Raw genomic sequence first — 144179 nt, 5'->3', positions numbered from 1 at the left:
CCTGGGGGAGTGGGGAGGGGGTTATGGAGTGCGGGGATGGGTCGGCCTGGTGGGTCGTGGCCCAGTTGGGCCGGTGGTCTGCTGGGCCGGAACCCCGGGGGTTCTTTCCCCTTTTTTGTTAGTTTTCTTTTCTTTTCTTTTTATTTATTTTCTTTTCTGTTTTAAATCATTTTAAATTATTTAGGCATTTTATCAAAATGTGTTTATTACACCATATTTACATATACAAAATAAGGCACCTCCCGAACATTTTTGTTTTAACTTTTGAAATGTTTTATTGTTGACATTAATTTGAATTTGAATTTTGAAACGGTTTTAGAATCAACGCAAGGTTAACAACAGTAACCGTGGTGACATGGCACCATTAGCGTGGGATTACTGTAGCTTAATTACCCGGTCGTTACAAAACTCCTCCACTACAAGAAATCTCATCCCGAGATTTTAGGAGGTAGAGGGAAACAGTGCGGGGTATTCATCACGCAGGCGGTCCTCGCGTTCCCAAGTGGCTACATCTTCAGAGTGATGCGACCACAGGACCTTGAGGAACTTGATCGCTTTCTGACGTGTGTGGCGTTCAGCTTGGTCGAGAATGCGGACCAGATGCTCCTTATAGGAGAGGTCCTGTTGCAATTTGAGCATTCCATGATCCACTACTCGGATTGGATCCTTGAGGCAACGGCGGAGCTGTGACACGTGGAACACATCTTGAACCTGAGAAAGGTTGGACGGAAGCTCCAGTTGATATGCCACTTTTCGACGCCTTTCGAGAATAGTGAATGGGCCAATATAGCGAGGAGCTAGCTTGCCCTTGATCCCGAAGCGGTGAGCATCCTTCATTGGTGTAACTCGAAGATAAGCCTTTTCACCAGGTTGATAGACCATGTCTTTGTGATGACGGTCATACTGACTTTTCTGACATGACTGAGAAGTCTTGAGATTCTCGCGAATAATGCGGACTTGTTCTTCGGCCTGTTGGATAATATCCGGACCGAAGAGTGGACGTTCCCCAGATTCTGACCAGTTCAGAGGGGTCCGACACTTTCGTCCATATAACACTTCGAAGGGGGACATCTTCAGACTAGCTTGGTAGCTATTATTATAAGAGAACTCGGCATACGGAAGAGATTCCTCCCATTTCTTGCCGAAGGAAATTACACAAGCTCGAAGCATGTCTTCAAGAACTTGGTTGACACGTTCAACTTGTCCTTGCGACTGAGGATGAAACGAAGTACTGAACGACAGATGAGTTCCCATAGCTTCTTGGAAACTTGCCCAGAATCTTGAAGTGAACAAGCTGCCACGGTCCGAACTGATAACCAGTGGAATACCGTGAACTGAAACAATTCTGGACATGTAGAGAGTTGCAAGCTGACTAGCAGTGATTGTTTCTTTGACTGCCAGAAAATGTGCAACTTTAGAAAGCCGGTCAATGACGACAAGAATAGCATCATTACCTTTCTGCGATTTGGGGAATCCAGTAACAAAGTCCATTTCAACATGGTCCCATTTCCATTCAGGTATAGTGATAGGTTGCAGAGTTCCAGCAGGCCTTTGATGTTCAGCTTTGATACGACGGCAAACGTCACACTCAGCAACATAACGAGCAATGTCCTGCTTCATATTAGACCACCAGAATCTCTGACGGATGTCTTGGTACATCTTTGTACTACCGGGATGGATAGATAGAGGCGTATCATGAGCTTCTTTCATAACCTTTTTAGTATGATCCAGGTTTTTCCTCGAACATGGTACCACTAGGCGGCCTTTGAAGTACAAAGCGCCATCATTGGCAATAGTGAAGAATGAGGGCTTCCCTTCTGCGAGATGGCGTTTAATCTTCTGGATTTCAGAGTCATAACCTTGAATAGTCTTTATACCATCTACGAGATCTGGTACGACAACCAGGGTATTTAGAGAACCCTTAGTAACAACACGGAGATTCATCTTTTGAAACTCTGGGGGAGGGGGAGCGAGTGCTCCAGGGGAGGCAATATGAAGGTTCAGCTTTCTGAATTCTTCAACAAGCGAGGGCTGAAGTTTGTGAACCTGGAGGTGGTTGTAGTAAGACTTGCGGCTCAAGGCATCAGCCATTACATTAGCCTTGCCTGGGGTATAGGATATACCCACGTCAAAGTCTGCAACAGTCTCTGAGAGAGTCCTGGATTAGGGGATGTCCGGATAGCCGGACTATACCTTCGGCCAAACTCCTGGACTATGAAGATACAAGATTGAAGACTTCGTCCCGTGTCCGGAAGGGACTTTCCTTGGCATGGAAGGCAGACTTGGCGATATAGATATGTAGATCTCCTACCATTGTAACCGACTCTGTGTAACCCTAGCCCTCTCTGGTGTCTATATAAACCAGAGGGTTTTAGTCCATAGGACCGACAACAATCATACCATAGGCTAGCTTCTAGGGTTTAGCCTCTCTGATCTCGTGGTAGATCTATTCTTGTACTACCCATATCATCAATATTAATCAAGCAGGACGTAGGGTTTTACCTCCATCAAGAGGGCCCGAACCTGGGTAAAACATCGTGTCCCCTGCCTCCTGTTACCATCCGGCCTAGACGCACAGTTCGGGACCCCCTACCCGAGATCCGCCGGTTTTGACACCGACATTGGTGCTTTCATTGAGAGTTCCTCTGTGTCGTCACTTTTAGGCCCGATGGCTTCTCCGACCATCAACAGCGATGCGATCCAGGGTGAGAATTTTCTCGCCGAACAGATCTTCGTATTCGGCGGCTTTGCACTGCGGGCCAATTCGCTTGGTCATTTGGAGCAGATCGAAAGCTACGCCCCTGGCCATCAGGTCAGATTTGGAAGTTTGAACTACACGGCCGACATCCGTGGAGACTTGATCTTCGACGGATTCGAGCCAAAGCCGAGCGTGCCGCACTGTCACGATGGGCATGATTTAGCTCTGCCGTCGAACAGTGCCCTGGAAGCCGCACCCGTGTCCGCTCCGACCCCTAGCTCGGAGCCGATCACACCAATCGAGGATGGGTGGTTAGACACCGCCTCGGGGGCTGCAATCTCTACGGCGATCGAGCCGAACACCAGCCCTATTCTTTGCGAAGCCCATGACTCCAAGGAGCCGGACTCCTCTCCAGACTCCGAGCCCTCCGCGCCCCGACCGATCGAACCCGATTGGGCGCCGATCATGGAGTTCACCGCCGCGGACATCTTTCAGCACTCGCCCTTCGGTGATATGCTGAATTCACTAAAGTCTCTCTCTTTGTCAGGAGAGCCCTGGTCGTACTATAGTGAGCAAGGTTGGGATGCGGATGATGAAGAAATTCAAAGCCCACCCACCACCCACTTCGTAGCCACTCTCGATGATTTAACCGACATGCTCGACTTCGACTCCGAAGACATCGACGGTATGGACGCCGATGCAGGAGATGATCAAGAACCAGCGCCTATAGGGCACTGGAAAGCCACCTCGTCGTATGATATATACATGGTGGACACCCCAAAAGAAGGCAATGGCGATGGAACAGCGGAGGATGACCCCTCCAAGAAGCAGCCTAAGCGCCGGCGTCAGCGGCGCCGCTCTAAATCCCGCCAAAACAAAAACGGTGATTCCGGCACGGGAGATAATAACACCCCGGATAGTGCCGAAGACAACCACCTCCAGCAAGATTCAGCACAGGAGGATAGAGAAGCCAGCCCTTATGAGAGAGCGGCATACAGAGAGGTCGATGACGATAATTATATGGCTCCCTCCAAAGATGAGGCAAGCCTCGACGACAACGAGTTTGTCGTGCCAGAGGATCCCGTTGAACAAGAGCGTTTCAAATGCAGGTTTATGGCCACGGCGAGCAGCCTCAAGAAAAAATAGCAACAGCTTAGAGTTGATCAAGATTTGCTAGCCAACAGATGGACTGAAGTCCTTGCGGCCGAAGAGTATGAACTCGAATGCCCCTCCAAGAGCTACCCAAAGCGCAGGTTTCTACCCAAATTAAAGGAGGAAGCACCTAAACCTACATCACCAGCGCATGATGCGGCCGACCGGCCACCTCGTAGCCGCGACAGAGAGGCCTCTCGGCCCTCCACTCAAGCCGCACCCCGGTGCCGCTCAAAAAATACCAAGGCATGGGAAAATGCGCCAGACCTACGAGACATATTGGAGGACAAGGCAAGGCAAACAAGATCGATCTACGGATCACGTGGGCGCCCCACAGCATGAGACGGTACTCGTCACGTCGGATACAGTAAATCCGGCCAGGCCGAACACAGTAGACAAAGCTCGTTTGAGCTGCGTCGTGATATAGCCCAATACAGAGGCGCCGCACACCCACTATGCTTCACAGATGAAGTAATGGATCATCAAATCCCCGAGGGTTTCAAACCCGTGAATATCGAATCATACGATGGCACAACAGATCCTGGGATATGGATCGAGGACTATCTCCTTCATATCCACATGGCCCGCGGTGATGACCTACACGCCATCAAATACCTCCCACTCAAGCTTAAAGGACCAGCTCGGCATTGGCTTAACAGCTTGCCAGCAGAATCAATTGGTTGTTGGGAGGACCTGGAAGCCGCATTCCTCGACAATTTCCAGGGCACTTATGTGCGACCACCAGACACCGATGACCTAAGCCACATAATTCAGCAACCAGAGGAATCGGCCAGACAATTCTGGACACGGTTCCTAACCAAGAAAAATCAAATCGTCGACTGTCCGGACGCAGAGGCCCTAGCAGCCTTCAAGCATAACATCCGCGACGAGTGGCTTGCACGACACCTAGGACAGGAAAAGCCGAAATCCATGGCAGCCCTCACGACACTTATGACCCGCTTTTGCGCAGGAGAAGACAGCTGGCTAGCTCGCAGCAATAACATGACCACGAGCCCTGGTAATTCAGATACCAAGGACAGCAGTGGCAGGTCGCGTCGCAACAAGAAAAAGCGCCGCATTAACGGCGGCAATGCTGAGGATACGGCAGTTAATGCCGGATTCAAAGGCTCTAAACCCGGTCAGCGGAAAAAGCCATTCAAAAGAAATACTCCGGGCCCGTCCAGTTTGGACCGAATACTCGACCGCTCATGCCAGATACATGGCACCCCCGAAAAACCAGCCAATCACACCAACAGGGATTGTTGGGTGTTCAAGCAGGCAGGCAAGTTAAATGTCGAAAGCAGAGACAAGGGGCTGCATAGCGATGACGAGGAGGAGCCCCGGCCGCCGAACAATAGTGGACAGAAAGGTTTTCCCCCACAAGTGCGGACGGTGAACATGATATACGCAACCCACGTCCCCAAGAGGGAGCAGAAGCGTGTGCTAAGGGACGTATACGCGATGGAGCCAGTCGCCCCAAAGTTCAACCCATGGTCTTCCTGCCCGATCACTTTTCATCGAAGGGACCACCCCACTAGCATCTGTCATGGCGGATTCGCCGCATTGGTTCTAGACCCAATTATTGACGGATTTCACCTCAATAGAGTCCTTCTAGACGGCGGCAACAGCCTGAACCCGCTTTATTAGGATACAGTGCGGAAAATGGGCATCGATCCCTCGAGGATTAAACCCACCAGAACGACCTTTAAAGGCGTCATACCAGGTGTAGAAGCCAACTGTACAGGCTCAGTTACACTTGAAGTGGTCTTCGGATCTCCGGATAATTTCCGAAGCGAGGAGTTAATCTTCGACATAGTCCCGTTCCGCAGTGGATATCACGCACTTCTCGGGCGAACCGCATTTGCCAAGTACAATGCGGTGCCGCACTACGCATACCTGAAGCTCAAGATGCCAGGCCCTCGAGGCGTCATCACGGTCAATGGAAACACCGAACGCTCTCTCCGAACAAAGGAGCATACGGCGGCTATCGCAGCGGAAGTACAAAGCAGCCTCTCAAGGCAATTCTAGTCCGGCCATTAAACGTCTCGACACCGTCAAGCATGCCCGGAGTAACCTACACCAAGACTGCCCGGCACGTTCAGAGCAAGTGTAACAATGCGGCCCCAACCCCATCCCTCGTGAACTTGCGGAACCAGTGCTGCGCGTACATAACTACGCTCTGGAAATACCATGGGCACAGGGGGAGGGGCACCATCACGGCACGCCCAAAACACGGCTTAAACTGCACTAGGGGCTGCCGATTTCTTAATTTTCAGGACTGCATTCTTCGGAAGGCTTGTCTGGCAGTACAATTGCCGCACAAACGATACAACCAGGGAAGCAGAAAGCTACGCCGCACTACGGAACTCTAAGGTGGTCTCTATAACGAGCAGTATACCTGTTTCGCATAACATTCCGCAGCTCGCCCCTGGAAAGGACATATTTGATAGTCCCATCTTTTGCTTATCACACTATTTGTATCGTCCTCCTTTGATCGCAGCCTTTTTTAAATAAACAATGCATAGCTTCCGTCTATTATTGCATTACTCTTTTTTACGAATATATGTTCATTAATGACATGTTGCACCCGTACACTTTGGTACGGCCAATACGCCAGGGGCTTAAGTACCCCACAACATGGTGTGAGAAGTCCGAACACTTTCACAAGTGCGGCACCCCGAACTTATAGCATTATATGCATCGGCTCCGAATCATGTCTTGGGTCATTAGTTGGGTTTGCCCGGCTCCTATGTATTGGTACCTTACGTTCCGTTATATCGGCTAAGGTAGCACTAGGAGAACTACTGCGATTGTGCCCCAGTTGAGCTGGGCTAAGCACCTCAGTAGAGAAAGCTAAAACTGACTGTCATGATGAGGCGAGAGCTGGTCGCTGTTCGAGAGGTTTTCGAGTCCCTAAAGACTTATGTCGCTTAGAGCGAGGAGTCGGCTTTGTCCGGCCTAGGCGTGGATAGCGCCCCAAAATCGGTCTTCCGAACACTAGGGGCTTCGCCGAAATTTAAAATTATAGAATTCTATGGCTAAGTGAGAGTTTTCAAGCATTATAGTCCGATTGCCTTGTTCGTTGTGTTGAGCGCCTCCCTCGAAGGACCCAAGAATGGGAAAAAGAGCGCTCATGTTTATCCCAAACACCCCAGCACTCGTGCCATGGGGGTAGAAGCCAACGACTCGCCATCTCTCAAATTTGATAAACGACCGCACAGAAGGTAATATTTTAAATTCAAAAAGCATTGCTTAGCGCACATGAACAAGTTTTCAGCGCACAGGACAAAACGGGCGAGTTTACTGAAAAATTACATTCATGGAACATTCATCCGCCACAAGGCGGGCACCCTTCAGAACACCCTCATAATACATCTCGGGCTTGCGATGCTCCTTGCCCGGCGGTGGCCCGTCCTTCACAAGCTTCTCAGCATCCAGCTTGCCCCAATGCACCTTCGCACGGGCAAGTGCCCTACGGGCACCCTCGATGCATACAGAGCACTTGATGACTTCGAGCCTTGGACAGGCCTCCACCAGCCGCCTCACCAGCCTGAAGTAGCTCCCAGGCATGGCCTCTCCAGGCCACAGCCGGACTATGAGGCCCTTCATGGCTTGTTTGGCCACCTTATGGAGCTCGACTAGCTGTTTCAGCTGGTCGCTTAAGGGCACCGGGTGTTCGGCCTCAGCATACTAAGACCAGAACACCTTCTCCATCGAGCTTCCCTCCTCGGCTCGGTAGAAGGCGGCGGCATCCGACACGCTACGGGGCAAGTCTGCGAATGCTCCTGGAGAGCTCCGGATTCGGGTAAGTGACAAGTAATTCACTTTTACGTGCTTGCTTTGCATAAAGAATGCCTTACCCGCCGCTATCTTTTTTATTGCCTCAACCTCCTGGAGGGCCTTCTGGGCTTCGGCCTTGGCAGACTTGGCATCTTCAATGGCTGCCGCGAGCTCAGACTCTCGCGTCTTCGAGTCAAGCTCCAAACTCTCATGTTTTTTCATGAGAGCCTGGAGCTCTTGCCGCACCTTGCCAACCTGCATCTCATGCTTCTCCCGCTCGGTGCGCTCCGTGGCTGCCCTCTTTTCGGCCTCGGACAGTGCTTGCTTAAGGGTCGCCACCTCAGTTGTGGCCCCTACAATAGCCGCGTTAATCCTGTCACTTTTTGCAATTGCACCTTTCACATATTTCAATAAGGTATTTCTTACCTTCCTTCTCCTCGAGCTGCTGCTTGGCTAGGCCGAGCTCTTGCTCGGACCGCTCGAGGTTCTGCTTCAGCGTATCCACCTCCGCAGTCAGTGCGGAGGAGGCCAGCAGCGAAGCCTGCATACGCATATTGGCTTGATTATGTTAGACTCCTGCAAATGTTATTAGATCCTCTATTCGGCTTTTCTTTCCGAACGCCGAAGAGAGCATCAGGGGCTACTGTCTATGCGGTAATATTTTTACATATTCTTTACTTACCTCAAAGCCTGTTAGAAGGCTGGCACAGGCTTCAGTCAGTCCGCTCTTGGCGGACTGAACCTTCTGGATCACCGCACTCATAATAGTGCGGTGCTCCTCGTCGATGGAGGCGCCGTTAAGCGTCTCCAGCAAATTGTCTGGTGCCTCCGGTTGGACGGAGGTCACCGGCTCAGTAGGATTGCTCCTCTTGGAAGGAGGCTGCCTACCGGAGTCCGGAACCGTTGAAGGTTCCGGCGCGGTGTCCGGCTCAAGGACGGACTTGGAGCCCATGGGGGTTCTATCCCCTTTACACCTAGAGTCCGGGAGGTTGCCTTGCGGCGCCTCCAGGACCACCTCCTCTTGGCTTGGAACCTGTTGGGACGCCACCTCGGCACCGTCCGTAGGGTGGGGGGAGGAATCCGTTGGAAGCAAATTCACATCCGACGAATCCAGGGAGCCGCTCGACGACTCGTCGAGCCCGGCCTTGGGCGGACTGCACAATCATGTTCGACGTAAGGAAAAGCTGTGCAATGGGGGAATACTATGAATCACTCTGGTATCCGGATACTTACGATCTCGCCAGGGGCTTGGCCCTGTGCAGCCACTCCTCTTCACCGTCGTCGGCATTGGTGGAGTAGTCTGGAGGAGGGGTCTTCCCCCTCTTGGACCCTTCGGCCTCCCCGGTTGGGGCGGCCTTCCTTTTCTTCCCTCCCCCCGCTGGAGGGGGAGAGGTCTCTTCCTCCTCCTCCTCATCTTCATGGGAGGAGTACGCCTTGGAGTCGTCGGATGATGAATCCGACACCTCCTGGCACCGAGCACTCTTTCAAGTCCCCGTGGCCTTCTTCTTGGCCTTCTTCTCCGGCACCACGCAGGGTGCCGGAACCAGCAGCTTCGCCAAGCGAGCGTCCGCTGGGCCTTCGGGCAAAGGAGCCGGACAGTTGATCTGTCCGGACGTCTCCTGCCAATCCTGTCAAAGGTAAGGGAGCTTAGATCCCGCATGGAGTCAAACTATGAAAAACTAATACCCTGTAAAAGGTAAAAACAGCTTACCGCACGAGCGTGACGCTGCGTGCTAAATCCGCGATCCTCGGTAGCGGATGCGGGGGCCTCGGCGCCCTTGAAAAGCACCTTCCAGGCATCTTCGTACATCGTGTCGAAGAGCCTGCTCAGAGTTCGGTGCCGCGTCGGGTCGAACTCCCACAGGTTGAAAGCCCGTTGTTGACATGGGAGGATCCGGCGGATGAGCATAACCTGGACTACGTTGACAAGTTTGAGCTTCCTGTCCACCAGGGTTTTGACCCATGTATGGAGTCTGGTCAGCTCTCCTTTTTTACCCCACGACAGGCCCGTCTCTTTCCAGGAGGCGAGCCGGGTAGGGGGTCTGGATCAGAACTCGGGGGCTGTGACCCATTCAGGGTCGCGCAGCTCGGTGATGTAAAACCACCCCGACTGCCAGCCCTTTAGGGATTGCACGAAGGAGCCCTCGAACCATAGGACATTGGGCATCTTGCCCACCATGGTGCCTCCGCACTCCGCTTGGGTGCCGTGCACCACCTTCGGCTTGACATTGAAAGTCTTGAGCCATAGGCTGAAATGGGGGCGGATGCGGAAGAAAGCCTCGCACACGACGATAAACGCCGAGATGTTGAGGACAAAGTTCGGGGCCAGATCGTGGAAATCCAGGCCATAGTAGAACATGAGCCCCCGGACAAATGGGTGGAGAGGGAAGCCCAGTCCGCAGAGGAAATGGGGGAGGAACACCACCCTCTCATGGGGCCTAGGGGTGGGGATGATTTGCCCCTCTTCGAGAAGCCGGTGCGCATTGTCATTAGACAAGTATCCGGCCTTCCTCAGTCTTTTGATGTGTCCCTCCATGACGGAGGAGACCATCCACTTGCCTCCCGCTCCGGACATGGCTGGAGAAGGTTGAGGTGGGGTGTGCGGACTTGGGCGCTGGAGCTCGAGTGCGCGGAAATGGATAGGCAAAGGAGGAAGAAGGCGTGGATGAAAAGGTGGATCCTTATCCCCTTATATGGGCGGACGCGACTATGCGCCCCCACCAGCCTGGTAAAACTCGCTTATCTCCCAAGCGCCGTAATCAATGGTGCGGTTGGGATACCCACACCCGTATTGATGAGAATCCCGGAATAAGGGAACACGATCTTTGCTTTAACAAGACGTGCCAAGGAAACCTCCTCGCTAAACGCGCTAAGGTGGGACAGTAAAATGATTCGAATAAAGACTTGGCCGTAGTGTGATCTCACGCTACGGAATACGTCAGCAGATTAGATTTGTGTAAATATTATTCTCTCTATGGCAATATGTGAAAACTTATTTTGCAGAGCCGGACACTACCATTGTGTTCAAAATCTTCTATGAAGTATTTGGAGGAGGAACCCGCCTTGCAATACCGAAGACAATCTGCACGCCGGACTCGTCGTCATTGAAGCCTGGTTCAGGGGCTACTGAGGGAGTCCTGGATTAGGGGATGTCTGGATAGCCGGACTATACCTTCGGCCGAACTCCTGGACTATGAAGATACAAGATTGAAGACTTCGTCCCATGTCCGGAAGGGACTTTCCTTGGCGTGGAAGGCAGGCTTGGCGATACGGATATGTAGATCTCCTACCATTGTAACCGACTCTGTGTAACCCTAGCCCTCTCCGGTGCCTATATAAACCGGAGGGTTTTAGTCCATAGGACCGACAACAATCATACCATAGGCTAGCTTCTAGGGTTTTGCCTCTCTGATCTCGTGGTAGATCTACTCTTGTACTACCCATATCATCAATATTAATCAAGCAGGATGTAGGGTTTTACCTCCATAAGAGGGCCCGAACCTGGGTAAAACATCGTGTCCCCTGCCTCCTGTTACCATCCGGCCTAGACGCACAGTTCGGGACCCCCTACCCGAGATCCGTCGGTTTTGACACCGACATTGGTGCTTTCATTGAGAGTTCCTCTGTGTCGTCACTTTTAGGCCCGATGGCTTCTCCGACCATCAACAGCGATGCGATCCAGGGTGAGACTTTTCTCCCCAGACAGATCTTCGTATTCGGCGGCTTTGCACTGCGGGCCAATTCGCTTGGTCATCTGGAGCAGATCGAAAGCTACGCCCCTGGCCATCAGGTCAGATTTGGAAGTTTGAACTACACGGCCGACATCCGCGGAGACTTGATCTTCGACGGATTCGAGCCACAGCCAAGCGCGCCGCACTGTCACGATGGGCATGACTTAGCTCTGTCGTCGAACAGTGCCCTGGAAGCCGCACCTGTGTCCCCTCCGACCCCTAGCTCGGAGCCGATCACACCAATCGAGGATGGGTGGTTAGACACCGCCTCGGGGGTTGCAATCTCTATGGCGATCGAGCCGAACACCTGCCCTATTCTCTGCGAAGCCGTGACTCCAAGGAGCCAGACTCCTCTCCAGACTCCGAGCCCTCCGCGCCCCGACCGATCGAACCCGATTGGGCGCCGATCGTGGAGTTCACCGCCGCCGACATCTTTCAGCACTCGCCCTTCGGCGATATTCTGAATTCACTAAAGTCTCTCTCTTTGTCAGGAGAGCCCTGGCCATACTATGGTGAGCAAGGTTGGGATGCGGATGATGAAGAAATTCAAAGCCCACCCACCACCCACTTCGTAGCCACTGACGATGATTTAACCAACATGCTCGACTTTGACTCCGAAGACATCGACGTTATGGACGCCGATGCAGGAGACGATCAAGAACCAGCGCCTATAGGGCACTGGAAAGCCACCTCGTCGTATGATATATACATGGTGGACACCCCAAAAGAAGGCAATGGCGATGGAACAGCGGAGGATGACCCCTCCAAGAAGCAGCTTAAGCGTCGGCGTCAGCGGCGCCGCTCTAAATCCCGCCAAAACAAAAACGGTGATTCCGGCACGGGAGATAATAACACCCCGGACAGTGCCGAAGACAACCACCTCCAGCCAGATTCAGCACAGGAGGATAGAGAAGCCAGCCCTCATGAGAGAGCGGCATACAGAGAGGTCGAGGACGATAATTATATGCCTCCCTCCAAAGACGAGGCAAGCCTCGACGACGATGAATTTCTCGTGCCAGAGGATCCTGTTGAACAAGAGCGTTTCAAACGCAGGCTTATGGCCACGGCGAGCAGCCTCAAGAAAAAACAGCAACAGCTTAGAGCTGATCAAGATTTGCTAGCCAAAAGATGGACTGAATTCCTTGCGGCCGAAGAGTATGAACTCGAACACCCCTCCAAGAGCTATCCAAAGCGCAGGTTGCTACCCCAATTAAAGGAGGAAGCACCTAAACCTACATCACCAGTGCATGATGCGGCCGACCGGCCACCCCATAGCCGCGACAGAGAGGCCTCTCGGCCCTCCACTCAAGCCGCACCTCGGTGCCGCTCAAAAAATACCAAGGCATGGGAAAATGCGCCAGACCTGCGAGACATATTGGAGGACAAGGCAAGGCAAACAAGATCGATCTATGGATCATGTGGGCGCCCCACGGCACAAGACGATACCCATCACGCCGGATACAGTAAATCCGGCCGGGCCGAACACAGTAGACAAAGCTCGTTTGAGCTGCGTCGTGATATAGCCCAATACAGAGGCGCCGCACACCCACTATGCTTCACAGATGAAGTAATGGATCATCAAATCCCCGAGGGTTTCAAACCCGTGAACATCGAATCATACGATGGCACAACAGATCCTGGGATATGGATCGAGGACTATCTCCTTCATATCCACATGGCCCGCGGTGATGACCTACACGCCATCAAATACCTCCCACTCAAGCTTAAAGGACCAGCTCGGCATTGGCTTAACAGCTTGCCAGCAGAATCAATTGGTTGTTGGGAGGACCTGGAAGCCGCATTCCTCGACAATTTCTAGGGCACTTATGTGCGACCACCAGACGCCGATGACCTAAGCCACATAATTCAGCAACCAGAGGAATCGGCCAGACAATTCTGGACACGGTTCCTAACCAAGAAAAATCAAATCGTCGACTGTCCGGACGCAGAGGCCCTAGCAGCCTTCAAGCATAACATCCGCGACGAGTGGCTTGCACGACACCTAGGACAGGAAAAGCCGAAATCCATGGCAGCCCTCACGACACTTATGACCCGCTTTTGCGCAGGAGAAGACAGCTGGCTAGCTCGCAGCAATAACATGACCACGAGCCCTGGTAATTCAGATACCAAGGACAGCAGTGGCAGGTCGCGTTGCAACAAGAAAAAGCGCCGCATTAACGGCGGCAATGCTGAGGATACGGCAGTTAATGCCGGATTCAAAGGCTCTAAACCCGGTCAGCGGAAAAAGCCATTCAAAAGAAATACTCCGGGCCCGTCCAGTTTGGACCGAATACTCGACCGCTCATACCAGATACATGCCACCCCCGAAAAACCAGCCAATCACACCAACAGGGATTGTTGGGTGTTCAAGCAGGCAGGCAAGTTAAATGTCGAAAGCAGAGACAAGGGGCTGCATAGCGATGACGAGGAGGAGCCCCGGCCGTCGAACAACAGTGGACAGAAAGGTTTTCCCCCACAAGTGCGGACGGTGAACATGATATACGCAACCCACGTCCCCAAGAGGGAGCGGAAGCGTGTGCTAAGGGACGTATACGCGATGGAACCAGTTGCCCCAAAGTTCAACCCATGGTCTTCCTGCCCGATCACTTTTCATCGAAGGGACCACCCCACTAGCATTTGTCATGGCGGATTCGCCGCATTGGTTCTAGACCCAATTATTGACGGATTTCGCCTCACTAGAGTCCTTCTGGACGGCGGCAGCAGCCTGAACCTGCTTTATCAGGATACAGTGCGGAAAATGGGCATCGATCCCTCGAGGATTAAACCCACCAGAACGACCTTTAAAGGCGTCATACCAGGTGTAGAAGCCAACTGTACAGGCTCAGTTACACTTGAAGTGGTCTTCGGATCTCCGGATAATTTCTGAAGCGAGGAGTTAATCTTCGACATAGCCCCGTTCCGTAGTGGCTATCACGCACTGCTCGGGCGAACCGCATTTGCCAAGTACAATGCGATGCCGTACTACGCATACCTCAAGCTCAAGATGCCAGGCCCTCGAGGCGTCATCACGGTCAATGGAAACACCGTACGCTCTCTCCGAACGGAGGAGCATACGGCGGCTATCGCAGCGGAAGTACAAAGCAGCCTCTCAAGGCAATTCTCTAGTCCGGCCATTAAACGTCTAGACACCGTCAAGCACGCCCGGAGTAACCTACACCAAGACCGCCCAGCACGTTCAGAGCAAGCGTAACAATGCGGCCCCAACCCCAGCCCTCGCGAACTTGCGAAACCAGTGCTGTGCGTACATAACTACGCTCTGGAAATACCATGGGCATAGGGGGAGGGGCACCATGACAGCACGTCCGAAACGCGGCTTAAACCGCACTAGGGGCTGTCGATTTCTTAATTTTCTCTTATTTTCAGGACTGCATTCTTCGGAAGGCTTGTCCGGTAGTACAATTGCCGCACAAACGATACAACCAGGGAAGCAGAAAACTACACTTCACTACGGAACTCTAAGGTGGTCTCTATAACGAGCAGTATACCTGTTTCGCATAACATTCCGCAGCTCGCCCCTGGAAAGGACATATTTGATAGTCCCATCTTTTGCTTATCACACTATTTGTATCGTCCTTCTTTGATCGCAGCCTTTTTTAAATAAATAACTCATAGCTTCCGTCTATTATTGCATTACTCTTTTTTACGAACATATGTTCATTAATGACATGTTGCACCCATACACTTTGGTACGGCCAATATGCCAGGGGCTTAAGTACCCCACAACATGGTGTGAGAAGTCCGAACACTTTCACAAGTGCGGCACCCCGAACTTATAGCATTATATGCATCGGCTCCGAATCATGTCTTGGGTCAATAGTTGGGTTTGCCCGGCTCCTATGTATTGGTACCTTACGTTCCGTTATATCGGCTAAGGTAGCACTAGGAGAACTACTACGATTGTGCCCCAGTTGAGCTGGGCTAAGCATCTCAGTAGAGAAAGATAAAACTGACCGTCATGATGAGGCGAGAGCTGGTCGCTGTTCGAGATCTGGGGCAGAAGTCAACTTGTCTTTGAGCGCCTGGAAACTTTCCTGACACTTGTCTGTCCATTGGAACTTGACACCCTTATGCAACAGATTAGTCAAAGGCCTAGCGATCTTAGAGAAGTTCTTGACGAATAGACGGCAATAGCTGGCGAGACCGAGAAAACTTCGGACTTGCTTGACATTCTTCGGAGGAGTCTAATCGAGAATAGCCTGAACTCGTTCAGGGTTGACGACAATACCATCCTTGGAGATGACATGCCCAAGATAGGTTACTTCAGGGAGCCAGAATTTACACTTGGAATACTTAGCATAGAGTTGATGCTCTCGAAGCTTTTCCCACACAAGACGAAGATGTTCAACATGTTCTTCTTTGTTCTTGGAAAATACAAGGATATCATCCAGGTAAACCACGACGAACTTGTCGAGGTAATCCATGAATATGTAGTTCATCAGACGAGAGAAGGTGGCTGGAGCATTCATTAAGCCGAATGACATGATGGTGTACTCGTATGATCCATACCGAGTCACGAAGGCGGTCTTTGGGATATCCTCTTCACGAACACGGATCTAGTGGTAACCCAACCTCAAGTCGAGTTTTGAGAACACTGATGAACCAGCGAGTTGATCATAAAGATCATTGATCTGAGGGAGGGGATATTTGTTCTGAATAGTGGCTTGGTTAATAGGACGATAGTCTTGGACTAATCGGTTCGTCCCATCCTTCTTCTTAACAAAAAGAGAAGGTGCTCCCCAAGGAGAGCAACTTGGGTGAATGAAACCTTCGCTAAGAGATTTGTTGATTTCCTCCTTAAGCTCAGTGAGTTCATGCGGCGGCATCTTGTAGGGTCGTTTGGCTATAGGAGTGGTGCCTGGTTTCAAGTCGATGATGAATTCGACAGCTCTAGCAGGGGGAATCCCTGGAAGTTCTTCTGGAAAGACGTCTTGGAATTCGCGAACGACGGGAATTTTTTCAATGCCCTCGAGTGGTGCAGCATTCAACGCATTCAAGGCATAAAGTCGTGCCTCGGCGTTCTGAACTAGATGAGCTTGGTAAGTAATTATTTCATCAGAAGGGTGTAGCAGATGGACGGTCTTAATGGCACAAACTATAGAAGCAGTATGTGCTTTCAACCAATCCATTCCCAGAATGAGATCAATGCTATAGGACTTCAGAAAGATGGGAGAGACAAGGAATTCCAGTCCTTCGATTTCAACGGGGATGTCGTTGCAAATCATGGAGGTCCGACATTGGCCCGCGGGAGTGTGTACTAATAGCGAAGTGTTCATGTCCTCACATTTAATGTTGTGCAAGCATGCGAAATCTTCTGACATGAATGAATGTGATGCCCCTGTATCAAATAAAACAGATGCTGGTACTGAATTTACGAGGAGTGTACCCATCACGGTAGCAGGCTGGTCTTGAGCTTCATTAAGATCAACATGGTTGGCATGAACACGACCATAAGACCCGGCATTGTTGTTGCGAGGCTAGTTGCTTCCACGGCCAGCTGCAGGAAGGGCCAGTTGATTGTGGTTCTGAAGGCAGTTCCTGGCGAGGTGACCTGGTTGGTGTTGGGGATCGTTGCAGAAATTTAAAATTTTCTACGCATCACCAAGATCAATCTATGGAGAAACTAGCAACGAGAGAGAGAGAGGGGGGGAGTGCATCTTCATACCCTTGAAGATCGCGACATGGAAGCGTTACAAGAACGCGGATGAGGGAGTCGTACTCGTGGCGATTCAGATCGCAGTAGATTCCGATCCAAGCGCCGAACAACGGCGTCTCCGTGTTCAACACACGTGCAGCCCGATGACGTCTCCCATGCCTTGATCCAGCAAGGAGAGAGGGAGAGGTTGGGGAAGACTCCGTCCAGCAGCAGCACGACGGCGTGGTGGTGTTGGAGCAACGTGGTACTCCGGCAGGGCTTCGATAAGCGTCGCGGGAGGAGGAGGAGGTGTTGGGGAGGGGGAGGGCTGCGCCTTGGATGTGGTGCGGCTTCCCTCCCACCTCCCCTCTATTTATAGGGGCAAGGGAGAGGGGGGGCCGGCCCCCTCCAGATGGATCTAGAGGGGGGCGGCCAAGGAGGGGAGGCTTGCCCCCCCAAGCCAAGGGGGGGCGCCCCCTTTAGGGTACCCCAAACCCTAGGCGTATGGGCCCTAGGGGGTTTGGCGCCCAGCCCACCTAGGGGCTGGTTCCCCTCCATATTCAGCCCATAGGGCCCTCCGGGTTAGGTGGACCCTCCCGGTGGACCCCCGGAACCCTTTCGGTGGTCCCGGTGCAATACCAATAAACCCTCGAACACTTCCGGCGACCGAATAAGGACTTCCCATATATAAATCTTTGTCTCCAGACCATTCCGGAACTCCTCGTTACGTCCAGGATCTCATCCGGGACTCCGGACAACATTTGGTAACCACGTACAAACTTTCCCTATAATCCTAGCGTCATCGAACCTTAAGTGTGTAGACCCTACGGGTTTGGGAATCATGCAGACATGAACGAGACATCTCTCCAGCCAATAACCAACAACGGGATCTAGATACCCATGTTGGCTCCCACATGTTCCACGACGATCTCATGGGATGAACCACGATGTCGAGGATTCAATCAATCCCGTATACAATTCCCTTTGTCTACCGGTATAGCACTTGCCCGAGATTCAATCGTCGGTATACCGATACCTTGTTCAATCTCATTACAGCAAGTCTCTTTACTCGTTCCGTAACACATCATCCCGTGACCAACCCCTTAGTCACATTGAGCTCATTACGATGATGTCTTACTGATACGTCTCCAACGTATCTATAATTTTTGATTGTTCCATGATATTATATTATATGTTTTGGATGTTTATGGGCTTTATTATACACTTTTATATTATTTTTGGGACTAACGTATTAACCCAGAGCCCGGTGCCAGTTTCTGTTTTTTCCTTGTTTTAGAGTATCGCAGAAAAGGAAAATCAAACGGAGTCCAATTGACCTGAAACTTCACGGAACTTTTTTTTGGACCAGAAGAAGCCCATGGAGTATCGGAGATGGACTAGGAGAGTCCCAGGCTGCCCACGAGGGTGGGGGCGCGCCCACCCCCCTGGGCGTGCCCCCTGCCTCGTGGACAGCCTGGAGGTCCACCGATGTACTTCTTCCTCCCATATATACCCATATACCCTAAAAACTTTGGGGAGCACAATAGATCGGGAGTTCCGCCACCAGAAGCCTCCGCAGCCACCGAAAGCCAATCTAGACCCGTTCCGGCACCCTGCCGGAGGGGGGAATCCCTCTCCGGTGGCTATCTTCATCATCCCGGTGCTCTCCATGATGAGGAGGGGGTAGTTCTCCCTCGGGGCTAAGGGTATGTACCAGTAGCTATGTGTTTGATCTCTCTCTCTCTCTCGTGTTCTTGAGGTGATACGATCTTGATGTATCGCGAGCTTTGCTATTATAGTTGGATGTTATGATGTCCCCCCCCCCTCTACTCTCTTGTAATGGATTGAGTTTTCCCTTTCAAGTTATCTTATCGGATTGAGTCTTTAAGGATTTGAGAACACTTGATGTATGTCTTGCGTGGGATACCCGTGGTGACAATGGGGTATTCTATTGATCCACTTGATGTATGTTTTGGTGATCAACTTGCGGGTTCCGCCCATGAACCTATGCATAGGGGTTGGCACACGTTTTCGTCTTGACTCTCCGGTAGAAGCTTTGGGGCACTCTTTGAGGTTCTATGTGTTGGTTGAATAGATGAATCTGAGATTGTGTGATGCATATCATATAATCATACCCACGGATACTTGAGGTGACATTGGAGTATCTAGGTGACATTAGGGTTTTGGTTGATTTGTGTCTTAAGGTGTTATTCTAGTACGAACTCTAGGGCTGTTTGTGACACTTATAGGAATAGCCCAATGGATTGATTAGAAAGAATAACTTTGAGGTGGTTTCGTACCCTACCATAATCTCTTCGTTTGTTCTCCGCTATTAGTGACTTTGGAGTGACTCTTTGTTGCATGTTGAGGGATAGTTTTATGATCCAATTATGTTATTATTGTTGAGAGAACTTGCACTAGTGAAAGTATGAACCCAGGACTTGTTTCAATGCATTGCAATACCGTTTACGCTCACTTTTATCATTAGTTACCTTGCTGTTTTTATATTTTCAGATTACAAAAACCTTTATCTACCATCCATATACCACTTGTATCACCATCTCTTCGCCAAACTAGTGCACCTATACAATTTACCATTGTATTGGGTGTGTTGGGGACACAAGAGACTCTTTGTTATTTGGTTGCAGGGTTGCTTGAGAGAGACCATCATCATCCTACGCCTCCTACGGATTGATAAACCTTAGGTCATCCACTTGAGGGAAATTTGCTACTGTCCTACAAACCTCTGCACTTGGAGGCCCAACAACGTCTACAAGAAGAAGGTTGTGTAGTAGACATCACTTATCGAGTGGGCCCAGAGATACCTCTCCGTCATACGGAGTGACAAATCCCAGTCTCGATTCGTGCCAACCCAACAGATACTTACGGAGATACCCGTAGTGCACCTTTATAGCCACCCAGTTACGTTGTGACGTTTGGCACACCCAAAGCATTCCTACGGTATCCAGGAGTTGCACAATCTCATGGTCTAAGGAAAAGATACTTGACATTAGAAAAGCTTTAGCAGACGAACTACACGATCTTGTGCTATGCTTAGGATTGGGTCTTGTCCATCACATCATTCTCCTAATGATGTGACCCCATTATCAATGACATCCAATGTCCATGGTCAGGAAACCGTAACCATCTATTGATCAATGAGCTAGTCAACTACAGGCTCACTACGGACATGTTGTGGTCTATGTATTCACATATGTATTACGATTTCCGGATAACAAAATTACAGCATGAACAATAGACAATTATCATGAACAAGGAAATATAATAATAAACATTTTATTATTTCCTCTAGGGCATATTTCCAACAGTCTCCCACTTGCACTAGAGTCAATAATCTAGTTACATTGTGATGAATCGAACACCCATAGAGTTCTGGTGTTGATCATGTTTTGCTCGTGGAAGAGGTTTAGTCAACAGATCTGCGACATTCAGGTCTGTATGCACTTTACAAATATCTATGTCTCCATTTTGAACATTTTCACGAATGGAGTTGAAGCGACGCTTGATATGCCTGGTCTTCTTGTGAAACCTGGGCTCCTTGGCAAGGGCAATGGCTCCAGTGTTGTCATAGAAGAGAGTCATCGGGCCCGACGCATTGGGAATAACTCCTAGGTCGGTAATGAACTCCTTCATCCAGATTGCTTCATGTGTTGCCTCCGAGGCTGCCATGTACTCTGCTTCACATGTAGATCCCGCCACGACGCTTTGCTTGCAACTACACCAGCTGACTGCCCCTCCATTCAAAATATACACGTATCCGGTTTGTGACTTGGAGGCATCCAGATCTGTGTCGAAGCTAGCATCGATGTAACCCTTTACGACGAGCTCTTCGTCACCTTCATAAACAAGAAACATATCCTTAGTCCTTTTCAGGTACTTCGGGATATTCTTGACCGCTGTCCTGTGTTCCATGCCGGGATTACTTTGGCACCTTCCTACCAAACTTACGCCAAGGTTTACATCAGGTCTGGTACACAGCATGGCATACATAATAGACCCTATGGCCGAGGCATAGAGGATGACACTCATCTTTTCTCTATCTTCTGCCGTGGTCGGGCATTGAGCCGTGCTCAATCTCACACCTTGCAACACAGGCAAGAACCCCTTCTTGGACTGATCCATATTGAACTTCTTCAATATCTTGTCAAGGTACATGCTTTGTGAAAGACCAATGAGGCGTCTCGATCTATCTCTATAGATCTTGATGCCTAATATATAAGCAGCTTCTCCAAGGTCCTTCATTGAAAAACACTTATTCAAGTAGGCCTTTATGCTTTCCAAGAATTCTATATCATTTCCCATCAATAGTATGTCATCCACATATAATATGAGAAATGCTACAGAGCTCCCACTCACTTTCTTGTAAACACAGGCTTCTCCATAAGTCTGCGTAAACCCAAATGCTTTGATCATCTCATCAAATCGAATGTTCCAACTCCGAGATGCTTGCACCAGCCCATAGATTGAGCGTTAGAGCTTGCACACCTTGTCAGCATTCTTAGGATCGGCAAAACCTTCTGGCTGCATCATATACAATTCTTCCTTAAGGAAACCATTAAGGAATGCCATTTTGATGTCCATTTGCCATATCTCATAATCATAGAATGCGGCAATTGCTAACATGATTCGGACGGACTTCAGCTTCGCTACGGGTGAGAAAGTCTCATCATAGTCAACCCTTGAACTTGTCGATAACCCTTAGCGACAAGCCGAGCCTTATATATGGTCACATTACCATCCGGGTCTGTCTTCTTCTTAAAGATCCATTGATTTTATATGGCTCGCCGATCATCGGGTAAGTCAGTCAAAGTCCATACTTTGTTTTCATACATGGATCCTATCTCGGATTTCATGGCTTCCAGCCATTTGTCGGAATCCGGGCCCGCCATCGCTTCTTCATAGTTCGAAGGTTCACCGTTGTCTAACAACATGATTTCTAGGACAGGGTTGTTGTACCACTCTGGTGCAGAACGTGTCCTTGTGGACCTATGAAGTTCGGTAGCAACTTGATCCGAAGTTTCATGATCATCATCATTAACTTCCTCTCTAGTCGGTGCAGGAACCACAGAAACATTTTCTTGAGCTGCGCCACTTTCCAGTTCAAGAGGCAGTACCACATCAAGTTCTACTTTCCTCCCACTTACTTCTTTCGAGAGAAACTCTTTCTCTAGAAAGGATCCATTCTTGGCAACAAAGATCTTGCCTTCGGATCTGAGGTAGAAGGTATACCCAATAGTTTCCTTAGGGTATCCTATGAAGACGCATTTTTCCGACTTGGGTTCGAGCTTTTCAGGTTGAAGTTTCTTGGCATAAGCATCGCATGCCCAAACTTTTAGAAACGACAGCTTAGGTTTCTTCCCAAACCATAATTCATATGGTATCGTCTCAACGGATTTCGACGCAGCCCTATTTAAAGTGAATGCGACAGTCTCTAAAGCATAACCCCAAAACGACAGCGGTAGGTCCGTAAGAGACATCATAGATCACACCATATCCAATAGAGTGCGATTGCGACGTGCGGACACACCAGTACGCTGAGGTGTTCCAGGCGGCGTGAGTTGTGAAACAATTCCACATTTCCTTAAGTGCGTGCCAAATTCGTGACTCAAATATTCTCCCCCATGATCTGATCGTAAGAACTTTATTTTCCTGTCACGTTGATTCTCAACCTCACTCTAAAATTGCTTGAATTTTTCAAAGGTCTCAGACTTGTGTTTCATTAAGTAGACATACCCATATCTACTCAAGTCATCAGTGAGGGTGAGAACATAACGATAGCCACCGCAAGCCTCAACGCTCATTGAACCGCACACATCAGTATGTATGATTTCCAATAAGTTGGTCGCTCGCTCCATTGTTCTGGAGAACGGAGTCTTGGTCATTTTTCCCATGAGGCATCGTTCACACGTGTCAAATGATTCATAATCAAGAGACTCCAAAAGTCCATCTGCATGGAGTTTCTTCATGCGTTTGACACCAATGTGACCAAGGTGGCAGTGCCGCAAGTATGTGGGACTATCATTATCAACCTTACACTTCTTGGTATTCACACTATGAATATGTGTAACATCACGTTCGAGATTAAACAAGAATAAACCATTGACCAGTGGGGCATGACCATAAAACATATCTCTCATATAAATGGAACAACCATTATTCTCAGATTTAAATGAGTAGCCATCTCGCATTATACGAGATCCAGATACAATGTTCATGCTCAAAGTTGGTACTAAATAACAATTATTGAGGTTTAAAACTAATCCCGTAGGTAAATGTAGAGGTAGCGTGCCGACGGTGATCACATCGACCTTGGAACCATTCCCGACGCGCATCGTCACCTCGTCCTTCGCCAGTCTCCGCTTATTCCACAACTCCTGTTTTGAGTTACAAATATGAGCAACTGCACCGGTATCAAATACCCAGGAGCTACTACGAGTGCTGATTAGGTACACATCAATAACATGTACTCCCTCCGTTCCTTGATATAATGTGTATAGTTTTCTGAGAAAAAAAACCAAAATATAAGGTGTATTGCGTTGCACCACTCATTTGGATAATTTTTTTAGGGATTTGATTACATTTCCTTATATCAAGCAAGATCCTCTATTTTCTCATATCAATTAGTCAGGTGAAATCTCGCCCAAAACTTGTAAAATTTTCCCTCCATGTGTGTTCTTTAATTTCCGTGCCAAAAACTATACACCCTATATTTAGGAATGGAGGGAGTATATCACATATACCTTTGGCATTGCCGGCCTTCTTATCCGCTAAGTACTTGGGGCAGTTCCGCTTCCAGTGACCGTTTCCCTTGCAATAAAAGCACTCAGTCTCAGGCTTGGGTCCATTCTTTGGCTTCTTCCCGGCAGCTTGCTTACCGGGCGCGGCAACTCCCTTGTCGTTCTTCTTGAAGTTCTTTTTACCCTTGCCTTTCTTGAACTTAGTGGTTTTATTCACCATCAACACTTGATGTTTCTTTTTGATCTCCACCTCCGCTGATTTCAGCATTGAATATACCTCAGGAATGGTCTTTTCCATCCCCTGCATATTGAAGTTCATCACAAAGCTCTTGTAGCTAGGTGGAAGCGACTGAAGAATTCTGTCAACGACCGCGTCATCCGGGAGATTGACTCCCAGCTGAGACAAGCGGTTGTCCAACCCAGACATTTTGAGTATGTGCTCGCTAACAGAACTGTTCTCCTCCATCTTACAACTATAGAACTTGTCGGAGACTTCATATCTCTCGACTTGGGCATGAGCTTGGAAAGCTATTTTCAGCTCTTGGAACATCTCATATGCTCCGTGTTGCTCAAAACGCTTTTGGAGCCTCGGTTCTAAGCTGTAAAGCATGCCGCACTGAACCAGGGAGTAATCATCACTAGCGACTGCCAGACGTTCATAACGTCTTGAGTTGCTGGGAAAACAGGTGCGTCACCTAGCGGTGCTTCAAGGACATATGCTTTCTTGGCAGCTATGAGGATAATCCTCAGGTTACGGACCCAGTCCGTGTAGTTGCTGCCATCGTCTTTCAGGTTGGTTTTCTCTAGGAACGCGTTGAAGTTGCGGGCAACATTAGCATGGGCAATTTGATCTACAAGACATATTGCAAAGTTTTAGACTATGTTCATGATAATTAAGTTCATCTAATCAAATTATTTAATGAACTCCCACTCAGATTGACATCCCTCTAGTCATCTAAGTGATACATGATCCGAGTCAACTAGGCCGTGTCCGATCATCACGTGAGATGGACTAGTCATCATCGGTGAACATCTTCTTGTTGATCGTATCTTATATACAACTCATGTTCGACCTTTCGGTCTTCCGTGTTCCGAGGCCATGTCTGTACATGCTAGGCTCGTCAAGTCAACCTAAGTGTATTGCGTGTGTAAATCTGGCTTACACCTGTTGTATGCAAACATTAGAACCTATCACACCCGATCATCACATGGTGCTTCGGAACAATGGACCTTAGCAATGGTGCATAGTTAGGGGGAACACTTTCTTGAAATTATTGCAAGGGATCATCTTATTTATGCTACCGTCGTTCTAAGCAAATAAGATGTAAAACATGATAAACATCACATGCAATCAAATAGTGACACGATATGTCCAATATCATTTTGCTCCTTTTTGATCTCCATCTTCGGGGCGCCATGATCATCATCGTCACCGGCATGACACCATGACCTCCATCATCATGATCTCCATCATCATGTCTTCATGAAGTTGTCTCGCCAACTATTACTTCTACTACTATGGCTAACAGTTAGCAATAAAGTAAAGTAATTACATGACGTTCATGTTGACACGTAGGTCATAAATAAATTAAGACAACTCCTATGGCTCCTGCCGGTTGTCATACTCATCGACATGCAAGTCGTGATTCCTATTAAAAGAACATGATCAATCTCATACATCACATATATCATTCATCACATCCTTTTGGCCATATCACATCACACGACATATGCTGCAAGAACAAGTTAGACGTCCTCTAATTGTTGTTGCAAGTTTTTACATGGCTGCTATAGGTTTCTAGCAAGAATGTTTCTTACCTATGCCAAAACCACAACGTGGTATGCCAATTTCTATTTACCCTTCATAAGGACCCTTTTCATTGAATCCGATCCGACTAAAGTGGGAGAGACAGACACCCGCTAGCCACCTTATGCAACTAGTGCATGTCAGTCGGTGGAACCAGTCTCACGTAAGAGTCCGTGTAAGGTCGGTCAGGGCCGCTTCATCCCACGATGCCGCCGAATCAAGATAAGACTAGTAACGTCAAGTAAATTGACAAAATCGACGCCCACAACAACTTGTGTTCTACTCGTGCATAGAAACTACGCATAGAGCTAGCTCATGATGCCACTGTTGGGGATCGTTGCAGAAATTTAAAATTTTCTACGCATCACCAAGATCAATCTATGGAGAAACTAGCAACGAGAGAGAGAGAGGGGAGTGCATCTTCATACCCTTGAAGATTGCGACACGGAAGCGTTACAAGAACGCGAATGAGGGAGTCGTACTTGTGGTGCTTCAGATCACGGTAGATTCCGATCCAAGCGCCGAACAACGACACCTCCACGTTCAACACACGTGCAGCCTGATGACGTCTCCCATGCCTTGATCCATCAAGGAGAGAGGGAGAGGTTGGGGAAGACTCCGTCCTGCAGCAGCACGACGCCGTGGTGGTGTTGGAGCAGCGTGGTAATCCGGCAGGGCTTCGCCAAGCGTCGCGGGAGGAGGAGGTGTTGGGGAGGGGGAGGGCTGCGCCTTGGATGTGGTGCGGCTGCCCTCCCACCTCCCCTCTATTTATAGGGGCAAGGGAGAGGGGGGCCGGCCCCCTCCAGATGGATCTAGAGGGGGGCGGCGGCCAAGGGGGGAGGCTTGCCCCCCAAGCCAAGGGGGGCGCCCCCTTTAGGGTTCCCCAAACCCTAGGCGCATGGGACCTAGGGGGTTAGGCGCCCAGCCCACCTAGGGGCTGGTTCCCCCTCCATATCCAGCCCATAGGGCCCTCCGAGGCAGGTGGACCCTCCTGGTGGACCCCCAGAACCCTTTCGGTGGTCCCGGTACAATACCGATAAACCCCCGAACACTTCCAGCGACCGAATAAGGACTTCCCATATATAAATCTTTGTCTCTGGACCATTTAGGAACTCCTCGTTACGTCCAGGATCTCATCCAGGACTCCGAAGAACATTCGGTAACCATGTACAAACTTTCCCTATAACCCTAGCGTCATTGAACCTTAAGTGTGTAGACCCTACGGGTTCGGGAATCATGCAGACATGACTGAGACATCTCTCCAGCCAATAACCAACAGCGGGATCTGGATACCCATGTTGGCTCCCACATGTTCCACGATGATCGCATCGGATGAACCACGATGTCGAGGATTCAATCAATCCCGTATACAATCCCTTTGTCTACCGGTATAGCACTTGCCCGAGATTCGATCGTCGGTATACTGATACCTTGTTCAATCTCGTTATGACAAGTCTCTTTTCTCGTTCCGTAACACATCATCCCGTGACCAACCCCTTAGTCACATTGAGCTCATTACGATGATGTCTTATCGAGTGGCCCAGAGATACCTCTCCGTCATACGGAGTGACAAATCCCAGTCTCGATTCGTGCCAACCCAACAGATACTTTCGAAGATACCCGTAGTGCACCTTTATAGCCACCCAGTTATGTTGTGATGTTTGGCACACCCAAAGCATTCCTACGGTATCCAGGAGTTGCACAATCTCATGGTCTAAGGAAAAGATACTTGACATTAGAAAAGCTTTAGCAAACGAACTACACGATCTTGTGCTATGCTTAGGATTGGCTCTTGTCCATCACATCATTCTCCTAATGATGTGATCCCGTTACCAATGACATCCAATGTCCATGGTCAGGAAACCATAACCATCTATTGATCAACGAGCTAGTCAACTAGAGGCTCACTAGGGACATGTTGTGGTCTATGTATTCACACATGTATTATGATTTCCGGATAACACAATTATAGCATGAACAATAGACAATTATCATGAACAAGGAAATATAATAATAACCATTTTATTATTGCCTCTAGGGCATATTTCCAACAGTTGGCCACACTTGTAGCACAGACCATTATTGGGAGTGGGAACAGGAGCTCGGGGTGGTGGAGTTGGAAGTCTCGGCTGCCTAGTTGGTGGGGGAGGCAGACGTGGTGCAGCATAGGACTGCCTTGGAGCAGGTGCAGTTGGCTGGTACATGTTGTTGGGAATCCACATCCTACTCTTCTGCGAGGACGGGCCCGAAGATGAGCCCCTGTCACGGTTGCGTGTCGAGGAACGTAGCAGAAATTCAAAATTTTCTTACGTGTCACCAAGATCTATCTATGGAGAAACCAGCAATGAGGGGAAGGAGAGTGCATCTACATACCCTTGTAGATCTCTATGCGGAAGCGTTCAAGAGAACGGGGTTGATGGAGTCGTACTCGTCTTGATCCAAATCACCGATGATCCTAGTGCCGAACGGACGGCTCCTCCGTGTTCAACACACATACATCCCGGTGACATCTCCTACGCCTTGATCCAGCAAGGGGAGAAGGAGAGGTTGGGGAAGACTCCATCCAACAGCAGCACGATGGCGTGATGGTGGTGGAGGAGCGTGGTACTTCAGCAGGGCTTCGCCAAGCACCGCAAGAGACGAGGAGGGAGAGGGGTAGGGCTGCGCCAAGAAGGAGAGGAACTCGTGTGTGTTGGGCAGCCCAAACCTCAAGTATATATAGGGGAAGGGGAGGGACTGCGCCCCCACCTAGGGTTCCCTCCCTAGGGGTGGCGGCAGCCCCCAGATCCCATCTGGGTGGCTGCCAGGTGGAGGGGGAGAGGGAGGCGCACCAGGCATGGGCCCTAAGGCCCATCTGTCCTTAGGGTTTGCCCCCCTCCTCCCCTTAGGTGCCTTGGGCCCTTGTGGGGAGGCGCACCAGCCCACCTGGGGCTGGTCCCCTCCCACACTTGGCCCATGCAGCCCTCCGGGGCTTGTGGCCCCACTTGGTGGACCCCCGGGACCCTCCCGGTGGTCCCGGTACGTTACCGATAAACCCCGAAACCTTTCCGGCGACCAAAACAGGACTTCCCATATATAAATCTTTACCTCCAGACCATTCCGGAACTCCTCGTGACGTCCAGGATCTCATCCTGGACTCCGAACAACATTCGGTAACCACGTATATCTATTCCCTATAACCCTAGCATCATCGAACCTTAAGTGTGTAGACCCTACGGGTTCGGGAGACATGCAGACATGACCGAGATGACTCTCCGGTCAATAACCAACAGCGGGATCTGGATACCCATGTTGGCTCCCACATGTTCAACGATGATCTCATCGAATGAACCACGATGTCGAGGACTTAATCAATCCCGTATACAATTCCCTTTGTCTAGCGGTACGATACTTGCCCGAGATTCGATCGTCGGTATCCCGATACCTTGTTCAATCTCGTTACCGGCAAGTCTCTTTACTCGTTCCATAACACATCATCCCGTGATCAACTCCTTGATCACATTGTGCACATTATGATGATGTCCTACCGAGTGGGCCCAGAGATACCTCTCCGTTTACACGGAGTGACAAATCCCAGTCTCGATTCGTGCCAACCCAACAGACACTTTCGGAGATACCTGTAGTGTACCTTTATAGCCACCCAGTTACATTGTGATGTTTGGCACACCCAAAGCACTCCTACGGTATCCGGGAGTTGCACAATCTCATGGTCTAAGGAAATGATACTTGACATTAGAAAAGCTTTAGCATACGAACTACATGATCTTGTGCTAGGCTTAGGATTGGGTCTTGTCCATCACATCATTCTCCTAATGATGTGATCCCGTTATCAATGACATCCAATGTCCATGGTCAGGAAACCGTAACCATCTATTGATCAACGAGCTAGTCAACTAGAGGCTTACTAGGGACATGGTGTTGTCTATGTATCCACACATGTATCTGAGTTTCCTATCAATACAATTCTAGCATGGATAATAAACGATTATCATGAACAAGGAAATATAGTAATAACCAATTTATTATTGCCTCTAGGGCATATTTCCAACAGTCTCCCACTTGCACTAGAGTCAATAATCTAGTTCACATCGATATGTGATTAACACTCAAGGTCACATCCCCATGTGACTAACACCCAAAGAGTTCTGGGTTTGATCATGTTATGCTTGTGAGAGAGGTTTCAGTCAACGGGTCTGCAACATTCAGATCCATATGTACTTCGCAAATCTCTATGTCATCTTGCAGATGTAACTACTACGTTCTATTTGAAGCCATTTCAAATAACTGTTCTACTTGGAGCTATTCTAAATTGTTGCTCCATTATACGTGTCCGATATCTCTACTCAGAGCTATCCGGATAGGTGTTAAGCTTGCATCGACGTAACTCTTTACGTTGAACTCTTTATCACCTCCATAACCGAGAAACATATCCTTACTCCTCTAAGGATAATTTAGACCGCTATCTGGTGATCTACTCCTAGATTACCTTTGTACCCTCTTGCCAGATATGTGGCAAGGCACACATCAGGTGTGGTACTCAGCATGGCATACCGTATAGAGCCTATGACAAAAGCATAGGGGACGACCTTCGTCCTTCCTCTTTCTTCTGCCGTGGTCGAGCTTTAAGTCTTAACTTCATACCTTACAACTCAGGCAAGAAATCCTTCTTTGACTGATCCATCTTGAACACCTTCAAGATCATGTCAAGGTATGTGCTCATTTGAAAGTACCATTAAGCATTTTGATCTATCCTTATAGATCTTGATGCTCAATGTTCAAGTAGCTTAATCCAGGCTTTCCATTGAAAACACTTTCCAAATAACCCTGTATGCTTTCTAGAAATTATACGTCATTTCTGATCAACAATATGTCAACAACATATATTCATCAGAAATTCTATAGTGCTCCCACTCACTTCTTTGGAAATACAAGTTTCTCATAAACTTTGTATAAACCCAAAATCTTTGATCATCATCAAAGCATACATTCCAACTCCGAGATGCTTACTCCAGTCCTTAGAAGGATTGCTGGAGCTTTGCATACTTATTAACATTTTTCAGGATTGAAAAAACCTTCCGGTTGTATCACATACAACCTTTCCTCAAGAAAAACGTCGAGGAAACAATGGTTTTTGACATCCTATCTGCAAGATTTCATAAATAATGCAGTAATCGCTAATATAATTCCAACAGACTCTTAGCATCGCTACGAGTGAGAAAGTCTCATCGTAGTCAACTCCTTGAACTTGTCGGAAAACATCTTAATGACAAGTCGAGCTTTCTTAATGGTGATACTTACCATCATTGTCCGTCTTTCTTTTAAAATCCATATGTACCTAACAGCCTTACAACCATCAAGTAGTTCTTCCAAAGTCTACACTTTGTTTTCATATATGGATCCTCTCTCAGATTATATGGCCTTGAGCCATTTTGGAATCCAGGCCCACCATCGCTTCTCCATAGCTCGTAGGTTCATTATTGTCTAGCAACATGACTTCCAAGACAGGATTACGTACCACTCTGAAGTAGTACGCATCCTTGTCATCCCACGAGGTTTGGTAGTGACTTGATCTGAAGTTTCATGATCACTATCATAAGCTTCCACTTCAATTGGTGTAGGTGCCACAGGAACAACTCCCTGTGCCCTGCCACACACTAGTTGAAGAGACGGTTCAATAACCTCATCAAGTCTCCACCATCCTCCCACTCAATTCTTTCAAGAGAAACTTTTCCTCAAGAAAGGACCCGATTCTAGAAACAATCCCTTATTGCTTTCGGATCTGAATTAGGAGGTATACGCAACTGTTTTGGGTGTCCTATGAAGATGCATTTATCCGCTTTGGGTTCGAGCTTATCAGCCTGAAACTTTTCACATAAGCGTCGCAGCCCCAAACTTTTAAGAAATGACAGCTTACGTTTCTCTAAACCATAGTTCATACGGTGTCATCTCATCGGAATTACTTAGTGCCCTATTTAAAGTGAATGTGGTTGTCTCCAATGCCTAACCCATAAACTATAATGGTAATTCGATAAGATACATCATGGTATACATCATATCCAATAGGGTGCAGTTATGATGTTCGGACACACCATCACACTTTGGTGTTCCAGGCTGTATTAGTTGTGAAACAATTTCCACAATGTCTTAAATCTGTGCCAAACTCGTAATTCAGATATTCATCTCTATGATCATATCATAGATATTTTATCCTCTTATCACGACGATCTTTCAACTTCACCCTGAAATTACTTGAACCTTTCAATAATTCAGACTCGTGATTCATCAAGTAAATGTTGGGGAACATAGTAATTTCAAAAAATTTCCTACGCACACGCAAGATCATGGTGATGCATAGCAACGAGGGGAGAGTGTGATCTACGTACCCTTTGTAGATCGACAACGGAAGCGTTTGGTTGATGTAGTCGTACGTCTTCACGGCCCGACCGATCAAGCACCGAAACTACGGCACCTCCGAGTTTTAGCACACGTTCAGCTCGATGACGATCCCCGGACTCCGATCCAGCAAAGTGTCGGGGAAGAGTTCCGTCAGCACGACGGCGTGGTGACGATCTTGATGTACTACTGTCGCAGGGCTTCGCCTAAGCACCGCTACAATATTATCGAGGACTATGGTGGCAGGGGGCGCCGCACACGGCTAAGAATAAGATCACGTGGATCAACCTGTGTGTCTCTGGGGTGCTCCTGCCTCCGTATATAAAGGACTAGAGGGGGGAGGCTGGCCGGCCAAGGAGGGCGCGCCAGGAGAGTCCTACTCCCTCTGGGAGTAGGATTCCCCCCCCCCCAATCCTAGTTGGAATAGGATTCGCGGAGGGGGGAAAAGAGAGAGAGGGGCCGGCCCCCTCTCCTTGTCCTATTCGGACCAAGGGAGGGGAGGGGCGCGCGGCCCATGTAGGGCTGCCTCTTCTCTTTTCCACTAAGGCCCATCATGGCCCATTTAGCTCCCGGGGGGTTCCGGTAACCTCCCGGTACTCCGGTAAAATCCCGATTTCACCCGGAACACTTCCGGTATCCAAACATAGGCTTCCAATATATCAATCTTTATGTCTCGACCATTTCGAGACTCCTCGTCATGTCCGTGATCACATCCGGGACTCCGAACAACCTTCGGTACATAAAAATGCATAAACTCATAATATAACAGTCATCATAACCTTAAGCGTGCGGACCCTACGGGTTTGAGAACAATGTAGACATGACCGAGACATGTCTCCGGTCAATAACCAATAGCGGGACCTGGATGCCCATATTGGCTCCTACATATTCTACGAAGGTCTTTATCGGTCAGACCGCATAACAACATACGTTGTTCCCTTTGTCATCGGTATGTTACTTGCCCGAGATTCGATCGTCGGTATCTTAATACCTAGTTCAATCTCCTTACCGGCAAGTCTCTTTACTTGTTCCGTAATACATCATCTCGCAACTAACTCATTAGTTGCAATGCTTGCAAGGCTTATGTGATGTGCATTACCGAGAGGGCCCAGAGATACCTCTCCGACAATCGGAGTGACAAATCCTAATCTCGAAATACGCCAACCCAACATGTACCTTTGGAGACACCTGTAGAGCTCCTTTATAATCACCCAGTTACGTTGTGACGTTTGGTAGCACACAAAGTGTTCCTCCGGCAAACGGGAGTTGCATAATCTCATAGTCATAGGAACATGTATAAGTCATGAAGAAAGCAATAGCAACATACTAAACGATCGGGTGCTAAGCTAATGGAATGGGTCATGTCAATCAGATCATTCACTTAATGATGTGATCCCGTTAATCAAATAACAACTCATTGTTCATGGTTAGGAAACATAACCATCTTTGATTAATGAGCTAGTCAAGTAGAGGCATACTAGTGACACTCTGTTTGTCTATGTATTCACACATGTATTATGTTTCCGGTTAATACAATTCTAGCATGACTAATAAACATTTATCATGATATAAGGAAATAAATAATAACTTTATTATTGCCTCTAGGGCATATTTCCTTCAGTAAATATACTCAACATCTACTCAAATCATCTGTGAAGTAAGAACATAACGATATCCACTACACGCCTCAGCACTCATTGGACTGCACACATCAAAATGTATTACTTCCAACAAGTTGCTTTCTAGTTCCATTTCACTGAAACTAGGCTTTCAGTCATCTTGCCCATGTGGTATGATTTTGCATATCTCAAGTGATTCAAAATCAAGTGAGTCCAAATGATCCATCTTACTGGAGTTTCTTCATGCGTATACACTAATAGACATGGTTCACATGTCTCAAACTTTTCAAAACGAGTGAGTCCAAAGATCCATCAACATGGAGCTTCTTCATGTGTTTTACACCAATATGACTTACATGGCAGTGCCACAAGTAAGTGGTACTATCTTATATCTTTTGGCATGAAAATGTGTATCACTACGATCGAGATTCAATAAACCATTCCTTTAGGTGCAAGACCATTGAAGGTATTATTCAAATAAATAGAGTAACCATTATTCTCCTTAAATGAATAACCGTATTGCGATAGACATAATCCAATCATGTCTATGCTCAACGCAAACACCAAATGACAATTATTCAGGTTTAATACTAATCTTGATGGTAGAGGGAGCGTGCGATGTTTGATCAACCTTGGAAATACTTCCAACACATATCGTCATCTCACCTTTTAGCTAGTCTCCATTTATTCCGTAGCCTTTTGTTTCGAGTTACTAACACTTAGCAACCGAACCGGCATCTAATACCCTGGTGCTACTAGGAGTACTAGTAAAGTACACATTATAATGCATATCCAATATACTTCTGTCGACCTTGCCAGCCTTCTCATCTACCAAGTATCTAGGGTGGTTCTGCTTCAGTGACTGTTCCCCCTATTACAAAAGCACTTAGTCTCGGGCTTGGGTTCAACTTTGGGTTTCTTCAGTAGAACAGCAGCTGATTTGCCGTTTCATGAAGTATCCCTTCTTGCCCTTGCCCTTCTTGAAACTAGTGGTTTCACCAACCATCAACAATTGATGCTCCTTCTTGATTTCTACTTTTGTGGTGTCAAACATCGCGAATATCTCAAGGATCATCATATATGTCCCTGATATATTATAGTTCATCACGAAGCTCTAGCAGCTTGGTGGTAATGACTTCGGAGAACCATCACTATTTCATCTGGAAGATCAACTCCCACTCGATTCAAGCGATTGTTGTACTCAGACAATCTGAGCACAAGCTCAACAATTGAGCTTTTCTCCCTTAGTTTGCAGGCTAAAAAAATCGTCGGAGTCCTTATACCTCTTGACGTAGGCACGAGCCTGAAATCCCAATTTCAGCCCTCGAAACATCTCATATGTTTCGCGACGTTTCAAAACCGTCTTCGGTGCCTCAACTCTAAACCGTTTAACTGAACTATCACGTAGTTATCAAAATGTGTATGTCAGATGTTCGCAACATCCACAGACGACGTTCGAGGTTCAGCACACTGAGCGGTGCATTAAGGACACAAGCCTTCTATGAAGCAATGAGGACAATCTTCAGTTTATGGACCTAGTCCGCATAATTGCTACTATCAACTTTCAACTAAATTTTCTCTAGGAACATATCTAAACAGTAGAACTGAAGCGCGAGCTATGACATAATTTGCGAACACCTTTTGACTACGTTCAGGATAATTAAGTTCATCTTATGAACTCCCACTCAGATAGACATCCTTCTAGTCATCTAAGTGATTACATGATCCGAGTCAACTAGGCCGTGTCCGATCATCACGTTAGACGGACTAGTCAACATCGGTGAACATCTTCATGTTGATCGTATCTTCTATACGACTCATGTTCGACCTTTCGGTCTTCTGTGTTCCGAGGCCATGTCTGTACATGCTAGGCTCGTCAAGTCAACCTAAGTGTTTGCATGTGTAAATCTGTCTTACACCCGTTGTATGTGAACGTGGGAATCTATCACACCCGATCATCACGTGGTGCTTCGAAACAACGAACTGTCGCAACGGTGCACAGTTAGGGGGAACACTTTCTTGAAATTATTATGAGGGATCATCTTATTTACTACCGTCGTTCTAAGTAAACAAGATGCAAAAACATGATAAACATCACATGCAATCAAATAATAGTGACATGATATGGCCAATATCATATAGCTCCTTTGATTTCCATCTTGGGGCTCCATGATCAGCTTGTCACCGGCATGACACCATGATCTCCATCATCATGATCTCCATCATCGTGTCTTCATGAAGTTGTCTCGACAACTATTACTTCTACTACTACAGCTAACGGTTAGCAATAAAGTAAAGTAATTACATGACGTTTATATTGACATGCAGGTCATAAATAAATAAAGACAACTCCTATGGCTCCTGCCGGTTGTCATACTCATCGACATGCAAGTCGTGATTCCTATTACAAGAACATGATCAATCTCATACATCACATATCATTCATCACATTCTTCTTGGCCATATCACATCACATAGCATACCCTGCAAAAACAAGTTAGACGTCCTCTAATTGTTGTTTGCATGTTTTACGTGGCTGCTATGGGTTTCTAGCAAGAACGTTTCTTACCTACGCAAAAACCACAACGTGATATGCCAATTGCTATTTACCCTTCATAAGGACCCTTTTCATCGAATCCGATCCGACTAAAGTGGGAGAGACAGACACCCGCTAGCCACCTTATGCAACTAGTGCATGTCAGTCGGTGGAACCAGTCTCACGTAAGAGTACGTGTAAGGTCGGTCCGGGCCGCTTCATCCCACAATGCCGCCGAATCAAGATTGGACTAGTAACGGTAAGCATATTGAACAAAATCAACGCCCACAACTACTTTGTGTTCTACTCATGCAAGGAAACTACGCATGGACCTAGCTCATGATGCCACTATCGGGGAACGTAGCAGAAATTCAAAATTTTCTTACGTGTCACCAAGATCTATCTATGGAGAAACCAGCAACAAGGGGAAGGAGAGTGCATCTACATACCCTTGTAGATCGCTACGCGGAAGCATTCAAGAGAACGGGGTTGATGGAGTCGTACTCGTCGTGATCCAAATCACCGATGATCCTAGTGCCGAACGGACGGCACCTCCGTGTTCAACACACGTACAGCCCGGTGACGTCTCCTACGCCTTGATCCAGCAAGGGGAGAAGGAGAGGTTGGGGAAGACTCCATCCAGCAGCAGCACAACGGCGTGATGGTGGTGGAGGAGCGTGGTACTTCAGCAGGGCTTCGCCAAGCACCGCAAGAGACGAGGAGGGAGAGGGGTAGGGCTGCGCCAAGAAGGAGAGGAACTCGTGTGTGTTGGGCAGCCCAAACCTCAAGTATATATAGGGGAAGGGGAGGGACTGCGCCCCCACCTAGGGTTCCCTCCCTAGGGGTGGCGGCAGCCCCCAGATCCCATCTTGGTGGCGGCCAGGTGGAGGGGGAGAGGGAGGCGCACCAGGCATGGGCCCTAAGGCCCATCTGTCCTTAGGGTTTGCCCCCCTCCTCCCCTTAGGCGCCTTGGGCCCTTGTGGGGGGGGCGCACCAGCCCACCTGGGGCTGGTCCCCTCCCACACTTGGCCCATGCAGACCTCCGGGGCTTGTGGCCCCACTTGGTGGACCCCCGGGACCCTCCCGGTGGTCCCGGTACGTTACCGATAAACCCCAAAACCTTTCCGGCGACCAAAACAGGACTTCCCATATATAAATCTTTACCTCCGGACCATTCCGGAACTCCTCATGACGTCCGGGATCTCATCCGGGACTCCGAACAACATTCGGTAACCACGTATATCTATTCCCTATAACCCTAGCGTCATCGAACCTTAAGTGTGTAGACCCTACGGGTTCGGGAGACATGCAGACATGACCGAGATGACTCTCCGGTCAATAACCAACAGCGGGATCTGGATACCCATGTTGGCTCCCACATGTTCCACGATGATCTCATCGGATGAACCACGATGTCGAGGACTTAATCAATCCTGTATACAATTCCCTTTGTCTAGTGGTACGATACTTGCCCGAGATTCGATCGTCGGTATCCCGATACCTTGTTCAATCTCGTTACCGGCAAGTCTCTTTACTCGTTCCGTAACACATCATCCCGTGATCAACTCCTTGATCACATTGTGCACATTATGATGATGTCCTACCGAGTGGGCCCAGAGATACCTCTCCGTTTACACGGAGTGACAAATCCCAGTCTCGATTCGTGCCAACCCAACAGACACTTTCAGAGATACCTGTAGTGTACCTTTATAGCCACCTAGTTACGTTGTGACGTTTGGCACACCCAAAGCACTCCTACGGTATCTGGGAGTTGCACAATCTCATGGTATAAGGAAATGATACTTGACATTAGAAAAGCTTTAGCATACGAACTACATGATCTTGTGCTAGGCTTAGGATTGGGTCTTGTCCATCACATCATTCTCCTAATGATGTGATCCCGTTATCAATGACATCCAATGTCCATGGTCAGGAAACCGTAACCATCTATTGATCAACGAGCTAGTCAACTAGAGGCTTACTAGGGACATGGTGTTGTCTATGTATCCACACATGTATCTGAGTTTCCTATCAATACAATTCTAGCATGGATAATAAACGATTATCATGAACAAGGAAATATAATAATAACCAATTTATTATTGCCTCTAGGGCATATTTCCAACATTGCGCCTGTGAGAGCTCTGGTGTTCCTGCAGACCAGTTTCGACATTGATGGCCTTGTTCACCAAGGTGGCGAAATCAGCAAAGTCATGCACTAGAAGTGCGAGCTTGATGTCAGCTTAAAGGACATCACGGAACTTCTCTTGTCTGCGTGCATCAGTTGCAATGTCTTCTTCAACATAGCGGGATAAATCCAGAAACTCCCGCTGATAAGCTTCCACAGTTTTGTTGCCCTGGGTGAGGTTACGGAACTCGCGCTTCTTCCTGTCCATGACTCCTTGAGGAATGAAGCAAGCACGGAAAGCAGGTTGGAAGTCTGGCCAGGTGATGATTGTTCCAACCGGTAGAGTACGCCGGTGGCTGTCCCACCATTGAGCAGCGGGTCCTTTCAGGAAGAAAGAAGCAAAGGTGACATAGCTGGCAGGGGCCACATCAGTAAACTCCATCTCATAGGTGATGTCACGGAGCCAGTCATCAGCATCCAGGGGCTGAGTTGAGCTGCGGTACACAGTTGGGTTGAGGCGCATGAAATCCTGCAGAGTCACTTGGGCTGGCTGCTGGTTCATATTGGGGCGAGGAAACTGAGCCATCATATTTTCCATGAACTCGCGGTTCAACTTGAACTATTGGATCATACCAGCCATGCACTCAGGCGGTGGTGGGGCATGGCCACCACGACCACGACCACCTGGTCTAACCATCCTGCTAATATATGACAGGGGTAGTTCAGCATTGAGAAATTTGCAAGGACAAGAATCATTCATGATGAAACATGCATAATGAAAGGAACACGATAGATACTACATAGTAGTTGGCATATCTTACAAAAGGGATCATGCATAGAGTTCGATACACAGAGTTCAGTGCATAGACGAAGAACATCATAGGTGGCACGCAGGCTCGCGGCGAATGCATCTAACACTAACAAGCAAGCCTACATCAGTCCCAGGAGGAACTATGGAGGTAGGTGTAGCCGGACAGCTGATAGTGACGCGACGGAAAGTCCTCCACGTCAGTAGCCTGGGGTCCGCGGATACTCTGGTGCAGAACCCGATGCACAGGTGGCAGAAGAGGGCCAAGTGCGGGAGAGTAGCCTCCCACATCTGGCCAGCCGACACCCTGGGGCATCACGGTCCTGGCAGGGTAGATCACCAAATCGGACAGAGGGGTGCAACAACGTCAGAGCACGATACAAGTGCTGACAGGTGGTGTACAACTCGTGGCGAAGAGCTCGGTTAACTCTATCCAGCCCATCAGCATGCAGAACCAAGTTCTGATGGTAGAAGGGCTCTCGGGTGACATGGAGTAGGCAGCAGTGTAGTATCCCTCCGCACCAACATCAGATGTGATAGCAATGTGCCTGAAAGGGGAGGTGTCCAACTCCTGATACTCTCCACGAAGACGTGTCAAAGCAGCATAAGCAGCATCATAGACCGCCATGTCGATAGTCACTCCAATACCATGAGCAGTGTGCAGCACGGTAGTGGAGTCATACTCCCGAGAGTAGAGGTGAACGATGGCACGGTACTGCTCCTGGTTAAAGTACTGGTACTCCTCGTAGACGGTGTACTCAGGGTGCTAGCGATAACCCAGATAGGTCATCATCTCAACCAACACAGCAGGTGATCCTGAGGCACCAATGGTCGTCGTGTGGCGCACGACCTGTCTTGTGGGTTCCATCTAAAAACAAAGATGTTTCAAAGGAGTCAAATGACAGTGTGGATAATGTTCAATATACTACTCTAAGGAATAACTAGGGCTTATCCAACTTTGGGGTGAACGTGGTCACGGGATCCTAATGTTAGAGTTAGTAAATCCGTTTAACCCGAGTAGAAGAGAGTTCAGAGTCCCAGAGTAAGGATCGAGGAGTAAAAGATCCTAATACCACCCAAATGGCGACGTGGGCCCGTAAGACACATAGCCATGTTAGTAAAAAGTTTTGTAATGTATAGACTCGACTTCGGCCAAAGAGTGTGGAAGGGGGATTCGTACAAGCAGTCGACTCTGATACCAACTTGTGACACCCCCGATTCAATCATACTCTAATCATACAAGCAAACATGTACGATCAAGATCAGGGACTCACGGGATATCACAACACAACTCTACAAATAAAATAAGTCATACAAGCATCATATTACAAGCCAGGGGCCTCGAGGGCTCGAATACAAGAGCTCGGTCATAGAAGAGTCAGCGGAAGCAACAATATCTGAGTACAAACATAAGTTAAACAAGTTGTCATAAGATGGCTAGCACAAACTGGGATACAGATCGAAAGAGGCGCAGGCCTCCTGCCTGGGATCCTCCTAAGCTACTCCTGGTCGTCGTCAGCGGCCTGCACGTAGTAGTAGGCACCTCCAGTGTAGTAGGAGTCGTCGTCGACGGTGGCGTCTGGCTCCTGGGCTCCATCGTCTGGTCGCAGCAATCGGGTATAGGAAGGGGAAAAGGGGGAGCAAGGCAACCGTGAGTACTCATCCAAAGTACTCGCAAGCAAGGAGCTACAGTACATATGTATGCATTGGTATCAAATGGAAAAGGGGTATCATATGTGCACTGAACTGTAGAATGCCAGAATAACAGGGGGATAGCTAGTCCTATCGAAGACTACGCTTCTGGCAACCTCCATCTTGCAGCATGTAGAAGAGAGTAGTTGGTAAGTTCATCAAGTATCATCGCATAGCATAATCCTATCCGGTGATCCTCCCCTCGTCGCCCTGTGAGAGAGTGATCACCGGTTGTATCTGGCACTTGGAAGGGTGTGTTTTATTAAGTATCCGGTTCTAGTTGTCATAAGATCAAGGTACAACTCCAAGTCGTCCTGTTACCGAAGATCACGGCTATTCGAATAGATTAACTTCCCTGCAGGGGTGCACCACATTTCCCAACACGCTCGATCCCCTCTGTCCGAACACACTTTTCTGGGTCATGCCCGGCCTCGGAAGATCAACACCTCGCAGCCCTACCTAGGCACAACAGTGAGGTTAGCACGCCGGTCTAAATCCTATGGCACAGGGGTCTGGGCCCGTCGCCCATTGCACACCTGCACATTGCGTGGGCGGCCGGAGAGCAGACCTAGCAACCTCCATTACAAAGGAAGTTGCGTTACGCGGTCCAACTCGGCACGCGCCGCTCAGTCGCTGACGTCACGAAGGCTTTGGCTGATACCACGACATCGAGTGCCCATAACTGTTCCCGCGTAGTTGGTTAGTGCGTATAGGCCAGTGGGCAGACTCAGATCAAATACCAAGATCTCGTTAAGCGTGTTATTTTGACATAACCGCGGACGCCGACCAGGGCCAGGCCCACCTCTCTCCTAGGTGGTCTCAACCTGCCCCGTCGCTCCGCCTCAAAGTAACAGTCGGGGGCCATCGGGAACCCAGGCCCACCACTACCTGGGTGGAACCACCTGTCCCTTCAACCCCCAACATCGGGATCACTTGCGGGTACTCAACGAGCCGACCCGACTTTAGTCACAACATGTAATATGTATAAAGTATATAGTATATACCCGTGATCAACACCCGACGTGATCACGGCCCGATACTATAGCATGGCAGACTGACAAGAATGTAGGGCCACTGATGATAAACTAGCATCCTATACTAAGCATTTAGGATTGCAGGTAAGGTATCAACAGCTGTAGCAACAATGACAGGCTATATATCAAAATAGGATTAACGGGAAGCAGTAACATGATACACTACTCTAATGCAAGCAGTAGAGAGAGAATAGGCGATATTTGGTGATCAAGGGGGGGGCTTGCCTGGTTGCTCTGGCAAGAAAGAGGGGTCGTCAACAGCGTAGTCAACCGGGGCACCAGCAGTGCCGTCAGTCTCATAGTCTACCGGAGAGAAGAGGGGGAAGAAACAATGAATACAATGCAAACAGATGCATAACGATGCATGACATGACAAGTAGCGGTGCTAGGTGTGCCCTAACGCGGTATGAGGTGATACCGGTGAAGGGGGGAAACATCCGGGAAAATATCCCCGGTGTTTCGCATTTTCGAACAGATGAATCGGAGGGGAAAAGTTGCGTGTTCGCTATGCTAGGGATGCGTGGCGGACGAACGGGTTGCGTATCCGAATTCGTCTCGTCGTTCTGAGCAACTTTCATGTAGAAAGTATTTTCATGTGAGCTACGATTTATTTTATATGATTTTTTAAAGTTTTAAATCATTTTTAGAATTTATTTAATTCAACATTATACAGAATAGTGCTTGCTGACGTCAGCATGACGTCAGCAGTCAACAGAGGTGTTTGACTGGTCAAACTGACGTGTGGGTCCAGTGGGACCCACCTGTCATACACTGTTTAGGTTAATCAGGGATTAGGTTAATTAGTTAGGCTCAATTAGTTGTTTAGTTTAATTAATCAAAATTAATTAGGTTTATTATTATTATTATTTAATTCCTTTTTTAACGTTCAGGGGCTGGGGCCCCACATGTCATTTGGCCAAAGGGCCACAGTGGGTCGGGCGGCTTAACAAGCGCGGGCGTCGGGCATCGCCTAATCGGTGAAGCCGTGCGGGGCTGGCCCCGGGCGCGGGCGCGCGGGCAGCAGCACACAGCGAGGGGTAGGGGGCTTGCGGTGGCCGGCGGCGAGCAGGATGATGCGGGGGGGGGCGCGGTCGACGGCATAGGCCGGCGAGCAGCGGCAGCGGGTCGGAGCAAGACCAGCGGCGCCGCAGTAGCAGAGCAGAAGCAGGGGCAGGGCGGGGCAAGGCCGTGGTGGGCAGCGGCAGTAGCGCTGCGGTGTGCGGCGGGCACAAGGCCATCGGAGCGCCGGTGAGGTAGGACCACGCGCGCGATGAGCGGGCGACAGAGGCGACGACCGCGCAGGGTGGCAGCAGAGCGGCAGAGGCGGTGCGGGGCGCGGGTAGCAGCAGGGCGAGGCCACTCGCGAGCGCGGGCGCAGCAGCGCAGCACGGCGGAGCAGGGCGAGGGAGGCGCGGGCGCGGCAGGGCCGCGGTGAGCACGGCAGGGCCGCGGCCGGAGTGGCCAGCCGACCCGGGCGCGAGCGCGCGTGGCGAGGCGGGATAGGGGTGCCGGCGACTTGGCGGTGCGGGGCGTGTGCGGCCAGGGACGCGCTTGAGCGCGGCTATGCGGTGGTGAGCACGAGCGTGGGCGCGCGGGGGCGAGCAGAGGAGGAGAGGAGTGGCGCGTGCTCACGGCGAGGAGTAGGGACGGGGTGGTCCACGGGGACGACGCGGCGGAGCGGAAGCAGGCTGGCGAGGGGGGGTCCGGGCAGCGATGGGCGGCGATGGGGGATCCGGGCGGCGGCCTCCTCCTCCGATGCCGATCCAATCGGGGGAGAGAGGGGGAAGATATTTCAGGAGAAAGTAGGGTGTCGGTGGGCGCCTGGGGGAGTGGGGAGGGGTTATGGAGTACGGGGATGGGCCGGCCTGGTGGGTCGTGGCCCAGTTGGGCCGGTGGTCTGCTGGGCCAGAACCCGGGGGGGTTCTTTCCCCTTTTTCGTTAGTTTTCTTTTCTTTTTATTTATTTTCTTTTCTGTTTTAAATCATTTTAAATTATTTAGGCATTTTATCAAAATGTGTTTATTACACCATATTTACATATGCAAAATAAGGCACCTCCCGAACATTTTTGTTTTAACTTTTGAAAACTTTTATTGTTGACATTTATTTGAATTTGAATTTTGAAACGGTTTCGAATCAATGCAAGGTTAACAACAATAACCGTGGTGACGTGGCACCATTAGCGTGGGATTACTGTAGCTTAATTACCCGGGCGTTACACCTTTGGTGCCGGAGGGCCGCTGCCAATGGAGGAAATTGTGTTGTCGCCTGGGACTCGATGTGCACACCGAAATGGGCAGGAGGCCTGGGGCTGCCAAATCTTAGATGGCTTAACGTGGCCATGTAGGCGAGATGGCCATGGCTACAATGGGCGGACACTTGTAGACCATGGAGTGAATTTAACATCCGAGTTCCAAGGGAAGCGAAAAGACTTTTCCAGGCAGCAACTAGGAGCAAAGCGCATGCTGGGCTCAACACACTCTTTTGGGAAGATCGTTGGATTGATGGCCTGAGGGTTCAAGACATTGCGCCAAATATTTATGGTCGGATCTCGCGGAGAGTCAAATCGACGAGGCCGGTGGCACAGGCCATCGCGGATGGGTCTTGGGCATTGGATGTTGGTCCCAAGATAGGAGATGAGGCTCTACAGGAATTCCTCTCGTTATGAGCCAGAGTGAGTGTATGGGAGCCTAACATGGATATGCCGGATACGATATCTTGGGCATGGGAGACTAATGGACAGTACTCGGTAAGGTCGGCATACGTGTCAATGTTTTGGGGCAGGACTGTTGAGCCCATGGCGGAGCTGACTTGGAAGTCTCGGGCACCTTCCACTTGCAAGTTCTTTACATGGCTCGCGTTGAGGGACCGATGTTGGACCTCAGATAGACTTGCACAGAGAGGACTACCGCATTAGGACACATGCCCTCTGTGCAACCAGGAGGAAGAAACGATAAACCATGTGCTACTAACATGCGTGTTTGCCAGATCGGTATGGGCCGTCATATGTCAAGCTCTGGGCAAGTTGGACTCGACACCGACGGCGCAGGATGCCCTTGGCTCATGGCTTAGGGAGAAGCAGGAGCCTCACAACCTACGTTGGAAGGATCTGCATATGATTTCCATTCTAACGCTTTGAGAACTATGGAAGTATCGCAATGCGATTGTATTTGACGGAGCGTCTCCTTCGATGAGTGAACTTCTGAGTAGGGTGAGGTCCGAGGGTATGACTTGGCTGAGTGCCGACAAGTTTAAAGGCAACGTTGATGTTTTCTTCCGTGGATTGTATAGGTGGGCTAGTAGTGAGGAGTGAGTTGTAACGAACTCTTGTAAACTATGGTGGAGGCACTCTTTTGCCTTTCTTCTTTAATATATAATATGCACACTCGTGCATATTCGAGAATTTTTTTTCATGAAAAACACAAGTATTGTGACTTTTTAAAAAAAAAAGTTTAGTGCCTCAAAAGTATCCTCATTAGAGAACTAATTTTGTTTTATTTCCCAGATCATAACGTATTTAGTTCTTGAAATGTTCCACACATAGAGGACATAAAGAACGCCCACGCACAACATCTCTAAAAAGACTTATATGTACATTTAGTTTATCCTGAAGCGTATGCTTAAGGGAGCCAAAAGAACGCCCATGCACAGTATCCTTATGTCCAGTGCATTGCAACTCATACTTGTGTATCTACGATGATTTATTATTATTATTATTATTATTATTATTATTATTATTATTATTATTATTATTATTATTATTATTATTATTATTATTATTATTAGAAAGACATTCATAAAAATGGGGGCATTTGAGAGCTCAAAAGATCTATGTAGGGTGTTTTTATTTGAAGGACTGAAATGTACGAGTCATCAACGTTTTTTTGCATTGCACATCACAAAAGAGAAACCTTTGTTTTCCACAAGATGAATGAACCTGAAAAAAAAAGGTGTGAACTTGACCCCTTAATTTCAGTGGATATCACTGTTTTTTTAACCATCCAATCATAGATTGTTCACACGTAGATGTGTCTAAGTGTTGTACTACATAAAAAAAGTTCTAAAAATCATTTATTTTATGCAAAAATTTAATAAAAAATGCAGAGGCCGGGTATTCCTCCTTTTTGAAAATAAATGCGAAGATTTAATAAAGAATGAATGGCATTTCCTAAAAGAAATCTAGTCCGCCGCCACCCTCCGGCTACCGCCACTCGCGCCCGGATCGACCCCTGACCTCCCCGCAGTCACCGCTTCTAGTCGCCGCCGTCGAAGCCAACCACCTCCCCGCCCTGACCAAGACCACGAGTCCACGACGCCGTTGTCTCCGAGCACACAGACCGAGACGCTGGGCGGTCGAATCTGCACCGTCCCAGTCCAGTCCAGCCCGAAATACTTCGTCGAATTTGCACAGTAGGATGAAGATGTCAGTACTCATTTGTTGCTTATGTTTTGTGTGCCGTCACAATCTTGTAGTTCCACACTTTCATTACACTAACCTCTCCCTCTCCATTGTGCAATCCCTTGCAAAACTAAGTTTGGTACACAATTGTCCCTGAGCGATGATCCTGTCAAGGAGGAGTTTGTTTGGTTTAATTGGGAAATTGTGCAGATAAATTGTTGATGTTAGACTGATGATTACCAGCTTGAGCTGGTCTTGCGACAGGAGTGCCGCTAGTCTCGCGCCACGGGCGCCACCGCCTCTGCATGCGCCATGCATGCAGCACAGCTGGTATTATCCGCCGCTGACTCTCCACGAGATTAGGATCGATGGTTAGCTTAGCTAGCGTGTGCGTGTGTATTCTCTCTGCTTCTCTCTCTCTCTGATGTACTGCTATATATCTTTGTACTCCTGTGTGAGAGATGAATACAATCTGCATTTGAGCTCATACTTATAGTCTAACATGGTATCAGTTTTGTGATCCTCCTTTCTCACTTCCGCCATGGCCGAGGAAACCTCTGCCGCCGCGGCCGCCGCCGCCCTGGGCACTCCTCAGGCTTCCTCCTCGCCTCCCCCTCCCCCACCGGCCACCTCCCCTCTGCAGGTCGCCCCCTCCCCACTGCCGCTCCTTGCCGCCCCTACCCTCCCCCACTTCAAGACGGCGGCGCAGCTCCATGCCGAGCGCGTTGAAGGCGCCAACATCTTTCACCGCGTCCGCATCGTCCTCGACATGCAGGGGAAGAACTACTCCATCTGGCGTGGGCTGATGGAAGAGGCCTTCGATCAGTTCGATGTGAACGCCCACGTCTCGCCCGACTTCTCCGATCATCAGCACGACCCGACGTGGACCATCATCAACAAAGCGGTAAAAACCTGGTTCTACAACACCATGTGTCCTGAACTTCTCGGGTTTGTTCAGGACCGGAAAGCCACGGCCTTTGAGCTTTGGTCCAAGCTGGAAGCGCTCTTCCTCAACAACCAGCGCTCCCGGCAGTTCCATCTCAAGACGGAGCTCTACGCCGTGAAGCAGGACGACTCCACCATCCCGGTCTTCTGTGCCCGGCTCAAGTCTGTCGCGGACGCCCTCCGCAACGTCAACAAGCCCGTCGACGACGATGAGCTGGTGATCCAGCTTCTTCGGGGCGTCAACCGGGATCGCCATGGGATGACGGCTGCCATCATCGAGAAGTCGACGAACCCCATGCCCTTCGAGCAGGCCGTCGGCATGTTTCTCCACGACGAGATGACCTCCGGCAGCGCCTTCCCGGCCGGTTCCCACACCGCTCTTGCGGCTCACGGCCGTCCCCCTGCTCCATCTCCGTAGGGCGCCTCCGGCAATGTCACCAAGCAGCAGGGCGGCGGTAGCAAGCCCGGCACCCCCTCACCGAACCAAGGCGCCAACAAGCGGTGGCGCTACACCAACAACGGGGGGTACCAGGGTGCGTCCTCCGGCCCCAATCCCTGGACCGGGCATGTGTACGCCTACCCGATGCCGCTCCCGCCGCCGCCCCGGGCACTCCCGGGCCTCCTCGGCTCGCGCCCTCAGGCGCACGCCGCGTTCGGCGGCCCTCAGCGGCCGCTCCAGCCGGCGTACGGGTACACCTACGGCGGCCCTCATCTGCATCCTACACCCATGCCGGCGTTCACCACCAGCAGCAGCAGGCGTACCTTCCGGCCCCACCGCAGCAGCAGTTCCTGCCCCCGCCGCGGCCTCTGATTCACACGGCGTCGACCACGCCGCCTTGATGGGCGCTCTTCACAACCTGTCCCTACAGTCTCCGAGCGGCGGCTGGGTCGCGGACTCCGGCGCCTCCGCTCACATCACCTCGGATCATCGTAAGCTTTCCTCCGTCGTTCCTGTATCAGGTTATCCCCCAGTTTATGTCGGTAATAATAGTTCTCTGCACATTAGTCACGTTGGTTCTGCTACTCTTCCAAACCCACATCGGCCTCTCTATCTCAATAACGTCCTTGTTGCACCTGATCTCATCAAAGATTTATTGTATGTTCGTCGTTTAACTACTGATAACAATTGTTCCGTTGAATTTGATCCCCATGGCCTCTCTGTGAAGGATTATGCAACCAAGGCGGCGGTCCTCCGGTGCAACAGTAGCGGCGAACTGTATGACATTTTTCCACCGCCTGCTCCCACTGCCTACGTCACCACCGTCTCACGCCTTACAGATCTTTGGCACCGGCGTTTGGGTCACCCCGGCGATGCCACTTTTCGTAACAATAAAAATTTAGATCATTGCAATAAAAGTGTCTCTGATGGGCGCTTGTGCCATGCTTGCCAGACTGGAAACATGTTCGTTTACCTTTCAGTTCCTTTCTTAGTTCCACCACTGGTCCATTTGAATTACTCCATTGTGATCTTTGGACTACCCCTTTGTCTAGTGTTTCTGGCAACAAATATCATCTCTTAGTCATTGATGATTTCTCGTGCTACCGATGGACTTTTCCTCTCAAACAGAAATCCGATGTCCCTGCCGTGTTTCGTTACTTTCATGCATATGTCCGCACGCATTTCGGTCGTACCATCCGTACTCTCCAATATGACAACGGACGTGAGTTTGACAGTACCCAAAACCGCGACTTTCTACTTCCCCTTGGCACGGTGATGCGCTTCTCCTGCCCTTACACGTCCCCCCAGAACGGGAAAGCCGAGCGTGCCATTCGTTCGACGAACGATGTGGTCCGCACGCTCTTACTTCAAGCATCCATGCCTCCTCGCTATTGGGCCGATGCTCTCACCACTGCCACCCTCCTTCTCAACCTTCGTCCCACCAAAAAGGTATCCCTCACCACGCCTCACGAAATCCTTCATCACACACCACCCTCTTATTCTCACCTGCGTGTTTTCGGGTGCTTATGCTACCCCAACACCGAGGCCACCACACCACACAAACTGGCCGCCCGCTCCGTCGCGTGTGTGTTCATCGGCTACCCTCTCGATCACAAGGGCTATCGCTGCCTCGACCGCTCCACCAACAAAGTGTACACATCCCGGCACGTTGTCTTTGATGAGTTTGTTTTCCCCTTTTTTAGCACCCCGACGGCCTCCCCACCGATGGACTTTTCCCACCCGGCCTCCTACGACGGCCCAACCCTCTCCTCCGCTCCTGTGATGACACCGTTCGTCGTTAGGACTTCTACCACGACCGCCACTTCGCTCGGCGACAGCACTGCCACGGCGGCCGTCTCGCCCGGCGAAACCGCTGCCACGGTGGCCGTTTCGCCCGGCGATAACGCTGCCACGGTGGCCGTTTCGCCCGGCGAAAACGCTGCCACGGCAGCCGTCTCACCCGCCGCATCCGTTGCTACAACACCGGATTCCACCGCCACCCGGACCTCTTCCTCGATCGATAGTAGCCCCTCGTCTTCCTCCTCTGGTAGCACTGCCAACCCCAGACCCCTCCCTCCACGGGTCGTTGCTGTTGCACCGCCTGCTAACCCCCATAACATGCGCACTCGTGCCAAATCCGGCTTTCACTTACCCTCACGCCGCCTCAACTTCCTTGCTGATTTTCGTGGTGTCTCGGCACTCCCCCGCACCTACCGGGCTGCTCTTGCTGATCCACACTGGCCAGCGCCATGAGTGATGAGTACCAAGCTCTTCTTCAGAATGAGACTTGGGCTCTTGTCCCTCGCCCCTCCGGTGTTCCCATCATCAGCGGGAAGTGGGTTTTTAGGCACAAGTATAACTCTGACGGCACGCTTGCTCGCTATAAAGCCTGTTGGGTTGTCCGTGGGTTTTCTCAGACCGAGGGGGTTGATTACGACGAGACCTTCTCTCCCGTCGTCAAACCCAGCACTATCTGCGTCGTTCTCTCCCTCGCTACCTCTCACTCCTGGCCCATCCACCAGTTAGATGTCAAGAACGCTTTCCTTCATGGTCATCTTGCTGAGACCGTCTACTGCCAGCAGCCCCTCGGGTTCGAAGACCCCGTTGCACCTTCTCACGTCTGCCTCCTCAAGAAATCTCTTTACGGCCTTAAGCAGGCTCCGCGCGCCTGGTTTACTCGTTTTGCCGCGTTCGTCGCGTCCATCGGGTTCGTTGCCTCTAAATGTGACACCTTTCTCTTCATTTACAAGTCCACAAACCACACCGCCTATCTTCTTCTTTACGTCGACGACATCATTCTTACGGCTTCATCGACCTCATTCCTTCACTACATCATCTCTCTCCTTCGTGGCGAATTCTCTATGACCGACCTCGGTACACTCTCTCATTTTCTTGGCATTGCCGTGACTCACTCACCCACAGGGCTCCATCTTTCTCAACGGCAGTATGCCTTGGATATCATAGAGCGTGCTGGCATGGCCGATTGTCATCCCATCCGCACTCCCATTGACTCTGGCGCCAAACTCTCCATCACTGACGGTGATCTCCTCGATAACCCTACTATCTATCGCAGTCTAACCGGCGCCCTCCAGTACATGACTATCACTCGTCCCGACCTGTCCTATGCCGTTCAGCAGGCATGTCTCTTCATGCATGCCCCACGTTCCTCCCACTATAATCTTGTCAAACGCATCATTCGTTATCTTAAAGGCACCCTGGACTATGGCCTCCACATTTATCCATCCTCTCCGTCCACTCTCTTAGCATATTCCGACGCGGATTGGGCGGGCTGCCCCGACACACGACGCTCCACCTCTGGTTTTTGCGTTTTTCTTGGGGATAACTTGATATCTTAGTCGTCGAAGCGACAGCTTACTGTTTCCAGGCCGAGCGCTGAGGCGGAGTATCGGGATGTTGCCCACGTCGTTGCCGAGACCGCTTGGCTCCGCCAGTTGTTGCAGGAGCTCCACCAGCCTATCGCCAAGTCTACGGTTGTGTATTGTGATAATGTCTCTGCTGTGTACATGTCAGCTAACCCAGTGCAGCATCGACGCACCAAACACATTGAGATTGACATTCACTTCGTCCGTGACAAGGTCTCACTCGGTGAGGTCCGAGTGCTTCATGTCCCTACATCATCTCAGTACGCGGATATCTTCACCAAGGGTCTTCCCACTGCTACATTCGCGCAGTTCCGGACCAGTCTCAACGTTCGGCAAGCCCACGATGAGACTGCGGGGGGCTGTTAGACTGATGATTACCAGCTTGAGCTGGTCTTGCGACAGGAGCGTCGCTGGTCTCGCGCCACGGGCACCACCGCCTCTGCATGCGCATGCATGCAGCACAGCCGGTATTATCCGCTGCTGACTCTCCACGAGATTAGGATCGATGGTTAGCTTAGCTAGCGTGTGCGTGTGTATTCTCTCTCCTTCTCTCTCTCTCTGATGTACTGCTATATATCTTTGTACTCCTGTGTGAGAGATGAATACAATCTGCATTTGAGCTCATACTTATAGTCTAACAGTTGAGACTGACATGTTGGTCCTAGCCTAATTTTGTTTTGCTAACTTAGCTAGACTAGATGCTGAATAATTTAAAAGCTCGGCTGTATTTCTCATCTGAAGTTCTGAATATCCAATGCACTTTGTTGCTCCGTAGAGAGAAAGCAAATGCAGGGCATCTCACCAACTTCGAAGTTCTTGACTTCTTACGAATTAGAGGTGCAAAAACAGATCCCATGGGATGTTTGGGGGCTGTTGCTGCATCAGAGTGCAAGGTGCTCATTTGTTTCTCTGATGCTTGATCCAATCTGTGTCCTTTTTTTATGCTTAAACTGCTCTCATGTTTAGTGCTGTGACAAACAGGTATACGAGTACCTCCTAAATACTCCTGCTTGCAACCAAACAAGGGAGTCAGTTACTGAATTTGCAAACAGATGTGAGGGTTTCAAGCTTACCGTTGCTGACAAGCAAAATGTTCTCAATTGGAGGCCAACCTCAGTTGCTGATGTTTATGCGGTATTGCCATGTTTATTTGCTGATATTAAGATGCCCGTTAGTATGATATCTTCTTTAGCTGAGACCAACCAAGACACGCAGTATAGTAATACTTTGGACCATTTGTTAGATCTTGAAATGGAATTGTCTTTTGATATAAGCATTTAGAGCCTGCTTGGTTTGGAGCCAATATTTGGCAACTCTAAAAATATTGGCAGCTGATTGTTTGGGCTCCAATTTTTGGCAATTCAACCGAACACTAGCCAAAGTTGCTCTATTGGCCAACTTTGACTAATTTCTGAAATAGTGAAGCAAATATATTTGAATAACAATGTGCATGTTTCAAAATTTTGTGCCTTCATATGTGCTTGATTTATTGCCAAGAGATTTAAGTTATCTGAAAGGTGGAATGTTTATTATTGAGTACTCCCTCCGTCCGGAAATACTCGTCGGAGAAACGGATAGAGTACTAAACTAAACATTATGGGTTTTAGGTTAAGATGTTCATCTAATTTGTTCTGTTCTCTGTTGCAGATGGTAGAGGACTGTGGGAAAAGATTCAGCAAAGATGAGCAAGGAGGGACACAGAATGAAGAGGAACGTGCCAAGGAACTATTGGGTCTTGTAAATGAGATTTTTTCACGACCACCCATTAAGCAAGAGGATGAACTGGAGGTGGATATGAAGGACATCTGAAAGGGTCTCCGTGCGATGGAGATTTTCGGATCAGCATGTACTCCCTCCGTTCCATAATACATGACCTCCATTTGTCAGAATATATATGTATCTAGACATGTTTTAGTATATAGGTACACCGTACATCCATTTTTGGACAAATGGAAGTCAAGTATTTTGGAACGGAGGGAGTAGCTTATATCTCCATACATGTTGTAGTGGTAGAAGGGCATCTTGTTTGAGACATCCATGTTAGAATCGACAATTTCACATGTGAGCTTCAATGGCAGGTGAGGATCTCTTGGCCCTTGTTGGAAATGAGAATGAACTTGACATTTCCTTTGCTGTAAACTCAATTCGCACATTTATTGTAGATCCAGTTGAATGAACAAATTAAGCAGCTTAACAGTATGTTAGGGTCAGTTAAGCTACTGATGACGCAGTAGCTTAATTATTACCCCGCACACTGCTTCACAAACACCAAGTATGAGAAAGATAGGCAACGGAAGGTCCGGTTGAGTATGCAATACGCGATAAACCCGTCGCCTGAAGCATGTGAGGCAGGTAAACTATACTGTATAGTTTACCGGTGCACATGCTGATATTACAGTACAATTTCCTCATACCCTAACCAAATGCAGTATGGAGTAGTATCCCTAAAGCTCAAATCCACTCAAAATATGTGTAGTTCTCTGCCAAACAAACACTGGCAAGTAACTCCTTGGAGCCATGTAATATAGAAGTAACCAGAAAATTTAGGTATTTAACTTTCTTTTCCAGATAAAAGCACTTTTAACAGCACCATTTCTCGTAATGAGATGTGGGTCTCACATTGAGTATCTCCGGTTTCGAAAAAGAAAAATCTAGAGAGTTACAGTCTCCAATTACAATGCCAAGGTCAAGGAGGCTCAGGAAGCCTTCTTACATTTGTACCTCCTAGCATAGAATACAAAGACCAATATATTCAGCAAACTCAGCCCAGCCATCATCAGGTAGAATCTATCCAAATGCCCTTCATTCAAGTTATCAGGTATCCACCCTGGGCTGCCTCCTCTGGCTGTGAATACCGGCACAAGGGAAAGGATAAACGAACTAAGGTAATTTCCAGCAGAGACGTTAAGAAGCGAGAATGCAATACATAAGCTTCTCATGGCGTCTGGAGACTCATTATAGAAAAATTCAGTTAGCCCAATGTTGGAGAACACCTCAGCGACGCCTAGCAGAAAGTACTGGGGTCCTTGCCACAGGATGCTCATCGGAACAGTCACCTTGCTGTGCACCAAACCTTCGGACTGTGCAATCTGTAACCGGTTACTCTCGACCAATGCTGCTATCACCATTGAGGACATGGAGAAACATAAACCAATCCCTATTCGCTGCGGCGACGAAATGCCATTCGCTCTGCCGGTGAATTTTCTAATTACTGGAACAAGGACCCTCTCATAAATTGGAACCAGCATAATGACAGTAAGTGTATCTATGGATTGAAAGGATGCAGCGGGTATTTCGAAAGAGCCGACGTGTTTCTCCATTGTCATCCCTTGCTCTACAAATGTTGAAAACATTTGTTCCTGAACTGCAGCAAACAATACCATTCCTGACCAAATTGGGAACATTCTGATTAGAATCTTTAACTCCTCTACCTGAGTGACAGTACAAATCTTCCACTTATTAAGTTGGCCAGGAGATTCACAGTCAGGTAGTGTCACAATTGCAGCTTTATCAAAGAACCTGAATGAGGAAGAAAAATATTACTAATTCAATAATTATAGAAATCTACTTGATCAGACTGTTTCAGGTTCCTTATCGAAAAATATTACTAATTCAATAATTATAGAAATCTACTTGATCAGACTGTTGAAGGTTCCTTATCGAAAAATATTAGTACTATTTCCCTAATTATAGAAATCTTCCTTAATACTTGAAAAAGAAGAGAATTTTTTTCTACGAATTTCAGCACATCCATTTGTACCAACATAGATTTTCACAAAAGTGTGCAATATTGTTTCCCCTTTTCAATGATTTGAATATAACTTAAAATGTATCTTACATATCTACTATTAGAAAATAAAATAATCAACTTTACTTGAACGAAAATTCAAAATAAAATGAATGCATAAATTGTAAAGTTAAGAGTTGAAATCTCAGCAGAGTATTACTCAAGTCCACTTGTATGTTCCAATTTCCGGCTGCCTTCGATTGCCGAACCTTGCCCCAAAAACTCATAAAGAGCTGAGGAATCACATGGCAAAACTTTATCGAAGTTCCGAGAAGCTGCAACAACAACCTGCCATATTCTTGCTAGAGGGCTTCCTCCAGGTTTCTGAAATCTATACACAATGGAGCCCAGGAAAAAAACACTTATACCTAAAGTCACAAATAGTGTAGAAATTGTAAAACCCCAGAGCCAGCCTTCATGTTCTTGAACCCAGACAATAACAGTCCCAGCGATCAATGAACCGGCATTGATTGAGAAATAGTGCCAACTAAAAAAAGAGCTCTTTCTGGTCTTCTCCACTTCATCGGTGTCATCAAATTGATCGGCTCCAAAAGACGTGACGCAAGGGCTCTGTGCACCGTACCCTAAACCAACCATGTACAACCCAACCAAGAATATAATGTACCGAGAAGAGATAGGATCTACCGAGAGAGTCCAAGCATGAGGACCGGCTGAGATTAATGGAAGTGCTGCTGATAGAAGCAACAACATCATACCCTGAATAACAGAGCAAAAAAAAAGTTAAACAAAAAAGTTAAGAAAACAGAGTTCAGATATTGAATGCACGTGTTAAGGTAAACAAGCATCATGTACTCTTTGTGATTATTTTGAATCATAAATGGGCATGAGTGATTTGTAGCGCTTACCATAATGAAAATGGTGCAGCTGATCAAAGCTGTCCGGTACTTCCCCAGATATGAATCAGCAACGAAGGCTCCAACCAGAGGCGCGAGATAGCTAGTACCTTGCCAAGTTGCAACATGTCTTGCAGCATCCAGATTTGTTTCATGTAGAACTTTTGTGAGATAACTGACTAGGTTTTTCCCAATTGAAGAATAGGCCAGATAACAGCAGAATGAACAGACTGCAACAAAGTAATTTACTTTCTATTAGATCTTGCACGTAAAATTCTAGTGTCACATTCAACAAGAGTTTGGTTCAGTATCTGAAGAGGCAAAATATCTTCACAAACAGTATGTTGGGACTGGATGTATGTATATCAGTATATGAAACTTTTAGTATGAAATATGAGTGTCGCTGTTCAAGTATTTGTTCTTTGGCAAAATGTATAGAAGTATCTAACCATCACATTTCTATGCTCTCACAGTAGAATTATGCACGCGCATTGCGTTGTACTGACCTATGGTTAAGGAGGAGGCCTTCCAGTTCCCTGTATGTTTTCTGGAAGCAGGATGTCCACTGATGCCAACAGATCCATCACCTGTATATTCTGTGGTACTCTGCATTTCACAGTAAAGCAACAGTAACCATAATGATAAGAAAATCTCGTCCATCTAATTTTGCAAAGATGTTGCAATAGAGAAATGTGAATTGAAGTAATTTAATGGCAATGGCCGACAAATTAATATGAACAGAAGGAGGACTGATAATTGAGAAAAAAAACTACTAATACAATTACGAATTGGGAGTAGTTAGTCTCAAAACAGATTTGCTTCAAAAGCAGAAAAGGTAAAAATGTGTCTGTTTTTTTTGCATTTTATCCCCCATGTACTGTTTCTATAACACATCCAAAATCCACTTAAGAATATATAACACTGAATTTAACTTTGGAACTTTATTCCAACAGAACAGTTTTCATCTTTTATTTTGACTTGCAACAACGTGGCACCAAATTCTAAAATTTATTCGGACACCGACTGAAACCAGTATTTTCCCAGCATTTGATGCGGTCAGCAGAATAAACTGCGTGCACACACCGTACCAAAATAATCATGTGCTTATGAACTATCATGGACAGAGGCTGAATCAATTCATGTGAACAAATGAGTACATATCTGACAACAAAGATTGGCACAAGCAAGGCTGGTAAGTTGTAAGCACTTGCACTTGCAAGGGAAGCGCACGCGGGGGAGAGGGAGGGAGAGGGAGAGGGAGAGGGAGAGAGCACAAACCTCCTGTGACGAGCTGCCTCCGTCCAGCAGAGGGCTCTTGTCAAATCGATCCGTGGAGTCCATGACCATGTTCTTCTTGCAGATGCAGGGGAAGAAACGAGCTTGATGTCCTGAGAAAGCAAGAGGAAGGAGAAGATTACAATGATGCACCGAAATAGAGTAAGCAACAAATGATCGCCAGCGGCTCCAACAGCAATGGAACCGTGTGAGGAGGATGCTCGTTCCAACCGCTTCACACGTCGCAATCATCGAGTATAGTATAGTCAATCGTGCTGCACATCATGGGACATATATAATTATAATGTACTCCTACATGAAGATATGGGCGATGAAACATACAGCTGGTACATACCTCTAATTTTTATGCCGGGTATCTATAAACATGCATTTCTCTTTTGACATATGGAGCTCATTTTTCTTTTTGTTTTACTCTTAAAAAGGGGCTATCATTGGTACTATGGTGTTGGCAGGTGTGCCAGTGCCACCCAACCCCCCTCGAACCCCATCGTGGTGGGTCTCACAAGTCACAAGTCAGCTGAGAGACGACCAACGAACTACTCTCTACTTCGAAAGGAAAATTACGGCATGCTGCTGCCCGGATTTCTTCCAAACCGAGGAAGAAGATGCAGCAGCGAGCGCCGTGGAGTTCCCCACTGCACCACGCAGCACAGTCGGAAGAGCCTTGCCTTGCCAGATCAACGAAGAAGCACATGGAAATAGTACGTACTCGGAGAAGAACTGCTACAAGCTTGGTGAGTTGCTCACCGCGTGGGCGCAAGATCGAACTGGATTGAGCGGAGAGACCGGAGCGCGAGCGACTGCAGGACGAGGCGTGGGGCGAGAGGACAAAGGGGGCGCGGGGCGAGGAGACGCGCCACGCAGCACTCCCCCGAAATATCTGTTGCCCCTGACCTTCATCCAACAATGTATATGCGTGGATGACGTGTCGTCTGACCTATGATACATCATGGCAACACTACAGGCTACACAACGTATAAAGCAATATTGAGTGAATGAATGAATCAATGAAAAGCATAGCAAGAAGAAACAAAACTTACTTTCTCCATGGTTGCCGGGCGCAATGGCCACATTGCCTCCAATCGATCAACCGCGGCATAAAACTTCATGTTGGAGTTCTGAATGGTGTACCATCGATACGCTAACGGCCTCACATTGCGTTGATGGATGGTGTGCATGTCGTAGGGCATAAAGTGATTTCGCGCACCATGCACCCGCTACCAAAAGACCCCGTCCCTTGCGCTCCTGCCTAAGAAGTTTGCAGATACGGCCAACCATGCATTGCACAAAAACTCATCCTCCTTCAGTACCCCGCCATCTTTCTTACTCTAAAAAACTACATGAAGTTTGAAAATAAGCTCAATGGCATTCCATTGAACACCTGTCGGGCGTGGTGTCCGCCCTAAATGGTGTCGACAAGGAGGCGGAGCATACCTTACTGTGGACGGATCCTGGGTGGAAGGTGTTGTGGTACAAGGCGAGCGGGCGCGTGGGTGGTGGTTTCGGACGTCCGGCAATACCTTAGTGGCGACCGGAGAGGTACAACGACGGCGTCGAAGGAGGAGGGCGCGGATGCAAAGCAAGGGGGGTAGGGGCGAAGTGGAAGAAAATAGGACCGAGAGGGGGTTTGAGTGGGCCAAGGGCGCCGTCCTGCGTGGCGGTGGTCCGGACTCCCACAAAGCCCCTCCCCCCAGTTTGCGGGAAAACGAATGTCCGGACCACTTCGCAGATTGATAGGATACCTCGTTGGATGACATAATGGGTCTGGATTGATGCACGCATTTTTGAGGGTCGACGTTGGAGATGCCCTGATGAATCACTTTCAAAAAAGTATTTGGGAATGCCCTCTGGTGTTGGTACTTCAAAAAATGGGTCTTTCAAATATTTGAAGGGTATAGTTTGGAGCCAGGTCAAGGGATGAATGGAGAAGTTACGTTCTGCGTAAGGGAAAGATGTCCTCATTAAGTCTGTCATTCAAGCAATGCATGTTTATTCTATGTCTTGCTTCAAATTATCTCGAGGGCTATGCCAACATATAAATTCTCTAATACGTAAGTTTTGGTGGGGTAGCCGACAAGGCAAAGAAAGACGGCGGCTTGGGTTTCTTGTGAGGTCCTGACTAGACCTAGATTCCTAATGGGTCTAGGATTCAAAGATATTGAGCTTTTTAACCTGGCTCTCTTAGGATGACAGACATGTAGTATTCTTCAGGATCTCGAGTCCCTTAGTGAAAGAATTCTCAAGGCTCACTATTTTCCTTCTACAGATTTTTTGCAAGCTTTTGGGGATCTATCATTGAGGGATATATTGTTGCAAGGCTTGATTCGAAGGATCCATGACAATACATCAACAAAAATTTGGCACCACAATTGGCTCCCACGTGATCTTAATATGCGGCATATTACATACTTGACGAACGACCGCCCATCTCCGAATTGATGATCCCACACACGGCTTATTGGAACTGGGAGAAAATCATGAGCACCTTCATCTCCTTCGATACGGAAGCAACCTTGTCAATTCCGTTATGTACAAGACCGATCTTTGATTTCTAGGCCTGAAATTTGGACAAGAAGGGTATTTTCTCGGTCAAATCTGCTTACCGCATGCTAGTGAACACAAAAATGAGACGGGAAGCTTGGCTAAATGAGAGAGCAAATTCATCAACTTCAGACGCTGAGATCTTAGTGTACCATGTGGAAGATCCAAGTGTCGGCAAAAATCAAAATTTTCCTTTGATGCATGGCCAGATTATCTCTGCTACCGTCGACGTTGTGTGGCATCGCAACATGGCGTCGGTTAATAATTGCAAACTTTGTGGCAGACCGAATTCTTGGAGGCACTCTCTGTTGGAATGCAACATGAAAAGATGTGTGTGGGCACTAGATGATCCAGACCTCATTGATCTTCTACAAAACACCGAACCCATGCGAAATGATGGATCGTTTCACTGTCTGACTCATTGTCGCATGATGTCTTTGTTTCGGTTCTAGTAATTCTCTGGGTAATTTGGCATGCCTGCCGTAAGGTGATAACGAGGAAAATTTCCAAAGCCCTCAGGCGACACATAATTTTAGTCGAAGCTATCTACGTGACCTGGAGGCATCAAGGACACCCCAAAACCCCTCCTCAAGTGACAACTACTGTTGGTCGTGCTCGCTGGATCTCACTACCAGCGGGTTATACAAAGTTGAAAGTAGATGGGGTTGTGTCCGGAACACTTGCATCCGGTGCATCAAGTGCAGTTTGCAGGGATGCCGATGGCATTTTATATTGGAGCTGCAGCTCTTATTCGAGCGGGTGTAGGTGATCAGTCGGTCCCCAAAGCAATGGCGTGTCAGGAAGCTCTGACACTTGCTAAAAGATCTTTCACTGAAAAACATAATTATAGCGACTGATTGCAAGGAGGTGGTACAGAACATCACATCAGGCACGGGCGAAGAAATGGAAGCATCATTCGGGAGATCGTTGTGGCAGCTCGGGAATTTACCTCTTGCTCTCTTTATCTTTGAGGGTAGAGAGGCGAATACAGAGGCTCATATCCTCGCAAAACATGCTCTAGGAATAAATTAATAAAATAGTGTGGTTTGCCTAAAAAATCCGAGCTAATTCATGGCTAACAGCATTCGAGCTAAGCTGCAAGAACCGTCTCCGTCATCACAGTTTCATCCTCATATCCGTCTTGATCTGATGAGGATAGATCCATGAAGTTCTTGTAGAAGTACCTCGATTGTGTCTGAATCCATGTTGTTTGCCTCAGAGTAAGGAAAATTCAAAAAGTGGCTATGGCATTTGGTTGAACAATTGTCCGGCGTGGTATGCACCACGGACGACATCTGCAAGGGTGGAATGGCATTGACAGAGCGAGCATGTCGCCCTGGTCTAGCGGTGGAGGTTCGTCAAGGCCTGAGCGGGCAGCCGGAGTGTCACAACGACGGTGGCGGGCTGGAAGGGAGTGGAGACATAGAAGGGAGGAGAGACAGAGTGCGGAAAACATGGATCCATGTGGTTTTTTTTGGTAGGCCGGGTGTGTGAGAGGTCTATGCGGCGGTGGTCCGAATGCCTACAAACTTCCTCAGCTTTGCAACTGGTTTGTTGGATTTGGGACATGCGGATACGTCCGCGGATATTTTAGGCCCGTCGTTGGATGGAACAATAATCTGAGCATCACGGTCCACATATTTAGAGCGGTTTGATACACAGAGTTGGAGTTGCCCTAAATGCGTGGGTAAATTTTCATGTCATCAACCATGGAATGTGGCATTTTTCATCATTGTTTTCATATTATTAATATAACTAAATCTCATTGTAATAGACTCAAAACCGTGCAGATTTAATATACTGTTATATAGCCAATTCCCACAGTGTAAGAGCAACTTCAAAGGGCCGACTCATTTCGTCTGCCTGTATCCGTTTGGATCGGCGCGGACAAAAATGGCGGCCCAACGTGCCGACCCAAACCCAAATCACGTCCGCGTCGCGTCCGCGCCGACGCAATTGCGGCCCAAATTTACGCCTCAAATGCGTCGGCGCGGACGCCGAACTGACGCTTCGCACGCCCATTCGCTATCCGCTGCGTCCCCACATGGCGGCCGTTCAATTACCCGTTGCCCATGCGGTCAGCTTAATTTATGACCACGGGCCCACACGTCAGCGACGGCGCTCGTTCTTTTTTAAGCCGACCGTGCGGCGGGACCGTCCTCATCCAAACTCGCCGTCCACATCTGCCAACCTTTGCCCCCTCGTCGCCGGCAAACCCTAACCACCACAACCACAGCGAGATGGGCCTCTTCTCCGACACCACCGGCAGCAAGGCCAAGGGCAAGGCCACCGCCACCCCTTTCCCCTCAGAGTTCCTCCCGCCGGCGCCGGCGCCTCGCCGACAGAGGCAGCGCGTGAACGTGCCAGTGCAATGGGCGGAGTGGCACTGGCAGCACCGCCATCCTCTGTCGTATCCCGACGTGATGTTGCCGCACGACTGGCATCTGGATCCGGATAGGATCCCAGTGCCGGCGGCGCCGCGATCAGCTCGGGCTCACGCGGAGGAGGTGCGGCGCCCGCGGGCGCTGCTGACGCCGGAGCAGCGCCGCGACCCCGCCTACGCAACCGACTCGCCCAACTGAACGAGGTGGTTCACCTTCAAGCACGAGGAGGCGAGGCGACGGGGCGTGCGCGAGGTCGACCGGAGGTCGCCGCCACCGACGCTCGTCGTCCGCGAGGAGGACCAGACGGCGAAGGAGCCTACCAGGCGGCCCTTGCGACCGTCTATCGGGAGAGTGAGGAGGACGAGCGGCGCAGGGCGGGGGCGGAAGAGGAGGCTCGGTACAAGGCGGCAATGGCGCAGGCCCTTGCCCTCTCCGCGGCGGGCGACAACGTGGTGCCGCCGGTGGCCCCGCCGTCCCCCATCAAGCCGGAGCCGGAGCGGGAGCCGTCCCCCATCGAGTGCTACTCCTGGAAGGGAGTAGTGCGCGAGTGGGTACGCGCGCCGCCGGTCTGGATGGGAGCGACGCCGGCGCAGGAGCAGACGTACCTCGAGCACTGGCGCAAGATCAGGGTGGTCGAGGAGCGCCGCGACGGTGAGTACCTCGTGATGCTCGAGCGCGACCTCGAGAAGGAGCAGCGCGAGGCCGAGGAGGAGGCGCGCCAGGCCGCGGCTGCACAGGCGGCCGCACACCCTCCCGTGCCGGCACTGCCTGCGCCGGCACTGCCCGACATGACGGCGCTCTGAAACATGGCGTTCGCCTGGGCCGGGCCGGCGCCGACGCTCATCGACCTCACTGACCCCGAGGACGGCGACGACGATGCCTAGGGCAGCGCGCCGTCGATCTGGATGGGAGCGACGCCGGCGCAGGAGCAGGCGTACCTCGAGCACTGGCGCAAGATCAGGGTGGCCGAGGAACGCCGCGACGGCGAGTACCTCGAGATGCTCGAGCGCGACCTCGAGGAGTAGCAGCGCGAGGCCGAGGAGGAGGCGCGCCAGGCCGCGGCTGCACAGGCGGCCGCACCCCCCCCCCCCCCCCGCGCCGGCACTGCCCGACATGACGGCGCTCTGAAACACAGCGTTCGCCGGGGCCGGGCCGGCGCCGACGCTCATCGACCTCACGGACCCCGAGGACGACGACGACGCCTAGGGCAGCGCGCCGCCGGTCTGGATGGGAGCGACGCCGGCGCAGGAGCAGGCGTACCTCGAGCACTGGCGCAAGATCAGGGTGGCCGAGGAGCGCCGCGACGGCGAGTACCTCGAGATGCTCGAGCGCGACCTCGAGGAGGAGCAGCGCGAGGCCGAGGAGGAGGCGCGTCAGGCCGCAGCTTCACAGGCAGCCGCACCCCCCTTCCCCCCCCCCCCCCCCCCCCCCCCGCCGGCACTACCCGACATGACGGCGCTCTGAAACACGGCGTTCGCCTGGGCCGGGCCGGCGCCAACGCTCATCGACCTCACGGACCCCGAGGCCGACGCCGCCGCCGCCTAGGGCAGCGCGCCGCCTCGTAGTTTAGGCCGTTTTATATTTTTTAAATGCAAATGTGGACGCGTGGAGACTTTCGCCGGCTTTCGTGGCCAGCTTTAATGTTTAATGGGAGAAGTATATTTTTCATCCCTTAACTCTTTTAAGAGTATAGAAATGGTCCCTCAACTAGAAAACCAGCATCCCTTAACTATTCAAACCGGATAAATTTAGTCCCTCATACCGCTTTGACTGTTTTTTTTCTGACGTGGAGTGGTTTTGACTAAAACTAGATACATCCTATAGGCTGGGTCGTCACATCAGCGTGTACAAATGTGCAGGGTCCCACATGTCAGCCTCAGGAAGAAAGAATAATAGCTTAAAATAAAATGTATGCCACATGTTTCGAACTTAATACCGAAAGCAGGCCAGATCAGTAGGTAACCACCATACCACGGATTCTATGTAGTATTACACAGACAAGTATAAAATCTTTTGTAGTTTTGCATATATTAAGCATGTTCGCTGTACAATGATATTAACTCATTTAAAAGTGATTTTTTTTTCAGTTTCAGTCCTCTGCACATATGTTTTTTCTGTACTCATGTGCACAATGAAGTAGCTATATTTTCTGCGTGTCTTTTATTTTTTTACACCACATACTGTTCAAATTTCAACCACTAACAGGCTGGTCCCACAGTTCCAAACAACAACCAGTCCACGTCAGCAAATAATCAACCAAAGTGGTATGAAGGACTAAACTTATCCGGTTTTAAAAATTGAGGGACTACAGTTTGCTGGTTTTGAAGTTGAAGGATCATTTCTATACTTTCGAAAAAATTGAGGGACAAAAAATATACTTATCCCATGTTTAATTAATGATGTTTCTCTTTTTTAATATGTATGTGTTTATTTTTTTACGCTGTTAAAATGGGTTCAGGCGAATGTTGGGCGCACGCGTCGATTCAAATGCGAAAGCGGGCATCTGTGTTCGTCTAGCCGACCCAAACAAACAAAAAGCGCACGAAATCGTCGTCCGTTTGAATCAGCCCGTTGGAGTTAGCTCTGCGGGTAATGTAATCCAGTGCGCTGAGCAGAGTCGCGTCTCGCGCAGATTGCCGCCGGTAGCGGTTAGCGGAAAACCGGCCACCGGCCTGCGCAGATTGTCGACACGCGCACTCGCATCGGCGTGTCTGTTGCGCCACCGCCCACTCTGCAATGAGCCTCCCTCCCTGCCTCTAGGTACTACGACCTAGTACGAGCCTATGGCGAACTGTGGTGTCGCTTTGGTTTTGTGCCTCTGCTTTCGAATGGGTCTCAAGTTGTGCTTCCGATCCTCGTCTGCGCGCGGTGCGATGACCGACAAGAGGTCAGCTCAGCAGCCCCCGGTATGGGAGGGATGCCGTGGCTATGCAGTGACAGTGTGCTGAACAAAAGAGCCAACTTAAATCAGGGATGGCAGATTTCGGAAACAGCATAAAGCCATGGATCGCGGGTTTCACAGAACTCAAATCTCTGAAAGACAACTGTGCCACCAAAGTGTTAATTGGGCTATTAATTTGTTACTTTTCCTCGAGCATGCTAGAGAGAAATGGCCTGTAGGATCTTTTTTTTAAACAAGGCAAAAGATTTGCCATTTCATTGATTAAGGAAGAAGATTTAGACAAAGCCACACATCGGCCCAAAAAATAGTCTATTCTCACGGTGTTACAGTACTCAAGTGCTTGGCGCCCGCCAGAGTCCACAAGGACAACTCCTCTTTAATCTTGATAATAAGGACAACAGAAGGAACGGCCGTGTTGCGGAAGATTATAGCATTGCGCTCCGACCAAATCTCTCAAGAGATGAGCATCATCAACGAAGCAAGCGCCTTGGAGGATTCACTACGAATATGAACGTTTTCAGTCCACCATTCCCACACCGAGGCCCTCGTCGTCCATACAGCGGTATTGATGCGAGTCATGCCAAGCCACAGGAGAATATCATTCCACACACGACGGATGAAATGATGTTGAAATAGTAGATGATCTGCTGATTCCTGACTTTGCTTGCAAAGAGGGCAAAGACCGCAGTTGGGCCATCCATGACGAATAAGGCGGTCCGATGTCCAAATCCTATTTTGAAGCACAAGGCAAGCGAAAAATTTGCACCGCGAAGGAGCCCACACCTTCCACGCCGAATGGACCATATCCGACGTAATAAGGCGCCTCATGGGATGTTTGTTTCCAGGGACTTTTTTGTGTAGGGACTAGAAAAAGTCCCTCTTAGAGACTTTTTTATCAAACGGGAGGGACTTTTTAGGGACTAAACTAGGCATTTGGGACTAAATGAAGAAGACTCTCAAGGTGAGTCTTTTTTGGGACTTTTCCAACAATGCCCCTCCATGCATTCATTGGCCCGCCACCCCATGATGTTGTTTGATTGTTATTTCTCTATATACTAGGGGCAACATGGTCATTTAATAACCTCTAGGAAGGGACTAGGGACTTTTTAATCTCTGAAAACAAACAAGGAGAGACTTTTTAGGGACCAGAGATTTTTTAGTTGGGACTAGAAAAAGTCCTAAGACTTATGAACCAAACAGGTCCTTAAATGGCCTGTAGGATGGTTGGGCTTAAAAATAATGACCAGTACGATTGTAGCATCTCCATCGACAAAGTTACACCCCTCAAAAAAAAAATCAACAAAGTTACAAAGAAGATTACTTTTCAAGCAATCCAAAAAGGGCGCGACCATGAGATGCCAGTCTAGAAAAGTTGAAGCGACACGGTCGGTTCAAGTTAAACGACGGTGCGTAAAAAAGTCATCGTATTCCTTGCTTGTTGGCAAGAAGCGAACAATTCACACCAGTAATTCAACGTGGTATCCCCTAAAAAAAGGTAATTCAACGTGGTCTCTCTCAGGTCCCACCTGGGGACGGCAGGCAGACGCGGCGTTTCTGCTTTCGGTCGTAACCGAGCCAGAAAACCGGTGGCACCTCCCCGGGATGATTCTATTCGGCTGCCGTCTACCGGCAGCCGCGTCCCTTCTTTACCTCCGACGACTCCAGCGACAATGTCGGGAGCTGCACGCACGATTCGCCCCTTTCGGTGGCTTCACACGGAACCACCGGAGTTTCCCGCGGGCGATGTCGCCGGTTTTCATTGCGCGGCAGGGAATTCTCGATTCTGATTCGAGCATAGCACGTACGTACATCAGTTAAGCACGCAATTGGAAGAGCAAGAAATTTCCAACGCCTTTGCTCCGTAATGTTTTTTTTTGCAGTGAAACCTGAGAGCTTTATTCAAACAAAGGAGCTCCTACGATCATCCGCCAACAGGCTCGTGATCAGGAACGAGGGTTCTGAGTCCAACCAACTCTCAGTCACCATAAGCGAGCAGGCACGCTTCGCACATAAGTGAGCCGGGAGATTAGCTGTCCTACTTACATGTTGAATACTAAAAAAATCAAACGTCATAGTAAGCTCTCCAATCTCTACCAAAATAGGAGCCACAATCGAGCAAGTGTTGTGGCGATCGTTCAAGAGATTCACAATCTCCAGGCAGTCCGTCTCCATGATCACATGTGAGTAGCCCCTGAGACTTGCAAATAGGACTCTCTCTCGTAGTGACAAGGATTCGGCGACGAGCGGATCGGTAATACCAACCTGCGGTTTGCACCAGGCTGCTAGAAGGGCTGTCGAAAAGCGGGCGACACCTCGCGCCCCTGCCACTCCTGAATCGGTTGCTCTGTAATGTATGGAGGCCATACAGCATGTAGTATGTACGTAGCCCGTACGTCGAGCCCTTCCAAAACTTGTGTACATACTCGCAGGACGGGAAAGGGAATCCGCTTCTCTTCTCTTGGACGGCAAGGCGCGCGCGCGGGATGCCGCCGCCGCGTCCGCCCGCCCGCCCGCCCGCGGGGAGGCGCGACTGGTGACGGCGGTTTCGCCTGGTCCGGTCCGGTCCGGGAAAAGGAAAACCCGCGGCAGGCAGGGGACGTCGGTCGGTGCTGGACGCGGTCACTGCACCCGCACCGCGCGCGCGTGCGACGTGACTCGGACGCCACGGCGAGGCGGCGGTGGTTTCGGCTCGGTCCGCAGGCGTTCCATGGTAATCGCCGCTCGGTTTCAGGCATCCCGTCCCGTCAGCACGATCCCCAACAGCCGCGCACATTCCTTATCTTGAGGGGATAGCCGTTCCATATACAGTACACATAGTACATTCCTTTCTAAAAGCCGAACTTTGTAAAGTTTGAACAGGCTTATATAGAGAAAAAAAACACCTATATTTAGAAATGCCGAATCAAATAAATATCATTGCATACGACGCGAGAGATGTTTTCGCACTACTATATGTGTTTGGTATTTATTTTACATACAGATAGTTTTGTCTCTAAATTTGGTCAAAGGTATCCAAGCTTGACTTTTTAAAATAATACTAATATGTGTGTGCTACATTGTGAAATGGAGGGAGTCATATTTATTCTTATCTTAGTTCGAAATGTACAGCTCCTGTTAGATTATTGCAGTACCAGTACATGTTTCGTGATACGAAAGTACCTCTGCAATATAACATTCCTTGTTAATTGGTTTGATACATACAATATTTTTAGTCTTAGTTCTTTGAGGGTGTAAAACATTTTACTATATTTTTTTAGAGAGAAGACATAGTGCCCGACTTTATAAACAAAGCCCAATGAGGAGAGTGAACATAATTTAGTACAACCAACGAACAAATTCTAAACCATAACACCCCTCCACCAAAGGGCAACATGGCACGCAAGCCAGCAAGAATGAAAAATAAACGGAGAATTGCGCTCAAGGAGGCACCAACATAGGGGGAGGGGGGGGGGAGATGGCAGAAGCACGGACCGTTGCAATGAGTGAGGTGACCGCTTCATCATCAATCGCGTTAGATAGTGCCTTCCATTGTTGTATAAGGCATCAATTTTAATCAAACAATCGGTCGGACAAATTCTAAACCATAATACCCCTCCACCAAAGGGCAACATGGCACGCAAGCCAGCAAGAATGAAAAATAAACGGAGAATTGCGCTTAAGGAGGCACCAACATAGGGGGGGGGGGGAGATGGCAGAAGCACGGATCGTTGCAATGAGCGAGGCGACCGCTTCATCATCAATCGCGTTAGATAGTGCCTTCCATTGTTGTATAAGGCATCAATTTTAATCAAACAATCGGTCGGACAAATTCTAAACCATAACACCCCTCCACCAAAGGGCAACATGGCACGCAAGCCAGCAAGAATGAAAAATAAACGGAGAATTGCGCTCAAGGAGGCACCAACATAGGGGGGGGGGAGATGGCAGAAGCACGGATCGTTGCAATGAGCGAGGCGACCGCTTCATCATCAATCGCGTTAGATAGTGCCTTCCATTGTTGTATAAGGCATCAATTTTAATCAAACAATCGGTCGGACAAATTCTAAACCATAATACCCCTCCACCAAAGGGCAACATGGCACGCAAGCCAGCAAGAATGAAAAATAAACGGAGAATTGCGCTCAAGGAGGCACCAACATAGGGGGAGGGGGGGAGATGGCAGAAGCACGGATCGTTGCAATGAGTGAGGTGACCGCTTCATCATCAATCGCGTTAGATAGTGCCTTCCATTGTTGTATAAGGCATCAATTTTAATCAAACAATCGGTCGGACAAATTCTAAACCATAACACCCCTCCACCAAAGGGCAACATGGCACGCAAGCCAGCAAGAATGAAAAATAAACGGAGAATTGCGCTTAAGGAGGCACCAACATAGGGGGGGGGGAGATGGCAGAAGCACGGATCGTTGCAATGAGCGAGGCGACCGCTTCATCATCAATCGCGTTAGATAGTGCCTTCCATTGTTGTATAAGGCATCAATTTTAATCAAACAATCGGTCGGACAAATTCTAAACCATAATACCCCTCCACCAAAGGGCAACATGGCACGCAAGCCAGCAAGAATGAAAAATAAACGGAGAATTGCGCTCAAGGAGGCACCAACATAGGGGGAGGGGGGGAGATGGCAGAAGCACGGATCGTTGCAATGAGTGAGGTGACCGCTTCATCATCAATCGCGTTAGATAGTGCCTTCCATTGTTGTATAAGGCATCAATTTTAATCAAACAATCGGTCGGACAAATTCTAAACCATAACACCCCTCCACCAAAGGGCAACATGGCACGCAAGCCAGCAAGAATGAAAAATAAACGGAGAATTGCGCTTAAGGAGGCACCAACATAGGGGGGGGGGGGGGGGGAGATGGCAGAAGCACGGATCGTTGCAATGAGCGAGGCGACCGCTTCATCATCAATCGCGTTAGATAGTGCCTTCCATTGTTGTATAAGGCACCAATTTTAATCAAACAATCGGTCGGACAAATTCTAAACCATAACACCCCTCCACCAAAGGGCAACATGGCACGCAAGCCAGCAAGAATGAAAAATAAACGGAGAATTGCGCTCAAGGAGGCACCAACATAGGGGGGGGGGGGGATATGGCAGAAGCACGGATCGTTGTAATGAGCGAGGCGACCGCTTCATCATCAATCGCGTTAGATAGTGCCTTCCATTGTTGTATAAGGCACTAATTTTAATCAAACAATCGGTCGGACCGTTCGAAAACATAAGTTCAGCAGTAAACTTATTCCGAGTAGTCCAGAAGCACTAGGTAGAAGCGGCAAAAAGTCATCTAAAAAACATGAACAAACTGACCCGTATAGATCTTAATGCAGCCAAAAATATCCGAGAAACTAGATGGATTCCAGTTAGTGTTCAACCACAGTCAAACAAAACTCCAGCCAAGCCAGTGCCATGAATACATGCAATAGCCGGCATGGCTAGAAGACATTAATGACACCCAATATTAATCATGGTAGCACACCTAGCTAAGTTATGAGCATCGGCTTTAGTCTCTCGCCTTGCATGAGAAAACTACACTTCATAAAAAACTTTCAGCATTTATTCTATATCCTGAATAATCATATTGCTTACGCCCTTATATTGCTCTTTTGGATGCTTGATCAATGCTGCACAATTGGTCACTACTTGTTGATTCCATTCGTTAAGATCACTTACCAAAGCTAGTGCTTCTCTACATGCCATAGCCTTAAGGGTCTCATGGATCGACCAAATCGCTTATTACGAAAGAATCCCGCCCCGGTGATTACTGGAGCTTACTTGGCCATAATCGTGCATTGAGAGTTTTAGTAGCAATGAGATGCTCGACGAGTTCTTCATCTAAAATTAGGATGAAGGCTAGCCTTGAGCATTGAGTCGGGAGTTGCACCTAACTTGTAGCTCGTGAGAACTAGGGTGTCGGCCAGGGCCTGTGCCATATCGAACCAGACCCTACAAACACAAAGAATGATCGATAATAATTCAAATTGAAGCAACATATTCCTCAAAATTCATACAAAAGGTCTACTTCAACAACATTTTCACATGAGGGTGCAAGAAGAAGAAAAGACACCACATGATCGTAACTATGTCCAGTTCTTAGTGCTAGTAGATTCATTTTTCTTGGAACAAATGTTGTGCACAAAACAACGTCCGATTGATAATTGGTATAACAAAAACAATACGTATAGTCTTGAGGGGTGGGGGCAAATGCCGGCAAGAGTTGCTGGCCAAGAATGGGCAAAGTGAAGAGCACATATGTTACCGGCAAATCGCTGCCAAAACCCTTCCTAAGCACTTGCTAAGCATCGCTCCACCGATGGCTCTAGCTCACTCCAAAGTCCCAGCCCCGGACAAAGGCAGAGGTCCTTGCTCCCAAGATGGGCCATCTATGCCATGGTGGCTGGTTGTCAGTCCAGAAAGTAACTAGCTTAACTCCTTACCTACATACCACCAAATCTCTACAAGAGCCCATGTAGGGGCGACAGGTAGGTGAGAAGCAGGTGAGGTCAGGCATCTCGGATCATTGGTGGTTGGGTCTATTTCTCAGATCATCTTTTTTCTTCCGCCATTCCTCTTGCATCTCCTGTACTATCTCAAACATTTGCCAGAACTACGCTTCCATTGGATTGATCGAATCGAGCAGAGCTAGAGTTCGTAGCTATCCCGAGTGCTTAAGAAAATCAATCAGTTATAACTCAAATTGAAGCAACATGTCAGTAGAAATTCAGTTTGATGATCTACTTACAACATGACTCTACACGAGTATACTCAAGAAAAAGGAAAAGACACAATGTCATCGGAATTGTGTGTAGTCCTCACTGCTAGTACAACCGTTTCGTTGGAACAAAAGGCCGATCATAATATGTCATTCCATTCTTAATAATTGATTCAACAAATGAAATATCCAGTCTTGGAGAGGGGGACATCCCACACCCCCTTGTGTTAAGGTGGCATTCTGGGTTGGAGAGTGAAGCCCAGTGAATGCATGGTTAATTTGTTAATTGGTGTAATAAACATGACATTGTCGGCTTTAACCATGCCTTTTCTTTTTTGGTTGCGAGATCCCCCAACCCATTGTGTTGAACACTAGCATCCTCGGTTGGACAGTAATGCGCCTCAATCAAAAAGAAACAAGTGTGGAAACGGCCCAAATGCACGAGAAAGAGTCGGGTAGGTTATGTTTTAGACATGATCGATGTGCACCCTGTTTTGCCCATGGTTTTCGTTTAGTGGAAGACCGGCTCTGCCCGCGCTCGATGCGTAGGGACAGTACAAGGATATACCCCAACTACGTAGACTGGCAATTGGATTAATATTTGACATTTTTCGGCCAAAAAGATCTGATGTTTGACACGAGCTTGAAGCCTTGGTCGGGTCCAAGTCTAACCACAAAGTTAAGGCAGGCGACGTTCTGCTGGCGCTGCTCCTGCCAATTTCGCGGCGCAGGACGAATAGTAGCAGCGCACATGGACCGGGCCCGAGGCTGACCGGACCCTCTCCTTCCTCCCTTGACCTTTCCTTTTGGGAACGCGCGGCAATGGCAAGCAAACGCACCACCGCGCGGCCTTCGCCTTGCCCCCCTGCCCAAGAACTTCCATGTTTGCGCCCCTCGCCCGCGTATATATACCCGGGGTGCCGCCCCCGCCATAGCACACAACAACAGAGTCGAGTCATCGCATCCTATTGCGCCTGATAATCAACAGCTTAGCTAGAGCCGAGAGCGAGCAGCAGCAGCCATGGTGCTCTCCAGGGCCGCCTCCGACACCGACGTGTCGGTGCACTCCACCTTCGCCTCCCGCTATGTCCGCTCGTCCCTCCCGAGGTATGTATGCGCCTGCGTGCCTGTTGTTCTTCCTGTTCGTCGTCGTCTAATGGCTTCGATGTTCTTCGAGGAGTGATTGACCGGCTGGTGGATCTGGTGGTTGGCGCGTGCGTGCAGGTACCGGATGCCGGAGAACTCGATCCCCAAGGAGGCGGCGTACCAGATCATCAACGACGAGCTGATGCTGGACGGCAACCCGCGGCTGAACCTGGCGTCCTTCGTCACCACGTGGATGGAGCCCGAGTGCGACAAGCTCATCATGGCCTCCATGAACAAGAACTACGTCGACATGGACGAGTACCCGGTCACCACCGAGTTCCAGGTAACTGCCAGTCTCTGCTTCGAAGCTCTTGTTTCCTCGCCGCCGACGCGCGTGCAGAGAATTGCTCTTATTCTCCTCGTGCGGCGTTGCATTGCAGAACCGGTGCGTGAACATGATCGCGCATCTCTTCCACGCGCCGCTGGGCGAGTCGGAGACGGCCGTGGGCGTGGGCACGGTGGGGTCGTCGGAGGCCATCATGCTGGCCGGGCTGGCCTTCAAGCGGAGGTGGCAGAACAAGCGCAGGGCCGAGGGCAAGCCCTTCGACAAGCCCAACATCATCACCGGCGCCAACGTCCAGGTTACTTATCAACCCTCTGCCTCGCGATCCATGGAAGAATTGAGAGCCAAGAAACCCATCCAAACATTTAAATTAATGCAGGTGTGCTGGGAGAAGTTCGCTCGGTACTTTGAGGTGGAGCTCAAGGAGGTGAAGCTGCGGGAGGGGTACTACGTCATGGACCCGGAGCAGGCGGTGGAGATGGTGGACGAGAACACCATCTGCGTCGCCGCCATCCTCGGCTCCACGCTCAACGGCGAGTTCGAGGACGTCAAGCGCATCAACGACCTGCTGGAGGAGAAGAACAAGCGGACCGGGTAAGCAATGCGTACAAGAGCAGAGCAGCCGCCGGAACAAGAAACAGAGTCGTCGCTCGTGGTGTGCTGAGTGTAGTTTTCGCAGGTGGGAGACGCCGATCCATGTGGACGCGGCGAGCGGCGGCTTCATCGCGCCGTTCCTGTACCCGGAGCTGGAGTGGGACTTCCGGCTGCCGTGGGTCAAGAGCATCAACGTGAGCGGCCACAAGTACGGCCTCGTCTACCCCGGCATCGGCTGGTGCGTGTGGCGCACCAAGGAGGACCTCCCCGACGAGCTCATCTTCCACATCAACTACCTCGGCTCCGACCAGCCCACCTTCACCCTCAACTTCTCCAAGGGCTCCAGCCAGGTCATCGGCCAGTACTACCAGCTCATCCGCCACGGCATCGAGGTAACTTCTTTGCCGATCTTCGTCCGTTCAAGCATCGAATTCCTTCCTTTGGTGAGCGAGCTCACGCGACGGAATGGCAATGGCGATGGCGCAGGGGTACACGAAGATCATGGAGAACTGCCAGGAGAACGCCATGGTGGTGAAGGAGGGCCTGGAGAAGACGGGGCGCTTCAGCATCGTGTCCAAGGACGAGGGCGTGCCGCTGGTGGCCTTCTCACTCAAGGACCGCAGCCGGCACGACGAGTTCGAGATCTCCGACATGCTGCGCCGCTTCGGCTGGATCGTGCCGGCCTACACCATGCCGGCGGACGCGCAGCACGTGACCGTGCTCCGCGTCGTCATCCGGGAGGAGTTCAGCCGCACCCTCGCCGAGCGCCTCGTGCTCGACATCGACACCGTCATGGCCCAGCTCGACGCGCTGCCCTCCAAGCTCGCGCCCCCGGCGCTGCTGCCGGCCGCGCTGCCCAAGACCGTCGTCGTCGCCAACGGCCACGTCAAGAAGACGGAGCTCGAGACGCAGAAGTCGGTCACGGAGGCCTGGAAGAAGTTTGTGCTCGCCAAGAAGACCAACGGCGTCTGCTAGTCCCCAGATTAAGAGTCTCCAAAACCCAAATCATGCTCAGATCGTGAAGCTACCGATCTTACTTATTCGAGTGAAACTATATTATAGGTTGATTTAGGCCGAGTTTGTAACCAAAATTTTGCTGTGGCTTTTATGACTTGCGCAATTGCGCTGCAGTGATGGTACTATTTTTCTGTCAAATGGTTCTGCAAATTTATTTATTTTAGCTTCTGCAAATTTAATCTCTGAATAACAAAGGAATTGGATCGATAGTTATGGTGTTTTGTCTCTTGTTTTCCACAACAGAGAATTAACAAGATCGTTGCATGTAGCTTCTTCATCTAATCACTTTTCTTTTTTCCTTTTCTCTATTTCCTCCAAAAGTAATCAGGAGGATTCTAATCTTTTGGAAATTCTGAGACTCAAGAAATGTGCCGGTCTTCCGTGAAGCTTCTGAAAAAAAGTTTCCGCTATGTGGCGGCAAATGCTTGCTGTGAGTAAGATGGGGATGTTCTGCGCCTGGTTAAAAAAAAAACATTCCAACCACAACACTAGTGGCTCGGCTTTTTAGCCCCGATGTCACAAGAATTAGCTAACCCTAATACAAAATGGACTAGTTGGTCCATTGTTTTAAGCATTTTTTTTTTACCTTTTTCGCTATTTGCCGGTGTTATTTTTTATGCTTGTGCGCTCTTCTTTTTGTACCATCGATCACCGCCGTACACCATTGTTATTTTGCTTTCCAGTCTGGTGTGGAACAATTTGTTGTCGCTTCTCATACCTTTTGGGTTCTTTGTCGGTATTTTATTTCTTTGTTTTACATTGATTTTGTTTCAGGTTGTTTATCTATATTTTTCATAACCATTGTACATTTTTGTATAAACATTTATCAAATACAAGTTACATTTTAGCAAAATATTTGTTTTCATGCTTATTTTTTTTACATTCTACATTTTTTGTATACATAAGACATTTTTATATACATTTAACACACATGATTTCACATTTTTTTGAATAGGTGTTAAACATTTCTCAAATACATCTTGAAATATTTTTTGAATGATAAGAAACATTTTTTTCTAAACTATGAAAACATTTTTTTCTAAACTATGAAAACATTTTTTTTACTTTTGTTTATACATTTTTTTAAAGAGTCAATTACATCGCAGGTGTCTGAACTTGGCAAAAAAAGTCAGTTTGATACTAAAAATTTGCGGGATACATTGAACCAGTGATAAAACTTGGTTCGTGCGTGCATCTACGGTGCTAATCACGTCTATATACGTACATGATGCTGACATGGCATGCCAACATGGCGCGCGGGCCACCCGTAAGTGAATGGGGACGGGGTGAAGGAGTGCGGCCTGGTTTTTTTTTCAGAAAGCACCTTGAATTTTTTTGTCATGAAGAAGGCCTTTATTTTTTTTCTTTTCTATAAAAAGCTCAGAAACATAACTTTGTCTCTATGACCCTTGGGGCCCACTCGTCAGGAAACAGTATGAAGAGGAGATTAATATGAAACTAGTAAGATGCCCGTGCTACGCTACGGGGTAAGAAATGATCAATAGAACATTTGTTTACTTATTAAGTTATAATTAAGATACCCGTGCGTCGCCACGGAACAATTTTTTTTACTTTACTTGACATTTATCAAAGTGACCTTATATTGTTAATAGGCCCACAACCGATATACGGTTTCCAATCGATAACCCCTTGGTCCAAGACAAATATTTTCTCCTTCATTTTCACCTTGCAAGAAGACTTGGTATTCTTCCTACTCGGGTTTCTCAACGCTTACTTTATCCTAATATTGAGTGGTAGAGAGCATGAGGCAAATAGAAATCCATCCACACTCATTTGGTGATTATGATTATACTCGACCAACTTTATCTCTGAGTCCAAATCAATCTATCTCTTCGGCTCCTCTTTTCTTAGCACGGGCTTCACCTGCAGTCTGCACCATTCTCCGCTAGAAAAGGGGACACATTAAGCATCTCAGTTATACTGCGTACCTAACTTTAGTATCAATAATGGAAGAACAACAATGCAGAAATATCAATACTGGTCCCTGCAAATATGCGCAATGGAAGTACGGTGACTACTATCCTTCGGCTCAAATCGATGGGCTCAACATGTTAGCACATTATCTCATTCCTCTACCTGCCCATGTCGAGTCATCTGATCATCTATGCTTGTCTATGAGGTATGAGCATTATATGATGCACCATGCCATCCATTTAAAAAATGTAATGCCAATGGTAAATCACGCATCCGAAAAATTGATGTTGTAACATTCTAAACCACTTTCATGATTTGAAAAAAAACACAAGTACCTTAAAGCATATAACACAACCTACAATACATGCAGTCCAGGCACACGACCCAGTCCCAAAAGTTGTGTCTTTCGCCTTAGCTCTAGAACCTGCTCCACGCAAGACAATGGTGAATCCTCTCAACGCATTACAAGTTTACAACAGCACACGCATGGCGCATCCAGCAGCCGGACTCCTCCTCCCAATATTTGTTATTGTTGGCTTGCTCATGGCGTGCGCTGACATTTTTCCCTCAAAAGTAAAAAATAAACACGTACACACTCACGCCGTCACGCGAAGACACCAGAACCAGCTGAAAACTTGAAGAAAGGACCTCCAAACAAAGAAGAATAGAACCACATCCCTGAAGGCCCCAAAGAGAGCCCGCGCGCCTCTGGCCGCCGCCACCGAGATGACCGTGGACGAATCCATTTGTGAGCAGGAGAAGCGCCTGGCAAGAATCTGGGTTGTGATACGGAACAGAAGTCAACATGAACGGAGGCACCAAACTGATGAAGGCCATCGATCGGGGAGGACACACCCTGCGCTCCACCGCCTCTGGATCTCCTCCGGCGAGAAGGGCCACCAGATCCTCTGTCCAGCTAGCTACAAACTGGTCTCCAGAACAGCCGCCTCTGTAAGTCGCCGCAAACCAAATCTTAGGCGGCCATCACCGCCACAGCACCTGTACAACTACTCACACACCCCGTCGGCAGCTCTAGCGCATGAACCACCGAGGCGGGGACAGGGCTGGAGGAAAAAATACCAGAGTCGATGGTGTAACTGCCGCCTCAGCAGAACCGCCAGACCACACAGGCCCATAGGCTCCTCGCCATCGCCGGCGAGATGGGGTAGGAGCCAGGACCGCTTTATTGGACGCGACGCGGCGCCACCATCCGAGCGCCGCCCAACCAACCCGTATCTACACGCAGGCGGAGTGCTGGAGCTCCCCCCACGCCTCACGAGGTCAGACGGCCATCGGAGGCGAAGAGGAGCGACGAGATCGTCGGCGGAAGAACTGAAGTCGCCTCCCGGTCGCTTCCTTTTCACCTTTATACTGTAGCAGGGGAGGAGAGAATCACCCGGCTGAAGTGGGTTGCCTCCTGTACGTTGGATGAAGATCTGATGGTCTAAACTGATGGATGGCAGGCACACCATCATCGCCAACTAAAAATTTTATAGTAGTAGAGAAACTGTGTCCGCCATGGGTCGAACCAGCGACCTCAACCCAACAACACGGCAGACTAGCAATCACACCAAGTATTTATTATTCCTAAATTCTAAAAAGTGCACATGAACTAATTAGAGGAAATGAGCGGCCGGCCTTACACACGCATGCATGTAGTTTTGTGGTCTAAATTTTGTCTTTATTCGTGATGTGGCATGTATTACTAGGATGGTCACATGGGTAAGACACGACATTATTCCATACATGCACATGTCCATTTATTTGGGTTTTCAAAATTTTAAAAAGCCATATTTTTAAACAGTGCTTCGGAATTTAGATCCGTTTTCACTATTGCAATCCTCGCGACGAGATCTTTGAAACTAGATCCTGCATGGATATGTTTTGACGAATTTTTTTGATGCCAACTTTGATGTTATATTGTGCAACTCTATTACTGTATTGTGCAACTTTATTACTATATCGTGTAACTTTTTTCCAAAACTAATGTTTGGAGCTGCACCTTTGTATGAGGTTGCAACCCAGCAATCATGACAACTTTGATGTGCAACTAGTCTATTGCCTCGACAAAAGTCGATGTGCAACCTTCTCTTGTAATGTAGTCTAAATGCACACATATTGATATTTAGTTGGCTTGTAATGTAGTCTAGTTGCACACACATTGATTTTTAGTTGGCTTGTAATGTAGTCTAGTTGCACATATTGATGTTTAGTTGGCAGGAAGATTAGTTGCACACACATATGCTCAGTTGGCTTGTAATTTAGTCTAGTTGCACACACATTGATGTTTAGTTGACAGAACACTAGTTGCACACACATATACTCAGTTGGCGCGGCAATCTAGTCTAATTGCACACACATTGATGTTTAGTTGATAGGACTTTTTGGCACACACATATGCTCAGTTGGCGTGACAATCTAGTCTAGTTGCACACACATTGATGTTTAGTTGGCAGGAAGACTAGTTCGTCAAAACATCCCCATGCGAGATCTAGTTTCGAAGAGCACGTCGCGAGAATTCCAGTGAAGAAAACGGATCTTAATTTTAACATGCGGATTAAAAGTTATGCTTTTTTGGATTTTTTTAAACCACGAATTAAATACACCAAAGAATAAAACGCATGCATTGAATAAATGATTATGCAGACATTTAAGAACCAGGTGAAAAGTTTTCTTAATTAGAATGATTAATTAGAAAGGAGACACAAAATTTTTAATTTAGACCGGCCGCTCGGTGTAGGCTAAGCGAGCAACCGCTGCTTGCTAGACTTGGCCTTTATTATTTGCTGTCAACCTTTTTTTTAGACAAATTTGCTGTCTACATGGGATAGCTAGTCCTAATATCCTATGAGCGGACACGCATTGCTGTCAACTTTTTTCTAGACAAATTTGCTGTCTATATGGGATTTTTTTTTGAGCTGTCTATAGGCTGCACCGCTGCAGTTACCACGGCCCATTTCTCACATGTTAGTTTTTTAATTCAAAAATATAATTATAATTAATATTTATGATGTTGTCTCAAAAAATATATTTATAATTTTAATTATATATATATATATTCAAACAATACATTAACAATTTTTAGAATTACATGAAACATTATATTAAAAAATAATATTTCTCCCTTGACAATGACGAGTGATGGTATCTGGAAGTCATTCATCTTATCTCTGCAGCAGGAGATTCTTCACCGGACAAAAGTGTGAATACGTGTAGATAGCCTAAAAATACATGAATGTTTTTTCTGAATCACTGAAATATTTTCATAATTCCTGAAAATTATTGTAAATAATACATATTATTAAAAACATAAATATTATTCTAGTTATATAAATATTTTTAAACTATCACGTATATTTATAGAATTACACGAATATTCTTTTAAATAAGAACATTTATTATAATTATATGAAAATTATTTTAAATAAGTATATTTTATAAATTACATAAAATTATTTTAAATAATTTATTTAATTTGTATTTAAATTATTTATAATTTACTCCCTCCGTTCGGAAATACTTGTCTTAGAAATGGTTGTATCTAGAACTAAAACAAGTCTATATACAACCATTTCTAGGACAAGTATTTTCGAACGGAGGGAGTACATGATAGAACATAATCATATATTTTTATAGTTTTTGAGAAACAACACAACATAATTCTAAGAAAGGAATAAACTAACATTTGGAAAATAGGCTGCGGGGACAGGCGCCCATTTAAGCCTTATGTGCGTGCTTGCCTATAGTTAATTAGGACTAGCTATCCAATTTAAATGTGTTAAAAAAAGCTATCCAATTTAAACAGCAAATTACACCTGGTATGTTCGGAGGTCCGTGGCACAATATTTTTCATATTAATTTCCTCCATGTAATGTATCCTGACAGGTGGGGCCCAATTGTTATACAGATGTGTAGTGTTGTTTCATTTTTTAAGGAAAACAATTTTAGGGGCTTTTTTGAGAAAAATAAAATTCCAGCACGTCTTCGCAAAACAAAAAAAACAGGCCACAAGCCTTCGGGTGGGGACCGTGCCATGCTGGCTCACCACATCAACAGCATGTGCGTATACAAGCATAATTAGCATCGTAGATGCACGCCCAAACTAAGTTTTATCACCGGTTCAATGTATGCTACAAGTTTTAGCATCAAATTGACTTTTCTCGCCAAGTTCAGGCACCTACGCGCCCAAGCCAAGTTTTGTCACCGGTTCAATGTATGCTGCAAGTTTTAGCACCAAATTGACTTTTCTCGCCAAGTTCAGGCACCTGCGGTGTAATTGACTCTTTTTTAAATGTCACCAACATATTTTTAAAACTTATGAAAAAAATGAAAAATACTTTTAAAAAATGTACGAAACTTTTTTTAATTACATGATATTTTTTGGGTGTATAATATTTTTCTAAATGGCACATGCATTTTTTTCAAATGTGTGAGATGTTTTAAATGTCATTAGCACTTTTCTTATATATCAGAAACATTTTCTATACACGTAAATTTTTTTTCAAATGCAAGATAAATATTATTTATAAATATTTGCAAATAAATGTGAAACAAAAGGAAAAGTGTGTAGAAGAAACGGAATGGAAAAACAAAAAACACGTGTGACGTCGTCACAACATCAGCATAACGTCACACATTATTATAGGGCCAGCCCAGTACCGGTGCAAGGCCAGCTAGTGTCTCGCAAGAGGCGGGACATAGGTACGCCCAATGCGAAGAAAACTCGGTCTCCAAATTGGGGTTTGGACTTCTAGGCGTGAAATTTAATCGTTCACTTTTGGTGAACAAAATTCGGTAGAATCAACAAAATGAAACATTTTTTCCTAAAAAACTAAATGAAACATTTTTGTCATAAGGGTAAATCTGAGAACAGGTTAATAACCGGACCATAACTAAGCTAGACACGTACAAGTACCTCTCTAAACCAAACATGAACCATAACCAGGTAATACTATTTTCAGCCAAACCAAAACTGCACCCAATATTTATTCCACCCAAACCGGTACACACCCACTACATAACCATGAGTTTAAACCCAATACATAACCGTATTCAACTGAAGTTTAACCATGGCATGCCAAACAATAATTTCAACAATATTTTAACAGTAACATAACTGTTTTCAACTGCAGTTTTACAGTAACATGTCCTTTCTGAATAGGCTACTGCTTAGGCTACATTCTCTGCCACACTGAAACAGAACAAAGTAGAAAGTCCATCTATTTTCTACATGACTAGCAACTGGGCAACGCATTTGAAAAGAGAGCAATTTAGACATAAGTACAATTATGCTACTGGCTGCCAAAAGAGCATCAAACAAACAGTGGCAATAGAACAAACAAGCAACATTGGCAGAATCACCAGAATTGTGTTGTTGCTCCCTCGGCCAATAAATATGCATCTTCATCGCCGGCATATGTGAGATGACTTTGCTGCTTGATAAGGTCTGTAGCTCACAAACCAAACCGCAACACATTCACACTACCATGCTATATGTGAGATGACTTTGCTGCTTGATAAGGTCTGTAGCTCAAAAACCAAGCCGCAACACATTCGCACCACCATGCTAAACCACTGTTGCATCACAGAGAGAGTTCTATCAGATCATAACTTTTTGAGAATTGAGAACCATAATCAATCAGCCATGTGGTCTAAAGTAGTAACATATAGAGATCACGATTGCAGTTTCCACATAATCCGACAAAAGATTGGACAAAACCACAATTCCATATAAAAATGCCTGGCACCGCATCAACAGTAACATATGAGGCTCTATCTATGCTTTGAACTTTAATCCTACCCTGCCAGGAGGATGACGTCCATCTCTTTATCCTATTATCTTGTGGAAGAACCCATATGGTTTTTTAATAGTATTACTGTGTCAGGTTGTGGAAAAATGCTTGTGGGCGATGGTGACATGGCAGCGGCTGATGGATGAACTTCATTCACTGGCAGCCGCTGACAGGAATGCATTCAGTGTGAAAAAATGTGGTAGCTAGAATGCCAATCTAGTTGTATACAGCAAAAGATTGGACAAAACCACAATGTTCTACAGACTAGTGTTGGCAATGTTTACTTGCTTAGCGACAGTGGTTTTGCTTGTCCAATCACTATAACGGAAAAAAGGAGCAAGGCAAAGGCAAATCGATGATCAAGATCATATTTTTACCTTTTCTTGGTTTCAAGTTTTTAGCTGTGTGCTTACTGTCCATCTCCCGCAAATGAAACAAAGGATTAATTTAAAGGCATATGAACACTTCTATACTGCAAGTTTTATATATCACATTTTACACAAGTAGTAGAACCAAAATGTAATTGGTTAGCTCACCCTCCTTTGGTTTGAACAACCAATCTTTAGCACAAACAAGCACTTCTAGCATATCAGGGTTCAAAGAGCTTCTCTTGTCGCCTAGTATCCACTTACCACAACTGAAGGTTGATTCAGATGCCACTGTGCTCAAAGGAATTGCAAGAAAGTCATGGGCCATAGATGCCAATATAGGAAACATTTCGACATGCCTCTTCCACCAACCCAAGACATCAAAGTCATCACCGGCCTTCTCGGATGCTTCTTCCAAGTATGCATCAAGCTCGGATTTTGTGTACACGTGACCTCCGACCAGGCCTGCCTCCGAGGAGACTTGTGCGGGGCAAACTCTTCTTCCAACTTCCTTTTGTTGGAAATATGCCCTAGAGGCAATAATAAAATGGTTATTATTGTATTTCCTTGTTCATGATAATTGTCTATTGTTCATGCTATAATTGTATTAACCGGAAACCGTAATACATGTGTGAATACATAGACCACAACATGTCCCTAGCAAGCCTCTAGTTGACTAGCTCGTTGATCAATAGATGGTCATGGTTTCCTGACCATGGACATTGGATGTCATTGATAACGGGATCACATCATTAGGAGAATGATGTGATGGACAAGACCCAATCCTAAGCCTAGCACAAGATCGTATAGTTCGTCTGCTAAAGCTTTTCTAATGTCAAGTATCATTTCCTTAGACCATGAGATTGTGCAACTCCCGGATACCGTAGGAATGCTTTGGGTGTGCCAAACGTCACAACGTAACTGGGTGGCTATAAAGGTGCACTACGGGTATCTCCGAAAGTGTCTGTTGGGTTGGCACGAATCGAGACTGGGATTTTTCACTCCATGTAAACAGAGAGGTATCTCTGGGCCCACTCGGTAGGACATCATCATAATGTGCACAATGTGACCAAGGAGTTGATCACGGGATGATGTGTTACGGAACGAGTAAAGAGACTTTCCGGTAACGAGATTGAACAAGGTAACGGGATACCGACGATCGAATCTCGAGCAAGTACTATACCGGTAGACAAAGGGAATTGTATACGGGATTGACTGAATCCTTGACATCGTGGTTCATCCGATGAGATCATCGTGGAACATGTGGGAGCCAACATGGGTATCCAGATCCCACTATTTGTTATTGACCAGAGAGATGTCTCGGTCATGTCTGCATGATTCCCGAGCCCGTAGGGTCTACACACTTAAGGTTCGATGACGCTAGGGTTATAGGGAAAGTATGTACGCGGTTATCGAATGTTGTTCGGAGTCCCGGATGAGATCCCGGACGCCACGAGGAGTTCTGGAGTGGTCCGGAGGTAAATATTTATATATGGAAAGTTGTTGTTCGGATTTCAGGAAAAGTTTGGTTTTTTCCGGTATTGTACCGGGAAGCTTCCGGAAGGTTCCGAAGGATTCCGGAGGGGTCCGGAGGTCTGGAAAATGTTCCAGCACGTCCAATACAGCAGCATGGGCTGTAGGGGGGCTCCCTAGCTTTAATGGGCTAGGGGCACCAGCCCCCCAAGGCCCATGCGCATGGGAGAGGGGAAACCCTAAGGGGGAGGGCCTCCACTTGACTTGGGAGGCACTCCTCCCCCCTTGGCCGCCGCCCCAACCCTAGATGGGGGCCGGCCCCCTCTCTCCCAACCTATAAATAGTGGAGGGGTGGGAGGGCGGCTTGACCCTTGCACCTGGCACAACCCCTCCCCTCCAATACCTCCTCCTCGTCTCTTGCAGTGCTTGGCGAAGCTCTGCTGGCGTGCCACGCTCCTCCACCATCACCACGCCGTCGTGCTGCTGCTGAACGGAGTCTTCCCCAACCTCTCCCTCTCTCCTTGCTGGATCAAGGCGCGGGAGACGTCACCGGGCCGTACATGTGTTGAACGCGGAGGCACCGTTGTTCGGTGCTTAGATCGGATTCGGCCGCGATCTGAATCGCTTCGTGTACGACTCCACCGACCGCGTTCTTGTAACGCTTCCGCATTGCGAGCTTCAAGGGTATGAAGATGCACTCCCCTCTCTCGTTGCTAGTCTCTCCATAGATTGATCTTGGTGACACGTAGGAAATTTTTTGAATTTCTGCTACGATCCCCAGCAGTGGCATCATGAGCTAGGTCTATGCGTAGATTCTATGCATGAGTAGAACACAAAGTAGTTGTGGGCGATGATTTGTTCAATTTGCTTACCGTTACTAGTCTTATCTTGATTCGGCGGCATCGTGGGATGAAGCGGCCCGGACCGACCTTACACGTACACTTACGTGAGACTGGTTCCACCGACTGACATGCACTAGTTGCATAAGGTGGCTAGCGGGTGTCTGTCTCTCCCACTTTAGTCGGATCGGATTCGATGAAAAGGGTCCTTATGAAGGGTAAATAGAAATTGGCATATGACGTTGTGGTTTTTCGTAGGTAAGAAACGTTCTTGCTAGAAACCCATAGCATCCACGTAAAACATGCAACAACAATTAGAGGACGTCTAACTTGTTTTTGCAGGGTATGCTACGTGATGTGATATGGCCAAAAGGATGCGATGAATGATATATGTGATGTATGAGATTGATCATGTTCTTGTAATAGGAATCACGACTTGCATGTCGATGAGTATGACAACCGGCAGGAGCCATAGGAGTTGTCTTAATTTATTTATGACCTGTGTGTCAATGAAAACGCCATGTAATTACTTTAATTTATTGCTAACCGTTAGCCATAGTAGTAGAAGTAATAGTTGGCGAGGCAACTTCATGAATACACGATGATGGAGATCATGGTGTCATGCCGGTGAGGATGGTGTTCATGCCGCGCCTCGAAGATGGAGATCAAAGGCGCAAGATGATATTGGCCATATCATGTCACTTTATGATTTGCATGTGATGTTTGTCATGTTTACATCTTATTTGCTTAGAACGACGGTAGCATAAATAAGATGATCCCTCACTAAAATTTCAAGAAAGTGTTTCTCCTAACTGTGCACCGTTGCTAAGGTCCGTTGTTCCGAAGCACCACGTGATGATCGGGTGTGATAGGTTCTAACGTTCACATACAACGGGTGTAAGCCAGATTTACACATGCAATACACTTAGGTTAACTTGACGAGCCTAGCATGTACAGACATGGCCTCGGAACACGGAAGACCGAAAGGTCGAACATGAGTCGTATAGTGGATACGATCAACATGAAGATGTTCATTGATGATGACTAGTCCGTTTCACGTGATGATCGGACACGGCCTAGTTGACTCGGATCATGTATCACTTAGATGACTAGAGGGATGTCTATCTAAGTGGGAGTTCATTGAATAATTTGATTAGATGAACTTAATTATCATGAACATAGTCAAAAGGTCTTTGCAAATTATGTCGTAGCTCACGCTTTGGTTCTACTGTTTTAGATATGTTCCTAGAGAAAATTTAGTTGAGAGTTGACAGTAGCAATTATGCGGACCGGATCCGTGAACTGAGGATTGTCCTCATTGCTGCATAGAAGGATTATGTCCTTAATGCACCGCTCAGTGTGCTGAACCTCAAGCGTCGTCTGTAGATGTTGGGAAGCATCTGACATACACGTTTTGATGACTACGTGATAGTTCAGTGAGTAATACTAACGGTTTAGAATTGTGGCACCAAAAATGTTTTGAAACGTCGCAGAACATATGAGATGTTCCAAAGACTGAAATTGGGATTTCAGACTAGTGCCCACGTCAAGAGGTATGAGACCTCTGACAAGTTTCTTAAGCCTGCAAACTAAGGGAGAAAAGCTCAATCGTTGAGCATGTGCTTAGATTGTCCGAGTACTACAATCGCTTGAATCAAGTGAGAGTTAATATTCCAGATGAGGAAGTGATAGTTCTCCATAGTCAATGCAACCAAGCTATTAGAGCTTAGTGATGAACTATAACATATCAGGGATAGACATGATGATCCTTGAGCAATTCGTGATGTTTGACACCGTGATAGTAGAAATCAAGTAGGAGCATCAATTGTTGATGGTTAGTAAAACCACTAGTTTCAAGAAGGGCAAGGGAAAGAAGGGATACTTCATGAGACGGCAAATCAGTTGCTGCTCTAGTGAAGAAACCCAAGGTTGAACCAAACCCGAGACTAAGTGCTTCTATAATGAAGGGAACGGTCACTGAAGCTGAACTACCCTAGATACTTGGTAAATGAGAAGGCTGGCAAGGTCGACAGAAGTATTTTGAATATGCATTATATTATTGTGTACTTTACTAGTACTCCTAGTAGCACCAGGGTAATAAATACCGATTCGGTTGCTAAGTGTTAGTAACTCGAAATAAAAGGCTACGGAGACTAGCTAAAGGTGAGATGACGATATGTTGGAAGTGTTTCCAAGGTTGATGTGATCAAACGTTGCACGCTCCCTCTACCATCGGGATTGGTGTTAAACCGAAATAATTGTTATTTGGTGTTTGCGTGGAGCATAGACATGATTGGATTATGTTTATCGCCACACGGTTATTCATTTAAGGAGAATAATGGTTACTCTGTTTATTTGAATAATACCTTCAATGGTCTTGCACCTAAAATGAATGGTTTATTGAATCTCGATGTAGTGATACACATGTTCATGCCAAAAGATATAAGATAGTAATGATAGTACCACGTACTTGTGGCACTGCCATTTGAGTCATGTTGGTGTAACATGCATGAAGAAGCTCCACGTTGATGGATCTTTGGACTCACTCGTTTTTGAAAAGATTGAGAAATGCGAACCATGTCTATTGGTAGATATGCATGAAGAAACTCCATACAGATGGATCGTTTGGACTCACTTGATTTTGAATCAATTGAAACATGCAAATCATACCACATGGGCAAGATGACTGAAAGACCTCGTTTTCAGTAAGATGGAACAAGAAAGCAACTTGTTGGAAGTAATACATTTTGATGTGTGCAGTCCAATGAGTGCTGAGGCACGCAGTGGATATCGTTATGTTCTTACTTCACAGATGATTTGAGTAGATGCTGAGTATATTTACTTGATGAAACACAAGTCTGAATTATTGAAAGGTTCAAGTAATTTCAGAGTGAAGTTGAAGATCGTCGTGACAAGATGATAAAATGTCTATGATATGATCACAGAGATGAATATCTGAGTTACGAGTTTGGCACACAATTAAGACATTGTGGAAATTGTTTCACAACTAATACCGCCTGGAACACCATAGTGTGATGGTGTGTCCGAACATCATAACTGCACCCTACTGGATATGGTGCATACCATGATGTCTCTTATCGAATTACCACTATCGTTTATGGGTTAGGCATTAGAGACAACCGCATTCACTTTAAATAGGGCACCACACAATTCCGTTGAGACGACACGGTATGAACTATGGGTTAGAGAAACCTGAGTTGTCATTTCTTAAAAGTTTGGGGCTGCGACGCTTATGTGAAAAATTTTCAGGCTGATAAGCTCGAACCCAAAGCGGATAAATGCATCTTCATAGAATACCCAAAAATAGTTGGGTATACCTCCTATTTCAGATCCGGAAGCAAAAGTGATTGTTTCTAGAAACGGGTCCTTTCTCGAGGAAAAGTTTCTCTTGAAAGAATTGAGTGGGAGGATGGTGGAGACTTGATGAGGTTATTGAACCGTCACTTCAACTAGTGTGTAGTAGGGCACAGGAAGTTGTTCCTGTGGCACCTACACCAATTGAAGTGGAAGCTTGTGATAATGATCATGAAACTTCGGATCAAGTCACTACCAAACCTCATAGGTCGACAAGGATGTGTACTACTTAAGAGTGGTACGTAATCCTGTCTTGGAAGTCATGTTGCTAGACAACAATGAACCTACGAGCTATGGAGAAGCGATGGTGGGCCCGGATTCCGACGAATGGCTCGAGGCCATAAAATTCGAGAAAGGATCCATGTATAAAAAACAAAGTATAGACTTTGGAAGAACTACTTGATGGTCGTAAGGCTGTTGGGTGCAGATAGATTTTGAAAGGAAGACGGACAATTATGGTAAGTGTCACCATTAAGAAAGCTCGACTTGTCGTTAAGATGTTTTCCGACAAGTTCAAAGGAGTTGACTACGATGAGACTTTCTCACTTATAGCGATGCTAAGAGTCTGTTGGAATTATGTTAGCAGTTACTGCATTATTTATGAAATCTTGCAGGTAGGATGTCAAAACATTGTTTCCTCGACGTTTTTCTTGAGGAAAGGTTGTATGTAATCCTGAAAGATGCTGACAAGTATGCAAAACTCCAGCAATCCTTCTAAGGACTGGAGTAAGCATCTCGAAGTTGGAATGTACGCTTTGATGAGATGATCAAAGATTTTGGGTTTATACAAAGTTTATGAGAAACTTGTATTTCCAAAGAAGTGAGTGGGAGCACTATAGAATTTTTGATGAGTATATGTTGTTAACATATTGTTGATCAGAAATGATGTAGAATTTCTGGAAAGCATGCATGGTTGTTTGAAAAGTGTTTTTCAATGGAAAATCTGGATTAAGCTACTTGAACATTGAGCATCAAGATCTATAAGGATAGATCAAAAAAGCTTAATAGTACTTTCAAATGAATACATACCGTGACAAGATTTTGAAGGAGTTCAAATAGATCAGCAAAGAAGAAGTTCTTGGCTGTGTTACAAGGTGTGAGCATTGAGTAAGACTCAAGACCTGACCACGGCAGAAGAGAGAAAGGACGAAGGTCGTCCCCTATGCTTTAGACGTAGGCTCTACAGTATGCTATGTTGTGTACTGCACCTGAAGTGTGCCTTGCCATGAGTAAGTCAAGGGGTACAAGACTGATCCAGGAATGGATCACATGACAGCGGTCTAACTTATCCTTAGTAACTAGTGGACTAAGGAATTTTCACGATTATGGAGGTGGTAAAAGAGTTCGTCGTAAAGGGTTACGTTGATGCAAACTTTGACACTAATCCGGATGACTCTGAGGAGTAAATCGGATTCGTATAGTAGAGCAGTTATTTGGAATAGCCCCAAGTAGCGCGTGGTAGCTGCATATACAAGATGACATAGAGATTTGTAAAGCACACATGGATCCGAAAGGTTCAGACCCATTGACTGATAAACCTCTCTCACAAGCAAGATATGAACACACCCCATGGGTGTTGGATTCACTACAATCACATAGTGATGTGAACTAGATTATTGACTCTAGTGCAAGTGGGAGACTGTTGGAAATGCGCCCTAGAGGCAATAATAAAATGGTTATTATTGTATTTCCTTGTTCATGATAATTGTCTATTGTTCATGCTATAATTGTATTAACCGGAAACCATAATACATGTGTGAATACATAGACCACAACATGTCCCTAGTAAGCCTCTAGTTGACTAGCTCGTTGATCAATAGATGGTCATGGTTTCCTGACCATGGACATTGGATGTCATTAATAACGGGATCACATCATTAGGAGAATGATGTGATGGACAAGACCCAATCCTAAGCCTAGCACAAGATCGTATAGTTCGTCTGCTAAAGCTTTTCTAATGTCAAGTATCATTTCCTTAGACCATGAGATTGTGCAACTCCCGGATACCGTAGGAATGCTTTGGGTGTGCCAAACGTCACAACGTAACTGGGTGGCTATAAAGGTGCACTACGGGTATCTCCGAAAGTGTCTGTTGGGTTGGCACGAATCGAGACTGGGATTTGTCACTCCGTGTAAACGGAGAGGTATCTCTGGGCCCACTCGGTAGGACTCATCATAATGTGCACAATGTGACCAAGGAGTTGATCATGGGATGATGTGTTACAGAACGAGTAAAGAGACTTGCCGGTAACGAGATTGAACAAGGTATCGGGATACCGACGATCGAATCTCGGGCAAGTACTATACTGGTAGACAAAGGGAATTGTATACGGGATTGACTGAATCCTTGACATCGTGGTTCATCCGATGAGATCATCGTGGAACATGTGGGAGCCAACATGGGTATCCAGATACCGCTGTTGGTTATTGACCAGAGAGATGTCTCGGTCATGTCTGCATGATTCCCGAGCCCGTAGGGTCTACACACTTAAGGTTCAATGACACTAGGGTTATAGGGAAAGTATGTACGCGGTTACCGAATGTTGTTCGGAGTCCCGGATGAGATCCCGGACGTCACGAGGAGTTCCTAAATGGTCCGGAGGTAAAGATTTATATATGGAAAGTTGTTGTTCGGGTTCCAGGAAAAGTTCGGTTTTTTCCGGTATTGTACCGGGAAGCTTCCGGAGGATTCCGGAGGGGTCCCGAGGTCCGGAAAATGTTCCACCATGCCCAATACAGCAGCATGGGCTGTAGGGGGCTCCCTAGCCTTAATGGGCCAGGTGCACCAGCCCCCCAAGGCCCATGCGCATGGGAGAGGGGAAACCCTAAGGGGGAGGGCCTCCACTTGACTTGGGAGGCACTCCTCCCCCCTTGGCGGCTGCCCCAACCCTAGATGGGATCTAGGGGGGCCGGCCCCCTCTCTCCCACCTATAAATAGTGGAGGGGTGGGAGGGCGGCTTGACCCTTGCACCTGGCGCAGCCCCTCCCCTCCAATACCTCCTCCTCGTCTCTTGCAGTGCTTGGCGAAGCTCTGCTGGCGTGCCACGCTCCTCCACCATCACCACGCCGTCGTGCTGCTGCTGGACGGAGTCTTCCCCAACCTCTCCCTCTCTCCTTGCTGGATCAAGGCGCGGGAGACGTCATCGGGCCATACGTGTGTTGAACGCGGAGGCATCATTGTTCGGTGCTTAGATCGAATTCGGCCGCGATCTGAATCGCTTCGTGTACGACTCCACCAACCGCGTTCTTGTAACACTTCCGCATTGCGATCTTCAAGGGTATGAAGATGCACTCCTCTCTCTCGTTGCTAGTCTCTCCATAGATTGATCTTGGTGACACGTAGGAAATTTTTTGAATTTCTCCTACGATCCCCAGCACCTTTTCCCTCCAATAGGTGATCCAATAGTGGTATTGCCTTGACTAGAAGGTGTCGAGTGTGCAGTGCTTGTCGCTGCAAGCAGCTCATATTCCTTGACATACTTTCTCACCCATTCTAAAGCAATCTCTACTTGTTTTGTAATCTGCTCCTCATTGGTAGACAACTTGCAATAGAAGAAATCCAAGTAATCTTCTTTCCTCCTTGGATCCAGGAATGTAGCAATGACAAGTGCATGGTTAAACTCAATGCCCTTACTTTTTCTACGATGGTTAGGATCTGCATTCTCCTTCTCCTCGGGATCCCAATATTTATCGAGCTTCGTTTGCATCACTGCCGCCAATTCCTTCAACACATCAGAGGTCTGCCAACCCGGATCTTTCAATGCATGGCGAATAGAAAGCACAACTCGCAGAAACTTATGTGAAGTTGGCTTCCTGTGAGCTGAAACAATCAAGGTAAGCTCTTCAAAAGCTTTTAGAAACTCATAAATAGCTTTTGCCTTCTCCCATTCTTCCTCAGTTGGAGACTCTATCATCTTTCTATTGTCATAACTAGTGAGGACAGATTTGAACGTCAATGCTTCTACAAGCGTTTTCCAAGTTGAGTTCCATCTGGTTGGTGTATCAACAGAGATGCCTTTCTTTGCACGTAGACCCATCCCACTTGCAATTGTATTGAAATATGACACGTCTCCATCGTATCTACTTTTCCAAACACTTTTGCCCTTGTTTTGGACTCTAACTTGCATGATTTGAATAGAACTAACCCGGACTGACGTTGTTTTCAGCAGAATTGCCATGGTGTTATTTTTGTGCAGAAATAAAAGTTCTCGGAATGACCTAAAAATCAATGGAGAATATTTTTGGAATATATAATAAATGCTGGAGAAAGAATCAAGGCCAGGGGGGCCACACCCTGTCCACGAGGGTGGGGGGCGCGCCCCCTGCCTCGTGCCCCCTGGTGTTCCACCAACCTCAACTCCAACTCTATATATTCACGTTCGGTGAGAAAAAACTAGAGAGAAGGATTCATCGCGTTTTACGATACGGAGCCGCGGCCAAGCACTAATCTCTCTCGGGAGGGCTGATCTGGAGTCTGTTCGGGGCTCCGGAGAGGGGAATCCGTCGCCATCGTCACCATCAACCTTCCTCCATCACCAATCCCATGATGCTCACCGCCGTGCGTGAGTAATTCCATCATAGGCTTGCTGGACGGTGATGGGTTGGATGAGATGTATCATGTAATCGAGTTAGTTTTGTTAGGGTTTGACCCCTAGTATCCTCTATGTTCTGAGATTGATGTTGCTATGACTTTGCTATGCTTAATTCTTTCCACTAGGGCCCGAGTGCCATGATTTTAGATCTGAACCTATTATGTTTTGATGAATATATGTGAGTTCTTGATCCTATCTTGCAAGTCCATAGTCACCTATTATGTGTTATGATCCGTTAATCCAGAAGTGACAATAATCGGGATACTTACCGGTGATGACCGTAGTTTGAGGAGTTCATGTATTCACTAAGTGTTAATGCTTTGGTATGGTACTCTATTAAAAGGAGGCCTTAATATCCCTTAGTTTCCAATAGGACCCCGTTGCCACGGGAGGGTAGGACAAAAGATGTCATGCAAGTTCTTTTCCATAAGCACATATGACTATATTCGAAATACATGACTGCATTACATTGATGAACTGGAGCTAGTTCTGTGTCACCCTATGTTATAACTGGCATGAGGAATCGCATTCGACATAATTATCCATCACTGATCCATTGCCTACGAGCTTTTCACATATTGATCATTGCTTAGTTACTTTTCCGCTGCTACTGGTACTTTTGCTACCATTACCGCTATTATCATATTACTTTGCTGCAGATATTAAGTCTTTCAGGTGCGGTTGAATTGAAAACTCAACCGTTAATACTTGAGAATATTCTTTGGCTCCCCTTGTGTCGAATCAATAAATTTGGGTTGAATACTCTACCCTCAAAAACTATTGCGATCCCCTATACTTGTGGGTTATCAAGACTATTTTCTGGCGCCGTTGCCGGGGAGCATAGCTCTATTCTTTGAGTGACTTGGGATTCATATCTGCTGATCACTATGAGGAACTTGAAAGATGAAAGAACCAAGATTTATCCCTCAACTACGAGGGGAGGTAAGGAACTGCCATCTAGCTCTGCACTTGATTCACCTTCTGTTTTGAGTAAACTTGCGACACCTAAACCTTCTTCTGCTATTAATTCTGATATGTCGCATGTTATTGATGATGCCACTTCTGCTTTGCATGATACTTATGATGGAACTACTTCTATGCTTGATAATACTATGCCACTAGGTGAATTTCTTGATGAACAACTTGCTAGGGCTAGAGAGAATGAAATTATTGAAACTGATAATATTGATGAAAGTGACGATGAAGATTCTCCCCCTAGATATGAATTGCCTGTTGTGCCTGGGGGTTATGTTATGGATGAAGAAACTGCTAGAGACTTTTTAGCTTGCAATGATAGATATGATCTTAAGAAATTATTAGCTAAGCTTAAAGAAAAATCTTTGAATGCTAGAATGAAATACGACCCTGCTTTTGCTACTTCACCTATCTGTATTTCCGATAAGGATTATGATTTCTCTATCGACCCTGAGTTAATTTCTTTGGTTGAATCTGATCCTTTTTATGGCTATGAATCTGAAACTATTGTGGCACATCTTACTAAATTAAATGATATAGGCACCCTATTCACTAATGATGAGAAAACTCGCTATTACTTTATCCTTAAGTTGTTTCCCTTCTCATTAAAGGGTGATGCTAAAACATGGTTTAATTCTCTTGATCCTGGTTGTGTGCGTAGTCCCCAGGATATGATTTATTACTTCTCTGCTAAATATTTCCCCGCTCATAAGAAACAAGCTGCATTAGGGAAATATATAATTTTCTGCAAATTGAAGAAGAGAGTCTCCCACAAGCTTGGGGGAGACTTCTCCAATTACTTAATGCTTTGCCTGATCATCCTCTCAAGAAAAATTAAATACTTGATATCTTTTATAATGGACTAACTGATGCTTCCAGAGACCACTTGGATAGTTGTGCTGGTTGTGTTTTCAGGGAAAGAACTGTTGATCAAGCTGAATTGCTATTGAATAATATATTGAGTAATGAAAATGATTGGACACTTCATGAACCAACTCCTAAGCCAAGTCCGAAGAAAAGGGGTATTCTATTTCTCAGTCCTGAAGATATGCAAGAGGCAAAGAAATCTATGAAAGAAAAAGGTATTAAAGCTGAAGATGTTAAGAATTTACCACCTATTGAAGAAATACATGGTCTCGATAACCCGACACAGGTAGTAAAGGTAAATTCTCTCTATAGATTTGATGAAGGTGATATCCCTCGTTATAAGTCTGCTAGCCAATGCTTAGATGAGTTTGATAATTTTATTGTTAAACAAGAAAACTTCAATGCTTATGTTGGTAGACAGTTGAAACGCAATGCTTATATGATTGAACACTTGAGTGATTATATGTCTAGAGTTAAAGGTGAACTTAAACTTATTAGTAAACATGCTTCTATGGTTACCACTCAAATAGAACAAGCACTTAAAGCTCAGAATGATTTGCTCAATGAATTAAATAATAAGAAAAATGATAATGTTGATAGAGTTGTGACTAGAGGGTGTAAAATGACTCAGGAACCTTTGTATCCTGAGGGCCACCCTAAGAGAATTGAGCAAGATTCTCAGAGAACTAATGTTGATGCACCTAGTTCTTCTAAGAAGAAGAAAAAGAAAAATGATAGTACTTTGCATGCTTCTAGTGAACCTGTTGTTGACACACCTGAGAATCCCAATGACATTTCTATTTCTGATGCTGAAACACAATCTGGTAATGAACATGAACCTAGTGATAATGTTAATAATGATGTTCATGTTGATGCTCAACCTAGCAATAACAATGATGTAGAAATTGAACCTGCTGTTGATCTTGATAACCCACAATCAAAGAATCAACGTTATGATAAGAGAGACTTCGTTGCTAGGAAGAATGGTAAAGAAAGAGAACCATGGGTTCAGAAACCCATGCCTTTTCCTCCTAAACCATCCAAGAAAAAGGATGATGAGGATTTTGAGCGCTTTGCTGAAATGATTAGACTTTTTTTGCGTATGCGTTTGACTGATATGCTTAAAATGAACCCTTATGCTAAGTGTTGGGGAACGTAGTAATTTTTAAAAAATTCATACGCACACGCAGGATCATGGTGATGCATAGCAACGAGAGTGGAGAGTGTCGTCCACGTACCCTCGTAGACCATTAAACGGAAGCGTTATGACAATGCAGTTGATGTAGTCGTACGTCTTCATGATCGACCGACCCTCAGTACCGAACGTACGTCACCTCCGCGTTCAGCACACGTTTAGCTCAGTGACGTCCCGCGAACTCACGATCCAGTAGAGCTCAGGGAAGAGTTTCGTCAGCACGACGGCGTGGTGACGATGTTGATGAAGCTACCGCAGCAGGGCTTCGCCTAAACACCGCTACAGTATGATCGAGGTGGATTATGGTGGAGGAGGGCACTGCACACGGCTGGAAAGATCTCTACGATCAACTTGTGTGTGTAGAGGTGCCCCCTGCCCCCGTATATAAAGGAGCAAGGGGGGAGAGGCGGCCGGCCAGGAGGAGTCCTACTCCCACTGGGAGTAGGACTCCCTCCTTTCCTAGTTGGAGTAGGAGAAGGGGGAAGGAGGAGGGAGAGAGGAAGGAAAGGGGGGCACCGCCCCCCTCCTTGTCCAATTCGGACTAGAGCGAGAGGGGGCGCGCGACCTGCCCTGGCCGCCCCTCCTCATCTCCACTAAGGCCCATCTTGGCTCATTAAACCCCCCGGGGGGTTCCGGTAACCCTCGGTACTCCGGTAAAATCCCGATTTCACCTGGAACACTTCCGATATCCAAATATAGGCTTCCAATATATAAATGTTTATGTGTCGACCATTTTGAGACTCGTCGTCATGTCCGTGATCACATCCGGGACTCCGAACTACCTTCGATACATCAAAACATATAAACTCATAAAACCGATCGTCACAGAACTTTAAGCGTGCGGACCCTACGGGTTCGAGAACTATGTAGACATGACCGAGACACGTCTCCGGTCAATAACTAATAGCAGAACCTGGATTCTCATATTGGTTCCTACATATTCTACAAAGATCTTTATCGGTCAAACTGCACAACACTATACGTTGTTCTCTTTGTCATCGGTATGTTACTTGCCCGAGATTTGATCGTCGGTATCCCAATACCTAGTTCAATCTCGTTACCGGCGAGTCTCTTTACTCGTTCTGTAATACATCATCTCGTAACTAACTCATTAGTTATAATGCTTGCAAGCCTTATAGTGATGTGTATTACCGAGAGGGCCCAGAGATACCTCTCCGACAATCGGAGTGAAAAAACCTAATCTTGATCTATGCCAACTCAACAAGTACCATCGGAGACACCTGTAGAGCACCTTTATAATCACCCAGTTACGTTGTGACGTTTGGTAGCACACAAAGTGTTCCTCCGGTATTCGGGAGTTGCATAATCTCATAGTCATAAGAGCATGTATAAGTCATGAAGAAAGCAATAGAAGTAAACAAACGATCAAGTGCTAAGCTAACGGAATGGGTCAAGTCAATCACATCATTCTCCTAATGATGTGATCTCATTGATCAAATAACAACTCATGTTTATGGTTAGGAAACTTAACCATCTTTGATCAATGAGCTAGTCAAGTAGAGGCATACTAGTGACACTATGTTTGTCTATGTATTCACACATGTATTATGTTTCCGGTTAATACAATTCTAGCATGAATAACAAACATTTATCATGAAATAAGGAAATAAATAATAACTTTATTATTGCCTCTAGGGCATATTTCCTTCAGTCTCCCACTTGCACTAGAGTCAATAATCTAGATTACACAGTAATGATTTTAACACCCATGGAGCCTTGGTGTTGATCATGTTTTGCTCGTGGAAGAGGCTTAGTCAACGGGTCTGCAACACTCAGATCCGTATGTATCTTGCAAATCTCTATGTCTCCCACCTGGACTTGATCCCGGATGGAGTTGAAGCGTCTCTTGATGTGCTTGGTTCTCTTGTGAAATCTGGATTCCTTTGCCAAGGCAATTGCACCAATATTGTCACGAAAGATTTTCATTGGACCCGATGCACTAGGTATGACACCTAGGTCGGATATGAACTCCTTCATCCAGACTCCTTCATTCGCTGCTTCCGAAGCAGCAATGTACTCCGCTTCACATGTAGATCCCGCCACGACGCTCTATTTAGAACTACTCCAACTTACGGCTCCACCGTTTAACATAAACACGTATCCGGTTTGCGATTTAGAATCGTCTGGATCAGTGTCAAAGCTTGCATCAACGTAACCATTTATGATGAGCTCTTTGTCACCTCCATAAACGAGAAACATATCCTTGGTCCTTTTCAGGTACTTTAGGATGTTCTTAACCGCTGTCCAGTGATCCACTCCTAGATTACTTTGGTACCTCCCTGCTAGGCTAATAGCAAGGCACACATCAGGTCTGGTACACAGCATCGCATACATGATAGAGCCTATGGCTGAAGCATAGGGAACACTTTTCATTTTCTCTCTATCTTCTGCAGTAGTCGGACATTGAGTCTTACTCAACTTGACACCTTGTAACACAGGCAAGAACCCTTTCTTAGCTTGATCCATTTTGAACTTCTTCTAAACATTATCAAGGTATGTGCTTTGTGAAAGTCCAATTAAGCGTCTTGATCTATCTCTATAGATCTTGATGCCCAATATATAAGCAGCTTCACCGAGGTCTTTCATTGAAAATCTTTTATTCAAGTATCCTTTTATGCTATCCAGAAATTCTATATCATTTCCAATCAACAATATGTCATCCACATATCATATTAGAAATGCTACAGAGCTCCCACTCACTTTCTTATAAATACAGGCTTCTCCAAAAGTCTGTACAAAACCATATGCTTTGATCACACTATCAAAACGTTTATTCCAACTCCGAGAGGCTTGCACCAGTCCATAAATGGATCGCTGGAGCTTGCACACTTTGTTAGCTCCCTTTGGATCGATAAAACCTTCAGGTTGCATCATATACAACTCTTCTTCCCGAAATCCATTCAGGAATGCAGTCTTTACATCCATTTGCCAAATTTCATAATCATAAGACACGGCAATTGCTAACATGATTTGGACGGACTTTAGCATTGCTATGGGTGAGAAGGTCTCATCGTAGTCAACTCCTTGAACTTGTCAAAAACCTTTCGCAACAAGTCGAGCTTTGTAGATAGTAACATTATCGCCAGCGTCTGTCTTCTTCTTGAAGATCCATTTATTTTTGATGGCTTGCCGATCATCGGGCAAGTCAACCAAAGTCCACACTTTTTTCTCATACATGGATCCCATCTCAGATTTCATGGCTTCAAGCCATTTTGCGGAATCTGGGCTCATCATCGCTTCCTCATAGTTCGTAGGTTCGTCATGGTCAAGTAACATGACCTCCAGAACTGGATTACCGTACCACTCTGGTGCGGATCTTGCTCTGGTTGACCTACGAGGTCCGGTAGTAACTTGATCTGAAGTTTCATGATCATTATCATTAGCTTCCTCACTAATTGGTGTAGATGTCACAGGAACCGGTTTCTGTGGTGAACTACTTTCCAATAAGGGAGTAGGTATAGTTACCTCATCAAGTTCTACTTTCTGAAGGAAATATGCCCTAGAGGCAATAATAAAGTTATTATTTATTTCCTCATATCATGATAAATGTTTATTATTCATGCTAGAATTGTATTAACCGGAAACATAATACATGTGTGAATACATAGACAAACAGAGTGTCACTAGTATGCCTCTACTTGACTAGCTTATTAATCAAAGATGGTTATGTTTCCTAACCATAGACAAAGGAGTTGTTATTTGATTAACGGGATCACATCATTAGTTGAATGATCTGATTGACATGACCCATTCCATTAGCTTAGCACCCGATCGTTTAGTATGTTGCTATTGCTTTCTTCATGACTTATACATGTTCCTATGACTATGAGATAATGCAACTCCCGTTTGCCAGAGGAACACTTTGGGTGCTACCAAATGTCACAACGTAACTGGGTGATTATAAAGGAGCATTACAGGTGTCTCCAAAGGTAGATGTTGGGTTGGCGTATTTCGAGATTAGGATTTGTCACTCCGATTGTCGGAGAGGTATCTCTGGGCCCTCTCGGTAATGCACATCACATAAGCCTTGTAAGCATTGCAACTAATGAGGTAGTTGCGAGATGATGTATTACGGAATGAGTAAAGAGACTTGCCGGTAACGAGATTGAACTAGGTATTGGAATACCAACGATCGAATCTCGGGCAAGTAACATACCGATGACAAAGGGAACAACGTATGTTGTTATGCGGTCTGACCGATAAAGATCTTCGTAGAATATGTAGGAGCCAATATGGGCATCCAGGTCCCGCTATTGGTTATTGACCGGAGACGTGTCTCGGTCATGTCTACATTGTTCTCGAACCCGTAGGGTCCGCACGCTTAAGGTTACGATGACAGTTATATTATGAGTTTATGCATTTTGATGTACCGAAGGTTGTTCGGAGTCCCGGATGTGATCACGGACATGACGATGAGTCTCTAAATGGTCGAGACATAAAGATTGATATATTGGAAGCCTATGTTTGGATATCGGAAGTGTTCCGGGTGAAATCGGGATTTTACCGGAGTACCGGGAAGGTTACCGGAACCCCCCGGGAGCTAAATGGGCCATGATGGGCCTTAGTGGAAAAGAGAAGAGGCAGCCCTACATGGGCTGCGCGCCTCCCCCTTCCCCTAGTCCTATTAGGACTAGGAGAGGTGGCCGCCCCCCTCCTTCTCTTTCCCCCCTCCGCGAATCCTATTCCAAGTAGGATTGGGGGGGGGGGAATCTTACTCCCAAAGGGAGTAGGACTCTCCTGGCGCACCCCTTGTGGCCGGCCAGCCTCCCCCCTTTGGTCCTTTATATAATGAGGCAGAGGCACCCCAGAACACACAAGTTGATCCACGTGATCTATTCCTTAGCCGTGTGCGGTGCCCCCAACCACCATATTCCTCGATAATACTGTAGTGGAGTTTAGGCGAAGCCCTGCTGCTGTAGTGCATCAAGATCGTCACCACACCATCGTGCTGACGGAACTCTTCCCCGATACTTTGCTGGATCGGAGTCCGGGGATCGTCATCGAGCTGAACGTGTGCTCGAACTCGGAGGTGCCGTAGTTTCGGTACTTGATCGGTTGGATCGTGAAGACGTACGACTACTTCCTCTACGTTGCGTCAACGCTTCCGCAGTCGGTCTGCGTGGGTACGTAGACAACACTCTCCCCTCTCGTTGCTATGCATCACCATGATCTTGCGTGTGCGTAGGAAATTTTTTGAAATTACTACGTTCCCCAACAGTGGCATCCGAGCCTAGGTTTTATGGTTTGATGTTATATGCACGCGTAGAACACAAGTGAGTTGTGGGCGATATAAGTCATACTGCCTACCAGCATGTCATACTTTGGTTCGGCGGCATTGTTGGACGAGACGACCTGGACCAACATTACGTGTACGCTTACGCGAGACCGGTTTCCCCGACGTGCTTTGCACATAGGTGGCTTGCGGGCGACAGTCTCTCCAACTTTAGTTGAACCAAGTGTGGCTATGCCCGGTCCTTGCGAAGGTTAAAACGGAGTCTATTTGACAAACTATCGTTGTGGTTTTGATGCGTAGGTGAGATTGGTTCTTGCTTAAGCCCGTAGCAGCCACGTAAAACTTGCAACAACAAAGTAGAGGACGTCTAACTTGTTTTTGCAGGGCATGTTGTGATGTGATATGGTCAAGGCATGATGCTGAATTTTATTGTATGAGATGATCATGTTTTGTAACCGAGTTATCGACAACTGGCAGGAGCCATATGGTTGTCGTTTTATTGTATGCAATGCAATCGCGATGTAATGCTTTACTTTATTACTAAGCGGTAGTGATAGTCGTGGAAGCATAAGATTGGCGAGACGACAACAATGCTACGATGGAGATCAAGGTGTCACGCTGGTGACGATGGTGATCACGACGGTGCTTCAAAGATGGAGATCACAAGCACAAGATGATGATGGCCATATCATATCACTTATATTGATTGCATGTGATGTTTATCTTTTATGCATCTTATCTTGCTTTGATTGACGGTAGCATTATAAGATGATCTCTCACTAATTATCAAGAAGTGTTCTCCCTGAGTATGCACCGTTGCGAAAGTTCTTCGTGCTGAGACACCACGTGATGATCGGGTGTGATAGGCTCTACGTTCAAATACAACGGGTGCAAAACAGTTGCACATGCGGAATACTCAGGTTATACTTGACGAGCCAAGCATATACAGATATGGCCTCGGAACACAGAGACCGAAAGGTCGAGCGTGAATCATATAGTAGATATGATCAACATAGTGATGTTCACCAATGAAACTACTCCATCTCACGTGATGATCGGACATGGTTTAGTTGATTTGGATCACGTGATCACTTAGAGGATTAGAGGGATGTCTATCTAAGTGGGAGTTCTTAAGTAATATGATTAATTGAACTTTAATTTATCATGAACTTAGTCCTGGTAGTATTAGCATATCTATGTTGTAGATCAATAGCTCGCGTTGTTGCTTTCATATGTTTATTTTGATATGTTCCAAGAGAAAATTGTGTTGAAAGATGTTAGTAGCAATAATGTGGATTGGATCCGTGATCTGAGGTTTGTCCTCATTGCTGCACAGAAGAATTATGTCCTTGATGCACCGCTAGGTGACAGACCTATTGCAGGAGCAGATGCAGACGTTATGAACGTTTGGCTAGCTCAATATGATGACTACTTGATAGTTTAAGTGCACCATGCTTAACGGCTTAGAATCGGGACTTCAAAGATGTTTTGAACGTCATGGACCATATGAGATGTTCCAGGAGTTGAAGTTAATATTTCAAACAAATACCCGAGTTGAGAGATATGAAGTCTCCAACAAGTTCTATAGCTAAAAGATGGAGGAGAATCGCTCAACTAGTGAGCATGTGCTCAGATTGTCTGAGTACTACAATCGCTTGAATCAAGTGGGAGTTTATCTTCCAGATAAGATAGTGATTGACAGAATTCTCTAGTCACCATCACCAAGTTAGTAGAACTTCGTGATGAACTATAATATGCAAGGGATAACGGAAACAACTCCCAAGCTCTTCGTGATGCTGAAATCAACGAAGGTAGAAATCAAGAAAAACACCAAGTGTTGATGGTTGACAAGATCACTAGTTTCAAGAAAAGGGCAGAGGGAAGAAGGGGAACTTCAAGAAGAACAGCAAGCAATTTGCTGCTCAAGTGAAGAAGCCCAAGTCTGGTCCTAAGCCTGAGACTAAGTGCTTCTACTGCAAAGGGACTGGTCACTGGAAGCAGAACTACCCCAAGTGATTGGCGGATAAGAAGGATGGCAAAGTGAACATAAGTATATTTGATATACATGTTATTGATGTGTACTTTACTAGTGTTTATAGCAAACCCTCAGTATTTGATACTAGTTCAGTTGCTAAGATTAGTAACTCGAAACGGGAGTTGCAGAATAAACAGAGACTAGTTAAGGGTGAAGTGACGATGTGTGTTGGAAGTGGTTCCAAGATTGATATGATCATCATCGCACACTCCCTATAATTTCGGGATTAGTGTTGAACCTAAATAAGTGTTATTTGGTGTTTGCGTTGAGCATGAATATGATTTGATCATGTTTATTGTAATATGGTTATTCATTTAAGTAAGAGAATAAATTGTTGTTCTGTTTACATGAATAAAACCTTATATGGTCACACACCCAATGAAAATAGTTCATTGGATCTCGATCGTAGTGATACACATAATCATAATATTGAAACCAAAATATGCAAAGTTAATAATGATAGTGCAACTTATTTGTAGCACTGCCGTTTAGGTCATATTGGTATAAAGCGCATGAAGAAACTCCATGCTGATGGGCTTTTGGAATCACTTGATTATGAATCAGTTGATGCTTGCGAACCATGCCTCATAGGCAAGATGACTAAGACTCTGTTCTTCGGAACAATGGAGCGAACAACAGATGTGTTGGAAATCATACATACTGATGTATGTGGTCCGATGAATATTGAAGCTCGCGACAGGTATCATTATTTTCTGATCTTCACAGATGATTTGAGCAGATATGAGTATATCTACTTGATGAAACATAAGTCTGAAACATTTGAAAAGTTCAAAGAATTTCAGAGTGAAGTGAAAAATCATCGTAACAAGAAAATAAAGTTTCTACGATCTGATCGTAGAGAAGAGTATTTGAGTTACGAGTTTGGCCTTCAGTTAAAAACAATGTGAAATAGTTTCACTACTCATGCCACCTGGAACACCACAATGTAATGGTGTGTCCGAACGTCATAACCGTACTTTATTAGATATGGTGCAATCTATGATGTCTCTTACCGATCTACCACTATCGTTTTGGGGTTATGCATTAAAGACAGCTGCATTCACGTTAAAAGGGCACCATCAAAAATCCGTTGAGACGACGCCTTATGAACTGTGGTTTGGCAAGAAACCAAAGTTGTCGTTTCTGAAAGTTTGGGGCTGCGATGCTTATGTGAAAAAGCTTCAACCTGATAAGCTCGAACCCAAATCGGAGAAATATGTCTTCATAGGATATCCAAAGGAAACTATTGGATACACCTTCTATCACAGATCCGAAGGCAAGACTTTTGTTGCTAAATTCGGAAACTTTCTGGAGAAGGAGTTTCTCTCGAAAGAAGTGAGTGGGAGGAAAGTAGAAAACTTGATAAGGTAATTGTACCTTCTCCCTTATTGGAAAGTAGTTCATCATAGAAATCTGTTCTTGTGACTACTACACCAATTAGTGAGGAAGCTAATGATGATGATCATGTAACTTCAGATCAAGTTACTACTGAATCTCGTAGGTAAACCAGAGTGAGATCCGCACCAGAGTGGTACGGTAATCCTGTTCTGGAAGTCATGTTACTAGACCATGACGAACTTGCGAGCTATGAGGAAGCGATGATGAGCCCAGATTCCGCAAAATGGTTTGAAGCCATGAAATCTGAGATATGATCCATGGATGAGAACAAAGTATGGACTTTGATGGATTTGCCCGATGATCGGCAAGCCATAGAAAATAAATGGATCTTCAAGAGGAAGACGGACGCTGATAGTAGTGTTACTATCTACAAAGCTAGAATTGTCGCAAAAGGTTTTCGACAAGTTCAAGGTGTTGACTACGATGAGAGTTTCTCACTCGTATCTATGCTCGAGTCTGTCCGAATCATGTTAGTAATTGCCACATTTTATGAAATCTGGTAAATGGATAAACAAAACTGCATTCCTTAATGGATTTATTAAAGAAGAGTTGTATATGATGCAACAAGAAGGTTTTGTCAATCCGAAAGGTGCTAACAAAATGTGCAAACTCCAGCGATCCATCTGTAGACTGGTGCAAGCATCTCGGAGTTGGAATATACGCTTTGATGAGTTGATCAAAGCATATAGTTTTATACAGACTTGCGGTGAAGCCTGTATTTAGGAGAAAGTGAGTGGGAGCACTACAGCATTTCTGATAAGTATATGTGAATGACATATTGTCGATCGGAAATAATGTAGAATTATTCTGTAAAGCATAAAGGAGTGTTTGAAAGGAGTTTTTCAAAGGAAGACTTCGGTGAAGCTGCTTACATATTGAGCTTCAAGATCTATAGAGATAGATCAAGACGCTTGATAAGTTTTTTCAATGAGTACATACCTTGACAAGATTTTGAAGTAGTTCAAAATGGAGCAGTCAAAGAAAGAGTTCTTGCCTGTATTACAAGGTGTGAAGTTGAGTAAGACTCAAAGCCCGACCACGGCAGAAGATAGAAAGAGAATGAAAGTCATTCCCTATGCCTTGGCCATAGGTTCTATAAAGTATGTCATGCTGTATACCAGATCTATTGTGTACCCTGCACTGATTTGGCAAGGGAGTACAATAGTGATCTAGGAGTAGATCACTGGACAGCGGTCAGAATTATCCTTAGTGAAATAAGGATATGTTTCTCGATTATGGACGTGAAAAAAAGGTTCGCCGTAAAGGGTTACGTCGATGCAAGTTTTGACACTGATCTGGATGACTCCAAGTCTCGATCTAGATACATATTGAAAGTGGGAGCAATTAGCTAGAGTAGCTCCGTGCAGATCATTGTAGACATAGAAAATTGCAAAATACATAACGGATCTGAATGTGAAAGACCGTTGACTAAGATTCTCTCACAAGCAAAACATGATCACACCTTAGTACTCTTTGGGTGTTAATCGCATAGCGATGTGAACTAGATTACCGAATCTAGTAAACCCTTTGGGTGTTGGTCACATGGCGATGTGAACTATGGGTGTTAATCACATGATGATGTGAACTATCGATGTTAATCACATGGTGATGTGATCTAGATTATTGACTCTAGTGCAAGTGGGAGACTGAAGGAAATATTCCCTAGAGGCAATAATAAAGTTATTATTTATTTCCTCATATCATGATAAATGTTTATTATTCATGCTAGAATTGTATTAACCGGAAACATAATACATGTGTGAATACATAGACAAACAGAGTGTCACTAGTATGCCTCTACTTGACTAGCTTGTTAATCAAAGATGGTTATGTTTCCTAACCATAGACAAAGGAGTTGTTATTTGATTAACGGGATCACATCATTAGTTGAATGATCTGATTGACATGACCCATTCCATTAGCTTAGCACCCGATCGTTTAGTATGTTGCTATTGCTTTCTTCATGACTTATACATGTTCCTATGACTATGAGATAATGCAACTCCCGTTTGCCGGAGGAACACTTTGGGTGCTACTAAACGTCACAATGTAACTGGGTGATTATAAAGGAGCATTACAGGTGTCTCCAAAGGTAGATGTTGGGTTGGCGTATTTCGAGATTAGGATTTGTCACTCCGATTGTCGGAGAGGTATCTCTGGGCCCTCTCGGTAATGCACATCACATAAGCCTTGCAAGCATTGCAACTAATGAGGTAGTTGCGAGATGATGTATTACGGAAAGAGTAAAGAGACTTGCCGGTAACGAGATTGAACTAGGTATTGGAATACCGACGATCGAATCTCGGGCAAGTAACATACCGATGACAAAGGGAACAACGTATGTTGTTATGCGGTCTGACCGATAAAGATCTTCGTAGAATATGTAGGAGCCAATATGGGCATCCAGGTCCCGCTATTGGTTATTGACCGGAGACGTGTCTCGGTCATGTCTACATTGTTCTCGAACCCGTAGGGTCCGCACGCTTAAGGTTATGATGACAGTTATATTATGAGTTTATGCATTTTGATGTACCGAAGGTTGTTCAGAGTCCCGGATGTGATCACGGACATGACGAGGAGTCTCGAAATGGTCGAGACATAAAGATTGATATATTGGAAGCCTATGTTTGGATATCGGAAGTGTTCCGGGCGAAATCGGGATTTTACCGGAGTACCGGGAAGGTTACCGGAACCCCCCGGGAGCTAAATGGGCCATGATGGGCCTTAGTGGAAAAGAGAAGAGGCAGCCCTACATGGGCTGCGCGCCTCCCCCTTCCCCTAGTCCTATTAGGACTAGGAGAGGTGGCCGGCCCCCTCCTTCTCTTTTCCCCCTCCGCGAATCCTATTCCAACTAGGATTGGGGGGGGGGATCCTACTCCCAAAGGGAGTAGGACTCTCCTGGCGCACCCCTTGTGGCCGGCCAGCCTCCCCCCTTTGGTCCTTTATATACTGAGGCAGAGGCACCCCAGAACACACAAGTTGATCCACGTGATCTATTCCTTAGCCGTGTGCGGTGCCCCCAGCCACCATATTCCTCGATAATACTGTAGCGGAGTTTAGGTGAAGCCCTGCTACTGTAGTGCATCAAGATCATCACCACACCGTCGTGCTGACGGAACTCTTCCCCGATACTTTGCTGGATCAGAGTCCGGGGATCGTCATCGAGCTGAACGTGTGCTCGAACTCGGAGGTGCCGTAGTTTCGGTACTTGATCGGTTGGATCGTGAAGACGTACGACTACTTCCTCTACGTTGCGTCAATGCTTCCGCAGTCGGTCTGCGTGGGTACGTAGACAACACTCTCCCCTCTCGTTGCTATGCATCACCATGATCTTGCGTGTGCGTATGAATTTTTTTGAAATTACTACGTTCCCCAACACTTTCCTCCCACTCACTTCTTTCGAGAGAAACTCCTTCTCTAGAAAGGATCCATTCTTAGCAACGAATATCTTGCCTTCGGATCTGTGATAGAAGGTGTACCCAATAGTTTCCTTTGGGTATCCTATGAAGACACATTTCTCCGATTTGGTTTCGAGCTTATCAGGTTGAAGCTTTTTCACATAAGCATCACAGCCCCAAACTTTAAGAAACGACAACTTTGGTTTCTTGCCAAACCATAGTTCATAAGGCGTCGTCTCTACGGATTTTGATGGTTCCCTATTTAACGTGAATGCAGCCGTCTCTAAAGCATAACCCCAAGATAGCGGTAAATCAGTAAGAGACATCATAGATTGCACCATATCTAGTAAAGTACGATTACGACGTTCGGACACACCATTACGCTGTGGTGTTCCGGGTGGCGTGAGTTGCGAAACTATTCCGCATTGTTTCAAATATAGGCCAAACTCGTAACTCAAATATTCTCCTCCACGATCAGATCGTAGAAACTTTATTTTCTTGTTACGATGATTTTCCACTTCACTCTGAAATTCTTTGAACTTTTCAAATGTTTCAGATGTATGTTTCATTAAGTAGATATACACATATCTTCTCAAATCCGCCGCGAGCCTCACTATTCATCGGACCACATACATTAGTATGTATGATTTCCAACAAATCTGTTGCTTGCTCCATAGTTCCGGAGAACGGTGCTTTAGTCATCTTGCCCATAAGGCATGGTTCACAAGTACCAAGTGATTCATAGTCAAGTGATTTCAAAAGTCTATCAGTATGGAGTTTCTTCATGCGTTTTATACCAATATGACCCAAACGGCAGTGCCACAAATAAGTTGCACTATCATTATCAACTATGCATCTTTTGGCTTCAACATTATGAATATGTGTATCACTACTATCGAGATTCAACAAGAATAAACCACTCTTTAAGGGTGCATGACCATAAAAGATATTACTCATATAAATAGAACAACCATTATTCTCTGATTTAAATGAATAACCGTCTCGCATCAAACAAGATCCAGATATAATGTTCATGCTTAACGTTGGCACCAAATAACAATTATTTACATCTAAAACTAATCCCGAAGGTAGATGTAGAGGTAGCGTGCCGACGGCGATCACATCGACTCTGGAACCATTTCCCACGCGCATCGTCACCTCGTCCTTAGCCAGTCTTCGCTTAATCCGTAGTCCCTGTTTCGAGTTGCAAATATTAGCAACAGAACCAGTATCAAATATCCAAGTGCTACTGCGAGCTCTGGTGAGGTACACATCAATAACATGTATATCACATATACCTTTATTCACCTTGCCATCCTTCTTATCCGCCAAATACTTGGGGCAGTTCCGCTTCGAGTGACCAGTCTGTTGGCAGTAGAAGCACTCAGTCTCAGGCTTAGGTCCAGACCGCCCCGCCGACCGCCGCGTCGCCGCCCCGCGTCGCCGCCGACCCCCGCGCCGCCGCCGACCGCCGACCCCCGCGCCGCCGCCGACCGCCGACCGCCGCCGGAGCGCCGCCGCCACCGCCGGACCCGTCGTTGGAGTTGCCGGGTAATTTTTTTAGAAGCAGCTTTTTCCCGAAAAACCGTTCAATTTTTCCTGAAAAACCGTTCGGTTTTTCCGACGGTTTTGTTCGTTTTTTAGTTTTGGTTTTTTTAAATAGATCGGTTTTTCCGATTTATTTAAATAGCGAGCGTTCATTCGTTCGTTCATTCTAGCGAACGTTCGTCGTTTTTCTTTTCTCGGATTAAATCCGCGATTTTTCTGATCGCGATTCCTTATCCGATTTTCGTTTTAGTATAACTTTTCGCTCGTTTATCGGAATCAGGCGATTCAAGCGCCTGGAGTTTCGTCTCGAAACCCTCTATCTGTTTAACCAACTTAAACAAGTTTTTGCCACTGTAAAAATCCCTAGATCCAGAATAGTAAATGAAGCCTGTTTCTTTTGCCGTTTGACTTTCGTTGCTTCGTTTGATTTGATTCTTTTTGCAAACCGGAGTTCTTAAGTTGAACCTTCTGGTTAGATCTCTTATTTGAGTTTTACCTGTGCATTAGATGAATACTTATTGTATGCTTGTTTGTTTTTCTGCGATAGAATACCCGGAGTGCGCCGCCTGTTACTTCGAATCTCTAGGTTTCGCGGATCATCAGCAAGGCAAGTAACACTTTGATCATACCTCCTACTACCCAGTTTTATTGCATTAGATCAATCCTCAAACATTGCATGATTAGGATCTAATTAAATTGTGGGATGGGAAGTAGTTGAGGTAGTACCTATTGCCTGTTGTATTATCAAACCTTTGGGAGTTACTTCTACGTTTGCCTATTATGCCATGCTATGCTAGTAGGACGTGGATTGGGTGAGTGATATCCATGACAGATGTGAGTTTGTTAATTAATGGTTTATCTAAGGTGACAACTTAAATACACATCTGGGTGGATTGAGGTACCTGGGTATTCCAGGATTGCCTGTTTTTCTTTATGGACCGCCACCCAGGCCCAAAGGGATCATGAGATTTTTCATACTAGAAACTTCCGTGTGCAGCCACAAGCTATTATGGGCTCTAGCATAGTTGATTAAGTCGTGCGAACTCTTACAGGGTAGACTAGCAGATGTAGGGGAAAGTAGGTGTAACGGTCTATCCATCGTAAGGTGCTAGCGCTTCTGAAAGACTATGTCTCGGTCATCCGTTTCTCAAACACCATGTAGTGCGAGAAACCAAACGGAGGCGATCAATTCTTGTGGGGAAAAGTGCGCAAACCTCTGCAGAGTGTATAAACTAATCATGATTAGCCGTGTCCCCGGTTATGGACATCTTGAGTATCTAGTACTTGGATTATCATGTGAATCTCAACATGTTACTCTAAAATTTAATTTTGATGGGTTTTGTTTAATGATGATGCCTAATTGGGATTGAGAATGCTGTCAACCATTCTCAATGTTTAACAACTACCATGATAGTTAAATAAAATTTATTCCTTTGAAGTAGGGAAAAATCAGCTTTACGCAAAACAGTAACCATAGAGCTTTCCACCAGCCAAATATGCATATAGAATAGCCTGTTCCATTCCATTACTCGCTATGTGTTACTTTGCCAGCATATTCCATGTGCTGACCCGTTTCGGGCTGCAACGTTAATGTTGCAGACTTTTCAGACGATGATTAAGGAGTTTTAGGTCATCGTTCTATACTCAGTGATGCCGTTCGAGTTGATGGACTCACTTATCTTCCAAGCCTTCCGCTGTTATCGTTATTAGATGGCCTTAGGCCATATTTATTGTAATAAGTTCTCTATTGAGACACTCGATGTAATTGTTGGAAATATGCCCTAGAGGCAATAATAAATTGGTTATTATTATATTTCCTTGTTCATGATAATCGTTTATTATCCATGCTAGAATTGTATTGATAGGAAACTCAGATACATGTGTGGATACATAGACAACACCATGTCCCTAGTAAGCCTCTAGTTAACTAGCTCGTTGATCAATAGATGGTTACGGTTTCCTGACCATGGACATTGGATGTCGTTGATAACGGGATCACATCATTAGGAGAATGATGTGATGGACAAGACCCAATCCTAAGCCTAGCACAAAGATCGTGTAGTTCGTATGCTAAAGCTTTTCTAAATGTCAAGTATCATTTCCTTAGACCATGAGATTGTGCAACTCCCGGATACCGTAGGAATGCTTTGGGTGTGCCAAACGTCATAGCGTAACTGGGTGGCTATAAAGGTGCACTACGGGTATCTCCGAAAGTGTCTGTTGGGTTGGCATGAATTGAGACTGGGATTTGTCACTCCGTGTGACGGAGAGGTATCTCTGGGCCCACTCGGTAGGACATCATCATAATGTGCACAATGTGACCAAGGAGTGGATCACGGGATGATGTGTTACGGAACGAGTAAAGAGACTTGCCGGTAACGAGATTGAACAAGGTATCGGATACCAACGATCGAATCTCGGGCAAGTATAATACCGCTGGACAAAGGGAATTGAATACGGGATTGATTGAATCCTTGACATCGTGGTTCATCCGATGAGATCATCGTGGAACATGTGGGAGCCAACATGGGTATCCAGATCCCGCTGTTGGTTATTGACTGGAGAGTCGTCTCGGTCATGTCTGCATGTCTCCCGAACCCGTAGGGTCTACACACTTAAGGTTCGGTGATGCTAGGGTTGTAGAGATATTAGTATGCGGTAACCCGAAAGTTGCTCGGAGTCCCGGATGAGATCCCGGACGTCACGAGGAGTTCCGGAATGGTCCAGAGGTAAATATTTATATATAGGAAGTCCTATTTTGGCCACCGGAAAATGTTCGGGATTTTTTGGTATTGTACCGGGAAGGTTCTAGAAGGTTCCGGAGTGGGGCCCACCTGCATGGGGGGACCCACATGAACGTGGGTAGTGGGGGCAAGGCCCCACACCCCTGGTCAAGGCGCACCAAGATCCCCCCTTAGAAGGAATAAGATCATATCCCGAAGGGGTAAGATCAAGATCCCTAAAAATGGGGGATAACAATCGGTGGGGAAGGGAAATGATGGGATTTCTTTCCCCCACCTTTGCTAACGCCCCAATGGACTTGGAGGGCAAGAAACCAGCCCCCTCCACCCCTATATATAGTGGGGAGGCGCATGGGAGCCGCACCCTAGCCCCTGGCGCCTCCCTCTCCCCTCGTAACAACTCTCCCTCTCGCTGAGCTTGGCGAAGCCCTGCCGAGATCTCCGCTGCTTCCACCACCACGCCGTCGTGCTGCTGGATCTCCATCAACCTCTCCTTCCCCCTTGCTGGATCAAGAAGGAGGAGACGTCTTCCCCAACCGTACATGTGTTGAACGCGGAGGTGCCATCCGTTCGGTGCTCGGTCATCGGTGATTTGGATCACGACGAGTACGACTCAATCAACCCCGTTCTCTTGAACGCTTCCGCTCGCGATCTACAAGGGTATGTAGATGCACTCCTCTCTCTCGTTGCTAGATGACTCCATAGATTGATCTTGGTGATACGTAGAAAATTTTAAAATTCTGCTACATTGCCCAACAGTGGCATCATGAGCTAGGTCTATGCGTAGTTTCTATGCACGAGTAGAACACAAAGTAGTTGTGGGCGTCGATTTTGTCAATTTACTTGCCGTTACTAGTCTTATCTTGATTCGGCGGCATCGTGGGATGAAGCGTCCCGGACCGACCTTACACGTACACTTACGTGAGACAGGTTCCACCGACTGACATGCACTAGTTGCATAAGGTGGCTAGCGGGTGTTTGTCTCTCCCACTTTAGTCGGATCGGATTCGATGAAAAGGGTCCTTATGAAGGGTAAATAGAAATTGGCATATTACGTTGTGGTTTTTGCGTAGGTAAGAAACGTTCTTGCTAAGAAACCTATAGCAGCCACGTAAAAAATTGCAACAACAATTAGAGGACGTCTAACTTGTTTTTGCAGCATATGCCATGTGATGTGATATGGCCAAAAGGATGTGATGAATGATATATGTGATGTATGAGATTGATCATGTTCTTGTAATAGGAATCACGACTTGCATGTCGATGAGTATGACAACCGGCAGGAGCCATAGGAGTTGTCTTAATTTATTTATGACCTGCGTGTCAACATAAACGTCATGTATTTACTTTACTTTATTGCTAAACCGTTAGCCATAGTAGTAGAAGTAATAGATGACGAGACAACTTCATGAAGACACGATGATGGAGATCATGGTGTCATGCCGGTGACGATGATGATCATGGCGCCCCGAAGATGGAGATCAAAAGGAGCAAAATGATATTGGGCATATCATGTCACTATTTGATTGCATGTGATGTTTATCATGTTTTACATCTTATTTGCTTAGAACGACAGTAGCTAAAATAATATGATCCCTCGCAATAATTTCAAGAAAAGTGTTCCCCCTAACTGTGCACCGTTGCGAAGGTTCGTTGTTTCGAAGCACCACGTGATGATCGGGTGTGATAGATTCTAACGTTCGAATACAACGGGTGTAAGCCAGATTTACACACGCAATACACTTAGGTTGACTTGACGAGCCTAGCATGTACAGACATGGCCTCGGAACGCGGAAGACCGAAAGGTCGAACATGAGTCGTATAGAAGATACGATCAACATGAAGATGTTCACCGATGATGACTAGTCCGTCTCATGTGATGATCAGACACGGCCTAGTTGACTCGGATCATGTATCACTTAGATGACTAGAGGGATGTCTATCTAAGTGGGAGTTCATTAAATAATCAGATGAACTTAATTATCATGAATATATTCAAAAGGACTTTGCAAATTATGTCGTAGCTTTCGCTTTAGTTCTACTATTTTAGATATGTTCCTAGAGAAAATTTAGTTGAAAGTTGATAGTAGCAATTATGCGGACTGGGTCCGTAAACAGAGGATTGTCCTCATTGCTGCGCAGAAGGATCATGTCCTTAATGCACCGCTCAGTGAGCTGAACCTCGAACGTCGGTTGTGGATGGCGCGAACATCTGACATACACGTTTTGATGACTACATGATAGTTCAGTGCGTAATGCTAAATTGTTTAGAATTGAGGCACCAAAGACGTTTTTGAAACATCGCAGAACATATGAGATGTTCCAAGGACTGAAATTGGGATTTCAGGCTAGTGCCCACGTCAAGAGGTATGAGACCTTTGACAAGTTTCTTAAGCCTGCACACTAAGGAGAAAAGCTCAATCGTTGAGCATGTGCTCAGATTGTATGAGTACTACAATCGCTTGAATCGAGTGGGAGTTGATCTTCCAGATGAGATAGTGATGGTTCTCCAAAGTCACTACCACCAAGCTACTAGAGCTTCGTGATGAACTATAACATATCAAGGATAGATATGATGATCCTTGAGCTATTCGCGACACCGCGAAAGTAGAAATCAAATAGGAGCATCAATTGTTGATGGCTAGTAAAACCACTAGTTTCAAGAAGGGCAAGGGCAAGAAAGGGATACTTCATGAAATGACAAATCAGTTGCTGCTCTAGTGAAGAAACCCAAAGTTGAACCCAAGCCCGAGACTAAGTGCTTCTGTAATAAGGGGAACGGTCACTGAAGCAGAACCACCCTAGATACTTGGTAGATGAGAAGGCTGGCAAGGTTGAAAGAAGTATGTATTGGACATACATTATATTAAATGTGTACTTTACTAGTACTCCTAGTAGCAGCAGGGTATTAGATACCGGTTCGGTTGCTAAGTGTTGGTAACTCGAAATGAAAGGCTACGGAATAAACGGAGACTAGTCAAAGGTGAGACGATGATACGTGTTGGAAGTGTTTCCAAGGTTGATGTGATCAAGCATCGCACACTCCGTTTACCATCGGGATTGGTGTTATTTGGTGTTTACATTGAGCATAGACATGATTGGATTATGTTTATCGCAATACAGTTATTCATTTAAGGAGAATAATGGTTACTCTATTTATTTGAATAATACCTTCAATGGTCTTGCACCTAAAATGAATGGTTTATCGAATCCCGATCGTAGTGATACACATGTTCATGCCAAAAGATATAAGATAGTAATGATAGTACCACATACTTGTGGCACTGTAATTTTAGTCACAATGGTATAAAACGCATGAAGAAGCTCCATGTTGATGGATCTTTGGACTCTCTTGATTTTGAATCACTTGAGACATGCAAATCATACCACATCAGCAAGATGACTGAAAGGCCTCGTTTTCAGTAAGATGGAACAAGAAAGCAACTTGTTGGAAGTAATACATCTTGATGTGTGTAGTCCAATGAGTGCTGAGGCATGTAGTGGATATCGTTATATTCTTACTTCACAGATGATTTGAGTAGATGCTAAGTATATTTACTTGATGAATCACAAGCCTGAATTATTGAAAGGTTCAAGTAATTTCAGGGTGAAGTTGAAGATCGTCATGACAAGAGGATAAAATATCTATGATATGATCATAGAGATGAATATCTGAATTACGAGTTTGGCACAGAATTAAGACATTGTGGAAATTGTTTCACAACTAATACAGCCTGGAACACCATAGTGTGATGGTGTGTCCGAACATCATAACTGCACCCTATTGGATATGTTGCATACCATGATGTCTCTTATCGAATTACCACGATAGTTTATGGGTTAGGCATTAGAGACAACCACATTCACTTTAAATAGGGCACCATGTAATTCTGATGAGATGACACCATATGAACTATGGTTTAGAGAAACCTAAGCTGTCATTTCTTAAAAGTTTGGGGCTGCAATGCTTATGTGAAAAAGTTTCAGGCTGATAAGCTCGAACCCAAAGCGGATAAATGCATCTTCATAGAGTACCCAAAACAGTTGGGTATACCTCCTGTCTCAGATCCGAAAGCAATAGGGATTGTTTCTAGAATCGGGTCCTTTCTCGAGGAAAAGTTTCTCTCGAAAGAATTGAGTGGGAGGATGGTGGAGACTTGATGAGGTTATTGAACTGTCACTTCAACCAGTGTATAGCAGGGCACATGGAGTTGTTCCTGTGGCACCTACGCCAATTGAAGTGGAAGCTTATGATAGTGATCATGAAACTTCGGATCAAGTCACTACCAAACCTCGTAGGATGACAAGGATGCGTACTACTTTAGAGTGGTACGTAATCCTGTCTTGGAAGTCATGTTGCTAGACAACAACTAACCGACGAGCTATGGAGAAGCGATGGTGGGCCCGGATTCCGAAAATTGGCTCGAGGCCATAAAATCCGAGAGGGGATCCATGTATGAAAACAAAGTGTAGACTTTGGAAGAACTGCTTGATGGTCATAAGGCTGTTGGATACATATGGATTTTAAAAGAAAGACGGACAATGGTGGTAAGTATCACCATTAAGAAAGCTCGACTTGTCATTAAGATGTTTTCCGACAAGTTCAAGGAGTTGACTACGATGAGACTTTCTCACTCGTAGCGATGCTAAGAGTCTGTTGGAATTATGTTAGTAGTTACTGCATTGTTTATGAAATCTTGCAGATACGATGTCAAATATTGTTTCCTTGACGATTTTCTTGAGGAAAGGTTGTATGTGATACAACGAGAAGGTTTTGTCAGTCCTGAAAAATGCTAACAAGTATGCAAAGCTCCAGTAATCCTTCTAAGGACTGGAGTAAGCATCCCAGAGTTGGAATGTACGCTTTGATGAGATGATCAAAGCTTTTGGGTTTATACAAAGTTTATGAGAAACTTGTATTTCCAAAGAAGTGAGTGGGAGCTCTATAGAATTTTTGATGAGTATATGTTGTTGACATATTGTTGATCAGAAATGATGTAGAATTTCTGGAAAGCATATAGGGTTATTTGAAAAGTGTTTTTCAACGGAAAACCTGGATTAAGCTACTTGAACATTGAGCATCAAGATCTATAAGGATAGATCAAAATGCTTAATGGTACTTTCAAATGAGCACATACCTTGACATGATCTTGAAGGTGTTCAAGATGGATCAGTCAAAGAAGGAGTTCTTGCCTGAGTTGTAAGGTATGAAGTTATGAAGTTAAAGCTCGACCACGGCAGGAGAAAGAGGAAGGACGAAGGTCGTCCCCTATGCTTTTGTCATAGGCTCTATACAGTATGCCATGCCGAGTACCGCACCTGATGTGTGCCTTGCCACATGTCTGGCAAGAGGGTACAAAGGTGATCTAGGAGTAGATCACCAGATAGCGGTCAAAATTATCCTTAGAGGAATAAGGATATGTTTCTCGGTTATGGAGGTGATAAAGAGTTCGACGTAAAGAGTTACATCGATGCAAGCTTAACACCTATCCGGATAGCTCTGAGTAGAGATACCGGATACGTATAATGGAGCAACAATTTAGAATAGCTCCAAGTAGAACATTTATTTGAAATGGCTCCAAATATAGCGTAGAGATTTGCGAAGTACATACGGATCTAAATGTTGCAGACCCATTGACTAAAACCTCTCTCACAAGCATAACATGATCAAACCTAGAACTCATTGAGTGTTAATCACATAGTGATGTGAACTACATTACTAACTCTAGTAAACTCTTTGGATGTTGGTCACATGGCGATGTGACCTGTGAGTGTTAATCACATGGCGATGTGAACTAGATTATTGACTCTAGTGCAAGTGGGAGACTGTTGGAAATATGCCCTAGAGGCAATAATAAATTGGTTATTATTATATTTCCTTGTTCATGATAATCATTTATTATCCATGCTAGAATTGTATTGATAGGAAACTCAGATACATGTGTGGATACATAGACAACACCATGTCCCTAGTAAGCCTCTAGTTAACTAGCTCGTTGATCAATAGATGGTTACGATTTCCTGACCATGGACATTGGATGTCGTTGATAACGGGATCACATCATTAGGAGAATGATGTGATGGACAAGACCCAATCCTAAGCCTAGCACAAAGATCGTGTAGTTCGTATGCTAAAGCTTTTCTAAATGTCAAGTATCATTTCCTTAGACCATGAGATTGTGCAACTCCCAGATACCGTAGGAATGCTTTTGGTGTGTCAAACGTCACAACGTAACTGGGTGGCTATAAAGGTGCACTACGGGTATCTCCGAAAGTGTCTGTTGGGTTGGCACGAATCGAGACTGGGATTTGTCACTCCGTGTGACGGAGAGGTATCTCTGGGCCCACTCGGTAGGACATCATCATAATGTGCACAATGTGACCAAGGAGTTGATCATGGGATGATGTGTTACGGAACGAGTAAAGAGACTTGCCGGTAACGAGATTGAACAAGGTATCGGATACCAATGATCGAATCTCGGGCAAGTATAATACCGCTGGACAAAGGGAATTGAATACGGGATTGATTGAATCCTTGACATCGTGGTTCATCCGATGAGATCATCATGGAACATGTGGGAGCCAACATGGGTATCCAGATCCCGCTGTTGGTTATTGACCGGAGAGTCATCTCGGTCATGTCTGCATGTCTCCCGAACCCGTAGGGTCTACACACTTAAGGTTCGGTGACGCTAGGGTTGTAGAGATATCAGTATGCGGTAACCCAAAAGTTGTTCGGAGTCCCGGATGAGATCCCGGATGTCACGAGGAGTTCCGGAATGGTCCAGAGGTAAAGATTTATATATAGGAAGTCCTATTTTGGCCACCGGAAAATGTTCGAGATTTTTCGGTATTGTATCGGGAAGGTTCTAGAAGGTTCCGGAGTGGGGCCCACCTGCATGGGGGACCCACATGAACGTGGGTAGTGGGGGCAAGGCCCCACACCCCTGGTCAAGGCGCACCAAGATCCCCCCTTAGAAGGAATAAGATCATATCCCGAAGGGATAAGATCAAGATCCCTAAAAAGGGGGGATAACAATCGGTGGGGAAGGGAAATGATGGGATTTCTTTCACCCACCTTTGCTAACGCCCCAGTGGACTTGGAGGGAAAGAAACCAGCCCCCTCCACCCCTATATATAGTGGGGATGCGCATGGGAGCCGCACCCTAGCCCCTGGCGCCTCCCTCTCCCCTCGTAACACCTCTCCCTCTCGCTGAGCTTGGCGAAGCCCTGCCGAGATCCCCGCTGCTTCCACCACCACGCCGTCGCGCTGCTGGATCTCCATCAACCTCTCCTTCCCCCTTGCTGGATCAAGAAGGAGGAGACGTCTTCCCCAACCGCACGTGTGTTGAACGGGAAGGTGCCACCCGTTCGGTGCTCGGTCATCGGTGATTTGGATCACGACGAGTACGACTCAATCAACCCCGTTCTCTTGAACGCTTCCGCTCGCTATCTACAAGGGTATGTAGATGCACTCCTCTCTCTCGTTGCTAGATGACTCCATAGATTGATCTTGGTGATGCGTAGAAAATTTTAAAATTCTGCTACATTCCCCAACAGTAATAAGTGTGTGATTGCTACTCTGTTATAAATCCTCCAAGTATTGTGTGGTGTCCGCATTACTGATCCAGGGATGACACCTGAGCACAGAGATCAGAATGTTTGAGGTCTGGTCGCTACAAAGATGGTATCAGAGCACACGCTGACTGTAGGACACGACCACTAAGCTAAAGACCTAGATCACTATTCACTCTCTTCTCTTCTGACCTCTCATCTTTTCTACTCTTTAGGATGGCGGATGCAAGGAACAAGTTCACGCAACCGGATGAAGATACACCCTTTGGACGTCACCTGAAGGAAGTCACTAGATACCTGAACATAGGAGTACCAAGCTTCACCGGAACCTACAACACCACTTTACCGGAAGAAGAGCGCTGGATGATTCAAGTTCAAGTTCCAGGAAGGACGTTCATGCCAGTCACTGAGCCCATAGAGTTTTCTTTTGATGCACCAACCTGGAGTCTAGGAAAGAGCATGATAGTTCACATTGCCATGGGATGCATTGGAGAAGTCTACCGCAATGATCTCAACGATACTATCTATCAGATTTGTGGGCGCCGAGATGAGCACTGGGAGATGATCAGCACCAGAAAGGATAGATCAATTGTAGCTTTTATCCAGGAATTAAACCAGCACATTCGACGTCAGGAGAACCAGATGTGCGCCGACATGATAAACCTGAAGAAGGCAAGGACAAGAATCAAGGAACTGGAGGAAGAACTCAAGGCTACACATGAAGATTATGAAGAAGAAATTGAAGTATTAGTGGATAACAATGCCGACCTAACAATGAAGATCGGGATATTTATGGGAGGCCCTACACCAGTAGATGAAGACGAAGAACCCAAGGAGATTCTCCTGGAAGACTACATCATCATCGACGACACCGACTCGGATCCAGATGATAGCGATGATGACTATGTTGATGAAGCCGGAGCAGATATCATGGAGTCTGCAACCGAAGAATATTTCTAGTAGACCACCTCATCAGTAGTAGTAGTCCACCATGTAAATACAGTAGTCCGAGCACTTTTGTGATAGTTAGATCGATTGTATGCCCTTGTTTGATTGAATGAAGTAAATTGTTTGCTTTTGCCTCATGTGCATATGGGTAGTGTTTTCTCTTTAGACCCCCTCTATTCTTAAATCTCATCTTTTCTAAACCCTCAGATGCCTCCGAGACGTGACCCTGGATTTACCTTCCCACCGGACCTCACCCAGTTGATCCAGCAGCAGAACACATTGATGCAGTTGCTAGTCCAGAATCAGAATCAGGGGAAAAACAACAACCCACCACCACCACCACCAACTGTTGATCACTTAGCCCATTTTCTTAGGCTGAATCCACCGATGTTTTCTAGTAGCACCGAGCCGATAGTAGCAGATGATTGGCTCCGCAAGACCGCTAGAGAATTGACCACAGCAGGATGCACAGATGCGTAGAAGGTGAAGTTTGCCGCACATCAGCTTGAAGGACCCGCAGCTTCATGGTGGGAAAATTTCACAACCACTTTCCCTGTTGACACTGTCACATGGGATCAGTTTCAGCAGGCTTTTCGAACTGCCCATGTTTCAGCAGGAGCTATGGCCTTGAAGAAGCGAGAGTTTCGCAACTTGCGCCAAGGAGGACGGACAGTTGGCCAGTATGTGGAGGACTTTAGTAAATTAGCACGTTATGCCCCAGATGACGTTGCTACGGATGCAGCTAAGCAGGAGAAGTTTCTGGAAGGACTGAATGATGAGTTGAGCATGCAGCTGATGGTAGCAACCTTCAACAACTACCAGGAGTTGGTAGATCGTGCTCTTATGATTGAAGGGAAGCAGCAACAAATTGAAAATCGCAAGAGGAAGTATGCACAAGGAAAGTACAATTCAGGAGCTCAGCAGAAGCCGCGATTTACCCCTAGATCGGGAGGACATTTTCAGCATACTCATGGAGGAGGTACCTCGCACAATCACAATGGCACCAAGAATGGTAATGGTAATGGAGGAAGCAACGGCCAGAACCGTACCAACCCATCAACCCCAGCCAAGAAAGACCTGAGCCAAGTCACTTGCTTTACGTGTCAGAAGACCGGACATTATGCCAATGAATGTCCTGAAGGCCAGAATGGCAATGGAAGCTCTGGGAAGAAGCCGAACCCTTTCAACAGGGGACAGGTGAACCACGTTAATGTGGAGGAGGTTGAAGAGCAGCCGGATGCAGTAATCGGTAAGTTTTTGATTAAGTCATTTACTGCACTCGTTCTTTTTGATACTGGTGCATCGCATTCATACATATCAAGGGGATTTGTGGATAAGTATAACTTTCCCACTAAGGTTCTTAGAACACCTATGCTAGTAAGCTCACTAGGAGCGGAGTATATGGCCAGTCAAGGATGTTTCCAAGTGCCATTAAGTATAGGAAGGCATATTTTCCCAACGGATTTAATTATTCTGGAATCCCAAGGTTTGGATGTAATTCTCGGTATGGATTGGCTGTCGATGTATCTAGGAAACATCGATTGCGCCAGTAAGACAATTTTGCTTACGACGCCAGAAGGAAGAAGGATCAAGTATGTATCCCGGCATGCGCCAAATAGGACACAAGTAAATTCCTTATCAGGAGTTGTGCAGGAGGAAGTACCAGTGGTAAGGGATTTCCCTGACGTATTTCCCGAAGAGTTGCCAGGCATGCCACCGGATAGAGATATTGAGTTTTTGATTGAGCTATTGCCAGGCATAGGGCCAATATCAAAGAGACCATACAGGATGCCCGCAAAGGATTTGGTGGAGATTAAGAAGCAGATTAAGGAGTTACTGGATAAAGGTTACATTCGCCCAAGTTTTCCGCCTTGGGGATCACCAATACTTCTAGTGGAGAAGAAGGATGGATCGTTAAGGATGGTTGTCGATTATCGTGGGTTGAATGAAGTAACGATCAAGAACAAGTACCCAATACCAATGATCAATGATCTGTTTGATCGATTGCATGGAGCTAAAGTGTTTTCCAAGATCGATTTGCGATCAGGATACCACCAGTTGAAGATTCGAGAACAGGATATACCTAAGACAGCTTTTACCACCAGGTATGGGCTGTACGAGTATACCGTTATGTCATTTGGTCTTACTAACGCACCTGCCTATTTTATGAACATGATGAACAAATTGTTTATGGAGTTCTTGGATAAGTTCATCGTGGTATTCATTGATGATATTCTGGTTTACTCGAAGAATGAAGAGGAGCATAAGGAACATTTGCGTTTGGTTCTTGGAAAGCTCAGGGAACACCAACTATATGCCAAGTTTAGCAAATGTGAGTTTTGGTTGAAGGAAGTAGGATTCCTCGGACACGTTATATCCGGAGAAGGAATAGCAGTTGATCCCACTAAAGTTGATACCGTGACCAAGTGGGAGGCACCAACAATAGTTGGAGAGATCCGGAGTTTCCTTGGACTCGCAGGATACTACCGGAGATTTATTGAGAATTTCTCCAAAATTGCAAAACCTATGACGGAGTTGTTAAAGAAGGATACCAAGTTCATATGGACTGAGGAGTGTGAGGCTAGTTTCCAGGAGTTGAAGAAACGCTTGGTTACTTCATCAGTGTTGATTTTGCCAGACCAGACCAAGGATTATGAGGTGTATTGTGACGCTTCACGACGAGGACTTGGAGCAGTGCTTATGCAGGAAGGGAGAGTTGTTTCATATGCCTCACGACAACTGAAACCCCACAAATTGAATTATGCCACACACGATTTGGAGTTAGCAGCCGTAGTGCATGCATTGAAAACATGGAGACATTTCCTCATTGGAAATCATTGCGAGGTGTACACGGATCACAAGAGTTTGAAATACATTTTCATGCAGAAGGAGTTAAACCTCAGACAAAGGAGATGGTTGGAGCTCATCAAGGATTATGATATGAGATTGCATTACCATCCCGGAAAGGCTAATGTAGTAGCTGATGCATTGAGCCGTAAGAGCCATGTCAATACACTAATGACGGGAGAAATACCAAAGGTGTTAGGCGAGGATCTTCGTGAGCTATGTTTGGAAATAGTTCCGAGAGGCTATGTAGCAGCATTGGAGATTCAGTCAACTTTGATGGATAGCATCAGAGAAGCTCAGAAGACTGACAAGGAGATTGCCTCTATAAAGGAGAAAATGAGCGAAGGAAAGGCTAAAGGATTTCGTGAGGATGAGCACGACACCCTATGGTTTGAAGACCGTGTTTATGTGCCCAATGACCCGGAGATCAGGAAGTTGATTCTGCAAGAGGCATATGATTCACCATATTCGATTCACCCAGGAAATACCAAGATGTATTTGGATTTGAAGGATACTTTCTGGTGGACCGGAATGAAGAAAGATATTGCGGAGTATGTAGCGGTTTGTGATGTATGTCAGAGAGTAAAGGCAGAGCATCAGAAGCCAGCAGGATTGCTACAACCATTGCCGATACCCGAATGGAAGGGATAAGTTAGGCATGGATTTCATCACGGGATTATCCAGGACTCGTTCAGGCTATGACTCGATATGGGTTATAGTTGATCGGTTGACGAAAGTAGCTCATTTCATCCCGGTAAAGACCACTTACACCAGTGCTAAGTTGGCAAAGATATACATGACCAGGATTGTATGCTTACATGGAGTTCCGAGGAGTATAGTATCGGATAGAGGAACCCAGTTTACCTCAAAGTTCTGGAATCAGTTGCACAAAACTTTGGGTACCAGGCTAGAGTTCAGCACAGCTTTTCATCGATAGACAGATGGACAGATCGAGAGAGTCAATCAGATTTTGGAGGACATGCTGAGAGCTTGTGTGCTAGATTATGGATCTAGTTGGGACGGCAATTTGCCATATGCAGAGTTCTCTTACAACAACAACTATCAATCCAGTTTAAAGATGGCCCCTTTCGAAGCCTTGTACGAAAGGAGGTGCAGGACACCGTTGTCGTGGGATGAAGTTGGAGACCGCCAGTTGTTTGTACCTGATTTGATTAAAGAGTCTGAACAGAAGGTGAAATTGATTCGCGATAGGCTCAAGGTAGCTCAATCCAGGTAGAAGAGTTATGCAGATTCAAAACGCAAGGAGACAGTTTACGAAGTCGAAGACAGAGTTTATCTTCGAGTATCCCCACTCCGGGGAATAAAGCGCTTTGGTGTTAAGGGAAAGTTAGCGCCACGATTTGTAGGACCATACCGAGTATTGGAACGTATGGGAGAAGTGGCCTACAAGTTGGAATTGCCCGAAGGATTGTCAGGAGTTCATGATGTGTTCCACGTTTCTCAGCTGAAGAAGTGCCACGCGGAGATGGCTGACATACCCTTGAGAGACACAGTGCCATTGGAAGCAATTCAGTTGGATAACAATTTGACCTATGAGGAGAAACCAGTTAAGATTCTCGAGTTTGCCAGCCGAGTCACCCGCAGCAAGGTTATAAAGTTTTGTAAGGTTCAGTGGAGCCACCACACGGAGGATGAAGCCACCTGGGAGCGAGAGGAAGATTTGCTCAAGGACCACCCTCACCTATTTTCTAGCCAACCCGAATCTCGAGGGCGAGATTCATCTTAAGGGGGTAGGTTTGTAACATCCCAAATTTTCAATTTGGAATGTTATACATTAGATCATCATTGCATATCATAATTTATTTGCTTTTGGTTTTGATCCTAGAAATTCTACGCAACTCAAGGACCCATGGAGAGAGTTGGGGATTTCGTTATTTTCATATTTGAGTTTTCTCAAATTTTGAGAATAGGATCATTTGATTTTAATTATTTTATCATCAATTATTTCTATTACAAAAATATGAGAGAGGGAATAAAATGACTTTCCCAAAATAAAGAAATATTGAGGATTTAATAATAAAATCAAATAAGTTTTTGTTTAGGAGTTTTTCGATATTTTATTTGAATTTAGGAAAAATGTGCGTTTTTCAAAATTGCATTTAGGCCCCAAATAAATGTTCACCTTCTGCGGCTTGATTTTAGAAGCCGGGGAAAATTTATTTATGGATTTTTGGAGTCCGTTTAGTATTTCTTTTATTTATTTTTCTGCGTAGAATAATTAAAAAAAACGCAACCGACCTACGGGCCCTGTCCAACCCGGACACTTGGCCCGTCCAGGCTTTATAAGCCGGGGAGCCCAGCCCGGGAACTCCCAAACCCTAGCGCCCCGCCCCGCCGCCCTAGCACCGCCGCCGCCGTCTTCGCCGCCGACGCCGGCGATCGCCACGCCGCCGCCCCGCGCCACCGCCGACCGCCGCGCCGCCGCCGACCACCGCCGCCGCCGGACCCGTCGCCAGAGTTGCCGGGTAGTTTTTTTTAGACGCCGGTTTTTCCCGAAAAACCGTTCGGTTTTTCCGACGGTTTTGTTCGTTTTTTTAGTTTCGGTTTTTTTAAATAGATCGGTTTTTCCGATTTATTTCAATAGCAAGCGTTCGTTCGTTCGCTCGTTCTAGCGAACGTTCGTTGTTTTTCTTTTCTCGGATTAAATCCGCGATTTTTCTGATCGCGATTCCTTACCCGATTTTCGTTTTAGTATAACTTTTCGCTCGTTTATCGGAATTAGGCGATTCAAGCGCCTGGAGTTTCGTCTCGAAACCCTCTATCCGTTTAACCAACTTAAACAAGTTTTTGCCACTGTAAAAATTGCCCTAGATCCAGAATAGTAAACGAAGTCTGTTTCTTTTGCCGTTTGACTTTCGTTGCTTCGTTTGATTTGATTCTTTTTGCAAACCGGAGTTCTTAAGTTGAACCTTCTGGTTAGATCTCTTATTTGAGTTTTACCTGTGCATTAGATGAATACTTATTGTATGCTTGTTTGTTTGTCCGCGATAGAATACCCGGAGTGCGCCGCCTGTTACTTCGAATCTCTAGGTTTCGCGGATCATCAGCAAGGCAAGTAACACTTTGATCATACCTCCTACTACCCAGTTTTATTGCATTAGATCAATCCTCAAACATTGCATGATTAGGATCTAATTAAATTGTGGGATGGGAAGTAGTTGAGGTAGTACCTATTACCTGTTGTATTATCAAACCTTTGGGAGTTACTTCTACGTTTGCCTATTATGCCATGCTATGCTAGTAGACGTGGATTGGGTGAGTGATATCCATGACAGATGTGAGTTTGTTAATTAATGGTTTATCTAAGGTGACAACTTAAATACACATCTGGGTGGATTGAGGTACCTGGGTATTCCAGGATTGCCTATTTTTCTTTATGGACTGCCACCCAGGCCCAAAGGGATCATGAGATTTTTCATACTAGAAACTTTCGTGTGCAGCCACAAGCTATTATGGGCTCTAGCATAGTTGATTTAGTTGTGCGAACTCTTACAGGGTAGACTAGCAGATGTAGGGGAAAGTAGGTGTAACGGTCTATCCATCGTAAGGTGCTAGCGCTTCTGAAAGACTATGTCTCGGTCACCCGTTTCTCAAACACCGTGTAGTGCGAGAAACCAAACGGAGGCGATCGAGTCTTGTGGGGAAAAGTGCGGAAACCTTTGCAGAGTGTATAAACTAATCATGATTAGCCGTGTCCCCGGTTATGGACATCTTGAGTATCTAGTACTTGGATTATCATGTGAATCTCAACATGTTACTCTAAAATTTAATTTTGATGGGTTTTGTTTAATGATGATGCCTAATTGGGATTGAGAATGCTGTCAACCATTCTCAATGTTTAACAACTACCATGATAGTTAAATAAAATTTATTCCTTTGTAGTAGGGAAAAATCAGCTTTACGCAAAACAGTAACCATAGAGCTTTCCACTAGCCAAATATGCATATAGAATAGCCTGTTCCATTCCATTACTCTCTATGTGTTACTTTGCCAGCATATTCCATGTGCTGAACCGTTTCGGGCTGCAACGTTAATGTTGCAGACTTTTCAGATGATGATTAAGGAGTTTTAGGTCGTGGTTCTATACTCAGTGATGCCGTTCGAGTTGATGGACTCACTTATCTTCCAAGCCTTCCGCTGTTATCGTTATTAGATGGCCTTAAGCCATATTTATTGTAATAAGTTCTCTATTGAGACACTCGATGTAATAAGTGTGTGATTGCTACTCTGTTATGAATCCTCCAAGTACTGTGTGGTGTCAGCATTACTGATCCAGGGATGACACCTGAGCACAGAGGTTAGACTGTTTGAGGTCTGGTCGCTACACTGGTGGTCTTATTGACCATCAACACTTGATGCTCCTTCTTGATTTCTACCTCCACAGCCTTTAGCATTGAGAAGAGCTCGGGAATAGTCTTATTCATCCCTTGCATATTATAGAATTATTGGAGACTTCATATCTCTCAATCCAGGCATTTGCTTGAAATATTAACTTCAACTCCTGGAAAATCTCATATGCTCCATGATGTTCAAAACGTCATTGAAGTCCCGGTTCTAAGCCGTAAAGCATGGCACACTGAACTATCGAGTAGTCATCAACTTTACTCTGCCAAATGTTCTTAACGTTGTCAGCAACATCTGCAGCAGGCCTGGCACCCAGCGGTGCTTCCAGGACGTAATTCTTCTGTGCAGCAATGAGGATAATCCTCAAGTTACGGACCCAGTCAGTGTAATTGCTACCATCATCTTTCAACTTTTCTTTCTCAAGGAACGCATTAAAATTCAACGGAACAACAGCACAGGCCATCTATCTAAAACAACATAGATAAGCAAAAATACTATCAGGTACCAGGTTCATGATAAATTTAAGTTCAATTAATCATATTACTTAAGAACTCCCACTTAGATAGACATCCCTCTAATCATCTAAGTGATCACGTGATCCATATCAACCAAACCATAACCGATCATCATGTGAAATGGAGTAGTTTTCAATGGTGAACATCACTATGTTGATCATATCTACTATATGATTCATGCTCGACCTTTCGGTCTCAGTGTTCCGAGGCCATATCTGCATATGCTAGGCTCGTCAAGTTTAACCTGAGTATTCTGCGTGTGCAAAACTGGCTTGCACCCGTTGTAGATGAACGTAGAGCTTATCACACCCGATCATCACGTGGTGTCTCGGCACGACGAATTTTGGCAACGGTGCATACTCAGGGAGAACACTTTTATCTTGAAATTTAGTGAGAGATCATCTTATAGTGCTACCATCAAACAAAGCAGAATAAGATGCATAAAGGATAAACATCACATGCAATCAATATAAGTGATATGATATGGCCATCATCATCGTGTGCTTGTGATCTCCATCTCTGAAGCACCGTCATGACCACCATCGTCACCGGCGCGACACCTTGATCTCCATTGTAGCATCGTTGTCGTCTCGCCAACTATTGCTTCTATGACTATCGCTACCGCTTAGTGATAAAGTAAAGCAACTACAGGGCGATTGCATTCCATACAATAAAGCGACAACCATATGGCTCCTGCCAGTTGCCGATAACTCTGTTACAAAACATGATCATCTCATACAATAAATATAGCATCATGTCTTGACCATATCACATCACAACATGCCCTGCAAAAACAAGTTAGACGTCCTCTACTTTGTTGTTGCAAGTTTTACGTGGCTGCTACGGGCTAAGAAAGAACCGTTCTTACCTACGCATCAAAACCACAACGATAGTTCGTTAAGTTGGTGCTGTTTTAACCTTCTCAAGGACCGGGCGTAGCCATACTCGGTTCAACTAAAGTTGGAGAAACTGACACCCGCCAGCCACTTGTGTGCAAAGCACGTCAGTAGAACCAGTCTCGTGTAAGCATACGCGTAATGTCGGTCCGGGCCGCTTCATCCAACAATACTGCCGAACCAAAGTATGACATGCTGGTAAGCAGTATGACTTGTATCGCCCACAACTCACTTGTGTTCTACTCATGCATATAACATCAACGCATAAAACCAGGCTCTGATACCATTGTTGGGGAACGTAGTAATTTCAAAAAAATTCCTACGCACACGTAGGATCATGGTGATGCATAGCAATAGAGGGGAGAGTGTCGTCCACGTACCCTCATAGACCGTTAAGCGGAAGCGTTATGACAACACGGTTGATGTAGTCGTACGTCTTCATGATCGACCGATCCTTAGTACCGAACGTATGGCACCTCCGCGTTCAGCACACGTTCAGCTCGGTGACGTCCCATGAACTCACGATCCAGTAGAGCTCGGGGAAGAGTTTCGTCAGCATGACGACGTGGTGACGATGTTGGTGAAGCTACCGCAGTAGGGATTCGCCTAAACACCGCTACAGTATGACCGAGGTGGATTATGGTGGAGGGGGGCACCGCACACGGCTGGAAAGATCTCTACGATCAACTTGTGTGTGTAGAGGTGCCCCCTGCCCCCGTATATAAAGGAGCAAGGGGGGAGAGGAGGCCGGCCAAGAGGAGGCGTGCCAGGAGGAGTTCTCCTCCCACCAGGAGTAGGACTCCCTCCTTTCCTAGTAGGAGTAGGAGAAGGGGGAAGGAGGAGGGAGAGAGGAAGGAAAGGGGGGCGCCACCCCCCTCCTTGTCCAATTCGGACTAGAGGGAGAGGGGGAGCGCGGCTTGCCCTGGCCGCCCCTCCTCATCTCCACTAAGGCCCATCTTGGCCCATTAAACCCTCGGGGGGTTCCGGTAACCCCTGGTACTCCGGTAAAATCCTGATTTCACCCGGAACACTTCCGATATCCAAATATAGGCTTCCAATATATAAATCTTTATGTCTCGACCATTTCGAGACTCCTCGTCATGTCCATGGTCACATCCGGGACTCCGAACTACCTTCGGTACATCAAAACATATAAACTCATAAAACCGATCGTCACAGAACTTTAAGCGTGCGGACCCTACGGGTTCGAGAACTATGTAGACATGACCGAGACACGTCTCCGGTCAATAACCAATAGCGGAACCTGGATGCTCATATTGGTTCCTACATATCCTACGAAGATCTTTATCGGTCAAACCGCACAACACTATACATTGTTCTCTTTGTCATCGGTATGTTACTTGCCCGAGATTTGATCGTCGGTATCCCAATAACTAGTTCAATCTCGTTACCGGCGAATCTCTTTACTCATTCCGTAATACATCATCCCATAACTAACTCATTAGTTATCATGCTTGCAAGGCTTATAGTGATGTGTATTACCGAGAGGGCCCAAAGATACCTCTCCGACAATCGGAGTGACAAATCCTAATCTTGATCTATGCCAACTCAACAAGTACCATCGGAGACACCTGTAGAGCACCTTTATAATCACCCAGTTACGTTGTGACATTTGGTAGCACACAAAGTGTTCCTCTGGTATTCGGGAGTTGCATAATCTCATAGTCATAAGAACATGTATAAGTCATGAAGAAAGCAATAGAAGTAAACAAACGATCAAGTGCTAAGCTAACGGAATGGGTCAAGTCAATCACATCATTCTCCTAATGATGTGATCTCGTTGATCAAATAACAACTCATGTTTATGGTTAGGAAACTTAACCATCTTTGATCAATGAGCTAGTCAAGTAGAGGCATACTAGTGACACTATGTTTGTCTATGTATTCACACATGTATTATGTTTCCGGTTAATACAATTCTAGCATGAATAATAAACATTTATCATAAAATAAGGAAATAAATAATAACTTTATTATTGCCTCTAGGGCATATTTCCTTCACCAAGTACATGAAGGATATTGTTACTAATAAAAGAAAGATACCGGAAGCTGAAATTTCAACCATGCTTGCTAATTACACTTTTAAAGGTGGAATACCAAAGAAACTAGGAGATCCAGGATTACCAACTATACCATGCTCCATTAAGAGAAACTATGTTAAAACTGCTTTATGTGATCTCGAAGCCGGTGTTAGTGTTATGCCTCTCTCTTTATATCGTAGACTTGAATTGAATAAGTTGACACCTACTGAAGTATCTTTGCAAATGGCTGATAAATCAACTACTATACCTGTCGGTATTTGTGAGGATGTGCCCGTTGTGGTTGCAAACGTTACTATTTTAACGGACTTTGTTATTCTTGATATCCCCGAGGACGATAGTATGTCTATTATTCTTGGTAGACCCTTTCTGAATATTGCAGGGTCTGTTATTGATTGCAATAAAGGCAATTCACTTTTCATGTTAATGGTAATGAGCATACGGTACACTTTCTGAGGAAACAACCTCAAGTCCATAGTATCAATTCTATTTGAAAATTTTCAACGATTATTATTGGAGGTTTTTTATTTCCTCTTCCTACTATCAAGAAGAAATTTGATATCCTTATTGTTGGGGATGTGCATATCCCCGTTGAGGTAACTTATTCGAAAATTCTCCGGTTTCATGCGATTCAGAATGATTTTGTTAACAAGACTTGATCAACCTTGTTAGTGGATTCCTTTTGATGAGCATGAGATGGATGAAGTTAGAAAGCACAACTTTCTATACCCTCTTTTTACTTTCTATTATTTAGATTTAATAAAGCAAATATAGTATTTTCTGTCTGTTTTCTGAATTATCCTTGCAATAAAAATACCCCGAGGACCCTCCTCAGTACACTGGAGGGGACCACTTTGATCCATGGGCATAGACCAACTTAGGCCAAAAGCCTAAGCTTGGGGGAGTATGTATTTCTCACCGACATTACATTCATGTTCACACACTCATGCCAGTTGTCGGTGCTCATACTTTTTCATTGTACTATCCATGCTAGTTTATTTTCTATTTTAAGCTTTCTTCTTGTGTGTTTGAAAAACCTTAAGAAAAACAAAAAAAATAGTTGTAGCTTTTAGCTAGTTTACTTTCCATGCCTGCAGTAGTAATAATTAAAAGAAAACCCAAAAAGATTCCTTGTTCTTCTTTTGTTTGTTGGGAGCTTTCCCGTGTAAATAGTTTTATTTCTTTTCTTTGGGGGTCGAGAGGAGAAGACTATAATGAAAATGTTGAGTGGCTCTCATTTGAATTATTGTTGATCTAACAAAGAGCCCATATTACCTTGTCTTCTCCCTTTAATTGAATGCTTGCAGATTCCAGCTTAGTCCAATGCACGCACACTATTATTATCCACACCGTTCGGCTGTGCAAGTGAAAGGCAATAATGACGATATATGATGAACTAATTGAGATGAGAGAAGCTGATATGAACTCGATCTCTCTTATTTTGGTAAATATGATTAGTTCATCGTTCCTGATTCGGCTTATTATGAATGAAATGTGTTTGGAATGACAATTAGATATTATAGTTGCTCATGCCATGCTTAAGTAGCCAGGAGTTTATAATGGTTTACCTTGCGTGCCAACATGCTATTAAAATGGCTGTGATGTGGTATGGTAGGGTGGTATCCTCCTTTGAACGATTTGAGTGGCTTGACTTGGCACATGTTCACGCATGTTGTTGAAACAAAATCAACATAGCCTCCATGATATTTATGTTCATGGTGAATTATATCCTACTCATGATTGCATTCAGTGGTTGATTAATTTTAATGCATGTTCATGACTATTGTTGCTCTCTAGCTGGTCGCTTCCCAGTCTCTTTCTAGCCTTCACTTGTACTAAGCGGGAATACTTCTTGTGCATCCAACTCCATAAACCCCAAAAGTTATTCCATATGAGTCCACCATACCTTCCTATATGCGGTATCTGTTGGGGAACGTAGCAGAAATTCAAAATTTTCCTACGTGTCACCAAGATCTATCTATGGAGAGACCAGCAACGAGGGGAAGGAGAGTGCATATACATACCCTTGTAGATCGCTAAGCGGAAGCGTTCAAGTGAACGGGGTTGATGGAGTCGTACTCGTCGTGATTCAAATCACCGATGACCAAGTGCCAAACGCACGGCACCTCCGCGTTCAACACACGTGCAGCCCGGTGACGTCTCCCACGCCTTGATCCAGCAAGGAGAGAGGGAGAGGTTGAGGAAGAATCCATCCAGCAGCAGCACAATGGCGTGGTGGTGATGGAGGAGCGTGGCAATCCTGCAGGGCTTCGCCAAGCACCATAGAAGAGGAGGGAGAGAGAGATGCAGGGCTGCACCAACGAGAGATCGAATCGCGTCTTATGGGCAGCCCTATGCCTCATATATATAGGGAAGGGGAGGGGCTGCGCCCCCTCTAGGGTTCCCACCCCTAGGGGGGGCGGCAGCCCTAGATGGGGAGCAAGGGGGCGGCCAAGAGGGGATGGGAGAGGGAGGCGCACCAATATGGGCCCTAAGGCCCATATCCCATTAGGGTTTGCCCCCTCTCCATCTCTTAGGCGCATGGGCCTTAGTGGGGCTGGTGCCCTTGGCCCATGTAGGCCAAGGAACACTCCCTACAGCCCATGTGGCCCCCCGGGGCTGGTGGCCCCACTTGGTGGACCCCCGGGACCCTCTCGGTGGTCCCGGTACGTTACCGATAAACCCCGAAACTCTTCCGGTGACCAAAACAGGACTTCCCATATATAAATCTTTACCTCCGGACCATTCCGGAACTCCTCGTGACGTCCGGGATCTCATCCGGGACTCCGAACAACATTCGGTAACCACATACAAGCTTCCTTTATAACCCTAGTGTCATCAAACCTTAAGTGTGTAGACCCTACGGGTTCGGGAGACATGCAGACATGACCGAGACGTTCTCCGGTCAATAACCAACAGCGGGATCTGGATACCCATGTTGGCTCCCACATGTTCCACGATGATCTCATCGGATGAACCACGATGTCAAGGACTTAATCAATCCCCTATGCAATTCCCTTTGTCTAGCGGTATTGTACTTGCCCGAGATTCGATCGTCGGTATACCGATACCTTGTTCAATCTCGTTACCGGCAAGTCTCTTTACTCGTTCCGTAACACATCATCCCGTGATCAACTCCTTGATCACATTGTGCACATTATGATGATGTCCTACCGAGTGGGCCCAGAGATACCTCTCCGTCACACGGAGTGACAAATCCCAGTCTCGATTCGTGCCATCCCAACAGACACTTTCGGAGATACCCGTAGTGCACCTTTATAGTCACCCAGTTACGTTGTGACGTTTGGTACACCCAAAGCACTCCTATGGTATCCGGGAGTTGCACAATCTCATGGTCTAAGGAAATGATACTTGACATTAGAAAAGCTTTAGCATACGAACTACACGATCTTGTGCTATGCTTAGGATTGGGTCTTGTCCATCTCATCATTCTCCTAATGATGTGATCCCATTATCAACGACATCCAATGTCCATGGTCAGGAAACCGTAACCATCTATTGATCAACGAGCTAGTCAACTAGAGGCTCACTAGGGACATGGTGTTGTCTATGTATCCACACATGTATCTGAGTTTCCTATCAATACAATTATAGCATGGATAATAAACGATTATCATGAACAAGGAAATATAATAATAATCAATTTATTATTGCCTCTAGGGCATATTTCCAACAGTATCTACCTGCCGTTCCAAGTAAATTTGTATGTGCCAAACTCTAAACCTTCAAATGAAATTCTTTTCCGTATGCTCGAATAGCTCATGTATCAACTAGGGCTGTCTATATCTTCCATGCTAGGCGGGTTATTCTCAAGAGGAGTGGACTCCGCTCGTCATTCATGAGAAAATGGCTGGTAACCGGGATGCCCAGTCCCATGCTCAAATCAAATCAAAATAATTACAAACAAAACTCCCCCAGGATTGTTGTTAGTTGGAGGCACCCATTGTTTTGGACAAGCCATGGATTGATGTTTGTTGGTGGTAGGGGGAGTATAAACTTTACCATTCTGTTTGGGAGCTGCCTATAATGTGTGTAGCATGGAAGATATCGAGATCTCTCAGTTATTATGTTGACAATGAAAGTATACCACTCAAAATATTATTCATCTCTATTTCAAAGTCAAGCTCTGGCACCTCTACAAATCCCCGCTTCCCTCTGCGAAGGGCATATCTCTTTACTTTTATGCTGAGTCATCATCCTCTTATTAAAAAGCACATGTTGGACAATACTACTGTCATTTGCATGTATTATTATTAGTTTACATTGAGTATGACTGTGACTGGATCTCTTTTACCATGAATTACAATTTCCAGTCAGCCCTTGATCTTCAGAGGTGCTCTGCATTTATGTTTTGCGGTCTCAGAAAGGGCTAGCGAGATACCATCTTGTTATATCATATTATGATTGTTTTGAGAAAGTTATGTCATCCGAGATTTACTATTATTGCTCGCTAGTTGATTATGTCATTGATATGAGTAAACATGAGACCTAAATGTTATTGTGAATATGGTTAGTTCATAATCTTTGCTGAAAACTTGAATGCCGGCTTTGCATATTTACAACAACAAGAGCAAACAGAGTTTGTAAAAGTTTTTCTTTATCACTTTCAGTTTATTAACTGAATTGCTTGAGGACAAGCAAAGGTTTAAGCTTGGGGGAGTTGATACGTCTCCATCGTATCTACTTTTCCAAACACTTTTGCCCTTGTTTTGGACTCTAACTTGCATGATTTGAATAGAACTAACCCGGACTGACGCTGTTTTCAGCAGAATTGCCATGGTGTTATTTTTGTGCAAAAATAAAAGTTCTCGGAATGACCTGAAAATCAACAGAGAATATTTTTGGAATATATAACAATACTAGAGAAAGAATCAAGGCCAGGGGCCCACACCCTGTCCATGAGGGTGGGGGCGCGCCCCCTGCCTCGTGGCCCCCCTGGTGCTCCACCGACCTCAACTCCAACTCTATATATTCGCGTTCGGGGAGAAAAAAAACCAGAGAGAAGGATTCATCGCATTTTATGATACGGAGCCGCCGCCAAGCCCTAATCTCTCTCGGGAGGGCTGATCTGGAGTCCGTTCGGGGCTCTGGAGAGGGGAGTCCGTCGCCATCGTCATCATCAACCTTCCTCCATCACCAATTTCATGATGCTCATCGCCGTGCTTGAGTAATTCCATTGTAGGCTTGCTGGACGGTGATGGGTTAGATGAGATTTATCATGTAATCGAGTTAGTTTTGTTAGGGTTTGATCCCTAGTATCCACTATTTTCTGAGATTGATGTTGCTATGACTTTGCTATGCTTAATGCTTGTCACTAGGGCTCGAGTGCCATGATTTCAGATCTGAACCTATTATGTTTTCATGAATATATGTGAGTTCTTGATCCTATTTTGCAAGTCTATAGTTACCTATTATGTGTTACTATCCGTTAACCCCGAAGTGACTATAATCGGGATACTTACTGGTGATGACCGTAGTTTGAGGAGTTCATTTATTCACTAAGTGTTAATGCTTTGGTCCGGTACTCTATTAAAAGGAGGCCTTCATATCCCTTAGTTTCCAATAGGACCCCACTGCCATGGGAGGGTAGGATAAAAGATGTCATGCATGTTCTTTTCCATAAGCACGTTATGACTATATTCGGAATACATGCCTGCATTACAATGATGAACTGGAGCTAGTTCTGTGTCACCCTATGTTATAACTGTTGCATGAGGAATCACATCCGACATAATTATCCATCACTGATCCATTGCCTACAAGCTTTTCACATATTGATCTTTGCTTAGTTACGTTTCCGCTGCTACTGTTACTTTTGCTACCGTTACCGCTATTATCATATTACTTTGCTACTAAATACTTTGCTGCAGATATGAAGTCTTTCAGGTGCGGTTGAATTGACAACTCAACTGTTAATACTTGAGAATATTCTTTGGCTCCCATTGTGTCAAATCAATAAATTTGGGTTGAATACTCTACCCTCAAAAACTATTGCGATCCCCTATACTTGTGGGTTATCAAAATCTTGAAGTCTTGATGGAGAAGAGTCAATATACTTCAGCAGCTCATGTATGATGTCAATAGCTGCATGGATTATTTTCATTCCATCCTAAACCAAGATATTAAAAATGTGCGCACAACACCTGACATGCAAATGTTGACCTTCAAGGAGCAGCTCATGTTTGTGATATTTTATTAACTCCTCACATGCATTAGTATTATGCTGGCATTATCTAGTGTCAAAGTGAATAATTTTCCCCTTATGCCCCATTCTATTAAGCAACGAACTATTTCTTCTTCTATCACATAGCCTGTGTGGGGATACTTCACTTCTGCGAAACTTATGGTCTTCTTGTAGTTGAATTCTGCATTGATATAATGGGGGGTGATTGACATGTAGCCCAAGTCCTGTGATGATGTCCACATGTCAAATGTTAAGCAAATGCGAGAACCAAGTTTTGTAGCTCTACTTCGATATCTTTCTTCATTCCCTTATACATCTTCACTGCATCATCATGAATTGTGTGACTACCCTTGATTTGAAATGTTGGTTGCATTCAGTCAATCCATGGCTGAAGGTGGGGATCTTCAAACTTAAGAAAGGGCAGCATGGACGCAATACTTGACCATGAGTTCATGACAAAAAATTTCATCAAACACAAACATACCTTTGGATGGTTTTCTTTTCATGGTCAATAAAAACCTCTTCTTGCAAGCCTCCTGAATTGATCGGCAAGCCTCTGCAATATGGGTCCTCAAACTGCTAGTCCCAAACTTGGTGTGAAGTTGCGCTCCATAGTATTTGCACACACCTTGAGATCACCATCTACGAGAACCAGATCTACTTCATAATGCTCCCATACCTTGGACCTTCTAGCATGTGGTACTTGACTCGTATTCTCATCCATGGAATCAGCACTCTCCGAACCCTCTGATGTAGACATGCCTCAAATTAGTAGTGAGTAATTACTACAGTGACTGATCGATCGGTCGAGTGGTCTGGGTTGGTGTGTTTTCCCGTCCTTGGTGCGTGGCCTGTGAATGCAGATGCAAGGTGCAAGCAAGTTAATACTAGTACTAGCAACAGTAAAAGTTAATGCATGTAAAATAAAATAAACGACAAAATCACTGGGAATAAATCTTTTGGATTTCAAATCTCAAAATAGACCAACCAACATCAAGTTTCGATAATCTACATGGCAAAAAATTGACTTAAAATTTTCAGTCCCAAACTCTGAACATGCAAAATATTTTTTCTTAGTTGATAAGGTCCACTAACTAAGTACTTCCTTCTTATCACAGTTTTTAAATTAAGATTGTAGTGATCTAGCAATTTCCTCTTGCCTTGACCGTATTGAATCTCTTCATCCCAATTCATGTTTTTCAGAGCTTATGATGTACATTTGACAAATACAAACATACCTGAATAGATAAACACATGAGAAAATGACCGGAAAAAACGAGTCATGGCTGCGCGCCTAGCGGCGATAAATTGATTTCTGCCTCGCATGGTTGGCTCTCGTCTTCCTACATCAATTAGCTTCTAGGCCCTGCTGTAAAAAAATCCCATGACTTCCCTGCTCAAAGGGACTACATACTCCAGCCAAAAAGGCCATCTGAACGGAGGCTGTCGCTGGGGCAAATTTTCTTCTCCCTATGCATAACAATCATACTAAATTTATTTAGCAGTATACAAGAAAGCATCCAATTTTTCAGCCTTCATGGAATATCATGGACCAAACTTCCACTGAATCAACAACCTTGTAATTCATACCGTGAAATGCTAGAAACTACACCTACACATTAAAGGTTGGATAAACTGAACTGAATTTCAGAGAAGTTGTAATATAATTCACCTAATCTAATATTAGAACTGAATAATCTGAACTCAATAATGCAATCAGATAACCTGAACCTATAGGAAAAAGGATATGTGCACGATAATTTAAGTTGGATGAGGTTAACTGGTCTACAGCAGTATCAAGACATTCGAGTTAACTGAAAGACGAGGAGGGGACCACCAGGGGCACCTTGCCGCCGGATGGTCGGAGCACCTTGTGAAGGAGGAGTAAGTGTAGGAGCAAGACCTTGCCGCAGGACGGCCGGAGCACCTTGCAAAGGAGGAGTAAGTGTAGGAGCAGGACCTTGCCGCAGGAGGAGGAACCTAGTCAACAGAGAAGAAACAAGCCAAAGAGAGAGAGGTACCTGCTGGCAGAGGGAAGATGGCGCGGCGGAGGCGGCCCGACGACCTCAACCCTAGCGGACGGGGAGGGGCGGTGGCACTGATGGGGGGGCAGCTCGGGCCTCGGGGTAGCTCATGGTAGGGATCTGCTGTGCGGAGGAGGGGCCGGCGCCGGAGGGTGACGGCGAGGTGGCGGCGCGAGGAAGGGACGATGAGGGGGAAGAGACAGGGGGGGCGTGCGGGCGGTGGCGCGGGGGAAAAGACAGGGGGCGACGCGTGGGTTGGGTTGGGGAGCAGTCGAAGGCAACGAACCAATACAAAGAACCGGGTTGTACCCGCAGTTTGTAGCCCATAATACATCAAACGGTTTCAGCCCATAACCAACTAACCCAAACTGGTTTCTCCCCAAACCCAAACCAAATCGAACTTAAGAAAGCCTCAACCCAACAAAACCTAAACCAATCAAGCCCATAATAAAAACCAAACCATTTAAACCAGTTCTTCTAAGACCACTCCCAGATTTACATAAGGGCGATCAATAGTGGTGACATAGAAATGCCTACTCTTTTTCATGGAGAGGCCTAATGCCATATATTAACTTATTAAGACAAGTCCTTACAAATAACCCTTTACATCCAAATTCTTTGGGGTGTCAAAGTCTTCTTCCTCCTGCATCCAGTAGAATTGTGACCCTATTTACTTATTGTGGTTGAAAACCAGCTTATGGACACAAAGTTCTGTATCAGTCACAACTGAGCAGAAACATATTGTGAACAACTATTCTATAGATAGTGCCTGGAAATTATGTCATCACATTGCTTTATAGTACTGATGATTTTGTAGTGATTACTCGCACTTGCAACCAAATATAAAATAATAATAATATCATATAAATGATTTTTTTAAAGGGAAGGTGAGAAAAGAATTAATATTTGGAAAATTGAGTTTTCAAGACCAACTATTAGAAATTCCTAATATTACTAAGACGGAAACTTCAAAAAAGGTTTTTTTAAGCACTTGAAAAAGGTATTCATAAAAAAATTAAATATACTGATTTTCAATGGACGTTCATAACTTTTTGGTGAGTTTTTCTAATTCTCCAGTTTTTCTAGAACTTTTCAGAATATTTTATCTTGAATCCTAGTTCTAAGATTCCCATGTTTGTTTGATAACTTATCTAGATTTTATTTCATTGTTCCTTTATTTTGATGTTTCTTGACTTCCAGATTTTAACTTTTGAATGGTTAATAAAACTAATTTTTTGTATATGTTATTAAAATTTTCACAATATTTAAATAATGTTTCTTACTATATTATTTATTTCGTGTTGACTAGTTTGACACGTGAGAAATCACCTCCATGTCATCGGCCAAACATTTTTTGGTGGCTCATGAGCCCAAGTCTATCTAAATTTTAAGTTGTCATCGTCAACAATTAAGACGCTTGGTAACTTACAGATGTGTGCCAAGTTTTCTTTGTTGGTCCAGGCAAACGGGAAGCAAGTTTAGCGTGTTTTAGAGTTTTGGAACCAAAATTAACTTGCACAATAGTTTAAGTGGCTATAAAAAACTTTTTTTCAAGAAATATGAAGTAGCAAATACATCACCATACATGCACATCCATGCGGTTGTCTCTAGCATTATGGAGTCCCGCAAAACTTGACCGTCTCATTTAGAGCCAGATCTATCTTAATCTAAAGATCCTCCATCTCAAATGAAATTAGCTTTATAATTTATTGTATAATTACAAGGAGAACATTTCGTATCGACTGACTCATTCCATGGAGAATTTAGTCAGGGTGATCAGTCGAAAAAATGTTCTGCACCTTTGCCTAGAACCTCTCCTGCTCTATGCACAGTAGCTCCCACTAGTTGCATTGTTATTGCATGCTAGTGCTCCACTCCCTACCTTCGAGCTCTTGCTGGCTCCAACACCGCCGACACTCTCTACTGATTAGTTGCTATGTTATAGGTTCTCCCTCCACTGCTCTAAAATGGATCTCTCATGGATGCGTGCATGAGAAGAGCTTAATTTCGAGCCCTTCGCACCGTTGAGCTTGTGATTTTTGGGAGGCCCACGAGGATCCTAGGGGAGTAGGTCTATGGTCATTGGACTTGTTGCCATTGGAGTTCCAGCAATCTCGATCCAGCGAGGCATGGGCTCAAAGATCATGGTCAACGGTTTTGCAGTTTTTACACATGTTTTCCCTATTGGAACCATGAGGGAAACATCAAATGCAACCACCTATGTTTGTATTCTAAAATTAACTCCTTTAATTTCATGAAATTTTGCATATTTATTTTGCTCTACTTTTTAACTTGCTTTTACTGTACTAAACGCTAACCAGTTCCTTGTTCTTAAACTATCAAACTCTAAAATGAATATACTTTTTATAGGTCTATCTGTTGGGGAACGTAGTAATTCAAAAAATTCCTACGATCATGCAAGATCTATCTAGGAGATGCATAGAAACGATAGAGGAGAGTGTGTCCACATACCCTCGTAGACCGAAAGCGGAAGTGTTATGTTAACGCGGTTGATGTAGTCGAACGTCTTCACGATCCAACCGATCCAAGTACCGAACGTACTTCACCTCCATGTTCAGCACACGTTCAACACAATGACATCCCTCGAGCTCTTGATCCAGTTGAGGGTTGAGGGAGAGTTCTGTCAGCACCGCGGTGTGGGGACGGTGTTGGTGATGTGATCCATGCAGGGCTTTGCCTAAGCACTACGACAATATGACCGAGGTGGTAAACTGTGGAGGGGGGCACCGCACACGGCTAAAGAACAATTGATGTGTCTTTGGGGTGCCCCCTGCCCCTCTATATAAAGGAGGAGGGGAGGAGGCGGCCGGCCTAGGGGGCACGCCAAAGGGAGGACTCCAACTAGGACTCCCAATCCTAGTTGGACTCCCTTTCCTTTTCCGGAGGGGGGAAAGAGGGAAGGGAGAGGAAGATGAGAAGGAAAAGTGGGGGCGCCCCCTCCCTAGTCCAATTCGTAATCCCTATAGGGAGGGGGCGCGGCTACCCCTTGTGGGCTGCCTCCCCTCTCCCCTATGGCCCATGCAGGCCCAACATTACCCCGGGGGGTTCCGGTAACCCCTCGGTACTCTGGAAAAAATACCCGAATCACTCGGAACCATCCCGATGTCTGAATACAACCTTCCAATATATGAATACTTACCTCTCGATCATTTCTAGACTCCTCATCATGTTCGTGATCCCATCTGGGACTCTGAACAAACTTCGGTCACCAAAACACATAACTCATAATACAAATCGTCATCAAATGTTAAGCGTGCGGACCCTACGGGTTCGAGAACTATGTAGACATGATCGAGACACATCTCCGGTCAATAACCAATAGCAGAACCTGGATGCTCATATTGGCTCCTACATATTCTATGAAAATCTTTATCGGTCAAACCGCATAACAACATACGTTATTCCCTTTGTCATCGGTATGTTACTTGCCCGAGATTCGATCGTCGGTATCATCATACCTAGTTCAATCTTGTTACCGGCAAGTCTCTTTACTCGTTCTGTAATGCATCATCCCGCAACTAACTCATTAGTTACATTGCTTGCAAGGCTTATAGTGATGTGCATTACCGAGAGGGCCCGGAGATACCTCTCTGATACACGGAGTGACAAATCCTAATCTCGATCTATGCCAACTCAACAAACACCTTCGGAGACACCTGTAGAGCATCTTTATAATCACCTAGTTACGTTGTGACGTTTAATATCACACAAGGTGTTCCTCCGGTATTCGGGAGTAGCATAATCTCATAGTCATAGGAATATGTATAAGTCATGAAGAAAGCAATAACAATAAAACTAAACGATCATAATGCTAAGCTAACGGATGGGTCTTGTCCATCACATCATTCTCCTAATGATGTGATACCGTTCATCAAATGACAACACATGTCTATGGTTAGGAAACTTAACCATCTTTTATTAACGAGCTTGTCTAGTAGAGGCTTACTAGGGATACTGTGTTTTGTCTATGTATCCACACATGTATCAAGTTTCCGGTTAATACAATTTTAGCATCAATAATAAACATTTATCATGATATAATGAAATATAAATAACAACTTTATTATTGCCTCTAGGGCATATTTCCTCCAGTCTCCCACTTGCACTAGAGTCAATAATCTAGTTTACATCGCCATGTGATTTAACACCCATAGTTCACATTGCCATGTGAGAGAAGTTTAGTCAATGAGTCTGCCACATTCAGATCCGTATGTATTTTGCAAATTTCTATGTCTACAATGCTTTGCATGGAGCTACTCTAGCTAATTGCTCCCACTTTCAATATGTATCTAGCTAATTGCTCCCACTTTCAATCAAATCTTATCATGCGTCTTGATCTATCTCTATAGATCTTGATGCTCAATATGTAAGCAACTTCACTGAGGTCTTTCTTTGAAAAACTCCTTTCAAACACTCCTTTATGCTTTCCAGAAAATTCTACATCATTTCCGATCAACAATATGTC

At 46.1% G+C, this 144179-nt stretch overlaps 2 protein-coding genes, 1 long non-coding RNA gene and 2 pseudogenes across 3 annotated transcripts; 2 read left to right on the top strand and 3 right to left on the bottom strand.

The window, feature by feature from the left end:
* Nucleotides 1-47115: 47115 nt before the first annotated feature.
* Nucleotides 47116-49824, top strand: LOC147976330 (uncharacterized; annotated as a pseudogene).
* A 3673-nt stretch (nucleotides 49825-53497) lies between these two features.
* Nucleotides 53498-57759, bottom strand: LOC125554039 (protein NRT1/ PTR FAMILY 8.3). The gene is made up of 6 exons (XM_048717664.2): nucleotides 57639-57759; nucleotides 56874-56983; nucleotides 56102-56201; nucleotides 55608-55825; nucleotides 54902-55458; nucleotides 53498-54473 (listed from the first exon to the last, which is right to left on the bottom strand). The coding sequence occupies exons 2-6, from the start codon at nucleotides 56940-56942 to the stop codon at nucleotides 53651-53653; spliced, it is 1767 nt and encodes a 588-aa protein (XP_048573621.2). The 5' UTR covers nucleotides 56943-56983; nucleotides 57639-57759; the 3' UTR covers nucleotides 53498-53650.
* A 14529-nt stretch (nucleotides 57760-72288) lies between these two features.
* On the top strand, nucleotides 72289-74611 carry LOC125552387 (glutamate decarboxylase 1). The gene is made up of 6 exons (XM_048715921.2): nucleotides 72289-72540; nucleotides 72658-72862; nucleotides 72960-73160; nucleotides 73242-73456; nucleotides 73542-73848; nucleotides 73943-74611. The coding sequence occupies exons 1-6, from the start codon at nucleotides 72455-72457 to the stop codon at nucleotides 74429-74431; spliced, it is 1503 nt and encodes a 500-aa protein (XP_048571878.1). The 5' UTR covers nucleotides 72289-72454; the 3' UTR covers nucleotides 74432-74611.
* Nucleotides 74612-76689: 2078 nt separating this feature from the next.
* LOC125554038 (uncharacterized) lies at nucleotides 76690-77920 on the bottom strand. Its single transcript, XR_007304301.2, has 2 exons — nucleotides 77489-77920; nucleotides 76690-77335 (listed from the first exon to the last, which is right to left on the bottom strand). It is a non-coding gene; the product is annotated as an uncharacterized LOC125554038 (long non-coding RNA).
* A 4775-nt stretch (nucleotides 77921-82695) lies between these two features.
* On the bottom strand, nucleotides 82696-138429 carry LOC147976329 (zinc finger BED domain-containing protein RICESLEEPER 2-like; annotated as a pseudogene).
* Nucleotides 138430-144179: the final 5750 nt, after the last annotated feature.

Source organism: Triticum urartu, chromosome 4A (genome assembly GCF_056163025.1).
Source record: "Triticum urartu cultivar PI428250 chromosome 4A, HENAU_Tu73, whole genome shotgun sequence".
Taxonomy (NCBI): domain Eukaryota; kingdom Viridiplantae; phylum Streptophyta; class Magnoliopsida; order Poales; family Poaceae; genus Triticum; species Triticum urartu.
This window is presented reverse-complemented; position numbering and strand designations above follow the sequence as displayed.

Bases quoted from the DNA above. Each gene is read 5' to 3' on its own strand.
- LOC125552387 (XM_048715921.2), top strand. From the start codon at position 72,455: ATGGTGCTCTCCAGGGCCGCCTCCGACACCGACGTGTCGGTGCACTCC. The intron at 72,863-72,959 runs GTAACTGCCAGT...GTTGCATTGCAG, and splicing joins CGGTCACCACCGAGTTCCAG to AACCGGTGCGTGAACATGAT. The intron at 73,161-73,241 runs GTTACTTATCAA...AAATTAATGCAG, and splicing joins TCACCGGCGCCAACGTCCAG to GTGTGCTGGGAGAAGTTCGC.
- LOC125554039 (XM_048717664.2), bottom strand. From the start codon at position 56,942: ATGGTCATGGACTCCACGGATCGATTTGACAAGAGCCCTCTGCTGGAC. The intron at 55,459-55,607 runs GTAAGCGCTACA...TCTGTTATTCAG, and splicing joins GCTGCACCATTTTCATTATG to GGTATGATGTTGTTGCTTCT. The intron at 54,474-54,901 runs GTAATACTCTGC...TTCCTCATTCAG, and splicing joins GAACATACAAGTGGACTTGA to GTTCTTTGATAAAGCTGCAA.